This window comes from Rattus rattus, chromosome 1 (genome assembly GCF_011064425.1).
Source record: "Rattus rattus isolate New Zealand chromosome 1, Rrattus_CSIRO_v1, whole genome shotgun sequence".
In the NCBI taxonomy this organism is placed as follows: domain Eukaryota; kingdom Metazoa; phylum Chordata; class Mammalia; order Rodentia; family Muridae; genus Rattus; species Rattus rattus.
The window spans coordinates 17,531,521-17,675,699 of record NC_046154.1 but is presented as its reverse complement, the minus strand read 5'-3'; the positions used below and the strand labels follow the sequence as shown (position 1 = coordinate 17,675,699).

The following is a 144,179-nucleotide window of genomic DNA, read 5'->3' as shown; positions in this document are numbered from 1 at the left end:
ATCCAGGCAGGCATGGTGCAGGAGGAGCTGAGAGTTCTAAATCTTCATCTGAGGGCTGCTAGTGGAAGACTGGCTTCCAGGCAGCTAGGATGAGGGTCTTAAAGCCCACGCCCACAGTGACACACCCACTCCAACAAGGCCACACCTCCAAATAGTGCCCCTCCCTGGACCAAGCATATACAAACCACCACACATAGATAGATGATAGATAGATAGATAGAGATAGATAGATAGATAGATAGATAGATAGATAGATAGATAGATAGATAGACAGACGGATGGACGGACGGACGGACGGACAGACAGACAGACAGATAATTCCAGGCAGTTGAAAGTGACAAACCCACCAACTCCTCTGAGCATGGGCTTGGCATCCTGGAGTTGTTGACCCCGGGGAGGCAGGCTATATGATCCCCTGTGATCATTATTTGATGCTGCCAAGTCTTTTTCATCTCACAAAGCCTCTAACATGCAAAGTGACCTGCAGAGGGTTAACAGAATTCAATCCTAACTCAGACCTTCGAAGAGATGACCTGTCCATGCCACATCCCTCCTGTGCAGCGCTTAGCCCTGGACGCAGCAGCTGGGAAGTCAGAACGCACAGCTGAGCAGCCTGGGTATGCGTGGAAGACGCAGTTCCTGCTGGCCAGGATGACCAGTGGCGGGGCTTGCATGGGACTGGAGCATGGCCATCCAAGTGGTTGCTGGCAGGCCATTGCTGTGCGGCTCCTCTGTAGCCTGTGTGAACGGCTGTGGGACTCAGAGGGTGGCAGTTGACCTGAGAGAGCAGCACTGTTAGTCACACAGCAGAGCTGGGGCAGCCGGAAGGAAACAGCAGAGAGCATAGATGCCAGAAGAGGCTCCTCGGAGGCCCTCTGAAGGCTGCCACCCCCCACTCTACAAATGAAGGATCTGAAACTCTGAGAACTTAGGCGGTCCATGCAAGATCACACAGTCAACGGAGATAACAGAGAGATTTAAACTCAAGACCGTCCAACTCCATCACCTGTGTCCTGGCCAGGACTAGCCTCAGTTTCCCGACACGTTAGAAGAAGGAATTAGTTGGGGAAAAAAATCATTGTGTTGCTAGGTTTTCGGTGTTTTGAGACAGGGTCTTGCTGTGTAGCCCAGGCTAGCCAGGGATTCTTTCCTGCCTCAGACTCCCCAGGGCTAAAATGGCAGAGTGCTGTCATACCCAGCCTAAATGGCATGATCTTTGTTTTTCTTTAGAACATTCTGAGGTGGACTGAGTCAGGCCCAGCTCTCAGATATGGGAGACTCTGTCTCTTCTGACCGTCGGCCATCGCCACACAGGAGCTTCGGTCTGGCCTGTGTTTTTTACACATGCAAAGGTAGCAGCTGTGAGTCTAAGTCTCAGTATCTTCCGAAAATGGGAGTGGCGGAGTGATAGACAAGGCCTGACCATGATGGAGAAAAGATGCTGATGGAGATGGCGCTCATGCCAAAATAATTGGTGGGGGTGATGGTGGTGGTGGTGGTGGTGGTGATGGTGGTGGTGATGGTGGTGGTGGTAGTGATGGTGGTGATGGAGATGGTGGTGGTGATGATGGTTGTAATGATGATGTTAAGGGTGTTCATGGTGACCATGGTAATAGCGGTTATAACAATAACTGATGATGATGATGATGATGATGATGATGATGATGATGATGATAGTGGTGATGAAGGTGATTATGGTATTGGTGGTGGTGGTGATACAGAAGGAAGTCACACATGTATGTGCACACATGCACACATACACATACACACACACACACACACACACACACACACACACACACACACACACACACAACCTCCCATGATGGCAAGAGCTGACCTGGCACTCTATCCTCAGCACCTTTGCCCTCCAACCTGAGGTCCACACACTAACCTTGTGGTTATCACCTGACCTGTGGGGAACACAGTCACCTCTGCTTGACCCCTGGCTGTCCCTGGGTGACCAGGACACCAATGGCTGTCCGTCACCCTCTGGAAAGGGAAGCATTATCTGAGTTAGGGAAACTGAGGTACAGAGGTGTATTGCAGCCTGCAGAGAAAGGGTATGTGCTCAGCCTGGACCCCACCTCTGTCTGTCCTGGGGACAGGGTGGCTGTGGCTCTGCTCCTGTGGCCTCCCACATCAGACAGCACCATCCTGCTGCCGAGGCTCAGAGGCCGCCTGGAGAACAGTGACCTTGTTGCCAGTTACTCCAGGGAAAGGACACTCCAAATCAAGAAACAGCGCCCTGCACCGCAGCACGCAAACATTCCTGAAAGAGGGGAAATTAAGTCTTTGAAATAACATTAATCATGATAACTCCGGGCTGGTTCGCTCCTGCTTCCTTGCTACATTCCCTCGATGTTGGCTTAACCCTCTATTGCCCAGACACTTGGGAAGTCCCCAGACTACTGCTCTCCCTCCCTCCGGGCTGGTACCTTGCAGACTGGAGGCTGTCTTCTCTCCCATCAAACCGACCCCATCCCGGTGTCATTCTGAAGCAGGGAGGCATGGAAGCCAAGTGACAAAACAATCCAGGAAGGACTCAGCATTCAGCAGGATGAGAAGGTTCCACTCGCTCTTTGCCACTCTCCAAACCAAAAATCACTGGGTCTGGTGGCACATACCCGAACCCCAGCACTTAGAAGGCTGAGGCTTCACCATCACCATAGCAACCATTCCCAGAGGATGGGGAATTTGAGGCTAGCCTGGACTACATACCAAGATTAAAGACAAAGATGGATGGATGGATGGATGGATGGATGGATGGATGGATGGATGGATAGATAGATAGATAGATAGATACATAGATACATAGATACATAGATACATAGATACATAGATACATAGATACACAGATAGATACATAGATAGATAGATGATGAATGATAGCTACATAGATACATAGATAAATAATGCATAGCTACATAGAGGCACAGACAGACAGGTAGACAGACAGACAGACACATAGATACATACATAGATAGATACATGGATGCATACATAGATACATAGGTAGATACATAGATAATAAATACTGCCCTTCCCACATCCCAAGAGCTCTCTCCATGCCTAGGGCATGAAGCCTGGCATTAGGGTTAGATGGGAGTTTGTTGGTAAAGCATTTGCCTGATGTAAGGCCCTAAGCCCAAATATTAATACCAATACCCACGGGGGGGGTGAGGCATGGAGTGGGGCAGTTAAGCTCTGAGCTGGCGAGATGACTCATGGTACAGTGTTTGACAGGCATGCAGGAAGCCCTAGGTTCAATCCCCCATACCACAGAAACCAGACGTGATGGTGGGCACCTGAGATCCCGGCACTGAGGAGGTGGAGGCCAGAAGAGCAGGAGTTCAAGGCCATCCTCAGCTACATAGGGAGTTTGAAGCCAGCCTGGGCTACATAAGACTCTGCCTAAAAGAGAAAGCAAAGCCAGGCCTTGGATTGTGAGCCTGAGGTAAAGCTGCCGCTCTGAGCGTGGGATCCTGCCGCCACCCCCATCCACCTTTCTAGGAAATTGAAAAATCACCTGTTTTCCAATACTGACTGCTAATTAAGACAAAAATAATATTTATGGGCACGCACCACAGGCTCCTGTCTAGCTCCCAGCCTGGAAACGCTTGCTCTTAGAGCTGTGACAGATCAGTCTCTCTTGTGCCTGTTGCCGTTGGCCCGGCTTCCCTCACAACCTCAGGCTTCGGACATGGGAGGCCAGCGGGGATTTACTCCACACTCACTCCACAGACAGCGCCATATACTCAGAGACACTCAGCGCACCAGCAAGATCACACAGCAAGCTGTTGTCAGAGCCCCCTGGACCTGCCCCTGGTCATCTATCACAGTAAAGGCCTCGCCCTGTACCTCCAGCCAGCCAGGTTCAAGGTTTGCCCTGGTGCTGCAGGTGTGGGGCTCGCCTTGTCTTCTTCTGCGCTCCTGGATGTACAGCATGGCGGCCTTTGTAGCTGAACCCACCTGAAACATTTTCTGACTGACAATCTTGGACATGACATTGCCCCCGGCCAAGCCTCAGTTTCTTCATCTGCGAAGAGATGAGACACAAGCGTCCCCACTGCAGACGGCTGTTGGAAGGAGAAGCTGCCTACAGATGGTTCTCTATGTCTGGTCATAACTGTTAGCTATGTGTCCACTGTGGTAAGTCTTCATTGTGGCTACCCAGGACCGTTAGCCGTCCCGAAGGCTGGAAGCTTTAGGGGTCTCTAGGATGTCCCTCTACCTGCCACACTGTCAGCTCTGTGTTCTCTGAGGACTCCACAGCACACACAGAAGCCTCTGTGCAGGAAAGGGTGTAGGGGAGGGTTTCAGTGAGCCCCAGATGGAGACAGAGAAGACACAGCTACAGGAACACACTGGAGATGTCCAGAAGGACCAGGAACAGCGAAAGAAGCGGGAACTGTCCTAAGATGGGGGGTCTGGGGCCCCCTCCTGGCCTCAGCGTTCCTCCTGGGATTGTAAATGAGTGGACAGGCAGGCTAGCCCACCTGCTCCAGCCTGGCACACCTTCGGGAACACTCAAGGCTGCGCGTGGGAATTATAAGCCCCGGCGACAAAACCGCGACGATAGAAACTTCTGGCCCAGCGTCGTTATTGTTTTTTAATTACACTTTCTATTCTTTTTTTCTAACTTGAGAACCAAATTGGATCCAACCAACCTGAAATTAATCTGAGGCAGGACACAGAGGTGAAGGAAATGGGCCACCGCTGCCGTAGAGTGGAGAAGCACAGGCCAGAGAAGCGGTGGGGCTCCTGAGTCTGCGCAGCTGGTCTGCCCGTGCCGTGTGCACAGGAGCAGCCCTTCATTAAAGGCCCTCTATACGCTGGATCTTCCCGCCACTGCTTCTGAGCTTCAACTGGACTCAGCCAGGCCGGGCAGCATGAACTCGGGCAAGATGCAAGCCAGCGATGGTGCCCGGCTGAAAAGCTCACAGCCCTGCCTCACTGTAATACGAGGTAGCAAGGCCCCTGAATCCTTGTTATGAAAAGAGCAGGGTAAGGGCACGGCTCAGCTAGTAAAGAGATGGCCGTGCAAGCATGGAGACCCAAGTTCAAACCCCGGAACCCTCACTTTAAAAAGAAAAAGCCAGGTCTGTAATCCCAGTGCTGAGAGACAGAGACAGGGGGATTCCTGAAGCTTGATGGCCTGAAGTTGAGCTCTCGCTTCTCATGTACGTACATACATATGTGCATGCACACCCACACGGATATAGGCACATGCTCAAGTGTGTGTGTGTGTGTGTGTGTGTGTGTGTGTACACACACACACACACACACACACACACACACACTAAAGCACGTAGGAAAAATTAAGAAATGACCACATAGTTCTCATCAGGCCCAGTACTTCACAAACTGTGACAATAGTTGACCATTTTACACATGACGTAGTTCCAAAGGGTTAGGTCCTGGCTGTGAGGAGAAAGAGATGAATCATGGGACAGATTTGGGTGGGTGATGCTCCCACTCCAGTGCCTGAGCTTCCACCCCGACTTCATCTTCAGACCGTTCTCCCTGCCTCTTCCCTCTTCCTTCTGACTGACCGCATCACTGCTGGGAGCAGACAAATCCTTCTTCCAGGAACCAGGGCTGAAGAAAGAACGGTTACTTTGGGAAGAGCACCCTTACCTCAGGGGGTCACTAAGTCACTAAGGGGCAGAGGAAGGGCAAAACCCCCACCCCCACCATCCCCTGCATTGTTTTTGAGGCTGCTCCTATAAGTGGCAGATCTGTCAGTGTCCTGCGGCCCAGGCAGAGCAATCCCCAAGAACCAGAACCCCGTCTTCCACCCCATCTAGGTTGAATGTAATATCTGCATCTGCCTGACCATGGGTGTATCCAGCCAAGCACTCTTCTCCCTAGCTCCTCTCCTCTTTCCCAACATCCACATGCCCATCTCTGCCCGGTACCCGCCTCTCTGAAAAACCACCTAGGAGAAAGAAGTCCTCTTCAACCATCTCCAGCCCTCGGGGCTTCAGCCACTTCACATGCTCAGAGCCTGATTTCTCAACAGCTGCCTCCAGATTTCCTCCAAACCAGAGCCAATTTACCACTCAAACCTAACAGCCTCAGTAAACACGGTCCGCACAAGATGGCCTTTAAAAGGAACACCACGTCAGCACTGAAGTGTACGTGGCCGTTAAGCTCGGGAGACAGCCACACGCGGCTGTCCCTTCCTGCCCTGATATGGTATACTAGTTTCTGAGTTATAAGCAAACATGACTTTTCTAATCAGGGGAAGGAAATGGAGTTGGTTTAAAAACAGATGAGAGCCAAGAATGTGAACTCCTCTACGAAACCCGTGAAGTCTGCAGCCACTGCCAGTGGGTGAGGTCCCCTCCACCCTGCTGTGCACACAACCACCCGTTCATATGACATCTCCCATAGTCAAGCCTTGGGGAAAGAATCCTAGGGTGAATCGAAGACCACATTTCCTTTTGGGCTCTGGTCATAATACTAGGAAGGGAATCCCTAATGCTGAGAACGAAATGTTAGCAGCACAGGCCAGGTCAGAATCTTCTAGTGAGCAGAGCAAGAGTCTGCATCATGAAGAACTCAGTGGCCATTCAGCATTCAGTCCATCTACTGCCTCTGCTTCCAACATATGAGCTTCTCTCTCTCTCTCTCTCTCTCTCTCTCTCTCTCTCTCACACACACACACACACACCACATACACAGACAGACACCACACACAGACACACACACAGACACCACACAAACAGACACACAGAGACACCACACAGACTCTCTCTCTCTCTCTCTCTCTCTCTCTCTCACACACACACACACACACACACACACACACACCACACCACAGACACACAGATACAGACACACACAGACACACAGACACCACACACACAGAGACATACAGACACATACACAGACACACACACACAAGACACACACAAGACACACACACTACACACAAACAGAGAGAGACAAAACACATACAGACACACAGACACACACACTCTCTCACACACACACACACACACACACACACAGACACCACACACAGAGAGACACACAGGCATACACACAGGCAGACACTACACACACACATACACACACACACACACACACACACACACACAGTCAGTCTCTCTCTCTCTCTCTCTCTCTCTCTCTCTCTCTCTCTCTCTCTCTCTCTCACACACACACACACACACACACACACACACACACACCATGAAGAACAGTGTAATAGCTGACTTCTAATTGAGAAAATCCTTCACTGAATCTAACTTAAATCTAACACCCTCTAACCTTCCGGTTTCGTGTCTCAGACCCTTGGTCCCAACGAGCTACTTGTCAGGAGCTTGCCCAGCCCCCTAACAAGGCCTACAGGACCTCAACCATCTGGAGAGCTGATGGCACTACAGATGAGCACTGTCCCTTTCCTGGGCTTCAGGCTCTGGGGAGGCGCCCATGCAGAGGCTGGCCCTCAAAGTCACTGCACCAGCATTAAGAGAGAGTCAATGACTTTAAAGGCAATTGGCACCACTTCTAGAAGAAATGGCAACTTCCGAGCTGCATAAGCACCCAGTGAGACCGTTCCGCAGGGTAAATGAAAATACAGAGTTCCTGGCTTGATTTATGTCATCCAGGGGAAGCGGGAGGAATTCATTTCCCTCCAAACGGTCTTCTCCGTCTCCTAAATATTCAATAATTTTCGAGCTGGGAAATAGATTTCCTCCCTGGCCCTCACAGATGCTGGCGGTCCTGAGCGACACCTGTGGGCATTAAGGAAAAAGCTCTGAAGCAGCCACCATTCTGCCTCTGAAAGACAGAGCAACAGAACAGCATCATGGTCCCCTTCCCAGCAAGGCCTAGTCACCCACGTCATCAATCACTGACTGATTGGTCCAAAGCTGGACAAGAGCTTCATAATGCTCCTGGCCCATGATGGCACCAGGCCAGCTCAGAAGGCAGGCCTGCCTTGGTGCCATTCCTGGTTGTCTCCTTCTTGACATGGTGATTTTTTTGAGGCAGAAACTGTCTCTAGTTAATCACCATGTCCCCAGGCCAGAATCTGTAGTGATGAATGGATGGACATAGAATGTATAATGGAGACATGAAATGATCAATGAATGAGTGAGTGAATGAACGATTGAGTGAATGAATGAATGAATGCATGCATGCATGCCTGAGAGGATGAATGAGTGAATGAGTGAGTGAATGGATGGATGGATGAATGAATGAATGAATGAATGAATGAGAAGATGGAATTGTGGATGACAGCATCTTAAAAGCTGCTTGTTTGAAGGCCATATCACTGTCAAGTCATGCCTGAGGTGCAGAGGCTCCCAGGGTGGGAAGAAGCGTTCATTCCCCCACTGAGCCCTCATCATTGGTCAGTGGCTCTCCTCAAGTGTAACCATGCAGACAAGAGACTGAGGGAGGGACAGATAGACCCAGTCCCAGGATGGGGCTTGGAACTGAGGCCCAGTGCAGCCAGTAGCAGAAGTCTGAGAGACATTGCAGACCCATTGCTGGAGTTGGGAGGGAGTTTCCCAAGCTGGGTTCCTCCTTGTTATGCATAAGGACCTGAGCATCAGGCTAGCAGCCCTGCATCTTTGGACAGACCAACACCCTCCCACGCTGAGCCCTGTGGCCCCCCCAAGAAAGGAACCCTGGTGCCTGACACTGACCAGCTACCAGGGCACGGCAGGACTGAAGCCACATCTCCAGGCCTGTAGGGAGAGAACTGCAGTGGATGCCAAGAGGCAAATGCAAACTGCATGGGTTTGGGAAAATACCCTCTACAGTGCACAGCTGAGGGCTGCAAAGGGAAGCCTGTGCCTTTAAGAGCTATATGGTGACTACAGAGGAAGGGGAGCTTCATTGGGCACAGGACCCAAAGGGAAAGGTGTGGGGAGAGCCAAGATGGGCCCAGAGGAGGAGGACCCATGCTCTCCTGTAAGCTATGAGGCTGTCTGTCTGGTCTGTCTGGACAGACAATGGGGCGACATGGTGGAGAATGGCTTCACCCTGGATTCTCCTGCATTCTCTAGGAGCCTCGCTCGGCCTTACAGAAGATTCATGCTCCTACTGAAAGACCCACAGGACAGAGATGTTCCTCTGCTGCTCATCCAGCTACCATTTGGGAGTCAGGGGTGAGAGGCACAGTTGCAGGGAGAGAGGGAACTTAGCCCAGTAAGGCAGATCGCCAAGGGCCAGGCGCATCCCTGGAGCAGTCCCCTTGACTACATTTACTATATAACCTCGGGTGAGTTACACCACCTTTCTGGGCCTCAGTTTCCCCACTTAGTCACTCTTCTACTGCTGTGAAGCAACACCATGACCAAAGCAACTCTTAACAAGAAAAAGCATTGAATCGGGGCTGGCTTACAGTTTCAGAGGTTTAGTCCATTGTCATCAGGGTGGGAAGCACTGCAGTGTGCAGGCAGGGGCTGGGGAGCACTGCGGTGTGCAGGCAGGTGCTGGTACAGTAGCTGGGTGTTCTACACTGTGAACCATAGGCAGAGGGGGGGAGAGAGAGAGAGACAGAGAGACTGAGAGACAGAGAGACAGAGAGAAACAGAGAGACAGAGAGGGACAGAGACAAAGTCAGAGACAGAGAGGTAGAGATAGTGACACAGAGATAGAGACAGAGACAGAGACAGACAGAGACAGACAAAGAGGGAAAGAGAGAGAAACAGAGAGACAGACAGAGACAAAGACAGACAGAGACAGAGAGGAAAAGAGAGAGAAACAGAGAGACAGAGAGAGACAAAGACAGAGACAGAGAGATAGAGACAGTGACACAGAGAGAGACAGAGAGAGACAGAGAGAAACAAAGACAGAGACAGAGAGATAGACAGTGACACAGAGAGAGAGACAAAGACAGAGACAGAGAGATAGAGACAGTGACACAGAGAGAGACAGAGAGAGAGACAGAGACAGACAGACAGACAGACAGACAGACAGACATACAGACAGACATACAGACCTGGGCCTGAAATGACCTTCTGACACCTCAAAGCCCACCTCAGTGACACACTTCCTCCAAGGCCACACCTCCTAACAAAGTCATACCTCCTAATCCTTCCCAAATAGCCCCACTGCCTGTTGATTAAGCATTCAAATAGATGAGTTTATGGGGGGCCATTCTTTTTCAAACTACACCTACTATCTGCCGGGGACCAGCCTGCTGCCTAAGGGCTCAATCAGATTAGAGAGGGTGAGTAGAGGAAGCCAGAGGGGTCAAGTTCCTGGATTGAGCTTACTGAACTGTGCACTTTTAGGAGGAGACCCCCCAAAACCCTCATGCCCTCGTGGAGGTGTCATCCAGATGGCTACAAACAGTGGACGTGCAATAGGGGTTTACTGCACCTCCTGGAACTCCTCTGTACCCAGGCCCCAGGGAGCCAGCTGCGCTCCGGGCAGGGCACAGCCTCACGCGTGCCTTGTTTGCCCAGGCATCCGTCTAGTCTGTGGCTCCTTTCATGTTGCCTCCGCTGGCCTCCGGGTCCAAATGGAGCGCCCACAGCCACAAAGGCCCCATTTATCAGGCGTGTTTGATGGAATGTTCTTCCTGGAGGAATGGCACTCCAGACGCTCTTCGAGCCAGCGAGAGTCTTTGAAACTTAACAGCGTGTTCTTTAAAGGGACTGCAGAGGCACGCTGCATCCGAAATACTCGGCTTTGAACACGTCAACATTAATGGAGGTCACCGTCGCAGGGGACATGGGCCTTTCCCAGAAATAAATCAACTGCCTGTGCCTCGGGCTAACGATTTGTTTTACTTGAATTTCTTCCTAGACCATCCACTGGTGCTGGGGAGGGGCTGGGTTTTAGAGGCACGAGTAACGAATGTGGGGGCAATGGTGGGGAGAAGGCCCTGCCCAAAAGGGCATCTGGTCACCCATCTATGGGGGATGGTGACCCCAACCTGCACATGACTGCCTGTCAGTAAAGTGCGGGACCAATTGGAAGGAGATGGGGGTTTCTAATGTGTAGACTGATTGGTCTGAGCAGCATCTGTTCCAAACCACTCTCCCAGGGAAAAGCCACTGCTCTATGTAGCCCCACGACCTAAATAATAGATCATGGAGTTTGTGACCAGGCTGCCTGGTTCTAATCTCAGCTCTGCTGTTTGGTATCTCTGCAGCCTCAGGCGAGCAACTTGCCATCTCTGAGCCTTGACTTGAAAACATTCTTCACCATTGGTTGGAAAACAAGCTCCACCCCCAGGGGGCGGGGCTGGAGAGATGGCTCAGCGGTTAAGAGCACTGACTGCTCTTCCAGAGGTCCTGAGTTCGATTCCCAGCAACCACGTGGTGGTTCACAACCATCTGTAGTGGGATCTGATGCCCTCTTCTGGTGTGTCTGAAGACAACGACAGTGTACTCATATAAATATAATGAATAAATCTTTAAAAAAAGAAGAAAACAAGCCCCCTCCAGAAAACAGAGCTTTACCTTGTCCTGGGAATGACCACTCCCCCTCCCCAAAACCCTAGCTCCTCTGCGTTCCCAACTCTTCACTGTGTGCACCAACCAGGCCCAGAAAGGCTTGACCCCACCCCCCACCCAAAGCGGCACTCGGGATACGCATCGGGCCACCCAGCCACAGCCATGTGATGCTTTCTTTCCATCATTCCTCAGTTACTAATTGTTTAATCAATAGTGTTACTCTGCGGGAGATCAGTGATTTATCTGGCTCTGCCCTCACATTCCTGGGTGGCCCTGGGCAGGCCATCCATCCTCATGGGCTCAGAAGATGGGGGAAGGGGCCTCGAAGCACATCCTTCCCAGTTGTTCAGTTCAGATACCGACAGTGGGAAAATCCCAGTAACAACTAGGGCAGCCTGAGGGAGACTCTTCTCACCACACAACAGACCCACACCCACAGCAGACCCTCTGTACCAGACAGCCCCAGTGACCCAGATTCCCTTCCACTTGACCTCTGATTAAGCAGGTAACAGGCTCTGTCCAGCAGGACCTTAGCCAGCAGAAGCTAGGGGGAACTCTACAGATGCTTGCTTCGGGGGCAATGTCTTTCAAACAATCCCTCTTGGGCAGGACTTTTAACTCTGGGGCTGCAAGGAAGTCAGCTGGGAAGAAGAGCTATAGAGGCCTTGAGAGAGAGCCCTATTGAGCCTTCAGACTATGGTCTATACTGACTGCCAGAAACGGGGAAGAACAGATGGCCCACTACCCACCACCGCCGGTGCAATCCATCCAGATTACAACCAAGATGGCCACCTCAACACACTTGGGATGCTCTGGGCTTGCAGTGTGGAAAGTCTCCTTGGTTTCTGGTTATGACATGCACTGATCCCTTCTAAGCACAGAGGAAGTAGGAAAGTTAACCCACAGAGAGGCATGCATGGCAGTACACCCCTGCAATACCAGTACCTGGGAGGCTGAGGCAGAAGGATCATGAGTTCAAGTACAACCTTGACTACATAATCATACTAACTCTACATATGAACAAATACACACAGTCAACCCATGGACTGGGGATGTACAGCTCACAGGCTTCATGCATGCTAGGCAAGTATGAGCCCTCGGATCGTCTCCACTGCTGCCAACACTACACACACACAGAAAGAAAAGCAGTGAGCCCATGTAAGAACACCATGACGAATATCTGTGTGGGATGTTTTGTTACACAGCAACCGTGAGCTGAGACAAGTCTCCAGAATGGAGCACAACCAGAATTCATCCTTTATGGGAGAATTTTGAACCCACCCTACTATCCTGTAAGAGGGTTTTATTCCCCCGTGAGGGAGGAAATGAAGCTAGAAAGGACAAGAACTGCTGGGCTCAGGAACAAGTGGAGCAGAGGCTGGGGTGTGCGGTAGGAGAGCCCGTGCTTAGATCAGATGCCCTGGGATCTTCCCCCCCTCGGTAGCTGTGAATGGATTCTTTTGGGGCAGAGTCTGGAGGAGGGGCGGCCGTGTGATCTGTTCTTCCTAACAATCTTCTGGGAACGCCACACTTTCTGACAGTTATTTCTCTAACCAGCCTTACATTAAACGACACACACTATTATCAGTGTATTATGCAGGGTTCTCTAGAGTCACACAACTCACGGAATGTCTCTCTATATTGAGGGACTTTATTGTGATGACTTACAGTCTGCAGTCCCACTAACCCAACGATGGTCAGCTGTGAATGGGAAGTCCAAGGATCTAGCAGTTGCTCAGTCCCACGAGGCTAGCTAGTTGTTTCCGCTGAAGTAGAAGTAGAAATAGGTTCCAACAGACGTGCTGGCAAGTAAGTGCTAGCAGGTGAAAAAGAATGAACCTTCCTTCTTCCAATGTGAAGGCGTGGCCCAGATTAAAGGTGTGTACCACCAAGCCTGAGTCCTCTGGGACTTGAACTCAGAGATCTCCTTGCCTCGGTCTCCTGGGTTTAAAGGCGTGTACTACCTTGCCTGGGCCTAAGCTTTTAATGGCCACTGTGCCTCAAGATCTCCATGGCAAGATCGGGGTCAGAAACTTGTATCTCCCAGCCTCAAGATCAGGATCACAGGTGAGCCCTCCGATTCTGGATTGTAGTTCATTCCAGATATAGTCAAGTTGACAACCAGAAATAGCCACTACAATCAGTCTCTGCCTCCCAGTTAGGGAAACTGAGTCCCGGGTACCTTAACTGACCAACTCAGGGTCACAGGGGATGGAGCCACAGGCTGTTTTACTCCAAGCCTGTGTCTCTAACCACTGAGCCACTTCCGTAGCTGAGCCTGGTCCCAGCCCTGACACTCCAGGTCTCTGGAGGCCCCACAGGCCTTAGGAACCCATTTCCTCCCTGTCTGGAAGTTTCTGCTGATGCTGCGGGAAGTCTCACGCACAAAAAGATGAAAGCCCCTTTGTTGGGAGAGGCAGCTCTGCTGACAAAGAACATGGTTCCTTTTGAGTCAATCATCCCAGAGGGGAAAGGACAGGATGCAGGGAGGAGCCCCACCCCCACCCCACCCCCATCCCCCACGCCTGCAGATGGGAATCCGAAAACTCATCTGCAGGAGCAGACCAAAGGAGCTGAGCACCACCAGGCTTCTGAGGTAGGTTGATGGCATCTGGTGGGTACACTGAGGTCCAGAAAGGATCGGAGACTTGGCCAAATCTCAGTCAAGTGGAAACTGGATAGTTTCTGCCACCTTCGGGCTTTCAGAAAGGGGGCTCTGCCTCCTGCCTGTAGTCTGCAGGCTCGACCTCCACACAGGTGACTCTTCAATCCAGGGAGGCTTCCCAGACACGCCCAGAAACATCAGCGGGGACGACTGTCACCAATCAAATCTCACCTCTGCCTACGACCACTCCCCCAGGGGGCGGGGGGACCTGGAGCACAGCACAGCTTCTGCCCACGAAGAAAGAACATGGACATGATCAGAGCTGTTTAAAGTATGTTTCCTGGGATTCTGGGATTTCTTGCCATCACCCCAGAGGCACCTTGGAGGAGAAGGAACAGGAAGCAGCTCTCAGGCTCCAGCTGCCACAAGACTTGCCCTGCTTTGATCTGAGTGATATGCCCAGAGCCTGTGTCAGATGGCATTTCAACAAAGGCTCTGGCTGCTTTTAAGAGTCTATACCAGAGGACAGGGCATCTTCTGGGATCTGTGGGCAAGGTAGGGGTTAGAGAGACAAGACTCAGGAGCTTCTAACAACAGGTGAGGGGTCCAGACCCAGCTGGAGCACAGACGTGCCTGGCACAGTGCCCTCCCCCAGCCACACACCCATCACTCACTGTTCATCCCTCAGTCTTCCTCACCCAGCTTTCTCTCTGTGGAAAACCCCTCATTTGGGCCTCAAGGAGGAAAAACTGGCTGGAGGGCAAAAAACTGGAGCTAGGACCTGGAGGACCTTAAAGTTGTGACTGAATCAGAGACAATGCCCCCAGTCCCCAAGCCCGGTTTGTGAGAATTTCATTTGAAACAACCAGAGGAACACAGGAGTGCATCCAGACCACAGCAGGTGAGAATGGGAACCGAGGTGCTGTCTCTTCTTAGAAAAGAAGCAGGCTAGGTTGTGGGTCACTGACGTAGACGACAACCATTTGGCACTCTGAAGACACCATAAAGCAGAGCAGTGGCCTCGCACCCGGAGCCACGCCCCCGCATCTGAAGCCACGCCCTCGCATCAGAAGCCACGCCCTTGCATCCACGACCCCGCATCCAGAGCCACGCCCTCACATCCGGAGCCACGCCCTCACATCTGGAGCCACCACACTTTAATAATGTTCAATGGAGCCCCAGGCCTACTGAGCCCTAGGTTGGGAGGTGTTCACTGCTGACTGAGGGTCCCGGGCTCCATCAGCAAATGCTCTGCCTACCTCCTTCCTCCTGACTCCCTCCCCCGTGGGCCAAGCAGCTATCTGCTGATGGTCCCTGTCTGCCACCACCTCACCTACGAAGAGCATCCCATCCACATTCAGAACAGCTTTATGATGCTATGGACCATGAATCAAGGATGGGGCTAGGTGGGGCCTCTGCAACCACAGCCCTAGCCAAATGCTGCCTCTGACCTTACTGGCTGTTCTCCTGGGTAACACTCTTGATCTTACTGAGATTCAGTTCTGACTCCTTAAAACAGACATAGTGACCGGACAGTGCCTGCCGGGCTACAGTTGTTGGGAAGGGTGTGGCCCGTCCTGAGCCCTCCACAGGCGCCCACAGTTATGGTTGCCTCTATAATTGTTCTCCCTCTTCATAGGTGAAGGAAACAGTCCCGCAGCCACAGAGGCAGGTCCTGTGCCTCCAGAGCAGTGGCGGAGACACAGGCTGGGACTCCAGGGATGCATGCATTCGACATTAGACTAAGACAGGAGAAACAGCCAATGAGATTAAAGCAGAAGCCGGGCTCATCCCAATGACACAGAGGAAGAAAGGCCTCGAGGACTTAAGAACAGAGAACAGGGTGGTCACAGAATCAGGTGGAGACTGTGTGACCTTGAACCATTGAGAGGAAGTCAAAGACCTTGCAACATGGGAAGGAGGTTCTCTTGCAACACCACATGCAAGCTAAGACCTCTTGAAAAGGACCCCACTTTGTGGAATGAAGGAGGTAGCAGAGGAAGGGAAAGGCCCAGTGTCTGCTCGGTCTGAGCTAGATCCAGGCCTCCATCACTTAGAGGCTGCATGTACATGTACTTGGTCAAAGAAACTGGCCTTCCCTAAGGCTCAACAGCGTCATAGTAGGGACAACCAAAAAGCCACCAAACTGTAAACAAGCGTGGAACTAAATTCCAAGGAGGCTGACTGCCCCTCAGTGGAAACAAAGATGACATCTGCTTATGCAGGTTTTTATTCCCTGTACAGTGGTGTGTACACAGAAGTGTATGTACCATGTGTTGGATGGATGAGCAGGTGGGTGAAACAATGGGTACCTGGATGCATACATGTATAGACAAGTGCATGGGTGTGTGAATGGATGAGTGGGTAGATCAATGGGTAAGTTGATAGACGGGTGGATGGATAGATAAGCGATGGAAGGGTACATTGATCTGTCTGTCAATTTATCAATCAATGAATATGTGGGTGGGTGAGGGAGTGGATGGGTGGGTTGATCAATATATGAATTGATCAATGGATCCTTGGGTAGATAAGGGACGAATGGATGAGTGGGTGGGGGACATGGAGGAATAGATGGCTGGATTGATTGGTGGATCTATGGATGTATACATGTGTGGGTGGATGGATGGTGGGTGGATGGGTGGGTGGGTGGATGAATAGGTGAGTGGATGGCTGGATGGGTGAGCGGATGGATAGATGGGTAAGTGGATGGATGATTGGATGGATGGATGGATGTATGGATGGATGGATGGATGATTGGATGGATGGATGGATGGATGGATGGGTGGATGGATGGATGGTTGGATGGATGGATGATTGGATGGATGGATGGATGGATGGATGGATGGATGGATGGATGGATGGATGGATAAAAGGATGGGTGGATAGATGGATAGATGGAAGAGAAAAGTGGATGTATGGATGGATGAAGGGACTGCAGATGGATGGGTAGGAAGTAGAGGGATAGAGGATGGCAGAGCTAACTATCTCTGTCTCGTATACAAACCAGAGACAAGGAGGCCATCCCTGACTCTGCCTCACTGACCCCACATACACTTCCTTAACTAGAGCCCCACCTTCCTCCCTGCTGGAGGCCATCTTCACTGGCTTGAAGAGCTGCCCCAGCCCCTAATTAGCCTCCTAACTTCCAGCCCCCTTCCCCTGACTAAAACCAAATCTAACTTACAGAAACCAAGTTCAGCTTCCCAATTGAGAGCATCCTGCCTCGGGGCTGGATCATTCGCTGGTATGGGAGATCTCCATAGCTTACAGAATTAAGAAGGGGAAGGACCCCAGAACACAGGTTCCATCTGACAGCCCGGGGCACAGGGCCAATGGCCCATCGATGTCCACACCCCCTTCCTTGCAGTCTGCAGCAGGTTCAGTGTGGGGTGTGCAGGCAATTACCCCCTGGTCACGCTCTGACACCTCTAATCCCTCCTCACCCCAGGACACACAGAACCTGAGTCCAGCAGTTCGCCTCATTAAGCAGCCAGCACAGGGCCCTGGGAAATGTCTTAATTAGGTGACCACAGTAGCTGCTGTAAACTAATTTGATAAAGATAACAAAACTCAGGGAGCAGAGCTGCCTGTGTGCCCAGGAACAGCTGCACTGAGACTGGAGCTTGGGGACCTAGATCTGGGAGGAGACCTAGGGACTGAACGCAATGTTTTCAGAGGCATCAAGTTCCCTGTTAGGGGCATTTCCTGATGAGGCAGAAGGACCTTCAGACCGCTTATGAGCTTTGGCCATATGTCAAGTGAGTCTGGTCAGCAGGTTGCTAAGATCCTCAGTTTTAAAAGCTGCGAAATGGGTTTGTCAGCTGACACCCAGCTTCCTGGCACTGGTTAAATGTCTAGAGTGTAAGATACCCCTCTCAGTAAGAAGCAGCAGGTTTTATAGGGGGAGGATACTGGAGATTAGATTTACATCCTGTGGTTTGCATATGCTTGGCCCAAAGGAGTGGAACTATTAGAAGGTGTGGCCTTGTTGGAGGAAGTGTGTCACTGTAGAGGTGGGCTTGGGGAGACCCTCCTCCTAGCTGCCTGAGGATGCTCAGTCTGTCCTAACTTCCTTTGGGTGAAGATGTAGAACTCAGTTCCTCCTGCACCATGTCTGCTGGATGCTTCCATGCTCCCACTTTGATGATTATGGACTGAACCTCTGAACCAGTAAGCCAGCCCCAATTAAATGTTGTCCTTCTAAGACTTGCATTGGTCATGGTGTCTGTTCACAGCAACAAAACCCTAACTAAGACACATCCTCACACAAGCTAAGCAAGTGGTCTACATCCCAGCTCTCTTATCTCTTTTCCTTCTCTGTTTGTTTGTTTTGGTTGGTTGGTTGGTTGGTTGGTTGGTTGGTTGGTTTGGGGGTTTTATTTATTTGTTTGTTTTTGTTTGCTTTGGACAGGGTCTTGCTAAGATGCTCAGTCTGGATTTGAAATCTTCCTGCCTCAACTTCCTGAATATCTAGGATTACAGGCTTATATCGCTTTTAACTAGAAGAAAATGATGTAAATTCCCACCCACCCACCCTCACCCACCCCCACCCCAGGCTCTCAACTTTTGGCCATCTGTTTCCCTAAACTGCCAATTAACACCTGGTTTTCACCCTGGGCCTTCACAGGGCTGAAGAAGTTGGTCAGGATCACACAGCCACTAAGCTAGAGGTAGAACTTGATTCTCTTGCCTGTCCACATGCTAAGGAAGGGCAGCTGTGCAGATGGGAGCCCGGGGCATGTAAGGTGAGCCTGTGCCTTTAAGATTCCTTCTGTATTAGCTGGGTTTGCCTAGACCTCCAGTGTCTGGGAAGAGTCAAATAACTGGCTCCCACTGGACATCCACACCAGAGGAGCCGACTAGAGGATGAGGACCAGGTGTGAGGAGATGTGCACACGGCTCAGCTACAACTTCTGGTGGTATCTCAGCCAAGTTGTGGAGAGACTCTCTCGTGCACCGTGCGGAAGCATCACCTGTCAATAAAAGGCTGAAGGCCTATCAGCGGAGGCTGGAAACAGGAGGCGGGAGTTCCGGTAGGGAGAGGGGAACTCTGGGATAGAGACAGGCGCAGAAAGAGATTAGCCTGCGCTCTGCGGAGACAGATGCATGAGGCTGAGGAAAGGGTAACCGGCCCCAAGGTAGATGTTTGATTAGTTTAAATGGGATAACTGAGTTATTTAGCTAGCAGGAACAAGCCAAAGGCATTTACTCATAAAATATTAAGTCTCGGACATTATTTCGAGAACTGGAGCGCCGGTGGAGAAGCCCAGGGTTACGCAAGTCACACTCCTCGCTGAGCCTCGGTGTCCCCTTCTGTAAAAGGGGCAGAGGTTAAATGTCTGGAGTGTGTGGTATCCCACCTCCCAATAATGAGCAAGCAGGCTTCCTGCTCTCAACACCCTCCCAGCCCCGTTCTTCCCAAGCATCCTCCTCAGAGTCTCTTGCTCTATGTTTTCCAGGGATAGCCGGACGGACTAAGGAGAGACATCAGATAGCGCGCGCGCGCGCGTGTGTGCATCCAACCGTCCGTCCGTCCGTCTGGCTGTCTGTCTGTCTGTGAGGGATCCTAACCTCAGCCATGCTCCCCTGGACCAGAATTAGCATGTGGTGAATGACAGTGTGAGGCTGAGCACCCCATCCCCTTGCTGTAAACCAGAGAGAGGCGCCGAGTGTCTAATTAGTAAAATATTCGATAATTGGTGTAATCTGGTGCCATTCCCTTTCTGACAGCCCCTGCCACCGTGTCCCATTTCAAGCTTGAGCTGCCGTTCGCACCATGCTGATAATTGTAAAACTGAAAGGGAAAAAAATCAAATCGGAGTCATCGGAAGCTCCCATTAAATTGATTTAGGACACGAAAAGTTAATGGGATTCCCGCCCCTCCTCCTCCTCCCCCGCCCCATTGGTGCCTCACAGATTGGCCACATTGAGAGGGCACCAGTGGCTTCTGAGTCCTGGGCCTTTCCCCTTGACCTCTGACCTGCTCCAGCCTGTACCACGTGCTCAAGGGCCAACGTGAGAGGTTGACAGAAGGGAAGGACAAGCTCGCCTTGAATAGTGCTAGGCTCACATCCTCCCCTGTCCCCTGAGAACTAAGACTTGGAGACAGAATCTCAGGTCTGTCTGACATCTGGGAGGCTAGACAGGAGCTGGCGCGAAGCCAATCCCGGCAGTCCAGGTGACAAAACCCAACTTTAATCAACCAGGGGACACACCAATGTGTCTGGTTAGGAAACCGGAAAAGCCAGAGGGAGAGCTGGCCCAGGTCTTCCCAGACTGAACAGAACCCCTGAGCACCTGTACCCCAAGCCTGAGGGAGTCAGCTCCGCTCAAAGGGTGGACAGGGCACACCCGCTTCATTTTACACAGGCTCGGTTTGGGCCTTTTGGAACCACATACGAGGGAAACATGCAAATAGATGCAAATGAGACCCTGATTTATGCAAAACAGCCTATAAATGCATGTCCCTGGCTTCGCCAAAGGAAAAAAGCCTTGTCACCTAATTTAGCAGAAATAACAGGGGTAGAAGACTGTCTATCCCTGTGTGGGGTTCAGGCCAAGAAGAACTCACAAAGCCTTCTGAAATGGAGCTGAAGAACCCATGGCCATGGTGGCCCTGAACTCAGACCCCCACAGTCTCAGCTGGGTCAAGAGACACCAGCTTCACAATGGTGCCTGGCCTTCTTGCAGCTGAACTTTGGGTCCCCCTTCCCACCAGACGGAGCTCTTTAATTATTTGTATATGTTGTATTTTATGTGTGTGAATGTTTACCCGTGTGTATATCTATGCGTCGTGGACATGCCAGGTACCTGAAGAGACCAGAAGGAGGAGTCAGATCTCCCAGAATTGGAGTCACTGATAGTTGTGCTGGGTGCTAGGAATCAAACCCTGGTCCTTTGGAATAACAGCCAGGGCTCGTAATCACTGAGACATCTGTCCGGCCTCCCAGAGTTGTTTAAGAGAAGGCTTCCGGGCCCCAGACACTGTGCATGTTTCTGGCCCCACCGACATGAGACCCACTCTGACAATCTTCACCACTGACAACCGTGAACCCCAGGCCATGTTGCCTTGCACCAGGCCACGCTGAGCATTTCCAAGAAAGCACAGCGCTCTTACGTAGGGAAAGACTGAGGCCAGCTGGGACAGTGCACCAGGAGAGAAGCCTCAACCCCACAAGGACGAGGCTCCTGGAACCTTCTCCTTTCTAAGCTACTTGAAAGCAGGCTCAGCTCCCAGAAAGCAAGAGCCTGCCTCTACTTCCCCTGGCAATATAAGGACATGCCACCAAACTCAGCTAAACTTAGGACATACCACTAAACTCAGCTACATGGGTTCTGGGAATCGAACTCAGGTCCTCAGGTTTGCAAGACAAGCCCTTTCTGCAATGAGCTATCTGCCCCATCCCTACTTCCTTTTAGCTTACACCAAGGGGAACATTTAAGAGCATGGGTACACGCCAGTCTCCTACTTGTCACGAATTAACTTCATTCATCATAAGACTGCCGGTAGCCCCACATCCTGGAACGAAGGATTTATAGCTGTGCCGAGTCTCCTGCGGGCATGTGTCCTCACGGGGATCTTCTCCCAGCAAACGGAAATGGTGGGGCTGAGAAATGGGCTTTGTTTTATGACTACAAGACAGAGGCGGTATTGGTAATGAGAGGAAAGATGCGTTGAGCCTGAACTTCTAGGGTCCTCCTCTGTGCTGTGACCCTAGGCAAGAAGGTCACTCTCTGACCTGGAATTCCTCCATGAAGCGGGGTCCTGTTGGTACCTCTCTCTGGGGACGAAATGGCCTGTATTGGGCTGATTCAAATTTACCCAGCTCCAGAGGCTTAGAAAAATCGCACGGCCAAGGGAGACAGAACCCAAACTGAAGCCCAGATCTCCAGATGTAAAGCCCACTCCACACCGATGACATCCCCTGCTCTCGGGACCCGCAGGACCCTGTAGGATTCCACCCCTGCAAGGGAGGGGCTAGCTGTCTGCTCTGCTGCTGCTGGCTAGGAACGTAAGGACCAGCTCCTGCCACTCACTGGAGAGGTCCAGAGCGTCTGTTGATGGGGAAGCTGACAGGAGCTAGCTCGGGTAATTATATTAATTTCCTCAATTTTCACATTCCTGCTACTTTGCCATTTCCCCGGGAAGTGTAAATGAGGAGCTCTAGCAGCCAGGCTGCTGATTACGTTCACACTGCTGGGAAGTTTCTGTTGCGTGTCTTATTATCTTGTATCTTCTACGGCTGAAGGTCTCGTCTCCTCTTCCCCACCCTGGAGCTCACCAAGGACTAGGGATTTGTCTCCCCTTCAGCCTGGGGCATCTTCTCCTCAGAACTGGAGATTCCTCTAAGTGTGCACAGAGGGGTATCTCCTCCATCAGACTGGCGTCTCCTCCGGAGCAGAATCCATACCTTCCCCTGTCAGACTAGCCGCTTCCTCCTAGAGCTGGGTGATAGGGCTGTGGCCGCTATCAGGCTGGGAGCTCCAAAGAACAGAGCCCTCCCCTGGCCCCAGTAAACTGAGAATACTCCAGGTCTGTGACCCCTGCTGGATCTGCAACTTTTTTACACGGACCACTCACATGTCCCGTGTCATTCACCAAGACATACAGGCCACTGCTTTAGAATGTAAACGGTCCATTGGGGAAGATCCAATGTGGAAAGGGGATGTGCCACCAAGCCTGACTAGCTAAGCGCCATCCCCAGATGGTGGAAGGAGAGACCTGACCCTAAATTTAAGCTTGACCTCTATACCACACACCCCCCAAATTCCACATACACATATATGCACACAAAATAAGTTAAAATGTAACAGGCTGTGAAGGCTGTGCTATCCCCACGGATGCAGGAGAAACACCTTCACTGGGATGTACACACACTAGGCTAGGGACAAGCCAAAGGCCATGTGTTGGTGGCAGCAGAGCCATCCCCACACAGAGGGCCTGACATGGTACTGGCCCCCAGGAGGAGCAGTTAACCTCTGCCTGAGCCCAGGGTTTGGAAACACGTCAGTGTGAGAGGGAACACAGCCTCAGTAGAGTTCCTGGCAGGACCAGAGCTTCTGAGTCAGTCAGTGTGGGCCACTACAGTCCATGTGCACCCACAGCCTGGACCACTACAGTCCATGTGCACCCACAGCCTGGACCACTACAGTCTATGTGCGTCTATAGCCTGGACCACAACAGTCCATGTGCACCCACAGCCTGGACCACTACAGTCTATGTGCACCTACAGCCTGAACCACTACAGTCCATGTGCACCTACAGCCTGAACCACTACAGTCTTGTGTATCTGGACCACTACAGTCTAGTGGGTTTTTTTTCTAGCTCCCCTGCCTTCCTTTAGTGTCTGAAGATGTGCTGAGACAGCAGGGCTCAGAGGACCCATGAAGACAGCCTCCTTGCCTGCCTATTCAGCCAAAGACATCTAGACACTCTGGAGCTTGTCCCTGGTCAAAGGCCACACTCAATGTGTAACAGAGCCAAGATTCAGTCCCAAATCTGAGCAGATCAAAGCCCGCCCCTGCTGAGCCAGCCTGGCTGCCTCCAAGAAGCTTCCTGCAGTTGGTCCTGCTCCTTAGCACCACATCCTGCTCCCTAGATAAGTGTGGTCCCTGAGGACAAGGTCTGCGCCATGATCAGAGGAACAAGGCCCAGAAAAGTGCTTAGTCTAGTGGGGCCTGTTTGTCTGAAATCTAAATTCCAGGGTATGTGAGTGTATATGTGTGCATGTGCGTGTGTACGTGCTCATGTGTATGATCATGCGCATGAAGAAACATTTGATGGGAAGGTGTGTGTGTGTGTGTGTGTGTGTGTGTGTGTGCATGCTGTTGTGTGACACTTTTCCTGGGCTGACGTGAACATGTCTACTCACATGGACTAAAGTATGACTATCTTAGTGAACCAGTGAACTTTATTGGGGTTACTTAGAGGAATGTGGGTGCGGGGTCATTTACAGGAGCAGAAATGACTCAAAGACAGTTAACTGCATCACCAATGCCCACCCCAGTAGGGGTGAGATCTCACAAAGCCAGAAACCAGGAGTTCATTGCATAGCCTGCAGGCAGCTCACCAGATTAGGAAATGACCTTTCCAGACAGCTCAACTGGTCTGAGAACCTTCTAGGCAACTCTGCTCACCTCTGCTTCTAAGAAGCTGGCTTGTCTAAGAGTGTCTCCCAGCAGCCCTTATACACTGTCTGGGAAGGATGGACCTAGTTAATCTGCTCAGCTTCAGGGACTTCCTGAAGCTGTTTTTTTAGTTGTTTACTTCCTATCTTAAGGAGTTTCCCTAAAAGGCATGTTTCACCTCCCTGTAAACATTCTGTGTTTTACAGTGCAGTTTCCCTCCAAAATGGAAGGAAGGCTTTAACCTCAGGGGAAGCTACTGTACACACAGTACACTGTGTGTGTGTGTGTGTGTGTGTGTGTGTGTGTGTGTGTGTGTGTGTGTGTGTGTGTGTAGGGGACAGTGTGAATGTACAAGGTTTTAAATGTTTGAGCAACCGATTGAGTGCTTTTGTCTATGAATAATGGTGTTATGCCTGTAAGTGGGTGTGGATGAATGAGCATGTGAATGTATGAGGGGATGTGTGTGGCTGTGTGGGACAGTGTGTAGGTGACTGTGTGTGCTTCACAACAACCTACAAGAAACCACATTGTGGCCACAGTTCATGACCCCTGGGTCCATGTGTGGAAGCTATGACACTGATACTTGGAGGTGGGACCTTTGGAGTCACCTGACTCTTAGCACTGGACAAACCAGTTCAAACGCCCTCCCTGGCTTCAAGTTTCCCATCTCCTGATTCCACACACTATGGTTTGTGTGCAGGTCCTTACAGGTTGGCACGTTGGTGGGGATGAGGGGATGGGACATTTTAGAGGAAGGGCCCAGTAAGATGCAGTTCGGTCATGGATTAATGCTGGTCTCACTGGAGTGTACTAGAGCTAAGCTGGGGGTGAAATAAACCTCTTTTCTTTACAGGTTGCTCAGGCTCAGTGAGTTTGTCCACAGTATGAATGAAGACACCGTGCCGATCCTCCCCAGCCTCCCTTCCTGCTTACTGTTCACCTCCCAGAGCTCCCGAGACTCTGTACTGGAAAGACTCTCGAATCTCCTCCCTGGCAGCTACTCACTGAGACAGCTCAGCCAGGCCGGTCCCTAACTCTGAACCTAAAACACAGCACAACCCTCCCCAAGGTTCCTGGCCCCACACATTTCCCTGGAGTCCCCAACAAGGGTGGCTGGAAGATGGCTCAGGCACAGTATTACTTACCCAGAATCCTAGTACTTTGGAGGCTGAGGCAGGATGATTGCAAGTTTGAGGCCAGCCTGGGCTTCCTAACGAGTCTGGTCTTAATAAATCAATAAGCAAACAAATGGAAAATAAGTGGATGAGGAAAAGAAATCAAAACCAACTTAAGACAGATGGGTCGCTCTGATAGTTTTGATGGCGAGCCTAGTCTTTAATGGCTGAGCCATCTCTCCAGCCCAATGGATCACTCTCTACTAAAACTCTTCAGTGACTTCTGTGTCACCAAGTTCTCCTCATCTGTCTTCTATGCCCTTTATTCCTTCCACAGTAGGCTCACCCCTACTTTGTCTTCCGCTCTTGCCTGGAATGTTCTAGACCCAGAATATTCTCCTGCTCTCTGCTTCCTTCTAGGTCTTTGCCCAAAGACCCCACCCACCCTATGTGGCTTCCTACCAACCCCATTCAACGTCATGAGCCTCATCCCCACAGATTCAGTCCTTGCCTCCCCGTGCCACCTCTCTGGAGCTCCGACACTTCCTCTGTCCCTCTGCACTCGCAGGCAGAAAGGGGGTCACTGGGGTGACCAAGGCAGAGACCTCTTGTTATCTACCCTGAGATCTTAGCATGTGCTGAGTGAAGTTGAACTGTATGACAGAATCCAAGGCCTGGAGACCCATCTGATGAGACACAGAGAGGTTAAGGACCTTGCTGAACGTCACACAGGTAGGGGGAAAGCACTTGGCTCACTAGTGTGGCCTGACTGACTGTCAGGTGTCTCTGCTGGTATGGTAGCTGAGGGTCTTTGGTGACTGACCTCAGTCCTGTCCAGCTTTGGGCCTGGAGCATGCTGGACAGGTTAAGTGTACTCCAGGAACCTGGATCCTTCCGTTGCACAATGCGGCTGAGTAGAGCAGGTGTTAAACAGGATGATGACCCAGAGCACTGAGACTTCTTCCTCAGGTACCACCCCCAAGCCTCAGGCTCCCCTTGTCTGTGGTCAGCCAAGAGGAGCTGCCGACAAAATGCATCCCACTCACTGGAGTCCTGGTGTTGAGCGACAGCAATTCACAGGCCCATTCTCAACATCCGGCCTCAATGCCCAGGTCCTCTACAGATGAGCGAGCTCTGAGAAGATGGAATGGGGCTGTTGACCACCAACTCCTTCACAAGAGGGGAAACTTCTGCCACAAATGCTTGGGCCAAGGATATGGGGACAATCACACAGCTGCTGTCAGGGGCTACAGCCGTGCTTTCCACAGATGCAGCAGCACTGGGAACCCTCAGCAAGGCGGTACCTGTCCTGACATCATTGATGAGGTAACCAAGGGCATTCTGGGAGCCACACATCAGGTGCTTGGCAGAGCTGACCTGGAACCCAGGTTTGTCCTGCATAGCTTTCTCCTTGTCCAGCACATCCTGGTCAGCACTGGCCAACAGGAGGAGAGCACAGGCGTGGTGTCCCATCAAGGCAGGGAACTTGAAAATCAACATGACCAACAGAAAGGGAACTCTAGTCACTCTTCCACCCAGTGACAGTGCTGACTCTTCCTCTGACACAACACGGGAAACTGAGGCCCAGAAAAGACTCCCATCAAAGCCATAGTTTAGAGGTGGGAGCTGGGCCCTGCTACCTAATGACTTCTGGGAATCCAGTGTCCCATTGGCCCCACCTGGAGACCCATACTGGACCCCTGCCCTCCAGCAGTGAGTCACCTCCTTGTAGCCTGCTTGCTCTTCTCCTTTCTCTGCGGCAGCCTCACTCAGGGTCAACCTGAAGACCACCCACTTCCTGTGTGTCAGCTCTGTGGCCCTACCAACTACCATGGTATCTGATATTGTAGAAACTGGGGAAACGCAAAATGAATGATTGAATGAACAAACGAATGAATGAATGAACAAATGAATGAGTGAATGAATGAATGAACAAATGAATGAGTGAATGAATGAATGAACAAATGAATGAGTGAATGAATGAATGAACAAATGAATGAGTGAATGAATGAATGAATGGACAAATGAATGAGTGAATGAATGAACGAATGAGTGAACGAATGAACAAACGAACAAACGAGTGAATTAATGAATGAATGAATGAGTGAATGAATGAACGAATAAGTGAATGAATGAATACAAGAAAAATGACTCTATAGAAAGTTAGATCTTTCGGGGCTTTAGAACGTTGGTGGTTTTTACGCTGGGTCCCCAGTCCTTCGGAGGACAGTTCTTAGTGCACGTTGTGAGCAAGCCCAGTGGAGAGTTCGCCTCCCACATCCGCAGATCTCTGTCTTACATCTCTCTGTACCTGGTTCTGCCATCCCCAGCATGGAGGTAAAAATCCACGGACAGCGGGTAGACACACACGCAGACAACGAGAGGAAGATGGGGTGGAGGTGGAGGGGATGCTGCCCTTGCTGGCAGTGGCTTTCAATGTGATTTTTTTCCTCCCTGCAGCGGGTGATGGACTCTCAAGATGGGTCCAGCCAGGAGAGGTAAGAAGCCCCATCTGTGTCCCTTTCTGACAGCCTGCCATGGGCACACCTGGTATTCATCAATGTCTCCAGACTCAGGAGCGGCCCCTCCCTGCCCAAGACCTTGGACCCCAGGGCTAAGCTCTTCTCACTGCTTTAGCCATCAGATGCTAGGACCTCCCCAGAGCGAGGTGACCAGCCTTTCCCTAAGACGCCTCAGAGAGCACCCAAGAGCCCCTCTCCAGCAAGCAAACCTTCCTCCATGATGGAAACAACGGTCGTGTATGCTCCCCAACCTGTCCAATACTCATCCACCCCGCGGGGCTCTTCCAGCCACACCTGAAATGCGGCTAACAGACCATGGACTGAATCAGTAATATGCAAATGAAGTAGCTGGGAGTAGCTACTGATAATTACCTTGGACAAAGCCATAGGGAATGTGTTCTTGAGTGGCCTCCAACCTGGCCCTGGCTTCAGTCATGTTGGAGCAGGGCGGGCCTTGATCCCCAACATCCCCTATGTGTGTCCCATCCCCATGACATCCCATAAACCCCACAGGGCCCACATATCTCTTGCCTTTTATTCCAGCATCTCCCAGAGACCCATTATGTACAGATCATATTTATATACATATAATATACATCGTATATACGTATTTATATATATATAGATATATATATATAGTCACACACTCAGCCATTCACACATACACTCCTCCTGAAGGGGCCCGGCCACCTCAGAGCCTCACTCAACCCCAACAAACAGTTCTAGGTTCAGCAGGCAGTGGTGAGGTTTTATGTTTTTTTGCTTCAGAAACAGAACAAAACAAAAAAGGTCATATTCTCTGTGTGCATCCTTCCGTTCCCCAAGACTCTAAAAACCCCTTCCCCAAAACATTCTAAATTTTTGTTTTCAGAGGTTTCTCTCCTCTGCTCTTCCAAGGCCTCGGTGGAGAATCCGGCCTGCCCTGTGGCCTGGGCAGGTCCCTGAGGGAAATCCAGGTGGGCCAAAAGGGTCCCGGCGTGTCCGCAGTGGTCCAGCTGCCCTGTAACCTCCGGATGGGCAGCGTGGATAGCTATAGAGCCAAGGGCACCTGCCAGATAAGAAGTGTGCTGTCTGTCTCGCTGCAGGGGGCCGGCTGGCCACTCAGGCCACCTGGAGCACTGCCAAAGTGACGGTAGCCTTGTCCACCAGAGATGATGGCCACAGAGCAGATCTCCTTGCGGTGGGCATCACGGGCACAGGGCCGGCTCCGGACCCAGACGTCAGGGTCATCGGCCATCTCGTAGATGGACCCGTCCTCCTCACTGTGTTCCAGAGCCGAGCCATCAGCAGGTGCTGGCTCCCGCACAGACAGCAGGGGTCCAGGGAGGTGGGCTGTGGAGCGCAGACGGTACTGGAGCAGGATGCCTTTCTTGCGGGTCAACTCTCGAGCTGTGTGGCTGTCAGGCGCAGGCACAGTTTCATGAGCCTGCCCGTCTGGCTTGTCCTCCTCGGCCTGCGGTCCCTCGGCCTCTTCCTGGTCACTCCGCAGGATGTCAGGGGCCAAGATGCTCATGGCCACAGCCAGGAAGGCCACAGGTCCACAGTGACCATTGAGAGACACCATGCCTTTCCCTGTGAGAAACAGAGCAGAGGAGAAGGCCCAAGAGCCCAGGGCGTTAAGAGAGATACTCAAGTACTTCTGGAGAACTTCTGGGGTTGGACCTTTTCTTCCACCATCTATGTTAGCACCTTCCCAGAGGACGTGGGATCTGTTTATGCCATGCTCCACGGCATGACTTTACAAAGTGATGGAGACATTCTCCATCTTCAAGATGAAATGGCCTCACGGATAACTTCCTTTTAGCTCCACCCAGGAAGCCAAGTCTTTTTTTTTTTTTTTTTAAAGATGTATTTGTTTTATTTATATGAGTACACCACTATAGCTGTCTTCATGCACCCCAGAAGAGGGCATTGGATCCCATTACAGATGGTTGTGAGCCACCATGTGGTTGCTGGGATTTGAACTCAGGACCTCTGGAAGAGCAGTCAGTGCTCTTAACCACTGAGCCATCTCTCCAGCCCCCGGAAGCCAAGTCTTATGTCAGGCTCTACAGCTCTTCCGTCTGGCCAAGCTCCAGCAAACACAGGGCATCCGGACAAGGGACTCCTCTGCCTGGACCACAGCTGTCCTGGACATGACCTGCCCCATGCATCCCTGTGTCCCACCCTAGCCTGGTGCCTCCTTGCATGCAACCATTGCTCAAGTAAGTGTATCATGAAGACAGGTGCCCAGAAATCTGGGAGTCTGGAAGCGGTCAAGGCCTGGCACGGTGGCCCAGGGCTGTCTCCTCTCTCTTACCTCTGTGCCCATTAGCCACTCCAGGAGACCCCCATCTTCCCTCTCAGGGCAGAGACAAAGACCAGAGCTCCACTGTCTAAACACCAGGGGTTTTCCCTGACCCTGCTTCTGGGCTACTAGGCCTAGGGTCACAGATCATGGTGGACTGGCTGCCACATCTGATGTGGTCCCATCCCCAGAGCCAACATCTACTTCTACCTGTGAAGCCTTACTATGGAGAAGGGCAGCAGGACCCGCAGAGCCTCTGGCATCAATCAGGTGTCTCAGCCAAGCCTCAGATCAGGAAACTATGATTCATTAGGTAGGAGAAGCCTGGGGTATCATTTTACTATGGACTGAGAGGCTGGGCTCAGTGGGAAATATAGATGTCTATACCCAGTTCCCCAGCCCCCAGCCCTGAAGCCAAGCCCCAAACCCACCTGTGATCTTGGGGATGCCCTCCAGTCGGGGCACAGGCAACAGGACAATGACACCCTGGTCAGTGCCTACCCACAGCAGACCCTGGCAGATGAGGAGGCTGGTGACACACAGGTGCTTCTGACCTGCAGAGAGAGACGACATGAGTTCAGTTCATCCAGATGAGGGAGTCATACAGCCCAGATTTCCCCCAAGACAGGGTGGATGGTGCTATGGTTAGAGCGTGGGTACCCACAGTGGGGTAATGCCATAGGACATTGTGCCTGCTCCATGTGGGCCCTGTGTGTAGGGGCTCAGTTGCCTGGCACATAGGGCCAGTTAGTGTCCATGCAAAGGCCACACACAGCAAGCCAGGCTACAGGCCAGTGAAAAGCAGGTGGACAGTCTGCAGTGGACAAGGGTCAGATAGAAGCTGGCATCAGTGCATGCACTCAAGGGGACCAGGGCAGAGCCTGTGAACAGTTCCACTGCCAGCAAATAGATGGGCGTGTAGATGGATGGGCAGATAAATAGATGGATGAGAGAGTGAAGGGAAGGGTACATCAATCAATGATGGAGAGAGGGAGGGAGGGAGGGATAGTTGGGTGGGTGGGTGGGTAGGTGGGTGGGTGGATGGATAGATGGGAGGATGGATGGATGGGAGGATGGATGGATGGATGGGTGAGTGGGTGGATAGACAGATTGGCAAGTAGATAGACGGGTTGGTGGGTAGATAGATGATAGATAGACAGACAGACAGACAGACAGACAGACAGACAGATAGATAGATAGATAGATAGATAGACAGGTGGATGGATTTGATGGATAGATGATAGATATAGAGATAGATAGATAGATAGATAGATAGATAGATAGATAGATAGATGGATGGATGGATGGATGGATGGATGGATGGATGGATGGATGGATGGATAGATGGATGGATGGATAGGTGGATAGACAGACTGGCAAGTAGATAGACGGGTTGGTGGGTAGATAGATGGTAGATAGATAGACAGACAGACAGGTGGATGAATTGGATAGATAGACAGACAGGCAGACAGACAGACAGGTGGATGGATTGGATAGATAGATAGATAGATAGATAGATAGATAGATAGATAGATAGATAGATAGATAGATAGATAGATAGATGATGGACGGACAGACAGACAGATGCATAGATGGGTGGACAGATGAGAAGGCTGGGTAGATGAGTAGACGTGTGGATACACACACACACTCAGTTGAGCACAGCTTGACCACTGTACACAGTCACTGAAGATAGAGTAATATTCGTAATTACTTAAAGGCCCTAGGCTCTAAGGGGCTAAGATCAGCTCCATCTCAGTTACAAACCCCAAAGTAACAAGGCCAAGACGGGGAGCTGTGTTATGCTGGACCCTGCATGCCTCACCCTCCTCATAAGCTCCTGAGATCCCGGGACCAGCAGGAGATGGGACCCAGAGCACCTTCATCCCAACCACAGCAGAAGTTTGACAGGTGAAAGGAAAGTGAGACCGGAGGCCAAAGAGACAAGAGGTGAGAAACGGCTTCATCTACAAGGCCTCGTTCCGGGGCCCCTCGCCTCCTTCCGCCTCAAGGAAAAGAGCGAGACACTTCACAAACAGTCCAGAAGAAAAAAATTCTAATGGTGGATAAATATTTGATCATAGAGACTTAATACACAGGGCTCTGCTCACCATGGTCGTCTATCTGAAGATATACAAGTTTTAAAAGCTCAGGCTCTCGGAGAACATTTTATTAATGACCTGTCTAGTTAAAAGGAGGAGGGAGGTTAGGTTTAAAAAAATGCATTAATACCAGTCGGGTACTCGAGTGGAAGGAAGGGTGGGGGAAGGAAGCGTGATAAATTTTTTAACACGCCCCAAAAAAATCCACACTTAGAGGAGGAACAAATTTATTACTAATTATGCAATTATTTCATTTGGTGGTGTGGGGGAGGAAAAAATACTTAAAAGCCTGTTTTAAATATCTCTAGTAAAGAGTTTAAAACACCCATTGGGCTTGTCTTATGGGGTGGACAGGAAGCCACCCTCTGCCCTCCGATTCCTGCCACGGTGCCTGACTCCAGCTCAGCTTGGGGGTCAGGGGCTCTCTCAGCTCCGTGTTGTGAGATACCCAGCTTGGCTAACCAGGAAAGCCCAGGACTAGAGGAGACTTAGGTCTGTGTGGGACTCAGACCCAGGAAAGCGCCCCCTGTCTGCTCACACAGCTGGTGCCTTGGAGAAGACACCGACCTAGAAGTTCAAGACAGGCAGAGGGTCTGAAGGAGAGACCTAGCGATAGGCCAGTGTGAAGGGGCATAAAGGTGACAGTAAGGACAGCAAGGAGATGTCCCTGTCAGGAATGAGACTTCCTGCGACAAGAACTCCAGTGGGACGGACAGGGATGGAAGAGTTGACCACCGTTTCCAGGCAGAGTGCGGAATTCAGCAAGAATGGGACTCCGAGCTTCGGACCAGTCAAGCTCTGACTCAAGCTTTGCATCCATGGAGAAACTGAGTCTCAGGAGAAGATGTGCCCACCACCCGACCAGCAAAGGGACAGTGGGCAGGCCAGTCACGCAGCTGCTGGGTCTCTGTTCATGTGGCTTGGAAGCAGCCACACTCACCCGTGGTGCCGGCCCTTTAAAAGCCAGGGACACAGTGTGTGGGGTCCTCAGGGGTGTCAGCCACGGAACCCTCCGGGGCTGTGCTTCTCCACCCCCAGCCCGGCCTTGCTAGCTAGAGCTGCTGCATCTCACTTTCCTCTGCCCTGACTAGACAAGACTCCGAAGAATTTCAAAAACCTCTGAGATTAAGCATTTTTCCCATTGTTCCATTATCTTGAAATAATTTAGCTATCAAGATAAACGCAGAAGTATTTCTATGATACGGAGAATTTTTTATTGTGTTGTATAATAGATGAAACTGGTCCATCTTCCGCCCCCGCCTTTCAAGAAGTAAGAGTCAAAACTGGAAGAAGGGAAAAGAGAAGGCAGGAAAGAAAAGAACCAAGAGTAACACAGGGCTCTGATGCAGGGGAATGGTGAAAAAGGGGCTGCCCCATCTCGGCTATATGAAATGCTGATCTTGCTATGGGATTTCACCCTCAAAAATCCCTCGGGACTGCACCCCAACACATGGAGGGACCAGAGCTCTCAGTGACTAAGCCAGGACTCAACCAACTCTGTGTGTGTCTGGGTGTGTCTGGGTGTATCTGTGTGTTTGTGTGTGTCTCTCTGAATGTGTATGTGTCTGTGTGTATGTGTATTTGTGCATGTATGTGTCTGGGTGTTTATGTTTATGTGTCTGTCTCTGTGTATGTCTGTGTATTTGTGTGTGTGTGTGTGTCTGTATGTATCTGTGTGTGTTTGTGTGTATTTGTGTGTGAGTATGTGAGTGTGTGTGTGTCTGTATGTGTGTTTGTGTATTTGTGTGTCTGTGTGTGTATGTGTGTGTCTGTGTGTTTGTGTATGTGTGTATGTATTTATGTGTCTGTATGTATCTGTGTGTGTGTGAGTATGTGAGTGTGTGAGTGTGTCTGTATGTGTGTTTGTATATTTGTGTGTTTGTGTGAGTGTGTCTGTCTGTGTGTGTGTGTGTATTTGTGTGCATGTGTATCCCTATCTCCCTATCATACAGCAGGACTCTGAGCCACTGCATGACAAGGCACAGAGCCCTGCTGAGGAGAGCTGTGTCTGCATCTGTAGCTTGGGGAACATCTGCAGCTCGTGGGCTTAGAGCACCGTGTGATGCCGTCAGCAGGGCTTCGCTCAGCACGGGGCTCTGGCAGACACGAGACACACACACACTCACAGAGACACACAAATACAGACACATGTCCACAGACACACACACACACTCAGAGACACACAAATACACAGATACATGTATACACACACACACACACACACACACACACACACACACAGCAACATAGGGCTCTGGCAGACACCAGACACACACACAAACACACACACAGACACAAACACACAGACACATACACAGACACACACACAAACACACACACACAGACACACACACAAACACACACACACACACACACCCACAAACACACACACACACACACACACACACACACACACACACAAACACACACACACACACAACCACACACACACACACACACAGACACACACAAACACACAGACACATGTCCACACACACACACACACACACACACACACACACACACACACACACACACACACGGCTCAGCACGGGGCCCTCACAGACGGGCAGCTCTCAGTCAACAATCATGGCTGCTACCCAGCTTGTTAACAGCATTCGATCCTAGGCAAAGCCCTGATTGGTCAGAGTCATGGCTGGAAACAGAGATCAGATCTCAGGAGAGGACAGAGGCCCTCAGACCCCAAGGTGCTGCCAGCAGACCTGTGAAGGTTGGTCCTCAGCTGAGCTCAAACCCACCCCAGCCCTGCCACAGCCTGTCTGCCAGACCCTGGACGGCATCGCTGTTTCCCTGTCCCCAGGGCCCTTCCAGTTTCCTAGCCCACTAACCCAGCCTAAGGTGCTTCGACCGAACAAAATGATCATCGTTCTTGGCTGCCCCGGATCAAGTGGACTGGTAGCAGCTGGGATGGAGATGGTAGGAGGGGAAGCCTGAAGCTCCATGGGTGGCCCAGAAACCAGTGCAAGGGAAAATGAACCACAGAGAGCCTCTGGGTCTCCAAAGCAGCCCCTTCATATGGGCAGAAAGAGTGGGTAGCCACGGAAGTCAACTCCACAGAGATTTCAGGAGAGAGGGGTGAGGTGGGGGTGGTATGAACCCCAACGGTAACCCCTCCCGCCTCACCCCCTCATGTCACAGACAGCTCTGGAAGACACTGGAAGGCACTGGAAGGCACACTCCCATAGATGACCAGGAGTAGGAGCAGCCATCCAAACTCTTCGCCCCCAAGGTGGCTCCAACCCCGATAAATAGCAAATGTACAAAGGCATGGCTTTCTTCAGGAAGGTTCTATGGAGCAAGGCAGACGGGGGCCTCCTCCCTGCCCACAAGCTCCGAGTCAGAATCAGGCTTTGGTCAACCCGAGCAGAGGGACAGTGTACACAGCCTGGGTCCCCTGCCCAACTGGCGCAGGAGAGTGGAGGCCACCTCCTGAGAACCGAGTATGCTCAGATGTGTACAGGGAGCTCAGAGCGGGAGTCAGGGCTTTGATAAGGACGGGCCTGGGTATAAACCCCAGCCCTGCCACATCTTGTCCAACACAAACCAGTTCCCAAGGCTGACCAGGTAGTTAATGAACTGGGGTGCTCACTACCCCGCCCCTGTGGTACCCATGAGGGTCTGTCCTCTCATCCCAGCAAGGTGTAAGCCTCGCCTGGCAGGAGGAAGGGGGTCCTCCTCACCCCAGGCCCCAGAGAGCCATGCAGCCTCGCCTGGCAGGAGGAAGGGGGTCCTCCTCATCCCAGGCCCTAGGGAGCCATACAGCCTCGCCTGGCAGGAGGAAGGGGGTCCTCCTCATCCTAGGCCCTAGGGAGCCATGCAGCCTGGCCTGGCAGGAGGAAGGGGGTCCTCCTCACCCCAGGCCCGAGAGAGCCATGCAGTCTCACCTGGCAGGAGGAAGGGGGTCCTCCTCATCCCAGGCCCTAGGGAGCCATACAGCCTCGCCTGGCAGGAGGAAGGGGGTCCTCCTTACCCTAGGCCCTAGGGAGCCATGCAGTCTCACCTGGCAGGAGGAAGGTGGTCCTGGTGGCAATGTTGATCTCCTGAAGATGCTCCAGAGTCTCGGTGTGGAAGAGGCGGATAGAAGACCCAGAGGAGAAGGCCATCCAGACCCCGCTGCCAGCTTTCACCATGTGAGTGACACTCACCGCCTCATCCTGGTGCGCCTCAAAGCTTTGCTACACACAGAGGGGATGGAGAGGCATCAGGCCAGTTGCTACCCCGTCTTGCCCCACCCTCATCCCCATTCTCCAGGGTCAACTGTTCCCATGGTCTTGAGGAGCACAAACTGAGCAAGGCTCTGCCTGGACGCTGTCTGCAGTGTGCTGCACAGATCAGCAATGACCAGCAATTAGGGTCCCAGGGCTGACAGATTGTGACAGTGTAGATGTTCCTCCTGACAAGTGACCACAGACAATCACCGTGACAGGAACAGAGGCGAGGGGCAGCGCGCTTGGCTCTCGAGTGGAGACCCAACTCCAACACACAAACGGGGCTCCTAGCGGAAGCTGACGCTACATGCCTGGTTTTTCTCTCCGAGACAGGATCTTGCTATATAGCCCTGGCTAGACCGTGTAGATACTGTGTAGCCCAGGCTGGCCTCTAGTTCATGATTCCCCTACCTCGGATACCCAACTGCCAGGATCCTAGGCCACATCCAGCTATGCATATTATTTAAAGTTACCATGGCAACCTGCAGACGGGGGTGGGGGGGGGAGGAGATGGAGGAGTGAGTTGAGTCCTCATCTCTCAGTGTGGTAAGGGCAGGGAAAGTCAGGAAATGATGTTCAAAATCCAGAGAGCAAGAGCTCTGGAGTAAATGTGGAAGATGTGTGGATTAAAGTCAGAGCACAGGAGGACTACTCCACACCATTCAATTTGCTTCTCACTGGCATGGGGCTAATTGATCTCAACCGAACAATAACAACAACAAAACCCCTCAGGATACGGGCTGGCCAGGCAGCTCAGCCACTGCGGTGAGCGCCTAGCAAGCATGAGGATCCAGGTCTGATCCCCAGGCTCTATGTACTTGTGTTCTCTGTGGGGTTTTCCCCTAAGCTACAACATATGACAATGCCACCACTGCAGAGGTGGGGACCCGGAACTCACGGCTTACCCAGCATTTTCAAAACCAGAGAGAGGCACTGTCTCAAATGGAAAAAAAAAAAGAGGATAGTACCTGAGGAATAACATCCAAAGGTGTCCTCTGGCTTCCACACAAGCAAATCCATACACAATGCATCCACATGAATGCACACGTGTGTGCACACACACACACACGCACACATGCACATGCATTCACACACATATACAGAAGTGCATGCACACACAAGCACATGCACAAACATGCATGTGTGCACACATATACACATGTGCATGCATGTAAGCACATGCATACATGTACATGCATGCATGTGCACATAAGGACACACACACACACACACACACACACACACACACACATACACACACACATACGCGCAGAGCAAAAGTGTCTGACCCTCAGGGTGCATGGTCTCCACAGGGCAGGTATGAGGATAAGGAACTGTCTCCTCCCTCAGACTGGGGGGTTCCGTCTAAGCACTCCTGAGGTACCTAGAAGGGGCTTCTGAGGAAAACTAAACTGACATGGAGCCAGGTCTGGACCACACAGTACACAGTAGCCCCATCACTCAGGGTCTGCAGCCCGTCTCTACTAACCCAACCCAGCCCTTGGCTTAAGTTATATTTCTTCCAGGAAATCCATGGGTGGTTCCCAGTTGCCAGGTCTGATTGAAGAAGTCCACAGTGCAACCCCAGCCTTGTTTCCCTAGAAGTGGAACTGGTCAATACTGGGTCCAGTGGACCATGCAGACCCACGCTAATGCACAGAGCCAAGACAGGTGGGAGGGGATTCACCTGGGGCTTCCCCAGAAACTTCTGCTCATGCCAAGAGACAGACTTCTGGAACACAAGCTGATCCAGAACACACCAGCATCCTGGGTCCCAGGGGCAGCCAAGCTTAGCACCCCAGGGTGGGGGAAGACAGCAGTGGCACCCAGGCCTCAGTGCCCACTGGACACTCAGTGCCAAGGAGCCACATAACTTCTGAGTTGGGAAACCAAACTTTCCTAGAAGCCAGTCCTGGTCACACAAGAAAGAATCCAGCCAGGGACCCTGGCACAGCGTCCTCTGACCTCAGGCGCTGGTTCTGCTTAAGGACGAAAAGGCCTACCAGCAGATACCAAGTTTTCCCTGGCAGTTTGGTGGCAGTGGAAGGGGCACCACAAATCTAAAATGATGTCACACAACTGAAAGAGACTGCATAGGCGGGAACTTGCGGGTTCTCCCAAGTCCCACGCCTGAAAAGAGAGCAGAGGAGACAACACCCAGCAGGCAGCAGTGAGCACAAAGCCCCATCCTGATTTCGATGCAGAGGTTCAGCCCAGAGCCTCTCACAGCTCTGAAAGCAAGGAAATCGGGAGACTGTTGGGGTGGGGGTGTCCACAGCATCCAGGACCCAGATCAAAGAGGCCCAGGGCCAATCAAAGCAGGGCCGGGTATCAAGCTAGTTAACAAGGGGCCTGGATCCTAGTGTGCTGAGCTTTCTAACAACTCCAAGGAGCCGGGCAGAGAGGCTTGTGCCTGTAATCTTGGTACTCAGTAAACTGAGGCAGTTCAAGGCCATAGTGAGCTACACAGTGGGACACTGGGGAGACAGCTTAGCAGTTTAAAGAGCATGTGCATGCATGCACGTGCACACACAATACGTGCATCACATACATCATCACATGCATGCATGCAAACATGGAGACATGCATACACACACAAAGACATGTGCATTACATATATGTATGCACATACAGAGACATACGTGCATTGCATGTATGTATGCATACAGAAACATACAAGTATTACATATATGCATTCTCTCTCTCTCTCTCTCTCTCTCTCTCTCTCTCTCTCTCTCTCTCTCTCTCTTGCTTGCAAAGACCTGAGGTCAGTTCCCAGCACCCACCCCAAGCAGCTCACAACCACCTCTAACTCTAGCAGCAATAGATCTGACAGCTTCTTCTGACCTCTGGGGACACTTGCATGCACGCGCAAACACACACACACACACACACACACACACACACATTTAAAAATAAAACAAATCTTTAAAATACAAAGTGGGAGCAGATTACTAAATAGAGAGAGCTGACCCCAGGAGGGCAGGGTCTCAGCCCCTCTGTGTCCATCCTAGTGTATCTTCTCTGTATACTGGGACAGGAAGAATCTGACTCTCAGGGGTGCTGAGGACCCAGTGGAGAAGGGCATATGGCACACCCTGAGGGCCCCTGCATGCTGCTGTGTAGGACCAGCATGCCGCCAGTTCCACCCCCACCCACAGTGTCTACCTCCACAGCCTCTGAACACCCAGCCACGGCCACCCACGCTGCTGCCGGTTCCAGGTGAGTGATCTCCTCAGAGGAGTGCTGACACAATCAGTCCTGTAATATTTATGTGCCTCCAGGTGACGCTTCTACGCCGTTGCCATAAATTCCCGGGGTGATGTGCTCAGCACTCAAAGTCATTAGAGCCAGAGATGACGTGAGGGGCTGAGAGGATGGCTGGGTGAAGGAGCTACCCAGGAAGGGTAGACAGTAATTAGGTGTCTATTTCTACTTCCTGGGCACCAACAGGGGACCAGGCCTCTCCAGAGTCAGGCAGGGCACTGGACACCCTACTGACACAGAAAAGACAGCCAACAAGTCCAGAAAATGGACCCAGACGGACTGAGTGGGGGATTCCCATCTCTTCAGCCCACTCTCAGAGGCTCAGCATTTGATCAAGATCGGTGTTAAAGAGGTTCTTGCCTCTTTCAGTCACCATGAACCAACTGGGGGTCCTGAGAAGCCTGATCAGAGGCCCGGGGATGGATTGCCCGCCAAATGCTGTCCCACGTCCCAACAACACTGCCCCCTCTAATCCCTGAGGACAAACATAGGGTGGGCACCAGCCTTCCACCATCATTCAAGGCAAAACACCAGAAGTTCAAGGAATGATAGGTGTCATGGCTCGCTGGCCAGTGGACAGACTGGATTGTGACTTGGGACTTCCTGGCCCAGTGCAGATAGGGCATCTTGTACAAACTATCATAAAAGTCCCTCACCTGCCTGAACCAGCTCCATTCTTATCAGCCCTTCACAGCCAAGGCAATAGAAGAAAACCCTGAAGTGGCATTGGCAGAGCTGGGTTGCTGAGAAAGGGTGGGAAGCCACGCCCCTACCCTGGGAAGCCCCGCCCCTAACTGGAGTAGCCAATTCACTCTTTCCCATCCTGGGAAAGCTTGAGTGGCTGGTCACTCAGATGAGACACAGTTCCCACACTCTGGCTGGTGTGATGTTCCTGCCTTGCCTGACCTGGTTGAGGTCAAGGGCTCAGCCAGAAAAAATAAAACAAAAACAAACAAAAACTATCATGAAGGCTGGAGATGTAGCCACCTCCCCCTCTCCCCAGTAAGGCACCTCTTGCTTAGCAGAGAGGGAGGGAAACCACCCTGCTCTACTGAACGGCAGACACCCCCGGCTCAGAGGCACCTTGGGGACAAGCAGACAAACGGGGCCACCAGCCACTGTTTATTTTGGAAGGAAATGTCAAAACTTAGTGTTATGGCAATAACTTTCTAGAAAAAAAAATTACCCCAATTTTTTCTAGTATCTCAAGAGTCTGCCTACTTGTGGCCACCAAATGTTTTAGATCCCTAGCCTGTTCTTTAAGCATATGATCCCTTGTGGGTCAGTCATGTTCCATGATGACCTCACGTCGGTGGTTATACTTAAAATAAAATAATAATTTTAAAAAATGAGGGCATGAAGTTAGCAGAGGAGTGGGCCTGGGAGGAGTTATGGAGAGAGTTGGGAATAAATATTATCAAAATACATTGTAAACACATATAAATTCAAAGAATAAAAATAACGAGCTGGAGAGATGGCTCAGTGGTTAAGAGCACGGACTGCTCTTCCAGAGGTCCTGAGTTCAAATCCCAGCAACCACCTGGTGGCTCACAACCATCTGTAATGGGATCTGATGCCCTCTTCCGGCATGCAGGTGTCCATACAGATAGAGCACTCATACACATAAAATAAATAAATTGATTCAGGTTCATTCCTGGCACCCATGTTAGGCAGCTCACTTGACAGTCTGTAACTCCAGCTCCAAAGAATCAGAGATGTCTGTGGCATGCACATGTATGTGCATGCAAAAATACTCATAACTTTTTAGGTTAAAATATTTTTTGAAAAGTAAGTCCTATACCAGCGCTACTGTTAGGGCTCGGTGACAGAGCATTTGCTCAGCGTGTGTGAGGTCCTGGGTTCCCCTCCCGGAACAGAAAAAATAAGCAAAATTCCACACTAGGTCTTGCTTGTTACTAAGTACTCAAGCTGGGTGCAGATGTTTAAGGTGACCTCAGTCCTCAGTGGCAGCCTAGACCAAGGTGTTCAGAAGGTGCCACTACAAAGATTTGTGCCGTGCGCCATGGCTGTGCCAGTGTTTGCCCTACAATCATAACTCAACTGAAGAATGCCCATTGGTGCACGTGACTCCTGTGGAGATGCAGACTGTGAAAGGCACCTCCAGGCAGGGATGCTACTGACCCCTCCAAAGTCCTACTTAATGTCCTCTTGTTTCCCCTAGAATGGACATCAGAGGACACCACCGAGGCCATCATGCACCATTCTGATGAACCTTGCCCTCAATCCCTACCCCAGCCCTGCCCTGTACAAACAAGTACCAGAACTAAGCTGAGAGAGCTGGAGTCTGCCTCGGTCCAGCACTGCCGAGACCACAAGGTGGGCAGCTGGCCCCTTGCTGCTCCAGGCACCAGGGCTGGGCTCACCCCAGTTGGCTCACCCTCCAAAAGCCAAGGTCTGCAGGCTGGATTCAGCCAGCCCAGCGACTTTTTGTTCCATTTATTTCAACTTTCATGGGTAATGAGAAGGACTGCCTAGGGCTGTTACAACGATGTCACAAGGTCCTGCAAGCATAGGGCTCTGACCAGCCTGAGGCACCATCACTGTAACTGAGCGATGGGGACCAAGGTTTTGCTCACTCATGGGAGGGCAGGTCCTTAAGTGACAGCCCCTCTGCTGGGCCCAGTGCTCACAGCAGGAGCAGCTGTGCCTTCTCCCTCCTTCGATCTTTTCTTCCTCTGTGACCCCTTCCTTCTCACTCTGCCTTCCCCCTCTGTCTGACTCTGATCCTCCCATGGCTCCATGTTTTCCTGGGCCACTCATTCATGGCATCCATGTCACCAAGGGGTCATGGTAGAGCTGTGGAAGAGAGGTGAAGACAGACCCAGGGAGAGGGAGCCTTCCACCATAGCCGCTGAGACCAGACCTGTGGCCAGCCCAGGTCCAGCAACATATACGACAGACGCCCTAGATTGAGGCGCCCACCTTTTGCAGAAGCTGACAGCCGGCACATGGGTGGGCCCTATGCATGTATGCCCAGACCCCTGCCACCCATCTGAGGACCCAAGAGGAAGCTGGACAGTGTCCCTCTTCACAGTGGCCTGCCATCCCATGAAAGACAGCCCTGGTGTACACATACACAAGACCAGTGAGATACAAGGCAAGGAGATGACGCCATACTGCACCCTGTGCTGGGAGGTATCTTTCTAACAACCCAAACCTTCCTGGGGGTGGAGGGAGCAAATACTGGACAGAGAGTCGAGCTCTTTTGGGTAAGAAGACAACACTGTATCCTGCACCAGAAGCCAGAACTGGGCAGAGTCAGCTCAACTGGCCATTCCTCATGGCTGACATTTTGACTCTAGCATGTTCTCTGAGAAGGTAATAGCAGCATCCCAGAAATCACCTCCCCCCCCCCAGCAGTTCTTCTGCAAGTCTAACCTAATCCTTGCTGCTGCTAGGAAACCCTCCTTTTGATCTCCTGGGAAGTTCCTGCTATCTTTAGCAAATAAATCTCACGTTTTGCTCACCAGTTCCTTGTTGATAAGACATAACAAGAGTGAAACACTGATTTAAAAAACTATTAAGATAAAACCAGACAGACTGACTCCACGGAACCATGCGACTCCAGACCCCGCGTGCTCCAGTGACCCAAACACCAGGCTCCAACCGAGGGGTCCCCAGTTGCTATAAGAACTTGGGGATTCATTTTGCTCTCTGTGCCAATTTGCATAGCATTAGCCGGGAGAAGCCGCATGCCTGGATTTCGGGGTATTTTTTTTTTTAAATTCCCACCCGTTTTGTGTCATAAATAAGATGGGAGACGGAAAACTAATACAGCCCAGTGATGTATTATTCATGCCGTGTCGAGAGCTGTGACGGATTTACAACAGTTAATGCATGCAAACGAAGTTTGGGTGCTAACATGAAAATTAAGGATCGGGGTGGGGGGGAGATCTGGGTGCATGGGGTGCACAGGGAGGATCTGAGGGGCTGTGGGGTGTCCAGGAGCCTGAAGAGGTCTCTCCTCTGTCAAGCTGACTGGCCTCGGGGGTGGGGTCAGCATGAGCAGAGTAGACTTCGAACTACCAGTGCACACATGGCTTCCAGAGGAGCCCACATGCTCTCAAGCGGGGTACTTAAGCCTGGGTTGGTTGGTGTGCTTACCCCCTGCTGGCCTGGACCTATACCATACACCTAGGCCCTGGGGAGTAATGGACAACAGGAATCCAACAGCCCTGCCCCGAATGGCTTTGTTCTGCTTAATCTAACACTTAGACCCGAGTGTCCACTGACAGCCATAGTGTGAGCCTCAGTGTTGGCCTCCATGGACGCGGAGGAGGTCTACGCAGGATGTTCCAGAGGTCAGGGAGCAGGGTATGAGAGAGGGGTGCCCAGTGAATCCTCCCAACAGCTCTATGGGTGCAAGACCCAGGGCCAGGCTTCTACAAGGCATCAGAGGGCTGGGGGTGTAGCTCAGTGGTAGGGACTTGCTAGGCATGTGTGCTAAAACTATACCAGAGACACTGGCTGAGCTCTGGGCATCGGGGCTGTGGTAGAAATCTCTAAGGCTGTGTTGAGGCAGGTCTGGGAGGGTCCCAGGTCCACGAATAGTACAGCTGCCGGTTTGTAATGTCCCATGGCCTTGCAAGTCTGGATCGCAGGTACAATGCTACCCTTTGGGTGGGGTCTATCTCTGCTGACCAGGAGACCAGCCCCTCATTCCACTTCCACCCTGCTCTTGGTGTGTCCCCACCTCCTTGGTCTCACACTTCCTCCTAGGACGCTTGGATTGGCCTTGGCCCCTAAGCCTCCCCCAGCCCAGACCGTCACCTCCTGTGCAGAAAAAGTGACCGCAGCTGCATCACACCGCCCTGCAGGCACCCCTTCATGAAGCCATGAGCCCCTGAGCCTGCTGTGCAATCATAGGGGCCTATGTTCTAGTGGCCCCAGGGACAACCATTAAAGAGATGTTTTCAGAAAGTGAATAACGTTCACGTGGCCACACAGACAGGGGACATGTTAAGCTGTGACTAGGGCAGAAGCGACTTGGCTAGAGCTACAGGGTAGAGTGGCCTCCTGGGAAGGTGATGGTAAAGTCCAGTACTGAGCGGAGGTGGGGCAGCATGGGGATATGTTCCGAAGAGGGAGGACAGCAGAGGGCTAAAGAGAGGCTGTGGGGAGGATCCGGACTGTGAGGAAGAGCTGGTCTTTGGGAGGAGTCATGCTGTGCAGAGCAGCCAGGCTGTGGGGAGGAGCCGGCTGTGGGGAGGAGCAAGGCTGTGGGGAGGAGCCAGGCTGTGGGAGAGGAGTCGGACTGTGGGAGGAGCCAGACTGTGAGGAGGAGCCAACTGTGGGGAGGAGCCAGGCTGTGGGGAGGAGCAAGGCTATGGGGAGGAGCCAGCTGTGGGAGGAGCCAGGCTATGGGGAGGAACCTGGCTGTGGGGAGGAGCCCTGGCTGTGAGGAGGAGCCAGGCTGTGGGGGTGGAGCTAGGCTGTGAGGGAGCTGGCTGTGGGGGGGAGCCGGGCCGTGGGGAGGAGCCTGGCTGTTCTAAGGCTAACAGAAGGTAGGTACGGGCGGTAAACTTTGAGAGAAAGGAAAAGAAAAGCATGGGGTCAGCAAGATAGCTCAGAGAAAGTACTCGCTCTACTTGGCTGATGACCTGATTTTTTTTTCCTTTTTCTTTTTTTCGGAGCTGGGGACCGAACCCAGGGCCTCGCGCTTCCTAGGCAAGCGCTCTACCACTGAGCTAAATCCCCAACCCCTGATGACCTGATTTTAAACTCTTTGAGGCTCACATAGAGTGAGTAGAGAAGTGACTACACAGAGGTGTCCTCTGACCTCCACATACACACTGTGGCGCATGCCCTTGCCCCAGTAACAATAAAATTTAAGAAGATTGGGAAAGAGGAGAAGGAAGTGGAAGAAGGGGAGGAGGGAGGAAGGGAAGGAAGAAGAGGAAGAGAAGGGAGAAGAGGGGAAGGAGGAAAGGAAGAGGAGGAAGAAGAGAAGAGGAGGAAGAGGAGGAGGAGGAGGAGGAGGAGGAGGAGGAGGACTTGCAGTTCTTCCAGAGGACCCAAGTTCGATTCCTAGCACTCATGTCAAACATCTCCCAGCTGCCTTAGGTCCAGCTCCAGGGGATCTTCTGGCCTCCAGGGGTATCCACACCCACGTTACATACCCATACAAAGACGCAGGTACACACACATAATCGAAAACTGTTTAAACTATGACAGGAGAAAAGGGCTTGCTCCCGTCTGGCACCCATCCACACACCAAGCTGGTTCATCTCTCAGCAGCAGTACTCAGATCTAACAACTCAAGGACACCATAGCCCCGCCCTGGCTCCGTGAGCAGGAGGGCAGAGACCCCGGGCCACTCGTGTGGGATCAGCCTTGCCCCGTACCCTACCACCCATCCCAGCAGAACGTACCCAGCATGCCTCAGGGTTTTTTTTATAATTAAGATACAACAATCACCCCACAGCGGGCTTTCCCCCTCCGGCTACGGCTCCGAATGAACTCCACACTGACTGGATTAGACTTTGAAGGTGGCGAAGCAGATAATGAACACGGAGAACGCCGTGTTGACACAGGCCCTGGCGAGCCACATTATTATTTAACAGGCCTCGCTTCTGCCTCTGCTGGGATCAAGGAGCCGAACAGGCAACCGGTGGTAACTGTAAAACCCAGAGGCAGGGGTGGCCCAGCTCCATGGGGCCTGAACTGAACAAGGTCAGGGCGGAGGCAGCGACCCAGCCTCGACCTTGGGAAACGGCCCTCATTCAGAGGCCTCTTTCGTAGATTGGCCCCACTGCCCTGCCGCCTGGTATCCTGCAAGTCTCCAGCTCTCTCCAGCCTGAATCTGCTGCCTTCCTCCCAACGAATACCCCATTACCCTCTTCTGTCACATGTCACACATGACCTCCCCCACCCAGCCCAGCCCTCACCCCAACCTTCCAGCTCCTGTGTCTCCTCCAGCTAGGGCGGGCACTGCTCCTGCCCCCCCTGGGTTCCAGCTACACCACCACTATATCACCATGCCAACTAACACCATAGCCCTGGTCTCACTCCACGGTGGACTCTGAACTCCTGAAGGGCAGAGCCAGGTCTCTGTCATCTTGGTCCCCTGCGTGACCTACGCTGAGGACTTGGAGAAGGGTGACATACTCTGCCCCCACACCTGCTCACTGGGACTCCCCACTAACAGGCACCTGCTGTCACCACCAATGAACCAGACGCTGGGTGACCAAGGTGTGACCCTTGAAGATGCAGGTGCATGATCTGCCCCATCCCCCCAACCCGAGTGACACACGGGTGCTTCCCAGAGGAGACAGAACCTCCTTTTTGTTGAGACAGGCGGCCTGGAAATTAAGACTCACGATGAGGCCTGTGCTCAAACCCCGATGCTGCCTCTCTCTAGCTGTGTAACCTCAGCTGAGTTACTTAATCTCTCTGAGCCTGTTCTCACAGCTTTTAAGCGGGAACGGTGCCCTTCTCAGAGGGCTGCTTAAAGATAAAATGAGTGTACATGTGTAAAAATACGTAAGTTCAGCCAGGTCCAATGAAGTCCATTGTCACTTTCTGGGGATGGAGCACCCAGATGAACCCTGGTGTCTTCACCTTGTGCCCCGGCCACAGAGAACCAAGAGTTATGATACAGACGCGTCTCTTAGCTTGTGACACCCGCTAGCTGGCTGTCCACTCCCTGGGTTCCTCATGAAGCCTGGGGGAGCTTACATGAGGCAGGGGTCACTGAAGGCTCTCCTGGAAGCCTACACCGTGTGGGGATATTGAAGACCTTGCGGGTGCTGAACTCAGGCTCAGCACAGCCATATATAGAATGTATAAACACTCTGGAGGCTCCCCCAGGCCTGGCTAGGCTCACCGGGGACCCACAGGACAGCCTGACGCCGGCTAGCCCAGGACTGCGGTCATTAGCAGCAGCCAGATGGAGCCGCTGGCTCCGGCGTACAATGCCTACAATGCCGGGGTGGGCAGCTCCCCTCCATCCAGGCACGAGGCAGGCTCTATTAAATATACATGGCGCGATCTTGTAACTGAGCTACTGCTGTGCTGTATGCAGGGTGAGCGAGCTGCCGCCCACCACCCACCGGCATGGAAGATGCTCAGGAATGCCCTCCCTCTGGCTCTCCAGACCCCGCTGCACGGACCTCCTGGCCAGCGGCCCTGGACTCCCTGCCAGGTGCCCAGAGCAGGTGAAAGGTCATACTAATCCTGCCTTAAGAGTAGCTGGTCCAGCACTAATGGTAAATCACTATAGCCTCGAGGGAGCCAGGAGGTCCCTGGAGCTTGGGGACAGTTGGCCAGAGCCAGACAACACTGGCTGGTGACGGACAGAACCCAGTGAGAGCAGCCCATGCAGGCTCTGTAAACCTCCCCTGTGCCCAGCCTGCACTCCTAGGTCAGGAGAGGATGGAATTTCTTCCCATGAAGCGAGAGGGACCAGCGGGCCTGTACTGCCCATGGAGGCTGGCAAGGCCCAAACCACCGACATCTGTACCTGTGCAAGCGGTTTGAATCTGAGGCCTCGGACAGGCAGAAGTCAGGGAGCTGGGCAAACAGGGATAATGGATGTCAAACCACTGTGCACAGAGAGGTTCAGAGACCTACCTAAGGTCACAAAGCACAGCAGAGACAAAGCCAGGGTCCCTTCTCAGCTCTGCTCACAAACCATACTCCCTCGAAGGGTATGGGGTGACCTACTTACAGGGATGGACCAACAGTGACTGGGCCAGAGGTGGAACTACTGTTTGAGACAGTCCTGCCCACTTTCCCCTCTAAGAAGGCTCCACTGGTCAAGTCTACAAGACAACTGGGGAGTCTGTGTGTGTAGCCCAACTTCCCCACCCACGAGCCTGATCCCCAACTCCACAGCGGCAGCCATCCTCAGCACCCCAAATTCTGTCCCTGAAAAAGCCTTCTGCAGGGACAGCTCTTGGGGACCACAGGACCCTGGTGTGTGAGCTAGCCTTGCCCAGTGGACCTTCGCAAGATAGAAGAGGTGACAAGGCCTTGGAAGGGAAGCGATGAGGGTCCTCCAGGGCACAGCAGGGGCCAGGAAGAGGGTTTGTTGTCACGGCCTACTCCTCTTCCCACTCTATCCCTCAGGAGAGCAAGAGTCAACAGATCAGGAGAGCGGGGCTGTGCTCTCTCCAGTCACAACACCCTGGTCACTGTGGCACTGCCCAGCAGCAGCAGGGAAGTCACAGATCCTTGGTGTCATGCTTGAATAGCTCTTGAATGGGATAGACCCATGGTGACAGCCAAGGAGCCCCCAGCTCTCTCTCTCTCTCTCCACAAAAGTTGGCATGGGGCTTGGGAGATGATATAGTACATGATTTCAACTCCCAGAACTCAAACTTTAAAAGGGGGATCACATGCTTATATCCTAGCACAGGGGGTCGAGGTGGGACAGAGACGGGAAGATCCCTGAGGAACACGACCTGAGAAACATGACCGCCCGGTCTAGCCTAATATGAGTCCCAGCATCTGAGAGACTCTGTCTCGAAAATAAAGGTGGACAGAACCAGAGGAATGACACCCAAGATTGCACAACACACACACACACACACACACACACACACACACACACACACACACCTCTGCTAAAGAACTGTCATGCAGTCAATCATCCAACTCCTTCCATATCCGCCACATCCCCCCTGCCAGTGCGGGCCGGCACGGTGGCTCCCTCAGTGTTACCTCACACAATCACTTGCCTGAGCTGCCCCAGTGCCCTGGCGTTTGGTCATGCATAACTCTGGCTGTGTCTGGTGTGAGGGGAAGATCTGACCTGTAGGCTGAGTCACACGGATGGCCACCCCACGTGTGGGGGCCTCGCCTGGTTCAGTGATCACCACAGCACACGGAGCTGAGAGGGGAGAATTGCTCTCGGCCTCCATAGCTAAGACAGATGGAAGGTCTTGCCGCCTTCAGAACCAGGCGGAAACCCCAGTGGTTTGGGATCCCGAGACTGCCAGCTTGAAGCTGGCATCTGCTCTAGGGCCTCCCTGGTTCTCAGACTAAACCCCACACTGGCTCTCCTGGGTCTCTGGCTCCTGAGGCTGTCTCTTGAGTCTCCTCACCTAGGTCACCTACAGACCTCTTGGTTCTGCCTCCCACAGGAAGTCACAGGACCCAGGGAAGAGACGTGTATGTAGCCTCCCTTCATGGACCAGAAGTCAGTATTCCCATGGGGCGAGCATGAAGGTGTCCATTGGCCAAGCAAGGACTAGCCACAAACTCATGTGCAGAGTCCACTCACCTCTAACATTCAGGAAAGTAAGGACATACAAAAAAGAGTATGGGTCACATCTCCCATGGCGCCCACACACACACACACACACACACACACACACACACACACACACACACACACACACACAAGCATGCACGCACATACACAGTTCATCCACAGAACCCCACACCTCAGTTTCCCCACTTTTCCAGTGAGGATTGAGACCTCCAGGACCCTGACCACCTACACGAGAACAGCACCAAGCTCTACCTAGCGCCTGAGCCATCAAGTGTCAAATTGGAGGTGTCCAGGACAGAGAACCTAACAGAGACAGAAAGCAACCCCTCACATGGGGGCATGCCAGAGGAGCCTGCCTGTCTGGGGACCTTTCCAGGCTCCCCTCTGGGTCCGGCGCCGTATCTGATCAATAACTCAAACAAATCAACAATGGCAAATGTCACCAAATGCCACTTGAGAAGCCACCGAAGCTCATACCAGCCACTAAGGATGGAACATAGGATGTGACAAGCCTAGCGGGGTCTGTGACGCCAGGCCTCATCCCAGCAGAGATAACAACTGGGCGTGACAGGACCCAGGGCCTGCAGCTACACCTGTTCTTAAAGAGCACAGGTCTCAAGATGGCCGTGTCTCTACCCAGCAGCGAGTCCTGCGTAGGAGTACCTGAGTCTGCAGAGTGGCGGCATCCAGTACCGTGACCCTCGGCCCGCAGCTGGCCCACGCGGCATCCTCCAGGCTCAGCAGGGTGCGAATGGGCCCTGGGCCCACAGTTAGGCACACGGGAGGACTCTCCAGGTCCCAGGGAATTTCTCCTGTGGGAGAGAAGGGCACAGGTCAGTGGCCGGCTCCATATCCCCTTCCCCGTGGTCTTTCACCCTCACTTCACTGGTGTTATCCCCCATTGCCCTAGGACCTCCCCACCTCGATCTCCCTTCTTCTCACTCCCCCATTTATTCCCCCTACACGTGAGCTTGGGGCTGAAAACAGGCAGGAGCAGGTGTAGCCCCTGCCTTCTGGGAAACCACGGGGTGGAGATAGCAACAGTCAATCGTTATGAGCTGATACGCCAAGCGCCAAGGAAAAAAACTACACTTGGAAGATAGAGATACAGAGGCTTCTGGGAGAGGCAACCTCCACATTAGTACCTGCCAGGAAACAGCAGGATCCCAGAGTTCAGGGACTTGTGACCAGCATGGCCCTGATTCTAAGGGCCTTGAGTACACCTCCCTAAGCGTCTCAGAGTCTCAGTTTCCCTATGGATGGGGAAGGGTCTTTTTTAGACCACTGCTCATCAGTACAGCATGAGATTTCCTTCAGTCCCCGACCTCTTTCCTCCACAGATGCTACCAGATGCAAGGAGGCCCGGTGAGAGGCTCTGAGAGAGGACAGCCCCCACTTCTGATCCTGGAAACCAAAGCTTCAGCCTAACCTAGTCTCCCTACCCGGCCCCATCCCCAACCGTGCCCAGCTCACTGAGAACCACTCTCTGGCAAACACAGTGGCTGGACAGCACCTTCATCTCAGGACACACCCCAAGTCACATCTCAAGCCACACCATGCCCCAGCGGCTGCTCTAGGCGGTCAGGGTGCTGGACAGGAAGGAGGTTTAGGGGAGTTGAGATCCAGTGAGAGGCCTGGGGAGCAGGGTAGGACACCTCAGAACTCAACCTTCCTAACGCTGCACCCCTTTAATACAGTTCCTCATGCTGCGGTGACCTTCCTGGCCACAAAATTATTTCCACTGCTACTTCATAACTGTAATTTTGTTACCGTTATGAGTCATTCTGTAGATACCTGATACAGCTCATCTGGTAAGTGACCCCTGTGAAAGGGTCATCTGACTCCCCAAGGGGTTGCGACCCACGGGTTGAGAAAGACTGCCTTAGAGCCAGCGGGCATAGCAACTGGGGCCAGAGAGAGGGGACAGAATCATCTGTTGAGTACCCTGAACCCCCTCATCCTCCAGTCCGTCCCCAGAAGGAACACAAAGCCACTCACCACAGGCTACCTTCCTCTGGGCCCACTGCTGTGTGGTAAGACTGAGAATGGCTGTCCCCAGAGGTGTAGGACTCCAGGTTATATGAGGAAGCTACCAAACTCCTTGCCTTGTCCTCCGGCCATATGTGTTCAGCATGTCCCCACCTCTAGGCTCCCCTGAACCTTGCTTCCATACTCTCAGCCTAGCTAATAAATTAAGAACTGGGGAACCCCCTCCCCAACACGCAATAACACCCTTTCCAGCTCAGGGCATGACCACATACATAGCAAGCTAACTAGCCCAGAGCAGTCTGTGGCTCTGAACGTCCATATCCATTTGAACGGGGACTTGACCTCTCTGAGTCTCCATTTCCTCATCTCTAAAATGGGTATGAAGACCTCGCACACCCATACAAACCCCTCAGAACGCTATAAGGAGTCCAGGGGCTGTACATGCTGACCCAACACAGCTTGGGGCGCTGGTAAAAAGTGCCAGTGATCAACACTGAGTCCCCTCCGAGTCTGTGCTGGTCCCTCTGCCCATGAACAAATTCTTTAACTCCCGCAAGCCTGCACGGCACACGCTGTCATTAGCCCTGACTTATAACTAACACACTGTCAGTTCAATTACCCAAGTCACAGCTACACAGCTGTCCCTGCTCCCTGACTCCCAATAGTCTGCAGGAGCCAAAGCTGGCACCATTTAATTAAAGGTGACAACAGAGGCCCAGAGTAGAGAACCTGGGCGAGTCCCCCAAGGAGAGCCGGGCCAAGCAGCATTTAAACCCAGAGCTGCATCTGGCCTGGCTGCCTCCAAGCTCGGCTACCTGTTCTCCTCTGGGACTGGTGACTGGGAGGTGTAGGTGACCAGCAGTAGGCCGGACCTCCATAGAAATGTGACCCTGGATCACAACACCAGATTCAGGGAAATGCGAGGCTTTTGAGCGCCCCCTAGTGACAGAAGCTGAGGAGTGTCTGTGGCCGGATCCAGAGCCTGTGCCACTGTGGAAGACACTTGGGGAAAGGAGCTAAAGATGCTGGGCTTGCACCTAGGAGGCTGGGAATCATGGTTCACCCAAAGGCATGGCAGCAAAGGCCAAGAAATCCTTGCGTCCGCCACCCAAGGACAATACACCACTGTGGCTAAAGTCCTGAGGGTCAGATATACACTGACCATCCCAACTTCATGGGCTGGTGTCCCCAGAAGCCCTCTAAAGCAAGGAACTGTGATAAAAATTAAATATAAATTTCTATCAGAGTGGACACTGGCCAGGAGGCCTCTCCAGAGCCCACAGGGGCACCCTGACCTTGCTGGGACTTGGTTTTCTGAACAGACTGTCTTCTCGGGTCCTTCCAGCCCCCCATGTACTGGCTTCTCAGACTACAAAGGTAATCACTGAGCTGGGACAGGGATTGAGAGGCTGTTCCCTCCCCTCACCCTCCCTTCCCAGTCCTTGGGTAGTTGTAAGCAAGCACACACGGTCTAGAACCTGCGCTCTCCGGCCCACAGCCGCCCCCGTGTGACAGCCCATTTATCTAGGCTGCATAGCTGGTCAGCAGAGACGAAAGCCTGTCTCAGCAAAGGCACCTTCAGGGTGCCAGCATCCCTCCTCCCCCAGCCTCGGGTGACACAGCCTACCGGGCTCCCACAGGGGTCCAGATCTGGCTGCAGATGGGAGGCAGGACAGAGTGAAAGTCATTGAGGCTAAGAGGAGACCACACTGGGGACATGGTGGGGTATCCATTGTAGGCACCTGGGGAAACTTGCTCATGGAACCTTCTCGAGCAGCCCGGGAGGAGGGGCTGTCTGCACCCCCCACCTCACAGGTGAGGAGACTGTCAGTTCAGTATAAACATCTCATCCAACGCCAGCTCCAGGATGAAGCAATTCACATTGCAGACACTCCTGGTCACCAGGGGCACCCTGGAGAGGTTCTGGAGGGGTACCTTGAGGCTGGCCTAGGGGCAACACAGAGAAAGCTCTGCTCCTGAGCTGAGGGGACTCTGAGGCCTCTGTTAAATCACATGGTGTCGTGGGTTCTAAGAGCTGTTGAGAATCGCCTCTTGGAGGCACCACAGGGTGGCTGGGGACCCAAGGAAGGAAAGACTTCTCAGAGGCCGCGACAACCATAGCCAAACCAGGCATGAGGAGAATGGGATCCTAGAGAGGGTGTGATGCCAGGCGTACCCACCCTCCTGTCAAGGGGGCCAGTGCCTAAACCCTATAATGCTTCCCTACTTCCCGATGGGCTGAGACAATCTCAAGGTTCTCATGGGCAACTATCCACCCTGGACCTTGCCGAGTGCCACTTAGTCTGGCCCTTATATAGCTCTCTGGGGGTGGGGGTCATGATGCCAGCCATGCTCCTGCCTCTGGCCTTCACACATACTGGTCCTTCTATTCCAAACGCTGTTCCCTCAACTCACCGCTTGCCTGGCCACCTCTCTCGGTTCTCAGCTTCAGGGTCTGCATTTTTGGATAGGCCCAGCCACCCAGCCCACCCTACTAGGTAGGGAGTTTCTAACAGGGACCCTGATCTTACCTCAGGAGCCCCTGGCCTCCCACTCGATGGCATGGCTATTCTGACCTCCCCCTGCAGACTTCAAACCTCACAAGGGCAGAAGACACGCCTGTCTTGTTGGCCGGTGTATTCCCCGCATAGAGTGGATGTTTGTTTATACACCTCAGGGGGAGCAAATGTTTGCAGGGCAGACTCCCCGAAAATGAGGATAGTACTCTGACAAGCTAGCAGGCTTCATCCTCAGACTGCAGGTCAGTGGCTAAACCCTATAAACTCCATCAAGGACTGGACCGTGCCTCCCCCAAAACCCACTCAGCTACAGCCCTGATTCTATACCGATGCCCCAGAATTTATCCTTCCTTGGAGACAGCATTCCTACAGATGTAATTAAAGGTCCTGGGATGGTCCCTAACCCAGAATAACAGGAGTCCTTGTAAAAGGGGAGATAGAGACACAAGAGTGCATGACCAGGGAGACATCCTCGTGAGGACAAAGAAGACCCAAGTGGCCTCCCCACCAGTCACGATGCGGCCGAGAGCTGGAGAAGCCCCGATCCTGAACTTCCACTGTTTGACCCACCACTGTGGTGCTTGGCTACAGCAACCCCACGCCCCACCCACCTAAGCCCTCCTCTGAGTAGTCAGGGCTGGATGAAGCCTGCCTGAGTCACGGTATCCAGGGTGCACGGGAGGGTGGGTGGCCCCTTCAGAACCTCTTGTCTAAACCTTAGCACATCTGAGCCAGGATTTACATGCACACACACGCTCGGCTCCGTCTGATGGTAAGAGGGAATTTTTTTCCCTTCTTCCCCCTTTAATTAAAAACTATAAATGCCTTATCAAAAGCTAATTAAAAATACCAACATAGTGCCAAGTAGGGGGAAGAAAAAAAAAACCCTCATTGCAAATATCCGTTTATAGCCCTGCAACAGGCTGCAAGGATGAAGCAGCCTTCAGATCTGAGTTGAGCTGGCTGGGGAGGGGGGAGGGGACGGTGCTGTAGAGCCCTGGGGTCTCCTCGATTGCCGCCGGGTCCTCACCACCAACCTGGGGGTTGAGTGAGCCTCAGGGGCCTCAGAGACCAGGCATGGCACAGGGGTGACTACTCGCTAGAGTAGCATCATGAGGCTTAAGATGAGGCGACATCATATGCTTGACACTGTTCCCGGAGCACAGTGCACACCACTGCAGCATAGCTCTGCTAAAAAACACCCCCAACGGGGGGCTCTCCTTCTCAGCATCCATTCTAGCCTGTGCCCGGCCCACATCGAGTCGCTTTAGTTCAGCAGAACCAAGAGAGGTGCCCGGGCACAACCTGATTCTCACTTTACAATAAAGAAGAGCCCAGGGCACAAAGGAGGGACCACTCGCCGGGGACAGAGCTGTCACAGGGAGGAGCCTGAGCGAGAAGCCAGGTTTTTCCAAGACCACCCCCAGTCTCTCGGCCTGTGGAGCACTGTCCCCCAGGGTTTGTTTATGGACAGAGAAGTAAGTGTTCTGTTTCTATAGAGACTTCCATATGGAAAGGCCAGGTCCTCTCCAGTCTGAGGTGTCCATAAGCACCCCCATTCCCACCCACCCACCCAACAGTCCTCACCACTGGTCCGAGGATAGGCAGCGAGGGTTCCGTCCTGCAGGCCGGCAAGCAGGTAGAAGGGACTGTGACGCAGGCAGAGCACGGGCTGCGGGCCTGGGCTCTTGCAGGTGGCCAGGCACTGGGTACCAGTGTCCACACTGCCATAGAGCAGGATGCTGGAGGGAAAGATGATATCACTATGACTCATGGGCACCGACCTGCCTGGGGCTTCGCTTGCCCACCCTAGCTTCTCCTCCAGGAACCCTGGCTTCTGTCACAGGACAAGTCAGGGCTCCGGCTCCAGAACACAGTGAGGAAAGTAACTGGGTTCCAATGCCACCCAGAACTGAGTTCAAATCCAACCACCGACTCCCAGCTGCTGACCTGGAGTGGTGAACTTCCTTCTGTTCTCTCCATCAAAGGGGCCATGGTGCCCATTTGAGGGCCATTGGGGAAGAAGCCAGACACAGAGGCCACGAGGTACTGGGTACCATTTATAGGTTATGCCCGAGGGCAACCTCCCAGAGGCCAAGGGTGACGGGCAGTTTTCAAGGAAAGGGTGTGATGGTGTATGCTTCTTTGGGGAATAATGAGAATTTTCTGGAGCTAAGTCGGATTAAAAAACCCACCAAATTGTGTAATTCAAAATGACTAAAATGATTGGTTTCACTTTGTTTTTTGCCTTTTGTTTTTGTTTTTTTTTTTTTTTGTTTTTTTTAAATCAGGGTCTCGATGTGACCCAGACGGGCCTCAAAATTGCTCTGTGACCGAGGATGACCTGAAACTTCTGACCCTCTGCCTCCTGCCTCTCAAGGGCTCGCAGACAGGAGTCACCATGTCCAGTTTGAGGTTCTAGGGACCGAAGCCAGATGTTGTGTTGACTGTACAAGTGTTCTTCCCGCTGAGCCACACTTCCAGCCCTCCTGAAAAGGTGAATTTTGTATTACATGAAATTTATCTTGGCTCAAAGCTAAAATTAAAAGTGTTTACCAGGTCCCCCAAAGCCACAGGCCCAGCCTGGACTACAGGGAGGTTAATGTGGTTTTCTACTACTTCTCCTTGGAATGCTGGCTTCAGCTCCTCCCTGTGTGGGAAAGGGGATTGGGGGATAGCCCCCCAGGCTGCAAGGTCATGGTGAGAGATCCCACCCAGCATGTGTGAGGCACACAGTAGGTACTCAGGTACACAAAGTCTCCTACAGGATATGGTGAAGAGCACAGATGCAGGGGGCTTCTCTGTTGGACGATCTTCTCAGGATTAGATGGGACTGGTCTTCTGAACGGAATCTACAGCCTGCACTGGGACAGGCGTGGTGGTGGGCGCTAAGCCTCACTGCCCACAGGAGACAGGGAGAGGCTGCAGGGGTCCTGAGCTTCCCCTCAGACAAGAGCCTGACTTAACATGGTGTGTCTAAGGATGCACGGCCAGGAGGTGGTGCCAGAGGTCTGGGGGGAGGGGTGTCAGCAATGACATAAGCCACTCCTGATACTTAGACTCCCACATTGGCTGTCTCAGGTCCCCATCCTCCTGGTGACACTGATCTGGGGAAGGATGCTTTGGTTAGCCGTCCACAGAGGGACTTCCTGCAGCCATCCGCCTGACAGCACAAGCCATCTCTGTTTATCCTCACCTGCCATCCTGTAATCCGAGGCAGACAGTGGGGTGCACTGTCACTGAGGGATCGGTGGTGGCCCGGCTCTCCTCTGCACCCTCAGCCTCCTCCTCTGGATCCGGAATGTACTCTATGCAGAGCACAGGGGCCGACAGTGGGAAGGACTTGACGGTGCGCGGCGAAGGCCGATTCAGGGAGAAGATTTCTACCTGGCCGCCAGCACCCTCCTGCCCACCGCCAACCTAGGAGCAGAGGCCAGGAGAAGCTGTCAGGCTGGCAAACAGAGCATCCCTTCCCACACGGTGACACAGACGCATATATACAGACACACAGACACACAGACAGATACACAGATACAGAGGCCAGGAAAACCTGTCTGGTAGCAAATAGAGCATCCCTTCCCAGGGACCACACCCTGACATAGATTCACAAATACAGACACACACAGAGATACACACAAACACATATACACATACATACACAAACATATATACACACAGATACAGGCACACACACAAACACACACAGAGACACATACACAGATACACACATGTACACAAACACACAGACAAATACATACACATATACACAGACACACATACATACATAGAAACATACTCATACACATATGCACATAGACACACAGATACACATATACACACATAGACACACACACAAAACACAGTTCTGAGGAATACACACACAACACACCTATACAAAAATATACATACACACAGATACACATACACACAGATACACATACACACACACAAACACACAGCTCTCGGGGATGGTGATGGAAACTCCCTCTTTTCTCTCCACACACACCCTACACTCAACAATGGTCACGTGCTCCCAGCTACAAGGAAACAAATTAGCTTCCCGGCCAAAGGCAGTCAAGCAACAGGTACTACTGTAAAGTGGCTGCAGCACCCACATAGCTCTCCAGCTTCCCCTGTAGAGGCCTCCCAAGCAATAGCCAGTGAGCCCCTGGCCTCTTGAAAATGGCCTCTGTCTTGCTCAGTTTCGCTTTTGTGTCAAGTTCATGGAATGCACCCAATATACACCTGTCAAGTGAATGGATCGGTGCGCTATGCATGCGTGGGCCACTAGATGGGTAAGTGATGGTTGGGCTGTGGATGTGTGGAAGGAAGGAAGGAAGAATGGATGGATGGATGGGTGGGTGGGTAGATGGACGCATAGGTGGATGGATGGACAGTTGGGTAGACTGATAGATGGATGGGTAGATGGACGCATAGGTGGATGGATGGACAGTTGGGTAGACTGATAGATGGATGGGTAGATGGACACATAGGTGGATGGATGGATAAATGAGGGGATGGATGAGGGGATGGGATGGATGGATGGATGGATGGATGGATGATGGATGGGTGGGTGGATGGATGGATGGGTGGGTGGATGGATGGACAGATGGACGGGTGAGTGGATGGATGGATGGATGGGTGGGTGGGTGGATGGACGGGTAGATGGATGCATAGGTGGGTGGATGAATGAACAGATGAAGGATGGGCAGGGTAAGTGGATGCATGCGTGCATAGATGAATAGAGACATAAGATACGAGATGATAACCGGGAAACAGTGAGGGAAAACAATCAATATTTGTACTACAGTCTGAAGGTAAGCCAAGGCACAAATGCACAGAGACGGGGAAGGAGCGTGTCTTGGAGCATGGCCAGGGACTATGAAGCCAGAACCTTGGACAAGAGGACAGGCAGCAACCCAAGGAGCACAGGGCCAAAAGTCAGGGCTTTGCCGAGAACCGCAGAAATGGAGAAGGCGAGTAGAGGCTCCACGTGAAATGAGTAATAGTGCTGATGCCTGGGCCACGGTGAGGCCAGGGACCCAGCCCTGTGACCAAGCCTCCTGTGACCCGGGCCTCCTGTGACCCAATCCTGTGACCCTGGCCTCCTGTGACCCAGTCTCCTATGACCCAGACCTCCTGTGACCCCGGCCTCCTGTGACCCCAGCCTCCTGTGACCCTGGATCCCTGTGACCCCAGCCTTCTGTGACTCCGGCCTTCTGTGATCCTGGTCTCTTATGACCCAGGCCTTCTGTGACCTCGCCCTCCTGTGACCTAGGCCACCTGTGACCCCAACCTCCTGTGACCCCAACCTCCTGTGACCCTGGATCCCTGTGACCCCAGCCTTCTGTGACTCCGGCCTTCTGTGATCCTGGCCTCTTATGACCCAGGCCTTCTGTGACCTCGACCTCCTGTGACCTAGGCCACCTGTGACCCTGACCTCTTGTGACCCCAACCTCCTGTTACCCTGGCCTCCTATGGCCCTAGCCTTCTGTGACCCCAGCCTCCTATGACCCTGGCCTTCTGTGACCCTGGCTTCCTATGACCCCGGCCTCCTGTGACCCCAGCCTTCTGTGATCCAGGCCTTCTGTGACCCCGGCCTCCTGTGACCCAGACCACCTGTGACCCTGACCTCCTGTGACCCCAATCCCCTGTGACCCTGGCCTCCTGTGACCCCAGCCTTCTGTGCCCCGGGCCTTTGCACAGCCTCCAGTTATCTATCTCCAGGAGGGCTGGTCAATTGCAAAAGCCTCACTCTCCCCAAGTTCCATTAACCTGGATGAGGCCCTACCCCCCACCTCCAAGCCCCAAGGTTCCTAGAAAGCCTTTGGTAGACAGGGATGGGAGGCCTTCTCAGAAGCCTTCCTGGGTGTCACCTTCTCTGTCCCCATCCTGAAGACCAAACACCACCACCATCACCACCACCACCACCACCACCACCACCACCACCACCACCCGAGCTCTGTGCAAATGGCACTGCTTACCCAAAGGTAGCCCTGTGGAAGGGAAGTGCTGACAGCCGAGAAGCCCAGCAGAGGAGAGTTCACAGGACTGTGGACCAGGCCCCCAAGCTGTGGAGACAGAGACGGTACAGTTGGGTTAACCGGTAAGGTTGCCAAAACAACAAACATTTGAAAGACTCCTGAGCCCATTGGCCCCCAAACGAGAATCCTGAGGACAGGGTCAAAGAAGGGACACGGGCCACACGCGGCTCTCTGTGCTTCATACTGATCACTGTCCTTCTAGAACCTTCTGTCCAGAAAGGGCCTGCCGGGTGCTCTGGATCTACCCAGGCTCTGGAACCAGGCAGCTCCCAGGTAAGGCTTGTTGAGGGCCCCTAAGCCCCGTCCCTCCGCCTCCCGCATCCAAGCCATTTATTTTGAAGATGGATGAGACAAAGTCCACAGAGGGCCCGGGCAGCCCTAGGTCACAGAGGAGGTCAGTGCTTGCTCCTGCACCCCCCCCCAGGGGCCTCCCGCGAGGCTCCAGAAAGCTGTGGGAAGTGGAAATGAGATGTGGGCGCTCTGCATCAGTCTCTGTCTACAGAAGGACCCACTGGCTCAGGGGCACTGGGCGGCTTGCGTAGGGAACCTGTGGAAACCGGAAGTGGGTCGGCAGTCACCTATCACTGTTCGCCGCTGGCTGCTCATATTCCGTCCTGCCGGGCGGCCTCTCAGAGCCTTGTTTCCCAGAAAGCCTGGCTCTCTGGACAGTACAGCGAGGGCGGGCAGTGGGGCAGGACGGAAGGTGCTGTGCCAAGGGACACAGAGACAGACCCTGAGCCTTTTCCCAGGCAGGTGCTGCCCTCTGCTGGTGAAGAGCCAACCAGTCCCGCTCTGCTGGAGCGTTCTACCAAAACTCCTAACCGTCCTGTCCTGGGCAAGAGGGCCAGAAGTTACCTCAGACACCCTCCTCATGTAGCAGTCAGACTGAAGCTCAGAGAGGCGACAGGGATGGCTTAAGGTCACAGCATGTTAAGGACGGAGGCAGGACTAGAACTCTCTACTTGGAAGTCCCAGGGCAGCGGCCTCAGCCCTATGGTGTCCCACTTTTTCCCACCTGGCCCACATGCTGAGCAAGAAGCCACCAGAACCTTTGCTACCATGCCAGCGCTGGCTGACGGCGACGTCACAGCCCAGACTCGGGCATCTCCATGACAATGCCCGTGGGCTAGGTGATTGACAGAAATGGGTCTGAGGTGGTAGTGACAAGGACAGACTTCCTTAAGGGACAAGTGTCCCTCAGACTTGCTCGTGACAGGAAGCCAGCTTCTGGGGGGCCAGGTGCACGAGAGAGAGGCAGGGTACTAGCTGGAGAAAGGGGGCAGACTTTGCATGAAGCTGGCCTTGGCTCCAACCCCACTTCCACATCAGCTCCCTGACTGTAAGTGGGGCCCTGACATCTGGCTGGGATGGCCTTAGGGCCTGAAGAGGGCAGCTAGACAGCATGGAGCACAGGCCTGGATGCCCAGCCGGCACCCAGCAGCCGGGAGGCTCTCAAGGCCTGCGTAGAATTCTTCAGAACTTTATATGAACCACAACTGACCAACTACACAGCCAGCAAATCAGCAGCTACAGTCCGAGTGTGTTTTCCAGAGGCCTGCGTGCTAGGAGCCTGGTCCCCAGGGTAGCGGTGTTAATGGGTGAGACCTCTAAGAGGTGGAGGTGATTAGGTTGAGGGTACAACGTCCCAGGAAGAGATGAATGCAGTTCTCACGGGACCCCGGTTAACTCCCTTGAGAGTGACTCGTTACCAAGTGAACCAGCCTGACCCTGAACCCTGACTTCTATTTCTCACCAGATACTGGTCTCCACATGTGACTGGTCCCATCATAATAATGTCATCACCCTGAGATCTTACCAGGGAAAGGATTGGGACTGTCTGAACTTGAGATGTCCAGCTTCCAAAACAGTGAGTCAAATAAACCTCTCTTCTTCTTACAGTATCCAACCTCAGGTATTTTGTATCCAGCCTCAGGTATTTTGTTATAGCCATAGAAAAACTATTACCCGTTGTGGCTAGTGAAGGCTGGTGGCCATCGGAACAGAGGCTTCTGAACTGGGAAGCTGAGGACTAAGCTATCTGGCTGAATACCCTCTGTGGGGCCAGGCTACAACCCCAGGGCCACAAGGCATTCAAGCCTTGAGCATCTCAGAGAGCCTGAGAGATGGCTTAGCGGGCAAAGGGGCTTGCCACCAAGCCCAACGACCTAAGTTCAAAGCCCTAAACCCACATGGGGGAACGATAAAATGGATGTCCAAATGTATACCGTGACAAGCCTCCACAAGTAAATAAATAAACAACGTAATTTGATTAAAAATCAAAGCATCTCAAAATGCACACACTTGACGCTCCCAAACCTATGGCCAGGCGGGCCTTCAGACAAACCTGGTTTGTGGCATGTCCTCCCCTGAATTCCCGCTGCCCCTCCAGGGACAGGCCCCCTACTTTAGAATGGAGTCAAGAGCCCAAAAAGAACCCTCAGACTTGCCAGAGGTCCAGCCTTTGGGAACTCCCAGGGGACCTGCCGAATGTTCGCCCTGAATGCACCGGACACAACTCTGTCGAGTGTGCACATATATGCATGTGCATGTGTATGCACAGGGGTTTGAAGGTCAGAGGTCAACTCTGTCGACATTGGGTGTCATCCTCAACTACCGTTCACCTTCTTTTTGGAGACAGGGTATCTTACTGAGCCTGGAGCGGACAGCTTTCCAGTGTCACACCACTGGGGCATTCCAGGCTGGGGGACAAGTCCGGCAGGAAGGCTCCCAGTCTTTGTCCTTTTCCAATGGGTCTGGCATGGCCCAGCATGGGCACAGCTGCCCGCTCCAAGGAGAGCATTGAGCCTCAACCACCAGCAAGAAGAGAATTCAATGCACACTTCACAGTCTGCCCAGGAAAGAGGTGGGGCCAGCAACTCCCTTGCCCAACTCCAGCCTCCTCGGGGAAGAAACGGGCTGCCTGCCCGCTCCTGTGGCCACCTGAGAGCCCGAGGGAGTGGGAGAGAAGCCCGGGTAGCGCCCGCATACACATCTGTTCCCTCAGTAATTGGACAAGGCTGGCAGTCTCCGCTCTAATTCATCCGGCTGCTGGCACGGAGCTGATGGGGCACAGCTGTCTGGGCTAGGTAGGAGGCGGGCAGGGCTGAGTGAGAACAGCCCAGGAAATACGGCAAGACAGGCTCTGGCGGGTTCCCAGGAACCCCCTCCTTCAGGCCCATTACCCACAGATATTCATGCATGGCTCTCTCGGCTGACGTGGGGCTCCTTGGAATGACTGAGTGGGGCTGAGCACTCTGCCAGCCCACGTGTTCTGGAGCCCTAGTAGTTCCAAGTGAGGAGACACACGGGCCCTCATTTACCTTCCCAGGTTCTGGATGGCAGAGGAGACAGAAGGCCGCTTGGGGACTCCGTCATCCCTCTCTGACATGTGTACCTGGGCCCCGCTGCAGAGGCCATCGCACCCCAGGGCCACCCTTGAGTAAGTAGCGCAGGATAGACCCAGACAATCCATGGACACTGGCTTCCACACCAAGGCCCAAAGGTAACCCCACTCTTTCATTATTTCCCTTTAACATACAGTCCATACACTCCAGGAAAACCTTTTCTTTTAACTATTACAAGGGAGACTGGAGAGATGGCTCAGCAGATCAGTTAAGAACACTGACTGCTCTTGCAGAGGAACTGGGTTTGATTCACAGCATGCACAGGGCAGCTCACAACCATCTGCAACTCCAGTTCCATGGGATCTGGTGCCCTCTTCTGGTCACTGTGGGTACTGCATGCATGCATATGGGGGCACACATGTACACTTAAAATAAAAGTGAATGTATCTCAAAAAATGAATTAGATAAGTTTTAGGTATTCCTTGGGAGACTCTGGGTGAGGCTCGCTCAGCAGCATAAGAGAGAGACTAACTTTTCTCTGCTTCCAGCCCTGGCCTCCAGGTCCCAGGTTGACCCAGCCTCCGGCAGGCCCCTGCACTGGGCTCCAAGCCTCGATTGTCTGTCCTGGCCTCTTCTACCCACAGAGCCCCCATCCATGTATTCAAATCAAGCTGCCTTGATGACACCACTGCCTGCCTTGGGTCCATTGGGGCTTCAAGAATGAAACACTGCAAGTCTGTCACAGTCTCCCTCACCCAGGGGCTAGCCTCATCGCCCAGAGAAATAGTCTCAATGTCCTCTCCAGAACTCACATCAAAAGTTAACGGCCACCATAACAGGACTAGAAGATGGCTCCTTTAAGAGACGACGAAGCCGAGTTCAGTCCTATTTCCCTGCCTGACCCTTTTGATTTGTCTGCTCCGTATTGATTTGACCACTTAGAACGTGGGTCCCCAGGGTCCTCTGGGGGTCTGTGTCTTCTTGCGATGTGGATCTCTGTTTAATGCCACCTCCTCAAGGGGCCTCCCTAACCATGTAGCCCCCATTTCCATGCCTACTGTGTCTCTGCTTTAATATTGTTTATATTCCCTTCGGTGTGCTGAGGTCCCGCCTGTCTTTGTCCACTAGACTAAAGGCCGTATGAGGCGGGAACCTCGTATGTCCTGGTCACCACTGCACCCCCAGTTCTAGTATACAGTAGGTGCTCAGGGATGACCTGCGAACGGACAGATGAACAAAGGAATGGACGATGAACTTACATCGCAAGGGCGCTCATTCAGCTCTTAGAGCCCCAGTCTACAGCCCAGCCCGCACGGCTCCTGGGACTATTTATCTGTGCTGGGTCCCACGCTCGCTCGCCCGTCCCAGAGCTCAGGGTCCTCATCTGCTTGGGAGAGGATAGACAACAGTTGCTCCAGATGGAGGGGCGGGCTCTGCCAGGACATAAGGGACAAGTGACGGATGTGGGGGCGAGCTTCCTGGTGGTTAATACCATGGAGACTGTAATCAGGTTAAACCAACCCCTTCACTGACTGTCATTTCCGAAGACCTGGCTGGGCTTCTCCTGTGAAAGGCTGTTCTAACCACTATTACAGGAAGTGTGGCTAAATACCAGAAGGATGCCGTGGGCAAGTGAGGGTATGAACGCCACAAGGCATCCTGGGATGAGGAGAGAGTCCCGCCAAAGCCAGCACTGGCCTGGTGGCATCATCTCGGGCACAGTCCGGAGTCAAGCCTTCAACAGATGAGGCTGCTAGAATTCACTATCACAAAATAATAGAATTTTCCACCCCGTGACCCATGCTGGTCACTCACACAGACCTTTCTTTTGGTAGGAAAGGTAGCTCGCAGAACAAGAATGAATGGCTTGGCCCCCAAGTCTGTCCGCTGGACTGAGACGCTGAGTGAGACTTTGCAGGTACGACACTACCTAGACACTGGCTCTCCCAGGCTAGGCAGGGCCTCCACAGCAACCCCGTGACGGGTCCACTCACCTGCAGGCTGAGGGTCCGGGAGGAAAAGGCAGGGACGCAGCAGGCCAGGATGGGGCACCAGAATGGGGCTTTGCTTTTCTTGTCCTCATCAGGACACAGCCATCCCGGCTGGTTCTCCTCCCCTGCAGCGAGAGGAAGGGGGTATATGAAACTAGTTAGGGTGTGAGCCCCAGCCACAGCAACGGGCCCTCAGCCCTGGGGGTCACCACGGACCCCAGCAGGCCAGGCCTCTTGGTGACTTCACTCCTCTGATCAGACTCTCGCCCCACATGCCTGTTGGACTGAGATGAGGGTGAGAGCATCAGGCTACGAACCTCGGGCTAGGGACCACGGTCGGTCGGGGATCTGGGAACCCTGAGGGCAGAGTCGCGGCCTGACCCTACCACAGATCCACCTGTGCAGACACTCCAACCCCCTGAGCCTCAATTCCTTTGCCAAGGAAAGGGTGGCTGGTCTGGGGAGTAGTCGATGGGTCTTAGTACTTGCTGTGCAAGCATAAGAACCGAGTTCAAATCAGCACCCCTGTGAATGCTGTGAGAGTGAGTACTTGCAACCCAGGTGACAGCAGGGAAAGACAGACAGACCTTAGGGGCTCGACGGTCATTCGGTCTAGCCATGAGCGGGGTGGGGGATGATATTATAAGGCTGGGTATGTGGCTCCATTGATAGAACATTTGCCTGGCATACAAGAGTTCCTGGGTTCTATCCCCGGCATGAAATGAATCAGGTGTGATGCACACGCCCGTAGTCCAGCCCTCAGAAACGGAGGCAGGAGCCTCGTAAGTTCAAGACTACCCTCAGCTCCACGGCAAGTTCCAGGTCTGGGCTGGACCGTGTGAGACCTGTCTGCTGAGCAGAATGTGGCCTTCCTTCATCCTGTGCTTTGCTAAGGGATAGGCGAAGGTCCCTGTTTTCAAGAACTGAGTCAGACGCCTATGACTGAAGAAGTGAGAGGCGGATCTATAGCAGCAGATGGCGAGGAGGTGGTCTGCTCGAAGTCAGCCTCCTCTGACGAGCCCTTCCTGTCCACCCTGGCTATGGCATCTCCTCTGAGTGCCTGTCCTGTGCCCCTTGGTGACTCATGCCCACCTGAATCCTTGTCAGCTACAGATCTAGTTGTGGCTGTTACCACAGGTCCCTCAGTTGTAAGCTGTAAGCCGGGGTCTGGGATACGTCATTCACCTCTAACCCTGCAGCAGCGTCCGGCACGGACTAAGAGGTCAGAACACATGGGCTCAGAGAATGAATAAGAGGAGGCTGGAGCGGAGAGATGGCTGGGTCTGAGGGCACTGGCTGCTCTTCCGGAAGACCCAGGTTTGACTCCCGGGACCCACACGGTGGCTCACGACTGTCCCAAGGGATCGGAACCAGGCACAAACATAAACGGAAATTACACGCAGACAAACACCCATTCACAATAGAAATATTAATACTTTAATGATGAGAGGAACGGGGAGCAAAGAAACTAATGCCAGCCCAGAAATTCTGCCTACTAAGGGGCCTTCCTTTCTTATATACCAGATCACAACAGCCACCCAGTGTGACAAGGCTACTGCCATATTGTGTGTGTGTTTGTGTGTGTGTGTGTGTGTGTGTGTGCAGGGTGTGTGTGTGTGTGTGTGCACATGCACGCCCAGTATCAGCAAGCAGAAAGGTGTGATGGTTAACACTGATTACAACCTAGCAGTCTCTAGAATCACCATGGAGACAAACCTCCTGGCATGTTTGTGAGGGAATTTCTAGCCTGGGTTAACCGAGAAGGGAAGACCCACCCTGAATGTGGGCGACACCATCCCCTAGGCTGGGGTCCTGGACTGAACAGAAAGGAGACAGTGAGCGAAGTGCCTGCATCCATCTCTCTCGGCTTCCTGGCTGCAGATGTGATGTGACCAGCTGCCTCAAGGCCCTGCCTCCTTTCTTCCCTTCCATGGTGGAATGCACCCCTCAAGCTACAATCCAACAACATTTAAAAAAACAAAAACAAAACTTCCCTCCGTGTTCCTGTTGCAGCAATGAGAAAGGGGCTGTGGGTCCACCTGGCCAGCATTCACAGTAATAAAATGTGGGTAGAGCGCTCATCACCATAGAAGTAACACTGGGATTGGGAAACAAAACTAGGTAGGTCCTGACTGTGGCATGAGGCAGCACCCGCAGAGAGACTTTGGGCTACTAGGCTCCTGGAAGCAAGTTCTTCACACTAAACCTGCAAGAACATAAGGCTACACCTGCTCCAATAAGGCCACGCCTCCTCCAACAGGCCACACCTCCTCCAATAAGACCATGCCTCCTCCAACAGGCCGTGCCTACTCCAACAGGCCACGCCTACTCCAACAGGCCACGCCTTCTCTGACAAGGCCAGGCTGAATCCTATCAACATAGCAATGCTCTAGGCCGAAGACGCCCACCTGCAGGGCGCCTACAACTCTGGGGTCATAAGGAGGTCATCAACTGTTGGGACACCAGCCTCCCTCAGTCCCACACTCCTCCTTGATGGCAAACAGGAAGGCACCCTTCCCAACCTCCAGGGCTAGTCTGTAACAAATCCACAGAACCTCATTTGCTCCTGTTTGAAAACACCAGTGGCGTCCTGGTCTGCTTGGAGTAAGGCCCAGACTCTTTTGGAAGAGCTACAAGAGCCACCCCTCCCTCCCAGCTGTATCTTCTGGTCACCAGGCTCCATAATTGTCAGCCATTTCAGCGCGCAGCTCTTGGTGTCCCGTTACGTGGAACGCTGCCCAGCTACTCGAGCCATTCTGCAGCGGGTTCCTCTCCTAAAAGCCTCGCCTAACCACACGCCGGTCCTCCCTTATCAACAGAGTTCCAGCCCATTAGAGTTGTCACATCCCTCATTACTGCAAGTGTCTCCAGGTTGGAGCGACTCAATTTATGTCCATCCACTTTGCAAGGGTGGGAAAGCTGAGACCGGCCTTGGATACTGAGCGTTGATCTTTCCCTGAACTGGCACTAGGTGGCGCGATCTCTCAGGATGCACGACAGCCAGCTCCAGGTCACCCAGATCACCACACCAGTCATTTCTGGAGGTTGCCTTTTTGGACCTTGACACATTTCCCAACCCCCACCTGTGTATGCATTTTCACGAGTGCATGTACGTATGCATGGGTCCACACATCCATACTTGGTTTGTCTGAATTACTAAAGATGGCACCTGGGCCATCTGGCATGCTAGGACACGCATTCCACAACCTACACACACTTGATTACGCACACATTTCGACCCTGGGCTGATGGAAATGACACAGGCATACCAAAGGTCGGCTGGGCTAAGCTGTGATGTGGGGAGGTAAGGGGTTAAATGCAGTTTTCCCTTCAGATGAGCTTATAAGGCACAACCCATCATAACTGAAGGAACAGGGTTGGCTCTTCTCCTCCACGGGCTTCTCCATTTCTGTGTGCATGGGTGTGGAGGCAGGAGGTTCTCTACCATGCTGATGGTCTGTGGAGGCCAAAGCTATCTATCCATAACAACCACTTACACCGTGGCAGCCATACTACAGATCCACGCCAATGACCGAGGGCAACCTGAACATAACCTTTCTCTCAGAGCCCATTTTGCATTGGTATCTAAAATGCCCGGGCAATGTGATTTGCTTTTATGAGAGGCCAAAGAGAAAGGCTAGCATGTGTAAGGAAGAACTACTCCTAGAAGAGGCCCAGCCCAAACGCCAGCTGGGCTACAGAGGCTGGAGTGAAGCCCACAGGTGACAACGCTGGAGAAGCGAGACGCTTCCTTTAATACCAAAGGCTGACCGGTGATGGCTCCCATCCCTGCCAAGCACTCAGCACTGATGGGCATTTCCTAATAGGCCCAGAAGTGGCCCTTCACACTCTGGGTCCTAGAAACTGTCCCATAAACCCTAGTCCTGCCCACAGAAAAGAGACAAAGTCAGCATGTGAGAGACTCGGCAGGCAAAGCACAACTTCCGCACATGCGCAGAACAAAATGCCCCCCCATCCCGATCGGGGAAACACAGTAAAGTAAGCCATGGACCTGTAGCACAGTATGCGCAGGCAGGCCACGGTGGGAGGTAGGCTGCCCTGCTGCCTTCTCAGTTAAGGCCCAGAGGTAAATAAACAAAAGCCAATTTAAGATACTGTCCCTGCCCTCAGGGAACACTCAGTCAGGCAGACCCTCCAAGTCAGGCCGGAGACCTGTGGCGCTCACCCACCTGACAGCCAGATAAGAGAACGCACAGCCTCCTCCTCTACACCGCCCGCCCCCCAGATCCTCTCTCCCTTCCCCTGCGCACCCACAGCCTATCAGGCTCTGACAATTCATGCCATATATATCTTTAACGATCTGACCTTCTCCCTCCAGATGGTGACTTTCTTGTGCGCAACTGGGAACGCTAAAAGAAAATGGAGCTGCGGCTCCCCATCTGCCACTGCCATTGTCCCTGTCACAAGACCAGAGCAGCTGAGACCAGATGAGGAGGCTGTGGCCACTGAACGCGGAAAGTCCACTTGGGGTAGGTGACATTCAGGAGAGGCACCAAAGGCACAGAGGTGATTTCAACTGACACTAAGCAGAAGCTTATTTAGGGCCGTGTTTGTCAATGCTTATGGGTCTCAAGAGCCATAGCGTCATAGGAGGGAAGCCCTCCCGCCTCTCTCACTCCCAGCCTAGAACCCATCTCCTCCAATCCGCTGGAAGCACCCTAGGCACCGCCTACTCCAGGCACCGCCTACCCCAGGTACCGCCTACTCCAGTCTTCAAAACATCTTATGACAGGGAGCCTGTTGCCGCGTCGAGAGAACAGGGGACAGAATTCCAATCATTTGGAGTTGTTGGGGAGCCTAGAAAGACTATAAACGAGCTCTAGGATATACCAGGCCCTGCAGAAATGGTGGCCATTTTTTTTTATCTCTCTCCTTCCCCTTAACACTGTGGAGAGAGGCTGAGGTTGCGGTCTTCACCATCACTGACCACTGTTCTCAAAATTCCCAGAACCACGGCTGTTTTCAAGACCTTATCAGACAGCCTGGTGCAAGGAAATGCTACCAGTGATAGTCGGTCACCAGGCCAAGCGCCCTTTCCATGAAACACCCCACCCTGAGTTGCTTAAAGCTATGGAAGCCAGCTGAAGGTCATAACTTTCCAGCTAGGGTGTAGAGCCTTGTACCCCTTCCCAGAGAAGAGGGCCAGCACATCCAGAAAAAGCTTAGGGCAGTGGTTCTCAACCTGTGGGTCTCAACCCCTTTGGGGGAGCAAATGACCTTCTCACAAGGGTCACCTTAGGCCAACAGAAAGAAGGTATTTATATTATGATTCATAACAGTGGCAAAATTATAGTTATCAAGTAGCAACCATAATTTTATGGTTGGGGTGGAGCAGTCACTACAACATGAGGAACTGTACTGAAGGGTCACAGTATTCAGAAGGTCGGGGCTCTCAGAGTTTTGCTACACCCCAGTTCTCAAGACTCTGCTCCCCTGGCCCTCATAACCCCAGGGCCCGGGGACCCGTTGGCTTAGGGGATCCTAGCACTGGAAGGTTTGCAGAGTTAATGAGACTGAGATCTAGGACCCAGTCAGAGGCTTCCTGGGGCTAAGGTTGCAGATGACCGTAGCTGTGAAGACAGAGAGGGCTGAAGACTACACCGGGGATGTGAGGCAGGGAGGCACCCAGGTTGCATGCAGCCTCCTGCCTGAAGCCTCTGATACTCCTGCAAGCGGGGGTGTGACAAGGGCCTGCCACACCCAGACCCTCTCTGGAGAGCTGTCAGCCAGAGAGGTTCTGAGGCCTGGAAGTATGAGGGTCAGGGGAGCAGAGCCTTAAGAACAGGGAGGGAGGGTAGGAAGCAGAACTGGGAGAGCCCCAACCTTCCCTTCCTTCTCTGGAGCCCTCTGTGTGAACCCATAACCTCTATGTATAGAGGCTAGCAGCTGTGACGGCTGGGAAGAGTCTGGCTCGGCTCTGCTCCGCCATGGGAGGCTCTAACTCCCCAGTGCAGGGCTGCCTCCCACACCCACACCCCATCTCTCACCAGAACCCTGGGGCCTGAAGCACCTGCATGGTGCCTACTCTCTGACAGGGCAAAGTGGCTCAGAAGCCTTGGAACTAGGAACCAAACGGTGTCTTCTGGCTCCAGGTCGCATGGCATAAGGCCTGCCCCAGTCCCCTGCTGCACCTTCCAGTGCACCTGAGACCCTGTTACAATTAGCAAGGGCCCTTAAAGAACCAGTCTGGTCACCGAGGGGGAAACTGGGGCTCAGGAAGGAGGTCTGCCCTTCCTAGGACCACAGGGCAATGCCAGTGTTGGTTAGGAAACCACTTCTAGACCAAAGCTCTCCTGTCCGTCTCCTCTTTCAGTCTTTGGGGGATGGCCATCCTGCCTCACTGATGAGGAAGAAAATTAAATATGATAAAGGACTGACACATCTTTAACATGGTCCTGCTCCTTGCACATCACACACACACACACACACACACACACACACACACACACCAACACACATATGTGTGCACACATACATACACATACATACACACATGTGCATGTACACACATACACAAATATACACACATGCACACATACATATATGCAGACATATACACATGTATACACATAGGCATACATATACACACATACACATATGCATAGACCTAGACATAAACACGCATGCATGCACATGTACACACATGCATGCATACACATACATACATGTACATACATACATGCACACACGCATACACAGATACACGCATGCACAGACACACACAATACATGCATACACACATGCACACACATGTACACACATGCACATACACCTGTATACACATGCATACATACACACATGTACACATGTGTGCACATGCGTGCACATGTACACACATGCATACACACATGTGCACACACACTCACACACATGACACTACAGATGAGAAACAAAAGCAGCCAAATGAAAAGAACAAATTATTCAAGTCCTAGGGGACTTGGAATTCACATATAATTTCAAACGACTCTCCTATGAAGACTGCTGAAGTGACTCTGTGGAGATAAGACGTTCACCAGTTCACCAGGCCCAGCAGCAAGGGCTCAGCTCCACAGAGCATCCAGGTTCTACTGGGAAGCTGCCTGAACAGCCAGCCTGGGAGCCCCGCTGTGATCCCAGGTACCTGGGGCGCCAATGTGGAAGGACTGGTGACAGCCTTCTGGGTGACAGAGTAAATTCAGCTCAGGGAGGCCCCGCCTCAAACAGGAGGAAAAGGAGAACTGAGGGTGTTAGTCAGGCAAAGCTCCGCATGCCACCCTAGCTCCATTCGGACAGAAGGAAGGAAGTGGGGGGGGGGTGAGGAAGAGAAAGGAAACAAAAAGGAAGACAAGGAGGGAGGCAAGGGGAGGGGAAGATGGAGGAGGGGGACATGAGGGATAGGGAAGCAGCCCAGGGTGCAGGGGGACGGGGAAGGATCAGGGGTGCAGAGGGCAGGGGAGGGTGGGGGAGGGGCAGGGAACAGGGGGAGAAGAGCAGAAGGCAGGGGGCAGGGGAGGAGGGAGGGAAGAAGGGAGGTAAGACAGGGGCGGGGAGGGTTGGGGAGGGGAAGGGGAGGGGTGGGGAGAAGGAGTAAAGGGGTAAAGGGGAAGGAGGCAGCAGCAGGAAGGTAGGAGCAAGGGGGAGGGGAAAGAGGGGGCAGGAGGCAGGGGTTCAGGGAGGCAGAGCCGGCTTACATTGAGTTTTAGCATTGGCCCACCTTGAAGATAAAATAGGGAAGACAGCACGTGCCTGCCCCCAGGCCCAGAAGAGGCACCGCCTTAGCCCTTCCAAGGGCCAGAATCTCCGTCCTCTGCAGCCTCCCAGCAACAGAGGAGCTCAGGTCTGGCAACACCAGCCCTAGACACAGGGCCCTGGGCACTGGCCAAGCAGACACCTGTGATCCCAGCTCCTGCAGAGCCACACACCCTCCCCATCCTCCAGCTCTGTGCTTGCTCCCCCACCCTCACCCCCCACCCCCACCCCCTCCTCCAGGGCCCTGTGCACAGCAGCAGAGTGCCTCACGTGGATGAAAACCAACTGTGATGTCACAGGCTCCCCATGTTCCAGGGAATACCTTCAGAGAACGGGCGCACACATGCTCGTGCACACGTGAGCACACACACACACACACACAGAGTCATGCATGCATACACATTTACACCCACACACTCACACACATGTGCAAGTACACATGCTCACACACCCACAGACATGCGTGCACCCACACATGCACACACACCCTCTCTCTCACACACACACACGCACACACACGCATACACATACACATCATGCTCTGGCCACTGTGAACCACCCACTGCTGCTGCCCCAGGACTTATACACTTGTGGCTGCCACGCCTGAATCACTTGGCCCAGATCTCCCCATGGCTTCTCCCTGGCACAGCCAGCCCTCCATCTCCGTGGCAGCCACATGACCCACTTCACCCCCTTCCCAGTCCACCACTCCACTTAATGTCCATGTGTCCATCCCAAACTTAAGTTCCTCAAGAGCAGAGAGCCTTCTGAGCTTTGTCTAAAATTATGTCTAAAATTACCAGGGGATGGGAGAAGCAGAGGCAGGAGGATCTCTGTGAGTCCAAGACCAGTCTGGTCTACAGAGTGAGTTCCAGGACAGACAAGGCTATGTAGGAAAACAAACAAACCAAGCTGGGGACAGTCACCTATGTTTATAATTGCATCATTATTGAACAGAAGGATAGACCTTTGGGGCTTGCTGGCCACCCAGCTTACCTCAGTAGAACCCCTACCCCTAGAACAAACATGGGGAGCTGGTGAAGAGGCTCAGTGGTTAGAGCACTGACTGCTCTTCCAGAGGACCCAGGTTCAGTTCCCAGCACTCACAAGATGGCTCACAACCATCTACAACTCCATTTCCAGGAGTTGTATTCCGCGTATTCTCTTCTAGCCCACGAAAGCACAAGTCATGCAAGTGGTACACAGACATCTATGCAGACACACACGCAGTCTTGTCTTTTAAAGTGGATGGTGCCTGGGGAACACCTGTGCTCTGGCCTTTACCTGAGTATATACACATACACACATGCATGCACACGCTCACACACATAAGCATGTACACGCTCACATACACACATACATACACACACTCACACACATGCATGCACACATATACACACCCACATACGCATGCTCGCTCACACATACATGCACACGCACTGGCACGCATGCATACATATGCATACACACACATGCATACACATACATGTATACACACCTGTGCACACACACATGAATGCATACATGCCCATGCTCACACACACACACACACACACACACACACACACACACACACACACTGCTATACAAGGCAAATGAAAAGGGGTTTTAATGAATGAAAGCCACTGACAGAGGCCTGACTCCTGATCCAGAAATGTTTTTTGAACCTACTGGAGGAGCTGCAGATGGCTCAGTGGTTAAGAGCACCCCCTGCTTGTCCAGAGGACCCAGGTTCGATTCCCAGCACCCACATGGTGGCTCACAACTATCTGTACCTCCAGTTCCAAGAGATGTGATGCCCTCTTCCGGCCCCTTCAGGTACTGCGTGTGTGTGGAGCAGATACACATGCAGACAAATCACCCATACATAAAATAAACATTAAAAATTAACTCACCTATCAAAAGATCACACACACACAGTCAAGGTAAACAAAGATGCTCCCAGTCTCAGCTAGACCTCACCATACAGTCCTGACTGCCCAGGACACTAAGCCATAAAACAAACGTAAAATCGTTACGACCCTGTGCGTGTTAATACGGCGGGGATGTGACAGAGGCAAGTGAGGTGGCCTGGGCCCTGGAAGCACAATGCCTGGTGTCTGAATCCTACATCTAACCCTTCCTGCTGTGAGATTTCAGAAAAGTTACTGCACCTCTCTGGGCCTGGGACCTCAGTGATTTTCTTTTTAAAGCTCTCAATAGACCTACCTCAGGGAACTTATAAACAAAGATGATGTGGGACTTTTGCAAGCATCCAGCCTGATATTTATCTACTTCACCATACTGAGAAATCCGTCAGTGGTGGTTAGGGTTCCTCCAGCGGGTGCCCCCACACACGGCTGGTTAGCAGGCAGGCAGGAATCACCTCTCCTTGGCAGCTAATTCACTTTGTGTCAAATCCCAATAACCCAGGGACAAGGAAACCAAGGCTTAGAGAGGGAAGGCATGGTCCGAGGTTGAGAACCGGGTTTGTTTCTGCACAGCACTGCCTCCCTCCCACTGGGACTCACCCTGCTCACTGACCACCTCATGCTCATGCTCATACCCCCGGCCTCTCTCCCCACCCTGCCCTGGCTCTGCCCCCACCCTGTACTCACTTAGTCCGATCTTCGCCAAGTGTAACCTGTTGACCCAGGAGATCTTGCTCAGGGGATTTGGTGTGATGAAGACCACCATGAAGCTGATGGGCCGGCCGGACCTGTGGGAGAGGCAGGACCCAATGGTATGCCTGGTATAGCAGCTCAGCTCCACCGAAGGCCTTGGAAGGCCTCAGCTCTTTTTCAAACCGTGCTCCTGGACATGGAGGGAGGCCCCTGGCCTGGCAAACTCCACCCCCTTGGGGAGATGGCCCTCTGCCCTCTGTGATGGGCTTCGGGCACCTGACCGGAGGAGCTAAGCCATTCTTGGCAGCCCAGTCCCAGACCCCCAACACCTCTGGCTTTATGGGCAGCTAAGACCCTGGCACCACCAACTGCCAGCATTTCGCTGGCCTCCAGAAAGGACTTCATACTGTCTCTCCCCAGCGGCCGGTAGGCACTTGCTCAGGAGATGAATGCAGAGTGGACACACGTGCAGAAAGGAAAAGACAGGACAGGAAGGACGGAGAGCAGGAAAGTGGGAGAGTGGGAGGGAAGAAAGGAGAGAAGGAAAGGAAGGAAGGAGGGTGGGAGGAAAGAGAAAGAGGTAGAGAGGGAGGATGGAAGGGTAGGGATGGGATGGATGGAGGAAGGGAGAGATAGAGAAGATTGGACATCACCTCAGAGCAGCAGCGGCCCCTTTAGCATCCTGTGAGTAAGCCCACCCCCTGGAAGTGGGCAGGGCACACTGTCTCTCAGTCTCTAGGTGCCCTGGAGAATAAGGCACAAGAGAGGAGACAGCAGACGAGAGGGCAACTTCTGAAGCTCAAGCTGCAGCCTCCCACATTCAAACATCAGGACCCCGCTCTCTTCCTGAACCTCTTCCCGGACTCCAGAGGCCCAGGCCTGAGCATCTGAGCAGTGAGCATTTCCGACTCCCACTGCTGAGACCCCACCTCCTGCAGAGAGGTTCACAAGCAAAGCCCAGGGGTCCTGAGTCTGGCCCCTGGCCCCTGGCCTCACTTCCTTGTTTGTGACCTGAGGATACTCGGGCACAGCCTACAGAACTGAGACAGCCTTGTCCTTAGTCTGCCTGCCTGCTGGGCTGGTCTGCAGCTGCCTTAAGACCACCTCTCCACACAGAGAGGGTGCCCCAGCTCCTGTGATGAATCTTGTGAGCAGAGGACCTGAAAGGGGTGACCGGGTCAATCTATGAAGACCTGGGAAGTCACAGGCTGAGGTGAGGAAAGAGGGTATGACGTAGTAGGCTAAGTAAGTCTGACAAGAGAAAACCAAGCTAACCCAGATGTCAGCAAGACGTCCCTTCATTCACACCCTCATTCCTAAGTACCTACTATGTGCTAGGTGCTCTCCTGGGCATGGCCCACAGTGGGTGTGTACCACCTCTTACCACAGCGGTTACAGAAAGCAGGAGGTCCCAGACACACATACACACTCTGTGTGTGTGTCTGTCTCTGTCTCTGTCTCTCTCCCACCGAACCCCTCACTGGCAGCAGCCCCTCCCCCCGTGCCCCCTCACTTGTCAGGCTTCCCGGGCAGCAGGAGCCGCAGACGGCACTTGTTGGCCGAGTGGATTTCCTCCTCCTTCACTCGCATGAGCCTCTGGAGGGCCAGGCACCAGTCTTGGGCCACGGTCATGTTCAGATTCTAGTGTTGGGGAGAGAAGGGGTCACCACAGTCTCCTGGCTCCCGAAAAACCACAGGAGACCTAACACAGCGACGGTACCTGGGGCACATGGGATAAAGCCTTCAACACACCTGTTCATTTAGCCACAGGAAAGGGGATCCCATCTATACACACAGGACTTCCCAGCCCTGGGTGAGGGCCCCACCCAGCTGCTGCTTCCTCTCAGAGGGACACCTGAGAGGACACTCTGAAGCTGGGGCAGAGGCCAGGGAAGAACTGTAAGACTTCCAACTAGTGCATAAAGCCAGATATAGGCAAAGCTTTCTGAGAGGGTCAGGGGGTCACAGCCTTTCTTACTACTCCATTCTCAGAGCCAGGGTGCAAAGAGGCCCCATGCAGGGCCCCTCCCTCACTACGCCTGGGCCACGCCTACCTGGTATGTGCCATGCAAGGTGCTGATAAGCAGGGTGATCTGCTCCACCACCGCTAGGTCCTTCTGCAGGTCCTGTAGCTCCTGGAAGAGGCGTGGGGGGCCCAAGTACACCTTGTCTGGGAGAGAAGACACAGGGATCAGCCTTGAGGCTGGGGAAGCTAAGCGTCTGCTGATGGGAAGAGTCAGCCATGTCCACAGAGAAGAGCCAAGGGAAATGCTGAGGGAAATATGACCAGGTCTGGGACAGAGGTCCCAGCAGGAGGAGAAGGCGTCACACCTGGGATCATGCCACAGTCGGTCTGTACGGAGGCTCACAAGGACCATAAGACCAAATCAGCCACGCTCTCGGAGAACTGGGGAGCCTTCAACAGGTCAGAGTGTGATGGGTGTGGCCAAGCCAGAGAGGAGCTTGTGCAGAGGTGCTGAGGCTCCTAGCATCCTTTGAGCAGCAGACTGTTCAGTGACATATGGGGGACCGGCTATGCAGGGCAGGCAGGGTCCCTGCTCCTATGGGACTTAGGACCCATAGGGTGGGCAGACAGCAGGGGAGGAAAGTAAACTAGCCAGATGGTAGAAAATGCTTGGGAGGAAGGTTCCAGGGTGACAGGTTAGTGGTAGGGAGTGGGAGGGCATAGAGCTCAGATGTTGATACAAATACAGGAGACACTGGTGGACGGCGAGAGACAGAGAGGGAGGGACAGGCAAGACAGTTCAGAGAAGACCTTAAATGGCACCTTGGGAACAGGGTGGCACACGCTAGCCCATGGTTCTCAGGCTGCCTTAAAGGAGCTAAGGCCTCCTTCTGGATTTTCACTGTGAGCGGCTAAAAAAAGCAGGCGTGCACACCACACCCCCTAGATGGTGTGACTTTTTTTTTTTTTTTCTTTTTTTCGGAGCTGGGGACCGAACCCAGGGCCTTGTGCTTGCTAGGCAAGTGCTCTACCACTGAGCTAAATCCCCAACCCCTAGATGGTGTGACTTTAATGCCACATTCTTCTGCGTGGAGTCGGAGGTTTTGAGGATTTGGTAGCTGAGTGGAGCTGTGTCAAGATCAACAGGAATCAGCAAAGGGGTGCACAGGATGGTAAGGACGCACTGAAAATGCTCAAAGAATGGACATTGGTGGGAAAATGGGGCTCCACGTAAGTCACCCTGTAGGGTTTGGGAGGACCCACTCATGGGAAGGCACGCGGCATCTACACTGTGAGCAGTTCAGGTCCGATGAAAGAAAACATCAGCTGTCAGAATTCACCGACACTGTGGACAGGAATATTCTACATTGTCTTGTAGTGTTATTTTTATCGAGTTTGTTTTGTTTGGATTTTACTCTCTCTCGTTCAAGAGCTAAACGCACGAGTGTTCATTGCAGGGAACATTCTCTGGGTCCTTATTTGCATAAAAATATGATAAAAAATTAATCTAAAGCTAACCAGGGACCTACAGAGCCTCTCACCATTCCAGGGGTGAGGGGTCAGGCTGCAGAAGGACAGAGTCGGGGACGCAGGGGTTCCCAGAGCAACAGTCAGGGGTGGGCAGGAAGAAGGGAGTGGAGTCATTCAAAGGGACCTAAGAGGGACGAATGGACTGAGGAAGCGCCCCACTCTTGCCTCACGCACGGATCTGGAAGGGGACACAATGGTACTGCCTCAGAGGGCCAGAGCAGCTGTCGCAATCATGCCTCAAACTTTCCAGAGTTTCGGGGCCCAGTGAGGCAAGCACCCAGGCAGGGCTGTGGGCAGAGCGGTGGTGGGGAGGGGAAGCGAAACCAGAGAGCTCTTGGCTCAGGGCAGGTGCAGTGTGCAGTGCTCCGTTCTGCAGGGCCTGCCCGTTTAGTAGGTCTGGGTGCCAGGCCCTGGCTGAAACGGAGGTTCTGCGAGGCCAACCGTCAGCCCTTCCTTGTTGTTCATACTGTCCAGTTTGCAGGCTGTGGAATCGCCCAGGAGACACACCGCTGAGCAGTGTGAGCGGCACACTGGATGAGTGGGAACTGAAGTGGGAAGGTCCTCTTGGAAGGAACATGGGATCTGGACTGAACTAAAAGGGAACTGACCGCCAGCATGCACCTCTCTTTGCTTCCTGATGTTGAAAACAATGTGACCAGCTACCTCACACACCTCCTGCCATGACCTCCCCACCGTACCCCAAAATGAGCTTTCCTTCTTTAACTTGCCTTTTTTTTTTTTTTTAAGACATTTTATCACAGCGATGAGAAAAGTAATGATCAGAAAGCTCAGCCTGGGGCCTAGAGAGACCAGGACAGGGCTCTGGCCCAAGCTCAGGTCATCAAAGATATTGGCTTGGAGATGGTGAGGAAGGGTACCCTTGACTCAAACAAGAAAGTACACAGACTGGGGAAGACCCTGCAGCAGAAGCCAGCACACTCCCGGGCCAGGACCCAGGAGGCCAAGGAGCCACAGCAAAGACTGGGAGGGAAGGAGGAGGCATAGATGTCCTCAAAGGGCCACACAGGCCTGTACCCCAAGACCATCAGAGCGCTCAGATGGTGGGGGTATCCTACAATGTACACACACCACACTTGAAAGGGCCAGTTCGGGGGGGAAGATGGAGGGGGTAGGGGGACAAAGGAAGGGAGATAAGCAGCCAGAGGCCACTCCAATGGGACACATGCACAGTGGTGGAGACCATTTTGCAGGGAGAAGGCAGACAGGGATATATATGTCTTCAAGCAGGGTCTGAGCGGTTGGGTCAGGATGGGGAGGCAGGGACCCAGGAAGGGACAGACAGACAGACAGACCTGAGTTCTCTAGCACCCCTGTGGGTTAGGGGGTACGATAAGTACCCCAAGTCCCTCGATGCACCAGGAGACACACTAGCGACAGGTGGAAGGCACCTATCCAAGAGCCCACAGGGGGGCGGTTAATAGCCAAGTCGCACTTGGCCTGCGTTGCTGCGTGAGCTGTGCGTGAGGGAGTCTAGCTGATGGTGCGGAGTGTGCACAAGGGGGTGTGGCAGCAGCGAGACCACAGGGACGTGCATGTGTAAGGAGAGCCAAGGATCTGCACTGGGGTGCAGTGGCAACAACTTCTGGGCCCAGCCCCCACCCGGTCTGTGGTCCCCAGTCAGTCTTCGGGGTTCTACAGCTGGCAGGTGACAGGCAGCAGGTGGCAGTACTTACTTTGGGCCTGCCCCGCAGCGGTGGCTTTCTTGGCTCCAGCGTGCTGGATGAGCAGATTGTCCTTGTCGTAGGCACCGCCGTCCTGACCCACCTCTACCACCTGCACCTGAGGCAGAGCCGTGTTCCACTTCACCACGTACTTGGGCCCCAGGGGCACCAGGCTGCTGATCTCTAGCTGGCCCCTACGGGACAGGAGAAGAGCGCTGGGGAGCCTGCTGCAGCCCAGCCCAGAGGCAGCACGGCCCCAGCTCCCAGTGCCTTTGCTTAGCCAGGCTCCAGGCAGCGCAAGCATAGGACCTCAGGCCCAAACCAAGCCAGGCCAGGCAGCGCAGGAAACCCACACCAAGGCATTACACCAGGGAGCCCAGGCCCAGAACCAGAGTCACATGCCTGACTGAGTCCCCAAGCCACAAGCTACCTACCTGTGGTTGGAGGGCCTGGAGAAAAGACAAAGGGGGTATTGTTATTGAGACAGCATGTTCCTGTGAGACTGAAGACACTGGGGGGCCAGCCACTGGCCTGGGCATGGAGGGAGGGGGGCTCCAGAGTGCAGGCATGGCCACCTAGGCCAGGTGTGAACAGAGGGCCTCCCTGGGGCTCCACCCACCATCCTCTCTGATTCTGACAGCACTCTCCCTCCCCAGCAGCTTTGGGACTCCAGAAAAGAAACTCAGCAAAGTCAAGTGACTCAGCCACACTGGCGAACCAGTGTCCCCAAACTTGAGCACCCGCACCCCATTTCTCACACATGATCAACCTTGAACAACGTAAGGCCAAGAAGAGCAGTGGTCATGCCCCCAGTCCTGCTGGGTGTCTGGACATAATGAGACATAAGACTCACAGTATCAGGGACTGTGGGGGTGGCTCAGTGGATAAAGGTACTTGCCACCAAGCCTGCTGACCTGAGTTTGACCTCCCAGATCCAAACAGTAAGAGGAGAAAAAACTGGCTCTAAAATTGTGCTCTGACCTAAACATTCATACACACACACACACACACACACACACACACACACACACACACACACACACACACACACACACACACATGCATACATGCCCATATACTCACATGCACACACACTGCACACATGCATATACACACACACCTGCACATAAACATACACACATTGCACACATGCATACACACATTGCGCACATGGATACACACATGCACATACACATACACACACATGCACACACACACACATACACATGCACACACATACACACACAGGCCTGCACATTGCACTTATACACACATACATATGCACATATGCATACATGGTGTACACACACATGTGCACATATACTTACTCACACATGCACACAAGCATGCACATACACATGCACACACATGGGACCACGCATGTGCACTCTTACACACATATGTATGCACATATGCATACATGCACATGCACGTGCACACACACATATGCACATACGCATACATGTACGCACACACATACACACTGTGAGTGTGAGTACCCAAGCTGGGAAGTAGGAGAACTGGCCTGGGTTAACAGTCACTGAACACTTCCTGGGCCGACTCTAACAGCTGCACCAGGCTATGTCCCAGGCTCTTAAAGTATCAGGTTTTGAGAACAGAGATTCTCCCAGGATCCTGCTGCAAAGGTCACAGCCTGAGTTCTAGGAGTACAGCAGAAAAGGGTCCCCATCCTTAATACCCACAGGGCCACGCAGGGGACAGCTGTGAGTTCCCCTGCTGAGTGAGGGATTGCAGCGTGAAGGTCCCAGCTCTCATGACCTTGGGGCAGTGCAGGCCCCGCTCGTTACATCACCCAAATAGTCAAGTGAAGCCAAAGGTCTTGACACTTGTGTGAATTCCTGTGCTAAACCATGTGTGAGGTCCCGGCAGCAGCCACAGGCCCCCTTCCTCCCAGCCCAGTTCCTGCAATCTCAGGCTAAGCCCACAACCCAGTTCTGGGTGCTTCTCGTGGGCTGGAAACCATGCTCCTAGAGGGCAGAAACGACTCTGGGCTCTGGGTGGAGACCAGCAGCTCTGAGATCCGGGAAACCCCCTGTGGGCTAAAGCAGCAGGGATCTGAGGTAGACACAAGGAAGATCCTCTTCCATTTCAAGGTTGTCGGGCTGAGCTATTAAGGGTATTTTGTAGCACACAGCCCTGGGCAGTGAATGACACCGAGTCTGGGGTCAGAGATGCCCTTGGCTAGTCTAGATCTTAGCTTTGGGCCAAGGGCAAAGTAGGGCGTGAGGGACGTAGAGGAAGGTGAAGCACCTGAGACCTAACAGGGTTCTGGTGGTGCTGTGACACAGAGACTGGGGAGAGAGGACCAAACAGCAAAAGGTCCCTGGAAGAGGACGTCCCACCCCGTGCCAGGCTCTTACTTGAAGTTGATGTTGGCGCAGACCAGCATGTCATTGAGCAGGAAGACCCTGCGCTCCTTGGACTTGATCAGCTGCCCGCGGTCTCCATACACCGTCTCTGTCAGAGTCTCACACAGGAGCAGCTGCCGCTGGCCAGAGGTCAACAGCTGGAGAAAAGAAGGGACAGAGAAGGTCTACACCAACGTCACGATCTGGGATGCTGCCCAGGCAGCCAGGCCAGAGGTTCAGAACCTCTCCCACCTTGCAGAAAAGAAGGTCCAGGTTGTGTGTGGTAACGTACGCCTGCGGTAACCCTAAAGGTCCTAGTGGGCGCGTGTTGGTGACCGGTCCGCTCTGGGAGCTAGAATCTGGCATGTGTGGCAAGGAGAAAAGGGAAAAATACCCTTCCCATTCAGGATTTCCCAGGGTGCTTTCCCCCAGGGTCATTGTCCCCCCCTCCCCTGGACAGTACTGACTCCCCCAAGCCCCAAGCCTGCTGTTTTGAAACGTCTCTCGAGAGAAGGCGTCAGTTCCCGCCCTGTGCTGGCCTTTGTGTTGGAGAGGCGGCTTCTAGCAGCCTAAGGTCCTAGTGGCACCGACAATGCTGTATGGTGGGCACCGTGGGACTCAGAAACATTCCACATGGATGTCCTCAGCCTAGCCCAGATTCTGGATGTGCACAGCACCCACAACGCCCCAACCCCCAGCACGCGCACAGGATGGAGCCCCTCTGCTTTGTCTCCCTGAATTGAGTGGCAGTGCCCAGCTCAACGGGAACTGGAATGGTCACACTGTCCCATCTTACTGAAGCCTCGAGGTCCCAGGAGTCCCCCACCATTGCTATAACCCTATGTCTCCCCCACAGTGTCCATAAGCAAGGCAGACACAGCTTGTGAAAACACAACTCAGCCCGTGGCCTTCCACCTCCACGATAGCAGCTGCAATTGCCTTGCCAGGGCCCACACTGAGAAGAGGAAAAGCCCCTTGGGCTTCGGGCCTTCAGCCCCGTCCCTGACGCAGATTTAAAAGGGGAAAGACGGTCTCACTATTGCACCAGCGACCCTCTGGAGGCTCCTGAGTCGGCTGTTTAGAAACAGCTCACGGGGCGGTTTCTGCCCCCTCCCGGTTTCATTTCCACTTTTCTCTGGGCAATGGCCAGAGGCCAAGCACTGATCCGATCCTTGCCCGCCTGGCCCAGATTGTCCAGAGAGGCCCCTGCATAGGAGGACACAAGGTGTCGCTGAGACCCTCTCCGCTTTAGCATCCGCATAGGTGCAGGTCGCCCTTCACGCAAAGGAGGGGGAAACTGAGGCTCAGGTTATCCGTCCTCTAGCCTGACAGTGAACCGCTCTCACTGACTACCTCCTTCTACTATGCAGGGAAGGGGATGGCGGGCATGCATGAAGCAAAAGAGACCAGAAAGCTCTTCCCAGGGTGGTACCAACAGATGTCCCTCCCCTGGTAGGCATTATCTGCTGCTGGAAGAAACCTCTCCAACACAAAGGCCAGCACAGGGCTGGAACTCGTGCCTTCTCTCCAGAGACTTCCAAAAAACAGGCTTGGGACATGGGGGAGTCAGTACTGTCCAGGGGAGGGGGGACAATGATCCCTGGGGAAAGCACCCTGGGAAATCCTGAATGGGAAGGGTATTCTTCCCCTTTCTCCTTGCCACACATGCCAGATTCTAGCTCGCAGAACGGATGGAGCAGACCGGACGCCGACACGTGCCCTTTGTGAGAGGTCGCAGTGAGATTAACCGGAAGTGGGCAACCACCCTCAGGTGAAAGGAGCCGCACAGGACAGGTGTTGCCCCAGCTCTTTCAGACCTTAGGGGAAGTTCCTCGAATCTGAGGTTTATGCCTTGTCATACTTTTTAAATGCCCCCAATGACTTCCACTTTCTTAAAAGAACAACGTGGACCTGGGCATGCCAGCAGCCTGACTGTGGCCTGGGTGGGCCAGTGACTGGGAGGACCTGAAGCTCAGGACCTCAGGACCTCAGGTGACCCAGCCCACCTGATCCCATGACCGACATGAAGGTCATACACAAAAGTCAAAGATAGTGGTCCCAGCTATCGAGCTGTCCCCACCGGCGAGCATGGCGACCATAAGCAGCTGCTGTCTCCCAGGCCTGGACGTTCTCTCCACACCACTGAAATCTGCTAGCAACAGCCAGCCATCAGCCTCTGCGCTGCCTCTGGGATTCCCCAGGACATCAAACCCTTCCTGTGACCTCACACCATGTTCCCTTTCTGGAAACACCCACCTGGTAGGCCCTGGAGAGGTCACCTCACTAGCAGACCATCCCTGTCTGCCTCTTCCTACCTTTTCACCCTACTCACCCTACTGTGTGGGGCAGTGAGGGGCTCACACCAAGCCACACCTGCTGGCAGGAAACAGAAGGACTGCAGACCACAGTGGCTGATCTTGTCTTTTCTTTCTCTCTTTAGGTAACCCTGACTGTCCTAGAACTCCCTTAGTAGCCCAGGCTGGTCTGAAACTCTAGCTTTTCCTGCTTTTATCTCTCGAGTACTAGAATCACAGATATTCACCAGCATGCTGCCTGAAAACCTTCAAACTTCAATGGGGAAAGCACTTGCTTAACATGCATAAAATCAAACTGGAGAGATGGCTCAGTGGTTAAGAGCACTGACTGCTCTTCCAGAGGTCCTGAGTTCAATTCCCAGCAACCACATGGTGGCTCACAACCATCTGTAATGAGATCCGATGCCCTCTTCTGGTACATCTGAAGACAGTGACAATGTACTCACATAAAATAAATCTTTAACTTAAAAAAAAAATGCATAAAATCCTAGGTTCAATCCCCAGCACGGCATAAACTGGGCATGGTGGTGCATGGTGTAATTCCATCATAGGGAGCTAGAGGCAGGAGGATCAGAATTTCAAAGTCCTGCTTTGAGTAACTTTGAGTAAGTTTGAGCCGAGCCTGGGGTTACAGGTAAAGCTGAAGAGATAGCTCTTATGATTGCATGGAATCATAAAATGGACGCTTCACCGCTCAGCAGGTCAGCATGAAAGCCTTTGGCCAATGAGCTGAGGCAGGATTAGAAGGTGTGGCATGCAGGAGAGAGAGAGAAAGAGAGAGAAGAGAAGAGGAGAGAGAGGGGAGGGGAGGGAAGGGAGGGAGGGGAGGGAGGGGAGAGGAGAGGAGAGGAGAGGAGAGGAGAGGAGAGAGAGAGAGAGAGAGAAGAGAGAGAGAAGATTCTGGGAGATAGCAGGAGATTCCCCCACACACAGAAGAAGATGATGATCCTGTGAACTGCGGACCAGGTAGCCAGCCACACCACATGACTCAGAAAAGAATGAATGGTTTATGAACCAGTCAGGAAATAAGCAAAGCTTTTGGCCTAGGCATTCTTTCATGAACTATTAAATCTCAGAGTTGTTACTTCTGGGAACAAGGGGACAGGTGGAAGGAAAAACCCAAGGTTACAGCCGGCTGTCCCCATAGATGTGCATTTTACCTGGAGATTTCAGAATCCATTCCTTTAACTATAGTAGTAGTCTATGGCTTCTAGTTTCTGTCTTGGTAATAAGACTATTAAAACTTTCTTTTATCCTAAAAATACCGTGAATCACAGTGAGTGTGCTATCCAGTGGATCAGGTCTCCCCCCTCAGAGAACACTGCCACCTAGTGAGGGACCCCAGGCAAGCTGCGGAAGTGACAGGTGCCGCACACCCACCTTGTTGAGGCTGCTGCGGTCACTGACACTCTTGGTCAGCTGCTGGATCTCAGCCACCTGATCGGCCAGCCGCTTCTGTTCATTCAGCTTCTCAGCCAGCGTCTCCAGCTCGGTGAGGGCTAGCTGCAGCGACAGCCTGTCAGGGTGGCCCCTGGGAGTGTTCTTCAGCATGTCCTGCCAGGGCCAGAGAGAGCATGAATAAGACGTGCAACAGTGTACACACACACACACGCACACATGAGCATGCATGCACACACACACACGCACGCACGCACGCACGCACGCACACATGAGCATGCATGCACGCACACGCATGCACACACACATACATACACATGCACACATTCACACTCACACATGAACGCACACATGCACACACATGTGCACTGCACACACACATACACACATGCACACATGCATGCACACACACGGACATGCGCGCACACAGCCCCTCCCCCTACTCTAGAGTCAAAGCCTTGTCCTCACAGTCTACACAGATCAGGCCTGAAGGCTGCAGCTTGCAATGGGACCAAGGAACTGGACATAGAAGGAAGAGGCTAAGGCCTAGGGAATAAAGACAAAATGACCATGGCTTGTTCTGGGCACATGCACCAAAGAAGTCTATCAGCAGGGTCTCCAAGAGACACTTGTCCACCCAACTCCATTGCAGTGTCAATTACAATGACACAGTGAGGAGGTAACCTGTATCCGTGAGGGTGGGGGAACAAAATGATAAGCGAAAGTCACCCCTTGGCCTTGAGAGGAAGGCAACTCTGACCCAGGGTACAGCACGGCTGAATGCTGAGGACATGACATCATTGGAGTCAAACTCTGCAATTCTACTTGGATACAGCTTCTAGAATTATCAAATCTCAGAGAAAGCAAGTCACAGGAAGGAGTGGCTGGCAGGAGCTGAGGAGACGGAAGAATTGAAAATTATCATTTCCAGAGTTTCAGTGAGGGAAGGTCATGGATGGACAGTGGTGACAACTGCTCCGTGGGACCGTGTCTGACACCAGAGCCCTGCACACTGAGAGGCAGAGGCCGGAGAGCAAACGTCTCAGTGGAGACTGGGTACTACCTTGGCAAAAGGTGTCCTCAGCTCAGAGCCCACGCCCACAGCACAGCATCTCCGCAGGCAGAGGGGAAGACGCCACCAGGTCCTCAGCCTGGCAGTGCCTCTCAGGAGCCAGGTCATACTATCTGAGGATTTCTGACCACAGGGCCTTGCCTGGGGTCGATGCTCCTTCAGGCTTCCTGTGTTTCCGCTTAAGTGATACCTGACCAAGGAAGGTTGGCTGACAGCGTGCTAAATCCTGAAACGCTAAGCCTCATTCTCCTCCTAGGAGAGCAAGGTAACCCCTGCAATCGGGCTGAAGAGAACTCAGCAGGTAAAGGCATTGCCACCAAACCGGTCGACCCGAATTCAATCCTTGGGACCCACATGGAAGAACGTAACTGGTTCCTGCAAGTTGTCCATTGACCTCCACGTGTTCACTGTGAAAACACACACACACACACATACATACACACACATACACACTACACATACACACACAACACATGTACAAACACAACACACACACATACACACACCACACATACACACACACCACACATACACACACACACCACACATACACCATACATACACTCACACCCCCACACAACACATACACACACAACACACATACATACACACAACACACATACACTCACACCCCCACACAACACATACACACACAACACACATACATACACACATACATACACACAACACACACACAAATACACACACACACCCCACACACAATACATACACACACACACACACACACACACTAGCTAGAGAGATAACTCAGTGCTTAAGAGAGCTTCTAGCTTACAGAAGACCCAACTCCAATTTCCCAACATCCATATCAGGTGGCTCAAAACTATCTGTAATTCTAGCACTATTGGATCCAACGTCCCTAGCCTCCAAAAGAACCAGTGTTTGCATGCAGAAGCCCACACACAGACACACATCCACACATAATTTAAAATAAATCTTTTTTTAATGCTATTGAACACAGCAGGCTGCCGTAGAAATGGGCCATGGATGAGATCCACCTACCATTCCCACCCGCACTCATCCCCTGACCCCTGGGGAGCCCCAGGCAGTACCTGAAGCAGGAGGATGAACTGTGGAAATCTCTGAACGGGTTTCACCATCAGCCCATAGAGGGTGACTCGGTCCGTACTGCACACCTGTCGCCGCTGCGGGGACAAAGCTATGTCACTCGTCAATCTTCAACGGCAAGGGTCCAGCACCAGGGTCCAGACCTAATCCTCATCCAAGGAACCTCTCTTCCTGGGCTCCAGGTCCACGGTCAGGGACACTCCCATCATGGTACACCCTGTGTAAGCCACACCCTCAGGGGACCAGAACAGCCACGGAAGGCTTCCCGACCAAAGGCAAAACTGGAAAATCCAACACTCACCCCTCTGTGTAAATTAAGAACAGAGGCCTGGGCCAAGGTGAGGGTGGCCATGAGGGTCTTCCTGTTCTGCCTCATGTCTGCCTGCTTGCTCTGCTCATGCATGTGTCCTGTGGGTCCTGGCCCGTGTCCCTGGCAACCTCATGGCTTCCCTACAAGTCTCCATGTTTTCTATCCCAGCTCAGAGCTCTTTGGTGACTCCTCAATACCTTGGATACCACACCAAGGCCTGAAGATCCAGAAGAGCCCAAGCTGGCCACATTGCCTGCGGAAGCCTGCTTATGCTCCAGCTCATGAACCCAGAATCCTTCCAGCCTTGCGTTGCTCCCTCAGTCCTCCTGCCTCTGACCCTTGTCAATATTTATACTGGAAACGGCTCTCTGTCTCCCCAAGACCCGTGTCAGATGGCTCCCCCTTAAGAAAGCCTGGTCCATGTCCTCTTCACCAGGACACGGAGCTCTTCGCCAAAGCCCCAACATCTCATCCACTGTGTCCTCTTTTGGACATGGCTCCCTGCAGGCAGAGCTGTGCCCCTCACCCACCCTATCACGGAGGATACTGGAGCCTAACTACAGCTTCTCAAGAGTCCTATAGTGGGTTAGGGATTTAGCTCAGTGGTAGAGCGCTTGCCTAGCAAGCACAAGGCCCTGGGTTCGGTCCTCAGCTCCGGAAAAAAAAAAAAAAAAAAAAGACAAAGAGTCCTATAGCTTCCCACAGCCTTGAACCTTATGCTCCCAAATGGAGTATAAGACCCGGAGATGCCCATGTCACTTCACAAACAAGGAAGTCACCGCCCGTGGAAACACAGGCCAACACCGGTACCCACAGCACAGACCCATCTGCGTGCCAGGTGTGGCCTGGAGACTAGATAATCTAGCCCATAGCCATGACACCACAGTTGCTCAGACAATGACCCTTCTCTCCCGAGGCACCTCCCCAAGTCCGTCCCTAGGGAGCGAAGACTATTAGCCCAGGCTACCTTGAGGAACTCAAGAAACGCTGGCTTGGTGAGGCAGGCCTTCTTGATGATGGTCATGGCGTTGGTGAAATTGTTCACATAGTCGCTGTATACGTCTAAGACCATGGACTTGGAGAACTGTAAGAAGTGAGAGCTACATCAATATAGGGAGAAGAAACGGCCACGCCCACCCCATCATGGTCTGATACCCTGCTCGGAACCCATAGGGGAGGCAGCCAAGGGCAGGGATGCTACCTTGGCTCTGTCTATTTCCTTACCATGCCCAGGATATGGAATGTCCCTGAACCATGCTTCCACAGCTAAACTACAGAAGGCAGAAGTCAGCCAACCTCTCACCATGACTCCCCTGGTCACACCCACCTGAGATGCTCACTTAAGCTCTCCCAAACACTGTCATTCTTTTTTTTTTTAAGATTTATTTATTTATTATATATAAGTACACTGTAGCTGTCCCCAGACACATAGGAAGAGGGCATCAGATCCCATTACAGATGGTTGTGAGCCAGCATGTGGTTGCTGGGATTTGAACTCAGGACCTCTGGAAGAGCAGTCAGTGCTCTTAACTGTGCTCTTAACTGTTGAGCCCTCCCTGTCATTCTTAAAACTATCCTTTTCAGAAGCAGAAGCCAGAGACTCTCCACAGAGGCTGGCTTGACTGTTTCTCACCTCCTCCCTCTCTGAAGTCTGAGGGTTTCAGTTTGACGAGCAGGAATCCAGCACACCCCTCATTCCACAGATGTGGAATCTGAGGCCAGAGACATCCTTAGACCTGCCTGAGGTTGTGGAACCAAGACTCCTGGACCACCATCCAGGGCTCTTCCCCTATTCTAAGGCTTTGTCCTGGAGCTGTGAATGCACCCTGAACCCAGATCCTAAGGCTTTGTCCTGGAGCTGTGAATGCACCCTGAACCAGTACATGCAAACCCTCACTGATCACACTTGGCATGCTTAGAAAGGAACCTGCACTCCGTCAGACCACCATGAGGCTGGTCTCCAGGCAGTACTGCCACCATACCCTGGCTTCAACATCGTCTTGGTCTGACACCTCTTCTGGGATATCAAAGTGTCATGTTCAACCTCTCACGCAGGATACAGGGACTGAGGGGCTCTGACATCATTGATTTAGACAAGGTAACCAAGTGTGGGTAGTAGCTGAGCCATTAAGTAGAAACACCTACTGAGGCCACAAAGAGGTCACCAATCTTCTCGGTGGAGTCCCATTCAGCCACTCGGGAGGACAGGGCGATTTGGAACATGGAGTGACAATGTAGAATCTCCTTCACTCGGAAGAAAACCATCTGACACTTGCGGGCGCTCAGCGCCTTGGGCTCCATCTCCATCAGCGGGTTACGGTAATCCTGCCAGAATGGGTGGGGGGAGGGGGTGAGGCCAGCAATCTTCAAGATCACCTAGACAAGGCAGACCCAGAACTGGGCAGACACCCCACCCCGCCCCACAGTGGAGCCTTCCTGGCGCAGGTAGAAGCATCCTGCGTTCCTCGTGGAAGTTTCTAGAAGGTTCTCCAGGAATGTCACGTCCCTGCCTTATCTCTGTCACTCCACAACTCCCGGAACTTCTATGCTAAGCTGGTCTGGGAGCAAGAAGATCATTTCTATACCATCTGTGTGTGAGGACTCTGGGAGTGGCTCGGTGCCAAGGCTGGCTGGCGGGGAGGCTCAGAGCCATCTGTGTGGCTCAGTATCGAGGTCCCAGGTCACCACAGTTCCCTGAACTCTCAAAGCTAGAGTACCCACTCCGGTCGCCTCGTCAGATGCCTGTGCTCCTTCGTAGGGGTCCGAAACTGACCCCACGCCAGCAGTCCACTTCGCTGGTGGCCTACTCTGACACCCTTGAGGAGTCCAGGTCTCGGAGGCCCCAATCAAAAAGGGTAACACATACACGCTACTCAAACATCTGCTTAGCGTCCCCTGGGAACCCCAGTGTGAGGAAGAGGGGGCATCCCCCTGTATCCTTGCTTCCAAGATTATCTGAATGGCCAGGAAGATACAGCCCCTTCAAGGCTCAAAAGGGAACACTGGCCTTGGTGCTCTCATCTGAGACACCCCCGCCCCCGCCAGTTTCACTTCAGAATACAGCTCTCCCTATAAACAGAGACCTTGGAAACGCCTGGCGTCCCCACTTGGCCCGCTGTTCCTAAGAAGCAGGACTGGTGACAATCCCCTTTATAAAATGTCTTCCAGGGGGCCCTTCCTGCCCTCCTCCCAGAGACCAGGAGTCCTCTGAAGTTGCACCTGGAGTATCCGCTTCAGCGACTCCACGTAGCTGCCTTCACTCTGCACGATGGAGCCCAGGATGTGTCTCCGGACCACCTGCTCGGGCCGAGAGTACAGTCAGGGGGTGGGATCCAAGGAGCAGAACCAGTCCCTGACATGCGAAGGTTCCCAAAGGCAAGAAGGGGACCTGATAGCTCCAGGAGCCCCAGAGCCACATGGGATGGACCGGGAGACACACCTGCTCCAGTGGTCATGGGGTCAGTGGGTCTCAAGCATCCCAAATGGACCTCACCACCCCCGCCCCACAGTGTCCAGTTCCCTAATAAAGTCCATCGCCACTTCCATAGTTGCTTCCCCTCAGATTCTAACTCGAATAGCCCAGGCTCCAGGCACCAGGCTAGGAGCCTCTCCCCTGTAGATCTTTCCACCTCCCCACCTCTCCACCTCCCCACGGACCTGCTGAGGACTCAAGCCCTCGGGCATGGGGCCCAGCTCTGGTGCGGGAGGTTTGATGTCCGTCACGCCAACCTCCAGGAGCCCCATATCTTCTTCTTCCGAGTCACCTGGAAAGTCAAATGGAAAGATGTCACGGCACGCCCTGCTCAGGCTCCGGGAGACGAGAACCAGTCAGACAGCCCCAATCACATCTGGAAACAGCTGCCCCAGAGCCAAGTGGGTCAGCTCCAAATCCACTCTCAGGCCCCCGTAACAGGGGCCACTGTCCCTGCTGAGACCTGCCTGTTCCAACCAGGCATGGGCCCACCATTCATGTCCCCATCAGTGGGCACTAAAAATAATTTTCCTCTGGACGCCGAAGGGGAGGTGAGAACACAGAGCCCTACGGGAATCAAACCATCAGTTTCGCACTTCCCTTTTAGCAAAAAAATACAAAGATGCCCAGAGGAAGCAGGCTCAGCTGGGTGCGGGACTCCAGTCCACTGCAGCTGGGCTTAGCCTCGACAAAAAAAAAAAAAAAAAAAAAAAACAGGCCCAACAATAGCTCGAGCCCCTAAAAGAAAAAGGAGGCGCCATCCGCCATCCTCTCAGGCGCCGAGTTCCTCCAGGAGAGGCTCATCGTGATGAGCCCTCGCTATTCAGAGGTTCCAGAGCCCATGGCAGCCTTGGATGGCAGGAAGTGAGAGGCAGAGAAAAAGAGAAGTGACAGCCAGCCCAGCTCCTGGAGAAGCGGGACACACAGCCTGTCCCTTACCTGAGCAGGACACGGAGGAGGAGGAGGAGGACGGACAGCGGATGAGAGCATGAGGGTGAGGGTGCGGGTGGCGAAGGCCCTCCTGCCTGGCCCACATATTGCCTGGGACACCACAGCGCACCCACCCCAGTCTCCTGCTCCGTGGCTTCCTCTTCCCCCATGAGCTGCTGGGTAACATTCTTGGCCTGTGATCCGAGCCGCTCAGCTATTAATAACGTCCCTGGGGGAGGGTCATTTTAGGCCCAGGGCTAGTGGGCGGAGTGGGGATGGTGTCCCAGAAAGAGTCCCCAGCCTCCAGGCGTCTACTCCCTGTCTACTCCAGGCTGCCTACCGCCAGCTCTCCCCAAAAGATAGAAAGGGAGTGAACTCTAAACGCCCAGCCTCTGCCCAGACCGCTTAGCACTGCACGGGTGTGTGGGGTGATCGGTTCCACCAGCGTTACGTGTTACTCTGTGAGAACTGGGTGAGGTTCCCAGCTGTGAGGCCACGGAGACTGGATGGGACCCAAGTCGGCATGATACCATCCTGGCACCAAAAGCCACCAGGGCTGACAGACCTCAAGAACGACGCCCGCTGTGCAGGACTCTTTCTGTGTGCAGTTCGGTCGCCATTCCCATGGCCTCAGGAGACAGGGACCACTGTCAGCCCCAACGCGTGAAGGAGGAAAGTGAGATGCAGAGCCGCAAAAAAAAAATGCATAAGCTCGCAAGAGAGGCTCGCAATGGAGGCTCTCAACCGTTTCTCCCTAGCTTGGAGCCATGTTCCTTCCAAGACCGGTCCATGTGTGAGGCCAGCAACAGACACTCCCCGGATGAGGCTTCCTCCAACCCAAGGACTGGCACCCTCAGAATACTGCCCAGATGTCACTATCCATTAACCTACTGCCCTACATCTCTGCCCCCCTGTCCCCTTGTCTTCTTGTCTGTTGTCACCAAAGACAACACATCTCAGGTGTTGAGTCTTGCTGGGAACTTTTTGGGGACTCCGGTCTGAACATTACCTGGAAGAGGGGATCAGTGCCCTGGTGGGAATCAAAAATTAGATTTGGACACTTGAGTGGAGGTGGGGAGATCAGGGAAACGGGGTTATCTATAAAGAGTGGCCGGGGCAGGGAGAAGAACCAAGATGATGGCAGGTGAGCATGGGGGTAAAAGGACCTTCACCTCCCGCTGGTAGTTGCTCCCAGGTGAAGCCTTGGGCTGGCAGGTGCAGGGACTGCCAGCCTTGTTGGGGCCTGCAGACCCCTGTGCAAGCCATGAAGGCCCAGGCAGCTGAGACACAAGCAGAAAAAAGGCAACACAGGACCCTCTCTCTCCTGCGTCATTTCCACAACCAACCCTCCCCTCAGCTACCCGCATGACTCACCCCAGAGGGTGAAATGCCACCTCATCAGAGCACTGCAGGCTCTTAGCACACGCACCCCATCCTCCTCTGTTCCTTCTACTAGCCTTCCCCCTCCCTACTCTCCCCTGTCCCTTCCCACCTTCCCACCCTCCCCACCCTCTCTCCCTTCCCACCCTCCCCACCCTTCCCATCCTCCCCCCCCTTCCCCGCCCTCCCCCACCCCTTCCATCCTTCCCACCCCTTCCCACCCTCCCCACCCTCTCTGCCCCTTCCCACCTTCCCTGTCCCTCCCCACCCTCCCCACCCCCAGAGTGCCTAGCGTGATTGGATATCATACTACCCAGTTTCTCACACCTTCATCTCTTGTCTGACCAGAGCACTGGCTTCACCACTTTGCCCACAGCCATATCCCAGGGCCGTGGGCTCCTATTCATGGTATGCCATGGTAGACAGCTCGCTGAATGTATAAATGGTCAAATGACTAAACCCAACAGCAGGACACTTCTGTTTAAAATCTGGGTGACTCTTGATGTCTTTAAGGTCAAGGGCAAGCATCCGGCTAGGCCCATAGAGCTACCCTGACCTCTCACCCTAGTCTCCTCCAAACACCGCCCCCATGCCTGTGCATCCTCAGGAAAGTCTACTACGACTTCTCTGTACCTGTCCCCTCATCTGCAAATTGGCACGTGCCCCCAAGACACTTCACAAATGTTGACATCAGCTCTCCAACATCTCGTGAGTCACCATTCCCAATTGGTACACCGTCTCCCCACAGCACCCGGAACCCCAGGAGAAATGCTGTTAGAGTCACTGAGAACGGTGTTTGGGAGGTATTCAATAAGTACCGGTGAGACCAAAATGAACCAAGAACATTCTAGAAAAGGCCAGGTGAACTAGGAGACAGGAGGGCAACAGCCAGGACCACACACTGAAGGGGAACCCCAAGGCTCACAGAAGAAACCAACCATACTGGTCAGAGACGTGGGAAGCAAACTGGGACTGACCCAGACATTTGGGGTTCAATTCCAAATAGGCCAGACACCAGCAGTATCGCCCCCTAGCATGCCCCACCCCCACACACCACTGAGCGCAGCCCCCACTCACCTAGGGTATCTTTCCTATGCAGAAAGGAGACTTTTCGCATGACAGCCATCCGGGTCTTCTCCAGCCCATCCCTGGTCCCGCTCTTGGCGGCCTTCATGAGCTGGGTCATCTGGGCAAAGGTAGAGGGAGCTTGTCAGAGACTGAGGGGAACCAGCACAGACATCAGAGTCAGCCAGACCCCCTACCTCCCTCAGCTGATGGGTGAGCCGCAGAGACCACCAGAAGTGTCAGGGAGGGAAATGTACCCACGCCCCTGGGTCCCTCTATGGTCACGAAAGGGCATAACCTCTTCCCTCTACTTATGAAGGAGGAGGGATGGAGAAAGGACCAGGTCTGGGTTCAAATCTCGGCTCTGACACTTTACAACAAATGGACAGGTCACTCCATCTCTCTGAACCTCAGACAAAAGGGTACAAGCTACCCTCCCAGGTGAGCAAGGGGTGAACAGGTCAGATTTGGGGAGGTCTGGGGCTAAGGCTCCCCAAGTTCTGTTCCATTGATTCATCGGCTGAGCCAGATGAGAAGCCCCGCCCCTCTCCCCCCCAAAAGCCAGGTTCCTTTCTGAGTCTCTGCCCACAGGGAGGGAACACTGAGGCCCCAAGATGCAGAAGCCACACCCTGGTGTTGCCAATAAAGCCAGCCAAAAGGGCAGATGCCCCACCACTAAGCGCCGGACCTGCCCGGAAACAACTTCTTCCCCTTTGCCCTGCTCCTGCACCAACACTACCAGCATTAGCTACCACTGTTCCTCAAGGGTGGCTGTCCTAGCTGCCTTGACCGACATGGGGCCCACGTGTGACTAATGGGCACTCTGGCCGTGCCTGCCATGTGACTCAGAAATTTCGATTCCATTGCAAGTCACTGTTAGTGGGAAGAGCAGCCACACAGCCATGACGTGGGTGTTCCTGGAAATCTCCTCCTCCTTCCTCAGAATCTGATGAAGATGAGGATGCGGACCTGGCAGACAGGGTTCCCCTGGGCTCAGTGCGCTCACTTCTACCTCCGACAGCTCTTTGATTCCCAGCTGAAGAGAGCTGCACACTTCTCTTCATGGGGGTCTGAGTGAGGAGGGACTGAGAACCTGGGGGTACTGAGAGCCTGGAGGACTGAGAGCCTGGAGGACTGAGAGCCTGGAGGACTGAGAGCCTGGAGGACTGAGAGCCTGGGGGACTGAGAGCCTGGGGGACTGAGAGCCTGGGGGACTGAGAGCCTGGAGGACTGAGAGCCTGGGGGGACTGAGAGCCTGAGGGACTGAGAGCCTGGGGGACTGAGAGTCTGGAGGACTGAGCCTGGGGGACTGAGAGCCTGGAGGACTGAGAGCCTGGGGGACTGAGGCCTGAGGGACTGAGAGCCTGGAGGACTGAGAGCCTGGGGGACTGAGAGTCTGGAGGACTGAGCCTGGGGGAACTGAGAACCTGGGGACTGAGGCTTGGGGAAACCAAGAACCTGGGGGATGGAGAGCCTGGGGGGACTGAGAACCTGGGGGGACTGAGAGCCTGGGGGACTGAGAGCCTGGGGGACTGAGAGCCTGGGGGGCCGAAACCTGGGGGACTGAGAGTCTGGAGGACTGAGAGTCTGGGGGACTGGGAGCCCGGGGGACTGAGAGTCTGGGGGGACTGAGAGCCTGGGGGACTGAGAGTCTGGGGGACTGAGAGCCTGGGGGACTGAGAGCCTGGGGGACTGAGAGCCTGGGGGACTGAGAGCCTGGGGGACTGAGAACCTGGGGAACTGAGAACCTGGGGGACTGAGAGCTTGGGGAAACTAAGAACCTGGGGGGATGGAGAGCCTGGGGGACTGAGAGCCTGGGGGGACTGAGAACCTGGGGGACTGAGAGCCTGGGGGACTGAGAGCCTGGGGGACTGAGAGCCGGGGGGGACGGAAAGCCGGGGGGACGGAGAGCCGGGGGCGCGGAAAGCCGGGGGGCCGGAGAGCCTGGGGGACTGAGAGCCTGGGGACTGAGAACCTGGGGGACTGAGAGCCTGGGGGACTGAGAGCCTGGGGGACTGAGAACCTGGGGGACTGAGGCCTGGGGGACTGAGAGCCTGGAGGACTGAGAACCTGGGGGACTGAGAGTCTGGGGGACTGAGAGCCTGGGGGGACTGAGAACCTGGAGGACTGAGAGCCTGGAGGACTGAGAGCCTGGAGGACTGAGAGCCTGGGGGACTGAGAGTCTGGGGGACTGAGAGCCTGGGGGACTGAGAAACCTGGGGGACTGAGAGTCTGGGGGACTGAGAGCCTGGGGGGACTGAGAGCCTGGGGGACTGAGAGCCTGGGGGACTGAGAGCCTGGGGGACTGAGAGTCTGGGGGACTGAGAGCCTGGGGGGACTGAGAACCTGGAGGAGTGAGAGCCTGGGGGACTGAGAGCCTGGGGGACTGAGAGTCTGGGGGACTGAGAGCCTGGAGGACTGAGAGCCTGGGGGACTGAGAGCCTGGGGGACTGAGAGCCTGGGGGACTGAGAGCCTGGAGGACTGAGAGCCTGGGGGACTGAGAGTCTGGGGGACTGAGAGCCTGGGGGACTGAGAACCTGGAGGACTGAGAGCCTGGGGACTGAGAGCCTGGGGGACTGAGAGCCTGGGGGAACTGAGAGCCTGGGGGGACTGAGAATCTGGGGGAACTGAGAGCCTGGGGGGACTAAGAGCCTGGGGGTGCTGAAAGCCTTGGGACATTAAGAGCCTGAGGTGCAAGAGGGAGCTGAGAGGCTGAGGGGGGATTTTTGAGAGGGGATGGGAGGGAGCTGAGGTTAGAGAACCAGCACAGAGTAGAGGCTTTTTAGAAATAAGATGGGCTTTCAGGAAATGGGGAAGCATGTCTCCACCCCTCCCTGTATCCACAGTCATGATTTTTGGTCTCTCGGGAGGAAGGATCATAAACACCTCTGAAAATCTAATGGAGGAACAGACACCAACCCCAGAAACTGCCTCTCTCCTGAGGCACAATCGACTCTGGCAGTTATATCTCTAGATGGAGCCATCAATGGGTCTATCCTCAGAGTCCTTCAAGGGGCCTTCGGGAGTCATCGCAGCCCTTCCACTTGGCATTTTTCTGAGAAAGAGCAACAGCAGGCGAACACCCCAAAAGGTGCCCAGAGCCTGGCGTGTGTGCCCTTCCACACAGTGCAAGCCTCAGTGGGCTCCTGGCTTCCTCTCCTTGCCTCTTTGGCTGAGACCCCCCAGCAGTGTTGGCTGGGGTCCCTCCCACTCCTGTGGCTGGCCTTGGTTCTGATGCAGGCAGAACTGTAGGATTGACCGCACCAGAGCCATGCCCAGACTAGAGCCTACCTCTGCTGCCGACTGCTGGGGTGACCACCAGCCACTGCCTACTTTCCTTACGCTAAATCATGATGGAAAGACAGCCATCCCTGGGTGCCCTGAGAACAGTAACAGTGGTCACCATCACTAAGCTCATAGAATCAAGTATCGCCAAGTACCTTACGGGGTTCGGCATCCAGTTACAGCATCCATCGGGGTGGGGCATGGGGGCTGCTACTGGGGGCAGAGAAATGCAGACCCAGAGAAGCCAAGGGGTCTGCTGCCCAGGGTCATTCAGTGAAGAGAGAGTGAGGCTGGGACTGAACCCAGGTCCACAGGGCTGCACGGCTCATGTTGTGTGGTGCTCAACTGCATGATGCTAGCTACTATTCTTAACAGCATTGCCCAGAAGCTTAGTCCTACTGTGTAGCCCAAGCTGGTCTTGAATTCCCAATCCTCCTGCCTCAGCTTCCCAAGTACTTGCTTACAGGTGTGTGTGTGTGGCTACCTGATTCTGGCTAGGAACCTGAATTAAAAAGAAAGAGAGAACCCCGGATCATCCTGGGGGGGTCTTAGTGCAATACCACAGGCATTTTGGGGGTTCATTGGCACCCCTCTGGCAGATGTGGGGCAGGGTCAGGGGTGTCTAGGTAAAAAATGAGGAAGTGAAAGGAGCAGCTGGCTCATGGCTTCGCCCTTCTGCAGTGCAGGTGACACACATCAAGGACAGACTCCCCAGGCTCACCCCCACCCTTCCTCTGTGGCCCAGCAGAACGGCCCCCCTGGGCCAGGAACGAGGGACGGACAGTACCTTACAATCGCACTTGAGCTTCAGCTCCTGCATGTCTCTACCCCCAACTCTCAAAGCCAAGATGTCTCTCTTAGTCCTGACGTATCTCTCCTTTAGCCTAGTCAGGTCTGGAGAAAGCTGGGGCCCCAAGCGGCCAGGCAGAAGGAGAGCAGGCGAGAAGAGCAGGCGGGACAGCGAGGAGACAAAACACAGACAACGGGAAAAGGAGACTCAGGTCACATGGCAGACGGACAATCGGGGCAGGCGGATGGGATAGCAGTCTGGGTGCGTCCAGCTGGAATCTGCACCTACGGCTTTCGACCCAGCAAGCCGGGCAGCTGAACCTGGGCCTCTACTGCAGGGAATCCCAGCTGCTGGGCAGCGGAGTGCGCAGGGAAGCGAGCCCATGCCTCCCTCTGGTGGTGAAAGGGAAGTGATCCTTGGATACTCCAGGCCCGATGTTGGGGCTTACAGCATAAGAGCTTGTGAGATAGACTGCTGATAGGACGGTGGGCTGAGAGACAGGGTAGGGACAATGAACAGTTCTGTGGACAAATGCCTAGAGGAAGGGATACACGGTTAGAGGACGGCTGGACTGATGAGTGGACAGCACAGAGACAGATGGATGTGTGCAAGGATGGACGGATGGGTGGGTGGGTGGATGGATGAATGGATGGATGGATGAGTGGGTGGGTAGATGGATGATAGATGGATGGATGGATGATGGATGGATGAATGGGTGGATGGATGGATGATGAATGGATGGATGGGTGGATGGGTGGGTGGATGGATGGATGGGTGGGTGGATAGATGGATGATGGGTGGATGGATGATGGATGGATAGATGGTTGGTTGGTTGGTTGGTGGATGGATGAATGGGTGGGTGGATGGATGGATGGATGGATGGATGGATGGATGGATGGATGGGCAAATAAATGAACAACTGTCTACACTTGGGTGAGTAGCAACAGCTGGGCCAATGGATGGTGGACAGGCAGCTGGATGCCCAGAGGCAGTGCTGAGCTGATAAATACTTACCAACTGGCTCTTGGGAAACACACCCTGTGTCTTGAGGTTGCCACAGTGTGAAAACCCTCACCTCAGCCAGGTGCTACCGAAGTAACACCATTGAATGTGGACTTGTAATGCAGACAAGCTAGCCCAAGCTCACCCCAGCATTCCCCTGGAGGAAAGGGTGAGTGAATGGAAGTTGTGGGAGGTGGGGGGAGAAAGAAAAGGAAGAAAGGGAGGGATAGACCACAGCATGGAAGCATGAACGGTGGGTGACTGGCTTACATGCTGTCTGGAGAATGACGAGACAGAGAAGCAGACATTTTAAATACATGGCCTGTGGGATCCACAGGGGATTCTGATGAAGCACATAGATGATAGAGACACAGTCCACATCCGGGCAGACAAGCTAACAGAAGATGGAGCAGGGACTCTGCAGGCATCACACGAGTCCTGGCTTCCCAAACAAGCCAGGGAAGTCTCTGGACCTCTCTGCGGTTGCAGACGTCCTCGTTGATAAGCATGAGACGTTCGGGACATCTAGCTTTGTGCATGGCTGAGACGCACATGTATCCCCAGGCGCCCCGTGTAGACCTGGAGCTTAGTAATGACTCAAGTCTGGGAGCCACAGTTTGGCAACTATTAATACAGCCTCGGTGTTTATTAAATGGATGGATGGATGGATCAATGGGTAGAGGTGGGATGACTGGATGGCAGACAGACAGAGGGATAAGGTCTTCTTACCCATGTATAAAGCGGAGTCCTGGCCTTACCATTCATGGTTCCGTTGTGTGGCCATGTCACCTAACCTCTCTGAGCTTCACTCATATAAATCAAACTGTTCCTGTCAGCAACACTGCCCGCTCACACCCAGCACACTGGGCAGAATGGGCACACACTGAACCCTGCTCAGCTACAGAGCGACGCCATCAAGTCCCTTGGTGGCTCCTTACTCTCTAAGGGTCAAAAGAATATGGAAGCCTTAGAGCCAAGGTCACTGGCTGAGCTGAGCAGAATGGGACTTGAGGCCAGAGTGGGCATTTCAGTAATGAGCCCAACCTTCCCAGACGGCCCTAGGTGGGTCACAATGATTGCTTATAAAGAGGTCACAGGCAGAGAGAAAAGGAGGGTCTCACTGCAGCCCACCTCACACCCAGCAAACCTCTGTTGACCATGGTGGCCAATCAAACAGCCACCCGGGGACCAACGAAGCTCAAGGCACATGCTCACACCTGAGACGGTGGCTTCTAAGTTCCTTTCAGAGACCCTTTGATCAATTTTTTGGGCTATAGTTGATCGGACCAGGCATCTTGAGGTAGGGACTCCACTAGATAGCTTGGAGTTAGGGTTCCAGTCAGACTCCCAAGAACAGGATAAAATGCTTCCCCAGATGCCTGCCACTCAGAGCCCTGCAGCACACAAGGCACAAACAGCACATATATGCAAGCAACAGTGGCCCCGAAACACGCAGTGGCTGCAATGCCGGGCGGAGAGCGGGGACCCCAGCAGCTCTGGAGAGGAAAGTCTCACAGGCAGTGCTTAGCAGTGTCCCTAGACAGAGGAAAAGCCACGCATGCCTTCCCATCTGCCTGGGAACCAGCCCTTAGGGAGCACAGCGGCCATAGCAGATGGGTAGAGAAAATGCCCTCCTGTTAAAAATCCCTAGAACTGCACTGTGGGACATTGCTGAGGAAGACTGGGAAGCCGCACCCAACCCCTACCCTAAAGTGAGTTTCTTAAGGGGCACAAGTTTCCAACAAGACAGAGATCTAGGGGGAGAAGCCCATTCCAGCACTCCTTAAAGCTGTATGGGTCACTTGCACCCTGAAGTCAGAGCTAAAAGGTGAACTCTGATTTAGGGTCCCTGGGAGGAAGCTCCTGGCATCTGTGACATCAACCAGCTCCTGCAGGTCCCTCTCAGGTCTCCAGCAAGAAGGTAAGGGGGGAGCCAGGCATAGTGGTGCCCACTTTAATCCCTGCACTAGGGGGACAGAGGCAGATGGATCTCTGAGTTCAAGGCCAGGCTGGTCTACATAGAGAAATCCTGTCTAAAAAAAAAAAGAAGAGGGAAGGGGGAGGGAGGTGGGATCAGCCCTGGGTGGAGTGGCCCTGGGTGATAAGGAAGGACCACAGCATGCCTGGGGTACTGAGTCTCCATGTCACCATTGGGAACAGCAGAGTCTGACATACCCTGATCTGTATGGAGAAATGACTCGGGGCGTTGGAGAGCCTGTGGTGTACAGCGCCTCTTCTCTGAGGGAGCACATGACACCCCCTCTGAAGACAGGAAACAATCACAGGCTGCCTGGGCTGTATCTCCAGTCTGCAGGCACCAGGGGATTCTCTTAGGCTTCAGGAGTCCTGCCCCAACTCTGACCTGGCTTTACTGGTCCCCAACATGTGTCAGGCATCCAGCTGGGCAGGACCCACTCATAGAAATAAACAGGCAACAGCCCCACCTCTTTGTCTGTCTGTCTGTCTGTCTGTTTGTCTGTCTCTCTCTGTCTGTCTCTGTCTCTGTCTGTCTCTCTGTCTCTCTGTCTCTCTGTCTGTCTCTGTCTCTGTCTGTCTCTCTGTCTCTCTGTCTCTCTCTCTCTCTCTCTGTCTCTCTCTCTCTCTGTCTCTCTCTCTCTCTCTCTCTCTCATAAAGATAGGGTCTCATGTAGGCCAGGCTGGCCTCAAACTTCTCAGCAGCAGGTGACAATCTTGAACTTCTGACCCTCTTGCCTTCACCAGCCTAGTGCTGGCGTTATAGATGCACGTCACCAGACTCGGTTTATGAGGTGCTAGGAATCAGAGGCCCCCCCCCCGTGCACTCTGGGTAAGCACTCTACCAACTGAGCCACTTCCGTAGCCCTTCTCACCGGTCTTAAATGATACCATGCTCAGTATCTCCTCCTAGACCATAAAGGTCCACCAAGCCTGGGTCAGGTCTTCTTGGTCTCACAGAATCCCACCCATGACCTAAGACGATACTCAACAGGGTCTTACGAACTCTGCTTTGTTGTTGGTGAGCATTAAAGCCCTTCCTGTGGCCTATCCTGAGACGCCTTAGGTCTAGACAGTTGGGCCTGCTCACCACAAGGCTGAGTAAAGGCTTTCTGAACTCTGCTAGACACTTCTCCCAGGAAGATCCTGAAACCAAGGAATAGGCCTTCCAGGAAGTGTGTGGATGCAGCTGGAGCTAGCTAGCCACTAATCCCAGCCAGCCTGTACTCCAGACCTCATATCTAAAAGAAGCCAGCCGGTCACCTCTGGTCAGGCTGGACCGTTAAGCTTTGTCTGCAGTATCTTAGTCTCTGCATGGAACATGACAGGAGCGGGAACAGAGCAGGAGAAGGAGAAGCAGATCTCCAGCCCAGCAGCTCCTCGTGAAACAGACGGGGGAAGGCTGCGTGAGGTAGACAGCCAGAAAGCACAGGCCAGGCCAGAGCAGCTCTGATGCGGTCCTCTGCTCACACACCACCATCACCTGTCCATTCCCCATGGCAAATGGTACCTATGGATCTGAGGATGTACCTAGTAGAGCAGGAGAGCCAAGCAAACGAGCCAACCGTCCACTGTGCCCATTTAGCTGGGCTGTGAGGACTTCTGGGTTAGGTAGAATTCTGAAAACCAGCCTGAGCCCATAAAGACCATGAGCAACTGACCTAGTCTGCCTAGAAATGCAGGAGGCAGGGGAGCACCTGTCTCTGGTTCAGGACCTCCATGGCCAAACAGTGGATCCCAGGTCACTTCCTGGCTCAGGTGTCCCAGTGATCTTACTGATCAGTCACCATATACTATTGGAAACTGATGGTACCCAGATAGGGGTCTAGTGCCTGTCTCTCACCACCCACATCCCTTCCTGAAAGAGTCTAGGTACCCAGACTCTTGAGAAATGTCCCCCAAGCTCCTCACCTTGGGCTGGAAGGACCCTCGGTGCTTAGTAGGCTCTGCCTCTGGTTTGGTCTCCTCCCCAGAGTCCTCGCTGTAGCTCTCGAACTCGCTGGAGCTCCAGCCTAGGTCCTCAGCCTCACGGGGTGCTCCGGCACGATGCACATCCTCGTAAAGAAGGCTCCGCTCTGCCCCTGCCAGCCAGTGACAAGCTGGTGAGTCAGAGGCCCCAGCCCCAGCCTCTGGAACCCCAATAGGTAAGGCATAAGAGAGGGAGGGAGGACGGAGCAGATGTACTGGTCTGGCCCCAGACTCAGTTCCACTGCCTCAGAGACTAGGCCAGCATGTCCCTCATCGACCGACATGGAGGAAGGACTCCTTAAGTCCCTCTTAGCACATCCCTCTGAGAACAAGGTGCCCATTCTCAGCCTCTTTGGCATTTTTTGCGGGAGAGAGAGGAAACATCAGAGTCAAGTCCAACTGGAGGCCTAGCGTGCTCCTGGGTTAGTGGAGATTTCTAAAGCATCAATAGGAAGACACAGGAAGGGGCGGGACTTCCTTAATGCTGCATCCCTCCCACGTGGTTCAAATGGTCCATGCAGTCTGCAAGAATCCAGAAGGGGGCGCACCTGGCCCAGAGTCCAGAAGGAACCCTCGCTTTCAAAGACAGCAGGAAGTGCTTTCAAATGGGAAATGGGGACAATGAATTAGAGTGTCCTCTCTCTAAAGGGACAGAACCCAACTGGGCACTTGCGTGGGGGTGGGAAGGGGTTATGCCTCAGGATCTGTCAAGCTTGCTTTTCAAATGTGGAGCTCTCATGAGGACCTGAGGCTTGCCAATTCGACCAGCCTAGCTGGCCCGCAAGCCTGAAGGATCTACTTCTCCATTGCTGGCTATGGGATTAGACTAGGCTCAGCATTTTTATGTGAGTTCTGGGGATCAAACTTAAATGTTCCTGCCTGGTAGCAGGCATTTTACCTCCTGACACGGGGAGGTCATTTTTAAGCCGAAACATTAGTGACTAGCATCTCCAGGGACGGAGCAGCAGGCCACATTGGCTGTGACCTTGAAGGAGGGGCTGGCAGCGCTGTTTCTGCATTCAATATGAAGGCAGCTATAGCCCAAGGAGACAGACCAGGTCCTGAGGATGCCCAGAGGAAAACCCACTGTGCCACCTGAGGACAGCAAAGACCAGGGTGGGGTCATCAGCTATTCAGGTAGGAATAGTCTGGCCTCTACAGATGAGACTCCTCATCTGTAAAGTTAGGACATAATACCCCAACCACAGACTACATGGCAACATGTGAAGACTCGGGCTGGAGGAATGGGGTGCACCTGTAATCCCGGATGACTTCCAGGGCCAATAAGGGAAAATGATGAGTCCAAACCAGCCTTGGCTACATGGCAAGACCCCGTTTCAAAGGACGGAGCAAGGGTCAGAAATACAGCTCCAGCATAGAGGGCCAGCCTTGGCTACACGGCAAGACCCCGTTTCAAAGGACGGAGCAAGGGTCAGAAATACAGCTCCAGCATAGAGGGCTAACCTTGGCTACATGGCAAGACTTCATTTCAAAGGACCGAGCAAGGGTCAGAAATACAGCTCCAGCATAGAGGGCTAACCTTGGCTACATGGCAAGACTTCATTTCAAAGGACCGAGCAAGGGTCAGACATACAGCTCAAGCACAGAGGGCTAGCACACACGAGGTCTTGAGTTTGAATCCTCAGTACTGCACACACTGTGTGGATGTGCGCCCACACGTGCATGTGTGAGTGTATGTATGTGCACACGTGTACACACACATGCATACATGTACAGAACAGCCTGGCTTCCTGTGTCTCAATCCCAGCCACCTGTCCCTCTTCCATCTTCAGAGCACAGCCTCTCTGTGTGACCCTGTAGGTCTAACAAGCTGTCGCCTTCCACCACTGCCCTGAGAGGCCTCCAGAGCCATCTACCTCATCTTCCCTCACGTCAATCACAGCTTGGGAAGGGTGAGACGACCTTTTTCAGGAACTCAAAGGTTAATGTCATCCTATCTGAGACCCCAAACCCTACCCTGCCCAGTTTGCCCAGACCTGGGGTTATCACAGTCTCTGCTTGTGTATCTGCAGGGTGTGAAAGGTGGGGAGAGAGAGCAATGGGAACAGAAGGAGAGGAAGAGACACTGCCCCACCCCTAAGCATGGCTCTCCCTCTCCTACCCAGAGAAAGGCCAGGAAGGGAGCCACGAGGGGCCATACCGGGCTGATGGGCGTCTGGGCTCTCACAGGGGACGTCGTCATAAATCACATCTTCCTCCAGGGCAGGGAAAGTGAACCGGTCAACTGTAACCAAAGGGAGAAAGGTCACCCAAGAGACTTATGGTGGCAGCCGTGGAGGACCAACCAGCTGGCAGCCATCCATGTGTTCTGACTTTCATCGTTGCAGAGGATACAATTCCCTGCTTTCCTCTGGCCCACCGGCCTTCTCAGTGCCTACCACAGACCCCACCTTGCCTCCCTCACTGCCACCCACAGACCTCCATCTTGACCACAGCACTGCAGGGAGGCCATACACTGATGCCTCAGAGGGGCAGAGTGGGAGGTTGGGAATTGCGATAGTTTGTAAATGCTCGGCCAAGGGAGCGGCACTATTAGGAGGTGTGGCCCTGTTAGAGTGGGCGTGGCCTCGTGGGAGTGGGTGTGGCCCTGTTGGAGTGGGCGTGGCCTCGTGGGAGTGGGTGTGGCCCTGTTGGAGTGGGTGTGGCCCTGTGGGTGTGGGCTTTAAGACCCTCATCCTAGCTGCCTGGAAGCCAGTCTTCCACTAGCAGCCCTCAGATGAAGATGTAGAACTCTCAGCTCCTCCTGCACCATGCCTGCCTGGATGCTGCTATGCTCCCGCCTTGATGATAATGGACTGAACCTCTCAACCTGTAAACCAGTCCCAATTAAATGTTGTCCTTACAAGAGTTGCCTTGGTCATGGTGTCTGTTCACAGCAGTAAAACCCTAACTAAGATAGGAATCTAACCTGACCTGAGCCCGGGGCCTCCTAGAAAGACCCAGACCACCTCTAAGGGATGTCTTCCTGGGTCCTGCAGCATCCAGAGCCGGGCCAGGTTTTGTCCCTCATACCCTCTTCCTCTCATCCATCCCAGGCTCCAGTGGGTCCAGACTGACCTCCCTCTGAAGCATCAGGACTCTGACCCTTCCTCTCCTGGATGGTGGTGACAGTCCTCACTGGTCCCTGCCCTTCTTCTCTGTCTTTATCTCACCCAGCCCCTGAAGAGATGAGCCCCAAATGTCACATCAAGGTCCTTTGGCAAAGGCACTTGGGGGAGCTAGAGAGCTGTCAGCCTGCTTCACCCCTACATGCACCGCTCTAACTTGAGGTACTTGGAGCATCCCCTGGAGCCAGGCATCCCCTGGACACCGCCTCTTACAGAAGCTGCTCCTCTGTAAGGGGGGTTCTCCACCCAGAGCGCCTGTCACAGTCACCAAGGAGCTAACTCTTGGCAGAGCCTCTGAGAGCAGGTGGACAGCTGGATTAAGGATCTAGGGCTCTGGTGAGCAGTGGGCAGGTACTCCATCACAGACAGCCCCCCAAGTGTGTGGCAACCCTCCCGTGGGCTCTCAAGCACCAGTGCCAGCTCTTGGCCTGGAGACTAAGAGACCATCTTGGTTCTCCCTGGAGTGGGGGGGCTCGGGGGAGGGGGACTTACTGCGACGTGAACTCTTCCGCTTCCAGCTGGAACGCCGGACCCCAGAGAGCGCCGCGCCCACCGCATCCCCATTGCTGACCACAGTGGGTGCCCTGCAGAGAGATGGCTCAGTGAGATTCCAGCCTCCTCACCAGACTGGAAGGGTGTGGAGGATGGCCTAGTGGTTAGGGCCTCGGGTCATCTAAGCTGGCTGGCCTTCCAAAACGGAGTAGACCTTGGCTCTGATTCAGGGCTGGCAGGGTTACAAATTGCTATGTTTTTTTACTGTGCATTTCCCCCTGACCTCACAGACATACTCTGTTTCACTGTGCAAGGCAGAGGCTTCGTTTGCTCTGACCCTCATTCCCAGTAAGTCTCAAACCGTTCTGTCTTTGGGATCGGATTATGTTCGAGTGTACGATTTCAAAAATCGCTGAGTTGAACTTCATTTAAATAAAATCACGAAGTGGATTTTGACCTGGGATGCTCTTTTAACAGTCCCCGAGAGGCCTTCAACGTCCTTCTGCTGTTTTGAACTGGAAGTCTTCGTGAGACAGAGGAGCGCTCACAGCACTAACGAATATAAAGTCAAAACGGCTGACCTCAGGCCTGCGTGCTGCTACCATCCAACATTTAACAGCGATTTAAACCTTTATGAACGATTAAACAGGCATACCCATCTCATTAGTATGCAAATTTGTTTTTCTCTTTACAAAATGTGCTTTAAAATAAACATCTTAACGATCTATCATTACCAAATGCCCGGTGCGTATACCTGTTTTTTATCTCCGTGTATCTGAGGTTGGATATTAAGTTTCTTAGGTTAAAAGGGGGTCACGACTTGGGGAAAGTTTAGGAGGTTTTATCCCCGTCTCCAGGCTGGGAACAGGCTCCCTCAGTTACTGAGATCACTGGGCTAATTAGAGGAGGATGAGCCTCGAGTCTGCCTGCTGTGAGGATGGTGTTCCCTGACTACTCAAAAGGTGAGGTTGGGGGCAGGCGAGATGGCTCAGTAGATAAAGATGCTTGCTGCCAAGTCTAAAGGCCTGAGTTTGATTCCCAGGACCCACAGAGTGGAAGGTGTTCGCTTACAGACAATCCTGCTAGGCTCCTCCCAACAGTGACCTAGCAACAGTTACGTCATCACCTGCCACCATTACTACTACATGCTCCTCCACCACGAACTGTGGGTGGCCTGGCAGCCTATAATAGGACTACTCGCTACCCCACCCTTTACCTCTCTCTGTCTCTCTCTCTGTCTCTCTGTCTCTCTGTCTCTCTCTCTCTCTCTCTCTGTCTCTCTCTCTCTCTCTCTTTCTCCCTCTCTCCTCTGTCATACACACACACACACACACACACACACACACACAAAATAAATAAATAAAATTTTAAACCATTTTTAAAGCTGAGGCTTGCATTTAAATCTTCACCCACACCCCAGCCCCACTGTGTCACACAGCCGTACCCTACCTACCTGCTGTGGGATTGAATGAGAATGGCCCTCATAGGTTCATAGTTGCACCCTTAGTCCCCAACTGATGAACTGACAGGCAAGAATTAGGAGGTTTGACCTTGTTGGGAAAGGCAGCCATTCTTGTGATATTTCAGCAAAGGATGTGGCTGCGTTTTGCCCTTGTCCAAAAAAAAATCTGCTAAATGGAAAAGTTTTGGGTGGATGGTGTTGGCAGAGGAGATTTCAAGACAGCCCAGGACTGACAGTGTCCTGTGGTGATCTCATACAGATCTACAATGGAAAGAAACAAGCCCGTAAGCAGCACCCTCCAGGGCCTCTGCATCAGCTCCTGCCTCCAGGTTCCTGCCCTGCTTGAGTTCCTGTCCTGACTTCCTGCTGTGATGGGAAGTGAAGAGGAAGTGTGAGTCAGATTAACCCTTTCCTCTCCAAGTTGCTTTTGGCCATGGCGTTCTATCACAGCAGTAGGAACCCTGACTAAGACACTTGCTTAACCATATCGTGTTCTGTTTTGGTGAGGGAGGTGAGAAACAGCGCTCGGCACAGAACCCCAGGTACCAGCCAAGTCTCCATCACTGAGCCGTGGTTTGTGATCCTGCCAAAGGCCACTGGTTGAAATGCTCACCCACAAGGGGACAGTGAGTGGAGACGGGGTCCTTGGGGAAGGGATTAGGCAATGAGACAGAGACCCATGGGAAGGATCAATGTCCTTAGAAAAGAAGCCACCAGCAGCCCCTTCACCCTCCCACCAGGAGAGTTCACAAGGAGATGACAGCCATCTGTAGCTGAGAAAATGGCCCCCAGCAGACTCTCGCTGCCTCCATCTTGGCTTCAGCCATGCTTCTGCACCCGAGGCCTCACACCTTGCACTGGAGACAAAGCCTGGCTACAGTAACACCGCCTGGCCTGCACTTACACTCTCCAGCAGCACAGAAGAGGAAGGAAGGAAACCAGAGTGTTCAATCTCGAAGGCCAGAGAATTCCGGGAGAGCAGAAGGCCACCCAGCATGCCTCCATCCCCAAAGCCCAAAGGCCTCGTGTGCTCCCCCCTCCTCTCTCACAGCGATGACCTGCTCTGCCCTGCCTGCCTCACACCTTCATCCCCACAGGAGGAACACAAGGCCCAGGATCCAGAGCTGTGAGAGATGACATCCACTGTTCATAAGACACTCCTCACCCATCTGTCTTAGTCAGGGTTTCACTGCTGTGAACAGACACCATGACCAAGTCAAGCCTTGTGAGGACAGCATTTCATTGGGGCTGGCTTACAGGTTCAGAGGTTTGGTCCAATATCATCAAGGCAGGAGCATGGCAGCATCTGAACAGGCATGGTGCAGGCAGAGCTGAGAGTTCTACATCTTTATCTAAGAACTGCTAGTGGAAGACTGGCTTCCAGACAGCTAGGAGAGGGTCTTAAAGCCCACACCCTCAGTGGCACAGCTACTCCAAGGCCATGCCTACTACAACAGTGCCACACTTTCTAACAGTGCCACTCCCTGGGCAGAAAATATCCAAACCGGCACACAATCCTTCCTTCCCCCTCCCTCTTCCCTCTCCTTGCCTCCCTCCTTTGCGCAAGAAATACAACCCCAGGTCTTACTCGTGCCAGACACTCATCCCTCTGCCATGCAGAATGCCCAGGTATTGCTTCAGAGTAAGCCAGGCTGACACTGCCCAAGAGAAAGCCTGACAGTCACCTCAAAGGCTATCACAACTTTGCTGACGACAGATCCTGCCTACGCTTTGAAGTGGACTTCGAGGTTGAGCAAGGCATTACTCGGTGAGGTCAAGTAGCTCCAGAGGGATCTGGAAGTGCCAGGAGTATACTACATACCACAGGGAGGCTGAAGAATGAACCTCCTGGCTGTGTGTCACCAGGGCACAGGGACATCAAGCATAGTTCCCGATTCTGCAACTGAGCCGGGGGGAAGGCGTCATCTATATGCAGGGTCTACCTTCCTGCCACCTTCACTACCCAAGCCTCCTGGCCAATAAAAAAGAACACAGCTGAGGCCTGAGGTCAATGCTTTTGACCGCTTGCTTATTTTCCTTTTGGGGGCCCTGGAGGTAGTAAGAGAGGGTCTATTAGCCCAGGCTCGCCCCAAACTCATTATGTAGCAAAGATGACTTTAAATTCCTGATCATCGTGCCTCGGCTTCCTAAGGGCTGAGGCTGTAGGTGTGCACCACGCTTGGCTCCTTCAGCACTGGGCGTGGAAGCCACGGCCTTGTACATGCCAGGCGAGCCTTCCACAGCTGAGCCACATCCCCAGCCATTCCTGCAAAGCCCTACTCCAGAGGTCAGCTCTTCAGTCCACAGACTAAAGTCACTAGTCCCAGGCAGGCAGGCAGGCAAGAGGGGAAGGACTTCCCAATGAGGAAACACACTTAGCAGAGTTAGCATACAAGGAAAAGAACACGGCAGAAAAATGAGTTCAAGGCACTTCCTCCCTCCCGCCTAGCCTGTGCCCCTCCCAACTGCTGCCCCCGAAAGCTACCCAGGGCCTTGACACTGCCCAACTGGAATGGACCATTCTCCCTGTAAGCAAACACTCCTGAGCTTCCTCCAAGACTCCAGGTAATAAATAACCCCCATAAACAGCCATGACAGGTTCATTACCTCAACGCATGTGCACCTCCCCGCTCCGGAGGCCTCGGGCCTTGCATGGGAGATAGGCCTCACTACAGTGACACCACCTGGCCTGCACTTGCCAGGCGAAGCCATCGATGCTGAGGACAAGGGTGAGGAAGAAGCAGGGGAGGGAGATACCAATCAGAAAGAGTTCACGCCGGCTTCCCAGGATGCCTCAGGTCTCCCAGCATGCCTTGAGGCCCACAAGGCCCAAGGCCCCCTGTATCCCTCCTCCTTTCTCACAGAGGAGGCTAGCCTCAAAGCCATAGATTAACACATGCTGAAAGAACTTTGTATTGTTTTGTTTTACATTTATTTATTTGTTTTGTTTTTTCGAGATTTTTTTTTCTCTCTGTGTAGCCCTGGCTATCCTGGTACCTGCTTTAGAGACCAGACTGGCCTCAAACACAGAGACCTGCCTGCCTCTGCCTCTCAAGTATCGGATTCAAGGTATGCACCACCAGCCGGCTCACTCCTTTCTTTTTCTTTTCTTAAGATAGTATCTCACTGTGTAGTCCAGGCTGGCCTGGAACTTACTACGTAGCCCCGGCTGGCTTCAATTTCAAGATCCTCTGCTTCAGGACAGGCAAGGTGGCTTAACAGGTAAAGATGCTTGCCACCGAGACCGATAATCTGAGTTCCATTCCTGAACTCGGATGGTGGAGAGAACTAACCCTAACGAGTTGTCCTCTGACCTCTACACGCCATGGCATCCATGTACCTACACACGGATAGATGAATGCGATTGAAAGACCCTTCCACCTCTGTCCCCTGAGTGTCAAGGTTACGGGTAACTTTCTTGGCCACCCAGCAAAGCTGAAGGGACCTTAAAGACCATCCGGCCTTTGTGCCAGGGATGTAGCTCAGTTGGTAGAACGCTTATGTAGCATTCATGAAGCCCTCTATCCCAACACCAGCCCAGACCAGCCCAGCCCAGCCTAGCCCAGCCTTGTCCAGCTCAACCCAGTCCAGCCTAGCCCAGCCCAAGTAAAACTGAGCATACAGACTCAGGCCTGCAGTTCCCATACCTGGGAGGCTGAAGCAAGAGAATCGTGAGTTCAAGGCCAGACTGAGCCATACAATGAGACTCTGTGTCAGGCCCAGAGATCCCAAGGCAGTCTTTGGGTGACTAGAGTCACTCAGGAGCTCCTAGCTCCCAAGCCCAGCGCACTGCCCTGGGGACTGATCACTGGCCTGGGAAGGGGCTTCTACTAGCTCCAATGAGCAGCACAGTAGAAACCCAGGACACACAGGTCAGAGGTGAGGCAGTACACACCAGTTCCAACAGCCTGAAGACAAGTCCTGCCTCTGCCAATTAGCCCAGAGCATGGGGACAGTCGCTAAATGTAGAACCAAGGGAATCATCGCTTCCTTCCGGGAGGACTTAAGGAAGAATGCACTGTAAAGCAAACATCACGGCTTTATGCCTCAGTTTCCACATCTGTGGAACAGGACATGAGTCCTTCCTCTGAGGGCCCTGCTGCAAAGCAGATAAAGAAATAAGTAGGTGACAGTGCCTGCGAGGCTCTGGCCCGTGGCACTTCACCTCAGGCCTTCCTCTGCCTCTCCAGGTACAGTGTCCCCTCTAACCAGGTTCAACTCTCCGTGCTTTGGTCAAGGTCCCTCACATAGAGTTGGCCTCCAGGGCACAGTCTGTCCTGTACCTCCTACACCTGGATACAAGTCCCCATGCGCAATGAATGGTGTGCTGAGGGTCCTCACAAGGGACGACAGGGGAGCAGGGGGTGCTTTGTACTGACCTCCATAATGGTTCTCAACAAGGACTGAGTGTTAGGGACACCAGAGATCTGTCTCTCATCGCCTGACTCCACAAACATAGGCGACCCCCAAACCCAGATACTGGCTTGCTTCAGGGGCTCCCTAACATCTGGAGGGTCTGGCATCAACTGTCAGACCCAGACAGGCATCACACCCTCACCGATGGTGAAAGGAGTACCGCGTGGGGTGTTATTGAAGAACGCAGGTTCCCACGGGAAAAATGCTCACTGTGTGTAATTAAGTTTAAGAAAAAAAAAAATTAGCGAGCCGTGAGACAGCCGCTGCAATAAAACCACCGGCCTGCAACAACCGGGCTGCACGCTGCAGTGTGCACCCAGCGGGGACTCCGGGCTGCATACGGCACACAGGAAAGGCTGGCTACAGCCTCTCATCTTCTGTCTTAGATGTTTTTCTCAATAAACATGTATGAATGACTTACTAAAAGGAGGGGGTGAAGGAGGAGACTGATCTGGGGTGGGGTGGGGGTGGGGTGGGGGTGGGGCTCAGCATGTAGAGCACTGCCCAGCAAGACACATAAACCGGGTGTGGTGACTCACATCTAAAATCTCAACACTATGGAGGTGGGGGCGGGTGGGGGCGGGGATTAGAAGTCCAAGGTCATCCTTGGCTACAGAACAAGCTTGAAGCTGGACTGGGCTACTAGAACTTGTCTCTGGAAAGAAAGAGAAAGAGAGGGAATGGGAGAGGAAAGGGAGGAGGAGGGAGGAAGGGAGGGAGAAGGAGGGAAGGAAGGAAGGAAGGAAGGAAGGAAGGAGGGATAGCAATTCCCAGGGGCCACTGGGAACTCAGTAAGGGTTCTTGCTGCCAAGCCTGAACCTGAGTGTAATTCCTGGGACCCACATGGTAGAAAGCAAGAACAACCCCACCATGTTATCCTCCAGGGAACTCCATACATGTACTATGGCCCACCATCTCCTACACATACAAAAAAAGAAAAGAAAATAAACCAAAACAATTAAGTAGAGAGGGGTCATATATATATATATATATATATATATATATATATATATATATATTGTTTTCATATAAAGTGTGTGTGTGTGTGTGTGTACTGTGTGTGTGTGTATATATATATATATGTGTGTATGTGTGTGTGTATATATATATATGTGTGTGTGTGTATATATATGTGTGTGTGTGTGTGTATATATATATATAATGTGTATATACAATATATATATATATATATATGTGTGTGTATGTGTGTGTATATATGTGTGTGTGTATATATATATATATTTGAAACAGGTGGAAGTGCCCAGGCTGGCCTGGAAGTCACTGCGTAGTCATCCAGCATGTCCTGGGCAGAGCGACCATGCAATCCCCACCTCTGCCTCCAGAGCCCTAGGATTACAAATGTGCACCACCGTGCTCACTGCAGAACACGGGTTCTGGAAGCTGCCCGGGCTCGATGCTAGCTCTGCCTACCTCCCTCTGTGACACCAAGCTGGTGATCTACCCTCCCTGTACCTGTCGCCACATGCGTAATAAGTGGTGGTGACAGAGTCCTGCCCACGAACATTTGTGTCATACGGACCGATGGGCTAAGCAAGGTGACAGACATTCTCAGCACTGGGCCTGACCTGTAGTCAAATGCACACGGGGCGTTGTTACAGGCCTATGAGGCTGTCACACATACCACGGCTCACCCAGTATTTCAGCATCCCAGCCTGGGCACTCAGGGAAGAATGATGGGGGGTTGGGAGGAAGGAGGTGAAAAACGGCTGGAGAGTTTAGCCAGTCCCAGAGCTCTGAGCCAGAGCTGTGAGGATGATCTGGACACAGAACACTGAGGAAGTCCAGAGCCTGTGCAGTGCCAACCACCCTGTCTCCTCCAATCAGATGCCCCACATCTCTGACTGCAAAATGAGACCCACTGTGACTTTCCTTCCGGACGATGTTTCAGTCTCCTTCAGTTGTCAAGACCGACTACCATCAACCTGAGATGTTACCAAAAAAATACAAACTTGTTATCTTAGAGTCGTGGAGGTCAAAAACAGTCCGAGATGAGTTTCACTGAGGTGGCCAGGTGGCAGGGCTACATGCCTCATGACCCCTTTCGGGAGTCAGACAACCCTTTCATAGGGGTCGCCTAAGACGTTTGGAAAACGCAGATGTTTACATTATGATTCATAACAGTAGCAAAATTACAGTTATGAAGTAGCAGTGAAATAATTTCATGACCGGAGGGTCACCACAACACGAGGAACCGTGTTGAAGGGTTGCAACGTTGGAAAGGCTAAGAACGGCCGTGCTATAGGAGAGTCTGCTTCTAGAAGCGGCTCTCATCCCTTGGTTCAGGACCCCTTCTCCCACCTCCAAAGCTGTCTGCGTGGCGTCTTCTCTGTTTTCTGGCCTCCCTCTTACAAGGACCCTGTGATGACATCAGGTCACCCAGAGGAGCCAAGATTACGCCCCACTTCCAGATCTCAGATGAGAGTCCCTTGGCCAGTCAGTGCCTATTCGGTCTCTGAGACTGGGGTGTAAACAGCGTTAGAGGAACTGTTGCTTGGTCCCCGTAGTTCTGTGACGCAGGCTGAGGTCACCAGGGCTGTGTGAGTATAAGACATAGCCCCAGTCCTTCATGCTGGGCACTGGGGATGGGAGCTTCACAGGGCTGAGTGCCATCGCAGTGGGGACCTGGGGACACCTTCCCAGACTCCACACAGACTCTGAGTAGATAGTCTCACACATGCCTCCTGCTGAGACAAAGAAGCTGAGTAGCTTTGGCTCTGTACCATGAAGGGCCCTGGGAGTCTATCTAGAGGAGTCTGATAGACTGAGAGGCCGTGAAACCAGAGACGGAAAGAGAGAGAAAACAGTCAGGTATGGTAGTACACACCTTCGATCTCAGCTCTCTGGAGGCAGAAGCAGGCCTAGTCTACATGGAAGAGTTCTAGGCCGGTGAGGGCTGACAGTGAGAGACTGACTCAAAAAGAGGAGAAAAAGAAGGGGGAGGAAGGATAGAACAAAAATCAGCTCTTTTAATTTAACAACTGGCAAGGGGGCTTCAATGAAAAAAGAAGCGTGGCCCCCATATCCTCGCACAGAGACTCTCTCTCAGGCCTCAGGCCCTGCCCTGCAGTGTAGAACCCAGAAAAGGGATTTAGGAGCCATCAAATTCAAGAGAACCCCAGCATATACCTCCATGTTAGGCCTGAGTCTGTAGGGAAAACCTTAAGCCTGCCCTCTGTAGACTGAGGGACACCGCTGGCCATGCTGGCCTGACCCCATACCTGGAAGTACAGAAGCACAGGCCCCACCCTCTCAATCCTGGTCCAGTGGGGAGGATGGGTCTCCCAGGCCCTCTGATGAATACACTACCACCCCCATCCCAACTTCTCAGAGGCTGCTCGCAGGCCTAGGTAAAGAACCCCAGGCAGTGGGTATCATAACCCACCCGCCTGGTCCAAATGTACCCAGGGAGGGAAAGACAAAGAAGGCGGTGAGATAGCAAATCCTGAACCACCAGAAAAGACTGGGGTGGCTGGGAATGTTTCTGAGAGAGGCAGGAAGGACAAGCAATGCCAGAGGGGGAACTGGAGTCCAGGCTGAGTGTTCACTCAGCAGGCAGAGGTGTGGGGCCCTGTCCTGGAGAAAGAATGGATGACAGTGGTTCTCAGCTCACTGATCCCGCCTCTCCCGTGTACTCAAGGCTGCTCCCCTGGCCCCAATTCCCTTACTTAACACCTTCAGGGAAGAGATTGGGAGTGGACAGGTTCCAAAGTCCACCAGTACTGACCAAGCCCACAGACTTCAAGGGGACAGCCCTGCCATCAACTACCACAATAAGGTAACTTCCATTACCTCAGCTGTCCATCTGCAAAGTGGGTGTGATCAACGGTGCCCTGACTGTAACACCCTAACACGGTACCCATGGCCACTCAAGTCCCCTTTCCTCTTCCCACTGGTCTCTGGCCTGGGCTCCATCAGAGTCTCCTTTGTTTCCATGGAGACACTGATGGTCTCCTCCCCCCACCTTCCTGGTGCTTCTGTTCATCACCTCTTCAAGGGCTGCCTTCTGCTCTCCCCTGGGTTGGGGATTGAAGGAAGACCTGGACAACAAACAAAACTTAGCCTCTCAAGAATGAGTCCCCGTCACCTGGGAGCTGGCCAGCAGGTAGGAGACACACCCCACCTTCATGAGAGCTGGGGAATGACAGACCAGGGCTTTTACTCTGTCCCCATTTCAAGGGAAGGAGCCTCACCTAGAGCACTAGGGAGGGTTTATAGAGCTGCTGGGAAGCTGCTGTCTCAGGAGCTAAGAGCTCACCTCTCAGCAGGAAACATTTCTAAAACACCAGACTGAGGACAGTTAAGCTCTCCCCAAAGGACCCGCAGTCTCAGGCCCTAGAGCAGGGGACTCCAGAGGAGCAAGGGAATGATGGTGATGATGAGGCCTCTGGGCTTCAAGCCAACAAGGCCTCAATTCTAGTCTCTTTTCAGAGAAGTGTGAATGTGTGTGAGCATGCTTGTGCATGCATGTGTGTGTGTTTGTGAACATGCACATGCATCTCTGTGTGTGAGCATGTGTGTGCATGCATGTGCATTTGTGTATGTGTGTGAGTATACATATGGTCTGTGTGTAAGCAAGCATATGTGTCCGCGTGTGTGTGAGCATGCACATGTCTCTCCGTGTGAGCGTGCATGCGTGTATGAGCATGCACCTGTGTGTGTATGAACATGCACATGTGTCTCTGCATGTGTGAGCATGCACATGGTCTGTGTGTGAGTATGCATATGTATCTGTGTGTGTGAGCATGCATATGGTCTGTGTGTGAACATGCATATGTGTCTGTGTGTGTGAGAGTGCACGTGTGTATGAACATGCCCGTGTGTGTGTGTGTGTGTGTGTGTGTGAGCATTCTCATATCTCTGTGTGTGAGAGAATACATGGGTGTGTGTGTGAGCATGCATGTGTCTCTCCGTGTGAGCGTGCATGTGTGTATGAACATGCAACTGTGTGTATGTGTGTGTGTATGTGTGTGTGTGTGTGTGTGTGTTTTCACACCACAACCTATAGACTTAGTGGAATGACATAGTCTACATTGCAGAGGTGGAAAGATGCCTTTTGCCTTCAGCTGCGAGCCTAGTGTGTGGTAAACACTGTCACTATAAACTACATTAACATCGTTAGTGTCTGCTGACAAACACATCCCTGAAGAGAGGGACGTACAATGCTATGCCCTGCAGGCAGCTGGGCACTCTGAGGCTTGCCCCTGCCCAGCAGCAGGATGGATAAACTGACCCAAGACAGCCCCACCCTGAAGTCACCCCTGCGTTTCCCCACACACCAGCTGCTCTGCCCCATAGCGACCTGCTGCTGCCACATGGTGAGCTGAATGAGGACATGAAGAGACAGAGAGTCCTGCAGCCCTCCAAGCAGTGGTGACAGGTCAGCCTTTTGTCCACTACGCAGCCGCAGTCCATGTGCTATTACGGCGTAGGTATGAAATGTTCTCCTGAAAGGTTTGGTCCCCAGCCCAGTTGATGGGCCATGGGGACGGCCACTGCCTCGTTGGCCCAATCCATTGTGTTTGCTTTGGATCTCTACCTGAGCTGGCCTCAAACTTCGATGCAGGAGAAGAAGAGCTGATCTCCTGAGCAACAGCTGCGAGTCGCCATGTCACTTATTGATGTGCTGGGACCAAGCCCAGGGCTTCTTGGATGCTGGGCGAGTGTATACCAGCTGGGCTAAACCCCAGGCGCCTCTCTCTCCCCCTCCCTCCTCCCTCCTCCCTCCCTCCCTCTCTCTCTCTCTCTCTCTCTCTCTCTCTCTCTTTCTCTCTCTCTTGCTCCTGGCTGCCACAATATGAACGCCTCTCCTATCCCATGTCTTCTTGCCGTCATGCTCCTGCCTCAACCACAGACCAAGAAACAAAACCACAAGCCAAAATGAATCTTCCCCTTTAAATGAATCTTCCCCCTTTAAATCGCCAGTCCTGGGGACCACACCACAGCAATGGTAACTGACTGACACATCAGGGCTTTGTGTCAGCTTCTTATAACTACCCACCAGGCAGGTGACGCAGCCTCCCTGTGCAGACAAGGCACGGAGACACGGGGAGGGGCTGGTCTGCGTGGTGCAGCCAGTACACGAGCATAGATGGTCAATCCATGGGGCATGATCCCAGTAAAGGGCCCATCTGGAGTAGCTAGCCATCTAGGTAAACTGTGTCCCTCACTCTATACTCCCTGGAAGAGAGGATCGACTGTCCCCACTTTATGGATGGGAAAAGTGAGGCTCGGGCACTGAAGCCCCTTGCTATTGAACAGAGCCACAACCTAGGACCAGCAGGATGGCTCAGTGCATAATGGTGCTTTGCTGCCTTGCCCGATGATCTGAGTGTAGAGCCCAGGTACCACATGGTGGAAGTAGAGAACTGACTCCTACATCACCTGTACACGTGCTGCAGAATAATATATGTGTACACACACACACACACACACACACACACACACACACACACACACACGCACACACGTGCACACACATGATGGATGGATGGATAGATAGATAGATAGATAGATAGATAGATAGATAGATAGATAGATAGATAGATAGATGGATGGATGACAGAGAGAGAGGGGGGGGGAGGGTTCCTCTGTTTACCTGTGGCTGTCCTGGCACTCAGAGAGATCTGCCTGCCTCTGCCTCCAAAGTGCTGGGATCAAAGGCCCAGCAAGCATAATTTTTTCTAAAATGCCCCACCCTGAAGCCAAAACCACGTCTTCCTCTAGAAAACCCCACCTCAATCCACACCCCCACCTAGCCCAGCTTGGTGCCCATGGCTGCTCTCTCCACCTGCAGTTTCTGCGCCCTCCCTCCCCTCCCCAGCTATGGACTGAGGGGAGAGAATTGTGTCCTGGTTTGAATCCAAGATGGAGCTCCACAGGATAGAGGATTGTTACCGTGACAGAACCCCATCACCTAGGAGACAACCCACTAGGCCTGTCTGTGAGGAAGTGTCTCAACGGGGTTCATGGAGGTGGGAAGACCTCTTTATCTGGCGTGACACCATCCCAAGGCTGGAGTCTTGAGTCAGAAAAGAGCCACCTGAACCACGACCTTCCCTGTCCTCTGCTTTCCGGGTGGCAGATGCGGCATGGGGAACTCAAAGGCTGCCCTCACAGTGGAAGCCTCCCCGCTCACTGCCCAAGCCAGGGTGGACGCCATATTACAGGCACAGACAGGAGAGGTGAGCGCTCCTCCCCACCAGCCTTGTTTATACCTGCTAGGTAGCTACCATAGCTCCATTGACTTGATGGGGAAACTCGGCCTCAGAGGGGTTCCCAGGCAACCCAAACTCACACGGCTCGAGCTGAGCTTAAGAACCGGCCCAGACCAGCAAGAGAAGATGAACAGCGGGGCAGCAGTCTCCTCATCTAGCTTTGAACAGCATGGGGGACAGAATGAAGACTGAGAATGAGAAACAGGAGTCTGGTCCCTCGTGTCTAAGCTATGGCCTACTCTGAGCCGTCCTGACCAGCCCAGCCAAGAACTAGAAACACACACAGGCAGCTCACGGGGTCACGGGGGTGTTCTGCCTCGGCATGCTGTCCGGCACTGACCTGACCTGTGATCTGGCTAGGATCATTGAGGCTGACCTAAGGAGTCATGTCCCCAGGACACAGCAGGTGCACTGGGCAGGGGGTAGAGAGAAGGCATGCCAGAAAGATCTAGAAGAATGCAGTTACTGCATTCCAGACCTGAGCTCAGGCTCAGGGAAGGAAATGGAGCAAATCGCAGGCCCTGCCTGAGGAACGGTCTCCTTTCTTTTTTTTTTTTTTTTCTGGGGCTGGGGATCGAACCCAGGGCCTTGCGCTTGCTAGGCAAGCGCTCTACCACTGAGCTAAATCCCTAACCCCATGGTCTCCTTTCTTGTACCTCACACTGCTCCAGGAGAGCCCCATCCATCTGCCCAGGTGCTTTTCCATCTGGACATTTGCCAAACCCTGTGTGAGTTTACACTCTTGCTCCTGACACCTTCCCATCATGCCCCAGACCCCTGGATATCCATCCGTAGTCTACTTCACCCTGCCTCCCAGACCCCTGGCTGAAGTCCTCTTCAGCTTAGTACCTGTGGGGCTTCCAAACAGAGCAGACAGACAGGCAATACAGAGGAACCACGTTCATCCAGTCCAGCTAATCACAGAGGAGAGGTGCCCACACACTGAGATTGCTCACCCACCCCACGCCAGGCAGAAACCCTAAGGGTCCACCCACTCAACATGAGAAACGAATGTGCACGAGGCCCTCCCTTCCCTGCCAGGGCCTCTGTGCTGGAGACCTGGGGCCATCTGCCTGAGAACCAGCCTTTAACTCACCCCAGGAGACAAAAAGGTTCCTCTCCCCTTTTCACATCAGGAAAGCCAGGATCTCAACTCAGGGCCCCAGATGCCTTAAGCCACGAATTATCACCTCACCATCAGAAACACGCGCGCGCGCGCGCACACACACACACACACACACACACACACACACACACACACACAAGCTTTCTATTACCCTGAGAATAGAGTGACTGTGATTCAAGCTACCTTCCCTGAGCTGCCAAAATGGCTCAGGTTGAGGGAAGCATCGGGACAGAGTTCAGTCCCTTCAACTCACACGGCAGGAGAGAACCCATTCCTGCAAGCTGTCCCCTGGCCTCCATTTGTGAGCCATGATGCACAAACACACTTGCACACTACATAAATTAACATAAGAAATCTAAGTAGCCACTCTAAGTACCGCTGAGTGTGAGTTGAGCTAGGCACAGCAGAAAAAAATCAGTGGTTCGGTTTACCGGAGTCCAGGAGGACTTTGGCTTCCATATGGCCCCAACATCAGTGCTTGGACTGGTTAACAAAGGCCGGGGAATTGCGGCCTTAGCCGCCAAGGTGTCCTGCTTCTCGGGAGCTGCCAGACACAAGGTGCAAAGAGTCCTCAACAACAACAGCAAAGCGAGAATGGAGCCAGCTCTGGTAGCTCACACCTGTAATGCTAGCACTTGGGAGGCTGAGGCAGGAGGATTGCAGTTAGTACAACTGAAACGGGACCCTGTCTCAACCAGAAAAAGAAACAAAAGACCTCTTTTTAAAAGGGGGCTAAGGATGTAATTCAGCAGAATGTCCGCCTGGCATCCAGAAGCCCCGGGGTTTATTCCCCAGCACCAGACACGGCGGCACATGCCTATATTCTTAGAAGTAGAGGCAAGAGATTCAGAGGTTCGTGGTCATCGTCTGCTGCGTGGTGAGTTCAAAGCCGCCCTGGGTTATGGGAAAACTTGTCTGCCCCCACCCACAAAAATAAAACAAGATAAAATAAAGACTAGCCAGAAAGATGGCTCAGCGGGTGAAGGTCTTTGTTGCCAAGTTCAATTAATTCCCCAGGTCCTAAAAGTTGGAAGAAGAAAACTGACTCCTGTTAAGTTATCCCTTGACCTCCACACATGAACCATGGCACATGCACACACACACACTGACACACATGTACACACACACACACACACACACACACACACACATACTCACACACTCACACACTAAATATAAAATTTTTAATTTTAAAAAAATGAAAGAAATGGACTGGTATTAGCAGAAGTAACCACACAGCATCTTAGTTCCCAAGGACTGCTCCAAGGAGCAAATCTCCTCTCCCTTCCGTTTCAAGCAGGAACACAAGGATGCTGGGAGAGTCTGTGAGTCCACCAAGACCACTAGGGCAGTGAGAGGCCTGGATGTGGGTCTGGGGCCAGGCCTCCCCACTCCGATGCAACAGGCTCCCAGGCAAAAGAGAGAAAGAGGCCACCACAGCAAGCCTCGGCACTGACCTCATCCGGGCGAAGGGTCTTAACGAACCACAGTACTCTCTAACCACTGTCCCACCCTGTCCCACACCCCTGACCGACTCCACTCTTTTCCCAGTGGGCAAAGGTCACTTACTCTGTCTGGGGTGGTGCAGCCGCTGGGTCCAGGTCTATGGGAAGAGCAGAGAGAGACAGCCTGTGAGGCAGAGCCTGGCCCCAGGAACTGAGCCCATTCCCACCCTCTGTTCCCCGCCCCTCCAAGGAACCATGGTGCCTGTAGAATAATCCCCTGCCTATCCCTTGACCCCTCTCTATTGAGTAAGCTCCCTACCTGTCCTGCTGGCCCACACCGCCCCACTGGCCCAACCTCAGTCAGAACCAGCACCCTGCCCTGCCAGGCTTCCACCAACCACAGCTCTTGGAAGGGTTGCTATGCGCAGGAAGTTCCTGCTGATCCAGTCCCCAGTGTAGCCCAGATGACAGATCTGAGAGCCCAGCAGCTGGCATTTACCGACAACATGACTGGACCCTCCCACCCCTGGGGTGCTGGCTCCCCGAGCAGACAGATGGGTTCTTTGGAGCCATGGCTGGAAGGCTACAAGAGCTTAGGGCTTGTGTAGCAGAAACTCCGGCCAAGCCGTTCCATTTAGGCCCCGACAGAGAGCAAGCCAGATGTTGCAGGAATGCCAGGAATTTCTTTCCCAAGAGAAGCAGGATATAGTCTCTTCCAGTGGCTCCTTTCCTGCTTACTGGAGACCCGGGGAGCCTGAGACTCCCCACCAGTTCTCTGGGACTTGTCTGCAATTCCCACTTGCCGCCAAGACTCCCAGAGACACCTCACCTGAGCTGGGGACAGTGTCAAAGCAGATCAGTGAGGGCTCTGTGTCCCTCTCAGGGGCGAGGCCAGGGACAACCAGGCCAGTGTTGGTGTCCTCCTCATCGTCACTGTCATCAAACTCAAAGGCTTCTCCGGAGTCCTCCTCCACCTCGGGGGAGGGGCCTGGAGCTCTGGGAGCCAGGGGATCTCCTGGAAGAGAGGAGGGGTTAGTGGGCTGTGGGGCAGTGTCTGAAGGCTGGTTAGCAGCTCTGGAAACTGGGCTCAGGCTGTTCAAGCCAGAAGGTCTGCTAAAGCATCCTGGGCCCTAGGTCAGTTCTCTGAGGAGAAGAGGGCAGTAGAGGTGCTCTGCAGACAGTCTCTCCTTTCAGCCTTTTGAGACAAGGCCCTGGCTGGCCTGGAACTCAGAGACCCACCTGCCTCTGGTTGCCAGATGCTGGCATTAAAGGCAGGCACCGCACGCCAGGCTGATTTCCAGGTCCTTTAAAATGCGCTTGGAAGACACCTATTTCTGCGTGTTTCTGTGCTAGTGCTTTCTGTGTAGGGGTTAGTGAGAGTGAGCAAGCTCGTCTCTTGGGACCTGTGGGGAGGGGGGGAGCAGATGACACCCAGGCACTGGGACAGGGATGGCTGGAGCTAGGTGTGAAACCTGAGTTCCCAGCACAGAGGTCTCCAGTAGGGCCTCACTTTCTGCTCCTCCTCCCCTCCTGGTTTGTTCTATGCCCATTTCCTCATTCTTCACAGCCCAGCACAGAGGTATCCCTTAGCTCACAGACAAGGTGCCTCCCTCTGCTCCGGTCTCTCGCTTGGCTCACCCTGGCCTTGCACAGCTTACTCCATATGGCGTGTGATCTACGCCAACTACGGATCTCAAATACCACAGCAGACTCTGCTCTTTACTGTCAGGGCCCCACTGGACCAGGCTGTGGCCCTAGGGTTTTGGTCTAAATACTGAAGAACTGTGGTTTCTGTCCATCAGGGTACACTCCTGACTCTGAGGACCTTCCTGCGGCAGGGAGCAGAGAGCGGAGAGCAGAATCTCACCAATGCAAGTCACATCACTCCCCCGGGTTCCCTCCCTGGTACAACGAAAAAGGAAAAGCAGAACTCCCTAGGGCTGGCTGCAGGGCCTCAAACATTCCTTAGCCTCAACATCACTCACAGCAAGGGACAGTACCACCGTGGCTCCTTCCCACACATGGTGGGGGTTCAGCAGCACCGCACTCTGGGACAGTAGCTCCTCACTGATATGACACCCCAAAGTGTCTCCAAACATTGCTATATGTTCTCCCAGGGAGCAAATCCCTACGAGTTGGGAATTTCCAGGGTAAATATTGTCCCCAGCATTGACAAGGCTCTAAGAGCTCTAACTTGAGTGACAGACACGGAGCCTGTCTGAGACCCCTGAGGACATGAGTGGTGGGGAGAGAGGCCAGAGCAGAGAGCAGAGTGGACGCAATAGCACATGGACAAGCAGGTGGCTACCTCCAGTACCAAGTTTCTCTGTGGTGGCCAGGAGGTACTCAGGCATGCCACTCAGGGGTACACTGTAGATGAGACAAGCTCTCCTGATCGGTGTGGGGCCTGACACCTGTCATCATAGCACTCAGGAAGCTGAGGCAGGAGGACTACAGATTTGAGATCAGCCTGAGCTATAAAGGGAGATCCTGCCCAAGCAGTTAGGAGAGCTTCCAGAGGGCCTGAGTTCAGTTCCCAGCACTCACATCCAGCAGCTCACAACCACCTGTAACCGAGCTCCAGGGGACCCCATGCTGCCTCCTGGTCTCCAAAGACACAGACATAGGCACCCAAACTCACATACACATGAAAATAATCTTTTTCAAAAAAAAACCTCTGGGCCCAGAAAGATAGCTTGGGAAGGGGTGAAGTCACTAGAAGCCCACTGACGACAGCCAGAGGACTGAGTTCCACAGTGGAGCCCACATAGAGACGTAAAAAGACGCCCATCTCCACAACGCTGTCCTCTGACCTCCACAGGCACACTGACACTCACGCACACAGTAATATAAAATGTTAAACAGATGAACCATGGAGACAAAGTCAGGCAGATCTCTGAGTCCGAGGCCAGCCTGGTCTACGGAGTGAGTTCTGGGACAGCCAGGGCTACACAGAGAAACCCTGCCTCAAAAACAAGAAACGAACAAACCAGAAACGAGTCACTCACTTCAGACGTCTAAAACTATATAATTACTATACAATGCTGCTCATAAAACTGCACTTGGTGGTATCCAAGTATCATTCACTCAGCATTGGGTTGACAATTTCAGATATTTTAAAGATTTCTGTTAACAAAATAAGATTGGGGGGTTGGGGATTTAGCTCAGAGGCTTGCCTAGGAAGCCCAAGGCCCTGGGTTCGATCCCCAGCTCCGAAAAAAAGAACCAAAAAAAACAAAAAACAAAAAAAAAAAACAAAATAAGATTGGGCACAATTTTTAAAATTATTTATTATGGGGTTTTTGTGTATATATGTATGTATTGTGTGTATGTATGTATGTAGTATGTATATGTGTATGTATGTAGTATGTATGTATGTATGTATGTATGTATGTGCCAGGGCACTCTGGTGGAAGTCAGAGAACAACTTTTGATAGTCATTTCTCTCCCTCCGCCATGTGGGTCCTGGGGATCGAACTCAGATCTTTTGGCTTGGCGGCAATTACCATCACTGAGCAGCTGAGCCATCTCGCCAGCCCATATCGAATACAGTTTTGAGACTGTTTTGACAGTGGTGTCAACTATATGGACAGTGTGTACATATGTGTCTGTGTACACATGGGCATATGCACATGTAGGCATGCATGTGTGTGTGTGCGTGTGTGTGTGTGTGTGCCCTTGTGTACAGAGAACCTCTGCCATCTCCCTTTTCTCTCTACTCCAGTCACACTGGTCTTAGGTCCTGCCTCAGGACCTTTGCACTGGCTGCTCCAGGCCTGAGATGCTCTTTTCTCAGATGTCTTTCCCTGGGGCTGGAGAGATGGCTCAGCGGTTAAGAGCACCAAACTACTCTTCCAGAGGTCCTGAGTTCAATTCCCAGCAACCACATGGTGGCTCACAACCATCTGTAAAGAGATCTGATGCCCTCTTCTGGTGTGTCTGAAGACAGCTACAGTGTACTTATATATAATAAATGAATAAATCTTTAAAAAAAAATGTCTTCCCCTGTTCCCACCCCCTCAGGCCATTATCTGCCTGCCACTGGTCAGTAGGGTTGCCATGGAGATCCTAGGACCCCCCTCCCCCTCATTTGGTTTTCAGAGACAGAGTCTCGTGTAGCATAAGCTGGTCTCAAACTCACTATGTAGCCAAGAATGACCTTGAAATTCTGATCCTCCTGCCTCCAACACACTGTGGTGAGAGGGAGTGCTTGGATTAGAGACATTTGACACCACACCCAGCGCTCAAAATAAAATTTCAATCCCAGAGTAAATGTCCACGGAGTCCCTGTCTGCTATCTGGGGAGTGTATGACACAGACCCATCCTGTTTCACGGATGCCCAGACACTCAGTGCCCTCTGTCTGTCGCTCCTGACGTTCCATGCACATGTGGCAGGTGTCACCAGTGACTAAGGTCTTAAGCATCAGCTGTAGGGTGAGCATGGAGGGACCTGACCGCCACACTTTGCTTGGCTTCTGCTCTAAGAATGGGGTCACAGGGCTCCAGGACTGCTTGAGGATAGACAGCCTTACATGGAGGCCCCCGGTGCAAGGGCTCAGTGACTACCAGATGTTTGCATGACAATGTCAGGCACATTGCTATCATTAATGACATCATATTCTCCTGACGCCAGCATGATTATGTGCAGCCGGAGTCCCATCTATGCCCGTGGCTAACATGAGCTGTCTCTTCCGAGACACAGGCCAGCCCAGGTCACACCGGCTCCCCCAGGGTGGTCAAGAGCTCAGGTCACTTCTGCTCCTCCTTCAGGAGTGCAAAGAGCTCCAGCTAGTCTCATCTGTCACCAGAAATCCAACCAGCAGCTCCCGGCAGCCCTGAGCCAGTGATTGTGAGGAAGTTAAGACACTGACCTGAGGTTTCAGGGCTCACTGAGGACCCCAGGGGGTTGGAGGTGCACCAGGAGAGACAAGGCCATGCACGAAAGAGGAGCCAGCTAATGCTTACTAGGGCCTGGGATAGGACCAGGCATGAGGCTACCCTCAGAGAGCCAGAAGGGTGAAGAATCATGCTAAGAGCTTGGATGGGGAGTGGGTGCAGCTCGATGGGACAGCAGGAGTCAGTGACCAAGAAAGGAGCGGGGAGCAGGGGAGGGGGAGACAGTGGCAGGAACCAGAGGAACCTGAGGCCTCTGGCACAGCAAAAAACCCTCTCCCAGCTGGCTGCCCTCCTTCCCTTCCCCAGGATACGCCGCAGCTCTCTTTATCAGAAGGAAAATCCAGCGACCCAGCCCAGGGTGACTGGAAGCCCAGCCCTCTCTCACCATCTGGACAGGTGGCATGACAGGTGCCAGTCACTCGTGGCCTTGACAGACACACCCCATCCTCAAGAAAGTCAATCTAAAGTGAGTCTAGGAAACAGAAACACTAGGAGCCACCATTGCTGTTAGAAACCTAACCTCCTCTGGGAAGCCCCTCCCACAGCAGCAGGCTCCACCCACCACGGCAGGCCCCTCCCACCTCAGTGCCGGTGGTACTGAACCGCAAACTGGTGGCTTCGTCATACTTCACGAAGGAACATTCCAGAGGGAAAGAGACTCATCTTCTGGTCCCACCAAGGCTTAGACACTCAGGGAGGATTCGCGCAGGCTATCCCCGCCCTTCGATGATGCACACTCCTATTCACTGAGCACTGGTTGCCACACGCAGTCCCATATGTGTGTTTAAACCTTGCAACAGTACTAAAGAGGGCATCATTATCATCCCAGGTTTATGGACAAGGACACTGAGCTGTAGAGACACCATGTCCTATAACAAAGCTCACAGTGCAAGCGGCAGGCAGCGGCAGGATCCGAAAGCGGAGGACTAACGGAGGAGCCCTTGCTGTAGCAGATTTACTTGCTTCCCTCCCTGCAGGGGTCAGGAAGGGGCAGGGGGAGACAAGAGGGCAGGAAGCTGGGATTGTGGGTAAAATGGCCATGGCCCAGTCCACCAGGACAGGGTCCAGATGCCACCCTGTGGTAGCTGGGGCCCCACTGAAGGGGGTGCCAAATAAAACACAGGAAGCTGGGCTACATTCCAGCTCAACAAGTGGTTTTGTTGGGTAAATATTTTTTTTCTTCCTTTCTTAAAACAGTCAAGACTGGGATACTTCCAAGATCCAATCGTATGGTCAAACCTTTCCCACTCAATCCCAATTTGCACCTTCAAATTGAGCCCCAAATCCCCCTCAATCCCAGTCCCCAAACTGTCCATCTCTGCAGGTGATCTTAGGCAACAAACAGGTCATCAGAAGATGCCTGACATGATCCATTTTGTGGACAGGGAGCCTGAAGCAGATAGACACGGTGCATATAACCCGAAGAGCTCAACCTATCCACCAGTATAGCCCAGCCCTGTCACTGGGACCCTGGGGTACAGTACCTATGGCAGGCTGTGGAGGAGGGTTCGAGGAAGCCATCAGACAGGGTCTAGCTCAGTCTACCACCGTCTCGACGCTCGCCTGTGGAAAGAAAGCCAGAGACAGTCAGATAACCTGAGGGAGGGACAGCAAGCGAGCCTGCTTCATAAGCCGTGCTCCAGCCCAGCCCCACGCATGCTCTTCCCGACAACCCCAGAAAGGGCCTGGCCTCCATCCGGTATAAATCATTAACTTATAGAAAAACTGCCAGCTGCACGGTAGAAATCCCCATCTTCCCAGAATTCACTGCAGCCGCAATCTGCCTTAGCCCACTGTCAAGGGGCCAGCTCTTAGGAGACTGTGGGCTAGCCAAGAAGGTCTGTCCCCACTGCCCCGTCCTCCAGCCCAGGGCCTGGAGTTACACTTCAACAGCCGAGTCCCCATGCTCTAGAAACCATAGTGCCCTGGATCGGATGGTCACGAATATGGCTGGACATTTCCTCCTCATGAGAGCCCCAACACCACAGGCTCCCGTGGCTCTGACTCCTGGGCCCATGACAAAAGCCACCCTCTCTTGTTGCTCACTGTCCTGCCCTATGGGGTTGGCCAGCTGGCAAGCAGCCACCAACCTAAGTACACAGTTGTAGGAAGCACCAGGCTACAAAGAGGTGGTTGGCACAGGACAGGGACAGAATCCCAGATGGTACAGGTCACTCCCTACACTTAGAGCAGGCTGGGCCACGGGGGACCGGGCTCCTCAGGCTCTGGAGCAACCTTGTCAGATGTCCCTGTGCCTCTAATGTGGTAGCTGCCCTTCTAATGCTCCCTCCAGGGAGGGAATCAAGCCTGAAGAAAAGAGCAGAGGGCTCCGTCGAGCCTGACCATGTCACCAACTGGCTGTGGACCTGTTTTCCTTTTGTTTTCACTAACTAAAAATAGCTTTTATTTTTACCAACTAAAAATGGAATGCGCAAGAATGACAGTAAAAAAATCATGACGAGGACATTCACGGGGCTCACGCAGCTCGGAGGTCACCCCAAGCCCATAACAAGCACTCGTGTGGACTGACACGTCATAATAAGAAAATGAGGTCTGGAGTCTGCCTGCATCATGCCCAGGATCACCCAGCTAGGAAGAGGCAGGATTCAAACCCAAAGACACACACTATTTGTGCTCTTTAAGGAGCCCTGGGACTGGAGGGATGGCTCAGTGGTTAAGAGCACTGGCTGCTCTTGCAGAGGACTCAGGATCCACACGTGGCTCACAGCTGTCTACATCCAGGGGATCTGATGCCCTCTTCTGGCCCCTCTGGGCACTACACAAACACAAACACAAGCATGCATACTTTCACGCTTGTATAAGCACATGCTGGCTTACACACACACACACACACACACACACACACACACACATGCACACACACACACACACACACACACACACACACACACACACACACACAATCTCTCTTCTATTCCAGGTCCTAAGCTCCCAGAAACAGCAAATGTTAGTCTCTTAACAATCCTTCTAAGCTGAGTAGCGGTGGTACACACCCTTCATCCAGGCAGCGGCAGAGGCAGGTGAATCTGAGTCTGACGCCAGCCTGGTCTACAGAGCAAGTTCTAGGATAGTAAGGGCTGCATGGAGAAACCCTGTCTCAAAATAAAATAAAATAAAATGTTTCTAGAACAATCCAACGTATTCACTAGCTGTCACAAGCTTGTTCCCCCATTCATGATATCATCGTCTATTTCAGCCACCTCAAAGTCAAGTGTGTCACCAGGGCTCTGCTGTTGTCCCCTGGACCACAGGCGAATGCTCTGCCACACACCCACATGTCCTGGGTCACTGCATCTCATCCTGGGGCAGTGGGCATCTCCCTTCACTCCCTGAGAGGGAGCGGGATTCCATGAAGGACCCTGAGGGTCAGAGTCTGCCTTCCCTAACTGTAGTTTTTATCCAGAGGGTTCCCACAAATGTTCCACCTCCTTACTTCTCGTTATCATTAATTTTTTTTTTTCCGGAGCTGGGGACCGAACCCAGAGCCTTGCACTTGCTAGGCAAGCGCTCTACCACTGAGCTAAATCCCCAACCCCTTTAGTTTCTTTTTTTAAAAATTCTTATTTTATGTATATGAGTACACTGTCGCTGTCTTCAGACACACCAGAAGACGGCATCAGATCACATTACAGATGGTCGTGAGCCACCCTACGGTTGCTGGGAATTGAACTCAGGACCTCTGGAAGAGCAGTCAGTGCTCTTAACCACTGAGCCATCTCTCCAGCCCGTTTTTGTTTAATGCTGCTTGACTTCAGAACGGTGCACAGAGAAATGGGGTTAATTTGCTTTCTGACACTGGGTTAGAATCCAGAGGCTTGTGTGTGTATTAGATAAGCACTCTGCTACTGTACAGCCCCAGTTCAACATCACCTTATAAATATATGTTATCTTTAATTATGTGTGAGAGTATGTGTGTATATTTGTATGCCCAGAAATCCTCTTGTATTTACCCTCCCACCCCACCCTCCTCACTGCCCACCCACCCCACACACACAGCTAGAGTTATAGGCAGATTGTGGCCACACCTGGCTTCTTGTGTGCTGGGGATTTGAACCCAGATCCTTGTGCTCACACAGCAAGCACTCTGACACACTGGGCCATTTCCTAGCCCAGCGCTGTACTTGCTAACTGGCCTTGGCTGTACAGGCAGAGGCTGTCCTGGTTCCCCTTGGTGTTTTGAGTAAGACAGCAGTGGCGGGCATCCGGCTTCTCCACCCCACGGCACCTGGGCCTTGTGGAGGTGAATTCACAAGCCTTCAGGGTTCACCCCCACAAGTGGTGTCACCCCAGCTGCAAATGGAAGCTGTCCTGCAGGGCTCCTCCCAGTGGGCTCAGCCCCTCAGATCTTCCTTATGAGCTCTAAGACCCAAAGGCAGGAAAACAAATGCCCGTTTCACGAAGGAAAAATGGAGGCACCATCACCCAGACTCACGAAGATGCCAGGACAACAGTGACATTCAGAGCCCTTCTCTGCCAGGCTGAGAAGTCCCATGTCCTCCTCCCCTGCTCTTCCTTCAGAGCCTAAGGTTCCTCCAAGACAGGTTGACATGCCACAGTGCTTAGGGACCGGAAAACTTTCTCCTCGTTTCCCATCGAATTCCCACATCACCCCAGCATTCAGAGAGGAGGAAACAGAGGCCGGAGAGGTTAAGGATTTGCCCCCAGGACACAACACACAGTCAAGGGACACAGCTGACAGAGCAGGACACAGCACGGGGCTCTGATCCCAGCGACTCTGCTCATCGCCCTGGCTATACTGCTCCCCTGGACTTAAGGGTTGAACTTTGGAGTCACGTGATCCGGGCTAAAATGGGGAGAGGGGGCTGGAAACTCTGAGCCAGGATATACACTAGTGAGCCCTGCTAACACTCACAGGCTTGCAACTGCCACTCTGCACAAAGTCACTAGTCTCTGAAGGATGTGGGAAAGGGAGGGGACTGGCTCAAAGCTACCCCTGGTCACCTCTACAGGCCCTCATGAGCGACAAGAAATACAGAGGACACTGGTTGAACGTCCAAAGAGGACTGAGGGACACCGGTCTCTGCCAGTCAGTTATTTGCTAACACGGAAGACACTGGCTGTGGCAACCAGTTTGTTTTGGAGTTGGGGCCCAGGCCAGAGTCCCATGTGACTACTGACAGCCCAGCTCAGCATAGCCCTGGTATCTGCATCTATGAGATGAGGATCTAGGACCTAACCCACGGGATGCCTTGCAGGACAGCTGAGGTCAACATGAGCCTTGGAAGGACCGACTGTGTGCCAATATGCCCATCCCATCCTCACACAGTCACCCCACAATGAGGGGTGGTAAACAGGACTCTGTTGGGATTCCATACCACAGGAGTTGAGGAGACCCAGAGCCTAGAACTTGCAGCCCTGAGTATCTAGAGGCAGCATCCTGGAGTGATGGTGGGTGCCCTTCTCTGTGTGGTCATGGCCTCCCCTCCCCTCTCAAAGCTCCAGGCTTTGATCATTACAGTGGGTATACACATGCTTGCCCGGAGGCCTTAAGGCCATAACACAGAGGAGCCACCTAGAAAGTAGACGAGTGCTCCGAGCAGGACAGGACCTGCTCAAGACAGGAGCTGCTGGCGGGGAGTATGACACTTAAGTATTCCCTGAGCTACACAGGCTCTGGAAGCTTCCAAGACAGCAACTGGAGCCCAGGAGATTGTGTCGTGAAGCAGGGCCAAGCTAGACCTTCCCTGTGGCAGGCTTTCTTGAAGAGGAAGATATAACATCTGAAAGTGGCCAGGCAAGGGCAGGGGTCCAGCCATTCCAGAACCTTGCTACATTTCTTTTATTTCTTTTCCTCCTTCCTCTTCCTCCTCCTCTCCTCCTCCTCTTCCTCCTCTTCCTTTTCCTCTGTCTTCTCTTTCTCCTCCTCCTCTCCCTCCTCCTCTCTCCTCCTCTTCCTCTCCTTCCTTTTGAATTTTTTTTTGTTTGGTGATTTTAGAGACAAGATCTCACATAGTTAGACCAGGCAGGCCTTCAAGCCGTATAGCTGAGACTGACTTGGAACTTCTGATCCTTCCGCACTCGCCTCCTGGGGGCTGGGATCACAGATGTGTACTGTAATGACCAGTCTATGCGATGCTGAAGGCTGAGCCCAGGGCTTTGGGCAAAGCTGGCAAGCACTCTGTACAGAGCCCCATCCTCAGCACCCCTGGCTGTATTTTGCAAAGAGGGAAGGGGCTGGGAGGGCAGAACCAGGGTAAAACTGTGACAGGCCAGTGAGTATGGCAAGGAAGCTCCTCCTTTCACCTCCTCTGTTGGGACCCCTCAGCCCCTTTGCAGTGAGCACTGGGGTGGGAAAGAGAAAGAAGCAGGACGGTGGTGGCGCATGCCTTTAATCCTAGCATGAAGGAGGGAGAGGGAGATGGATCTGTGAGTTTGGGGCAAGCCTGGTCTACAGAGAGAGTTCCAGGACAGCCAGGGCTACACAGAGAAACCCTGCCTCAAAAAAATCAAAAGAAAAAAAGAAAGAGTGGAGGGGGAAGAATAGAAAAAGCAGCCACGGGGTTGGGGATTTAGCTCAGTGGTAGAGCGCTTGCCTAGCAAGTGCAAGGCCCTGGGTTCGGTCCCCAGCTCCGAAAAAAAGAAAAAAAAAAGAAAAAGAAAAAGAAAAAAGCAGCCATGTAGTGAAAACCACCCACACTTTCTTTTTGACCCAGGCTCAGGACTACTGGATCACACTCCACACCCTCAACCAATCTGTTGCCATTTTCTTCTCGTTACTACTCGAAACAGAGTAATAACAGAGTAGCCCAGGTTGGCCTTAAACTTACTATGTAGCTGAGGATGGCCTTAAAATTCCATTCCTCCTACCCTCACTTGCCAAGACCCTCAGCACATCCTCAGAGTTGGAAACGGACTCAAATGTGGTACAGCTGCTAACCAGATGTGGAAACCGGGTCCAAGGAAAGGGACGGACTTTCCCCAGCGGGCAGAATACAAGTCAGGTAGTGACCGCAAAGGCCATGGCTCGAAGTAGGATCTGAATCCAGGGCTTTCTGAGCATGGATCTCAGTTCTGGCTGTGCCAGGGAAACACCTGCCTGGATCAGAAAGATGTCCTGAGCGAAGGCGAAGAATGGGAGGATGAACCGTCCCATAGCCAGTGTGGCCACTGTTAAAATGGAAACACTGGCCATGTGGTATTCGGGCTGTAGGATTACAGATTTGTTCCTCTTGAGGACACCTTTTAAAAATAAGACTGGAGGCTGGAGAGGTGGCTCAGTGGTTAAGAGCACTGACTGCTCTCCCAGAGGTCCTGAGTTCAAATCCCAGCAACCACATGGTGGCTCACAACCATCTGTAAAGAGATCTGATGCCCTCTTCTGGTGTGTCTGAAGACAGCTACACTGTACTCATATGAATAAAATAAATCTTTAAAAAAAATAATAAGGGTTGGGGATTTAGCTCAGTGGTAGAGCGCTTGCCTAGCAAGCACAAGGCCCTGGGTTCGGGCCCCAGCTCCGAAAAAAAAAGAAAAAAAAATAAGACTGGACAGGCAGGGGACCCCAGAGCTGCTCCTTTTTATACCACACTGTTCTTTGGGGCGACCCTCAGCGTGAGAATCGGGGGAGCGAGGGAGAAAGTCTGGACTCTGGGGGATGCATGGTGTGTAGGCAGTGTGGAGCTCAGTGACCAGACCCCAGAGAGGAAGCATCCAGCACCCTCACAGCAGCTCACTCAGATATGTCTTCCATCCCGGTCAGTAACTCCGTCAGCTGGCCTATGGGTGTCCCTGGGGTTTACCCTTCTTCTGGGGCTTGAAGTCTAAGTACGGGTGTGTGGTGGCAGTGGGTCTCACGAGCTAAACAGTTCCCAGGCACTGGCCTGCAGGTGGGTAGCTCTCGGAGTGACTCCCATCCCACTTCCTCCCTCATGAACCCCAGGAAACACTCCCTGGGGGACTGAGACTTCAGGAAGGACTGAGAGTGAAGCCAGACACTGACAACAGTGGAGGGTGACAGCAGGGTTGGGGAAGGAGCAGAGTCCGGCTGCACTAATCTGTACCAGATAGCTTCTGGCCACCCTTGAATGAGACACAAGACACGGACTGTGGCCCAGGCACCCAGCTGAGGAACTGCACCCTCAGAGGCAGCAGGTCTGACTCCCGGATGGCAAAAAAAGCAAGCAAACCAACAAAACCAGTGAAGGTGGAGAATGGAGGGGCGGGTAGCAAGGAGCTAGGGCTGGACCACTGTCCTCCGGGGCCTCTCTGGCTTCCAGTTCTCATCAGACAGGTCCTGGGCCAACTGGTCCCCACCTCAGAAATCCCAGTGGCTATTCCACAGCCTGACCACTCTGGTCAGCCCCTTCCTCATCTAGGCCCTCAGCAAGGCCCTCCCACACGTTAGCCCTTCCTTCACCTGTGCCCCTCCAGTCGCAGCAGCTCCCGTCCTGTTCTGGAATTCTGCTGCCGTGACAGCGGGGACCTGCTTCAGATCTCTGGGCCTTGGTTCAGATGGTTCAGGTGGAATCCTCTCTCCATCGGCAAACTCCTTCTAAACCTTCCAAACCCACCCCCGCTTCCTCCATTGAGACCCTTCCCCTGATTCACCTCACAACGTAGCTTCTGGTCCCTGGCTGCGGAACTTTCTAAAGAAGACCCATAGAGGTTCTGACTTGGGGCGTGGCTACTCCTAAGCCAAGAAGCTATTTCGGAACCAACACAGGACACACACAAGGTTGGTGACACAGCCCCCTATTACAGGGGTCTTGCTCACTAGACCAGAAGCTCTGGGATGTACTGGGCTGCGCTTCACCTCCCGGAACGGTGGCCAGGGTGTGGCCTACGGCAAGTGCCTGTGACAGCTGCCCAACTTAATACAGAGCATGTCCCCGCTTGGGGATAAAGGGACAGACTTCAGGTAGAGGGAGGGGAAACATGCACTAAAACCCTCCCACGGGACTCAGTGCCAACAGCTCTATGCAAGAAATGGGCTGAGGGGCTGGAGAGATGGCTCAGTGGTTAAGGGCACTGACTGCTCTTCCAGAGGTCCTGAGTTCAAATCCCAGCAACCACATGGTGGCTTGCAACCATCTATAAATAAAATAAATAAATCTTTAAAAAAAAAAAAAAAGAAAGAAAGAAAGAAATGGGCTGAGTCCCAGCCAGGAGGGGGCATCATGGCTACCGTGCAAAGTCCAGCCCTTGGAATTAATTCCTCAGCAGCAAGGGCCGCCTGATGGAGATCCCACACAGGGAAGGCTCACAAAGACAATGGGCAGAGAGGAATCAAGAGGCACACCTGTGATCACAGTGCGGTCCTGGCCTCAGTTTAAGAGCCATGGGGATGGCACAAGGCCACACGTCAGTTCTTCACAAATGCCCTAACAGGGAGATTCTATTCCACAGATGGCTCTTCCAGTCCAGGACCAGCCAAGGGGCAGAAATGAAGACAACCCGTGTCTCCCTCAGTCGCCAGTCCCCATCTGAATTCCTTCCTACCCAGAAGGACTGGAGCCTAAGAGGGGCGAGGGACCTCCCTGAGGTCTAGAGGCCATTGAGATTGGAGGCACTGGAAGAGAAGGCAGGGCTGTGCCTCAGCTGCTGCCTACGGAGGAAGGGGCATGCAGGGTAGAGGGAGCTCCCTCCAGGCAGCAGAGTGGACCAAAGAGACAGCAGGCCCTGGCTCCTCCCCTCAGGGCCATGCAGACACTGAGCCCCCAGACATTGGGTCATTCAGGCTCTTGTCTCTTAACTTCCTTTCTTTATAGAAAACAGAGAGGGAGTCTCCTCCCTGGGGTGGGAGAGACTTGGTCAATGGAGGCAACCCAGGAACAAAGGATCCCTTGTCCCCAACTCAGGGTAGGTGCCCGCCCCACCCCAACCATCTCCTAGGGCCAGCCCCTGGTCAATGAAGGAAAGGCGAGAGGCACCGCCCCCTGGGCCTTTGTGGGAAGGAGCTACCCCACAGCCAGGCCAGAGGGGAGGGACCCTGGGTCTGTTGCCCTGGAAACCAGAGCCCTTTGGAGAAGCCGTTGGCTGGAGGAGAAGCTGGCTGTCACCAGACTCAGACTCCCTCCCCCTCTTAGTCCCAGACACATTAACCCTGCTGTCCCCAGGGTCCATGCCAGGCTGGAGTGCACATGAAGACCTCCTCCTGTCCATCAGCTGTACTGCCCCCCGCCCTCTTCTCTGGGGATTCTGGGCTCCCAGCCACATCCCAAGCTGTGACCCGGAGAGATGAGTGAGCTTGAAGCTTGGGCTTGTCCGTCACTCCCTTGGGCTGAGTCAGCTTCCCTACCTGAAAAAGGAACCCACTTCCAAAGGAACAGGTACCAGGCTAAGAGGGAGTTCTGTGGCCCTTATTTCTGAGAGCAGGAAAGTCGGGGCCTAATGAAGTGACCGAGCCTGCGTTATCGCCATCGGGAGCTTGAGATGGGAAAAATGGTCTTTGAGGTTCTACAGCCTCAGGACAGGCAGGGGAAGGGTGGTAGGCTAGAGCCAAGGGACCTGGGGAAAGCATCTTAAGGGGACTCTGGGATATGGTGGGAGACGCAGGCACATGTCCCATGACATCCAGCCCCAAATGTCAGAAGCATTCAAAGTCCACGTGTGGCCTCAACACTGAGACCAGGTCACCACGTTGGCAATGTCCCTAGGACCCCAATTCATTTGCCCTGACCTCCACGGGGTTAATCTCACCCCTCTTCCCTTGCACCCCAAGCCTCTCACCCCTTTGCCATTCAATAAGCATTTTTGTGAGCACAGTGCCCGCTTTCTGCTAGCCTCAATGCCAGAGAGACCCAGATACCTGTCCTCAGGTGGCAGGCACCAGTGGTAGGAATGACCCAGCCCAGACTTCTGACAGACAGGTCCCTGGATGGGGCAGATGGATATTGCAACCCACCTCCAGGAAGATGCCATGTGGAGTGCTCTGGGGCAGAACATCCTTAGAGCTCACGGAGTCCAAGCTGGACTAACTCTCCTGCTGAGTGAACTGGTGCATGCGCACTGAGTACCTAAGGCTCCCAGGGTTGGGGTGAGGAGCAGACTTGGCCTGGGACCTGACCAGAGCTCACCAAGGGATCTCACAGTAAGAGGACACACACTCGGGTGGGCACTAAGCTGCACAGCATCACCTCCATACCCACAGAGTCCGCTTCCCACCATCGTCTAATGGCGGCCCACCCAGAAGGGCAGCAAGGGCCTACTAGGACCTAGTACAAGGTAACCCCGTCTGGGGCCCCTCCCTGTGACCTCCACTCCTCCAGATCACGAGGATGGTGTGGAGACTTCTGCGGGCTGAGAATTCAGGTTAGGAATGTGCAAAGGTCAGAGGGTGAAAGCGCTGGCCCTGCAGGCCTGACAGCCTCAGGTCAGTCCCTGGAAGACACACACAAACACAGCTCAAGGCAGCATCACACCCCTGCCTGCGGTCACAGCAAGACAGGCAGAGACAGGAGAGGTGCACAGAAGCTAATGGACCAGTTACACTGGGGTGTGAGAGCTACAGCAGGAAAAAAAGACCCTGTCTCAACAAGGTGGAAGGAGAGAACTGAGTCCCAAAAGTTGTCCTCTGACCATTTTAAGCACATGGAAACACCACACACACACACACACACACACACACACACACACACACACACGCATCAAGACGACGACGCACGAGACGACGCATATTATACACGACGCACACATGCACATATACACACATATATACACTATATACAGTACACCACACACACACATATACCACACACACCACACCACACACACACACATACATAGACACATATACCACACAGCACATACACACACCATACATACCACACCACACACATCATACACACAAACGCACACATCAAACACACACATACATCAACACATACCACACACAATGCCATACACACAGGCACACACAAACTTACACACATATCACATACACACATAATCACACACACACATACACACACACCATACACAACACACCACACACAAGAGACACACAAACACAACACACAGAACAACACAACACACACAACACACACACACACATACATACACACACACACACACACACACACACACACACACACAAATGAGACCCTCAGGGTCTCTTGAGCAGGAGCACCTGCCTGGCCTGTCACTGCCTTCATATCATGTTGGGGGGCAGTGTGTGACACCTGCTCCTCACTTGGCTGGCCTCTGTGCTCACACCAGAGGGAGGTAAAACTTCAGGTGCAGAAGGAAGAAGAGCGTGCGGCCTGCAGCAGAGCCACTCCCTGGGTTAACGCTGAGGTCAGCAGCACACATCTTAGCTCATCTCTATGGCTTTGTGAATGCCCACCTTAAAAACACAGGTGTACCAGGCAGCGTGATTCATGCCTGTAACCCGGCACTTAGGAGGCAGGGACAGGGTCACCACAAATTGGAAGCTAGACTGGTCTACCTTGAAAGTTACAAGCCAGCCAGGGCTACATATCAGACCTCGTCTTGTCTTGTTTGGTTTGGTTTATTAAGGCAGAGTTTCTCTGTGTAGCCCTGGCTATCCTGGAACTCATTCTGTAGACCAGGCTGACCCACAACCCAAAGGTCTACCTACCTCTGCCTTTGCCTCTGCCTCTGCCTCCCGAGTGCTGGGACCAAGGGTGTACGCCACCTCCACCCAGTTCAGACCTTTAAGCAAGGCTGAGCCTATAGCTCAACTAGCCGGGTACCTTGTCGAGCACGCGCAAAGCCCAGGGTTCAACTCTCAGCACCACATAAAACCTGACACGTGCCTGTCCCAGCTCTCTGGAAGGTGCAGGATAGAAGTCCACCAGGCAGCGGTGACACACGCCTTCAATCCCAGCACTTGGGACACAGAGGCAGGCGGACCTCTATGAGTTAGAGTCCAGCCTGGTCTACAGAGCGAGTTCCAGGACAGCCAGGGCTACACAGAGAAACTTTGTCTAGAAAAACCAAAAAAGAAAATCAGAAATTCAAGTTTATCCTTGGAAACACAACACGTCTAAGGCCAACCTGGGATAAAGGGTCTAAGACCCTTCCCTGGGAGAGATAGAGAGAGGGAGGGAGGAAAGAAAAGAGAAGAGGAAGAAGAGGAAGAAGAAGAAGAAGAAGAAGAAGAAGAGGGGGGGAGGGAAGGAAGAGGGGGGGGGGGGGAAAAGAGGAAGGGAGGGAGGGGGGGGGGAGGGGAGGGAAGGGGAGGGGGGGGGGGGGGGGAGGAGGAGGAGGAGGGGGAGGAGGGAGGGGGGGGGGGGAGAGGGGAGAGTGGGGGGAAGGGAGTTGGGGGGTGTGGGGTTGGGGGGGGAGGGGGGGAAGGGGGGGAGAAGAGGAAGAGGAGGAGGAGGGAGAGGAGGAGGAGGATTTCCCACACCCTATATCTCCTGTATCTGTCGCCCCATTACTCCACGCACCTCTACAAAAGGTTCCTAGGAAGCATGGCTGGGTTGTCCCCAGCTCTCCTGTTCTCTTCTGCAAGAAATTTCCTATCTGCTCGCCACCCAGGAGCCGGCTCCTGAGGTCTCCTACAGTGCACTCACTCGTTCCACATACCCGCCGCTCCCTCCCTCAGTCTCTCCCTCTTCTGGCTCAGCTGCTGTCACCCACCTTTCCCGCCTTCACCCCTGACTCACACCCCAAACCTAGACTTCAGGCTCTGCCTCCAACCAGGCGGTCTCCCCTGCCCTCTGCTCTGGTGAGCTCACCCACCCTGTGGTTCCCCACCCCACCCGCTGCTGTCTCCACAGTAATGGCCCAGACCTGACCTTCTCTTACCCATCAGCCCCTTGCCTGCTGTCTGCTCAGCAGCCTGTCTCTGACATCCTTAGGGTCTCAGTCTGAGTCCACACCAGTGTCCCAGCCATACTGACAGCTAGCCACCTGCTCCTCTCAGCGGGCCAGCTCACTTGACCACTCACAAGGGCACTGCTCCCAGCAGTGCCTGGGTGCAATTCCTACCCTGCACCCCTGCCCTTGTGGTCTTTCGTTTAGGCATGCCCAGGGCCTGAGCGTGTCTCACCAGTTAGTCCAAACCGTGAGCATCACTAACCCAGACTATTATTACAGCCTCACAGGCCTCCTACCCCCTCCTCCTGCCCTTCTGTGGTGAACACAGGAGCCAAATTAATCCTCTCGCTTGGAACCTTCACAAGTTCCGTCCTTATCTTAGCCCATGAGGCCCTCAAGACCTCCCTGCTTCTATTGGCTTCTGCCCCCTCTCTCCCTGTCAGCTCACTC

General features: G+C 53.2%; 1 protein-coding gene across 4 annotated transcripts; it reads right to left on the bottom strand.

The window, feature by feature from the left end:
- Window positions 1-28,318: 28,318 nt before the first annotated feature.
- On the bottom strand, window positions 28,319-131,638 carry Arhgef10l (Rho guanine nucleotide exchange factor 10 like). 4 transcript variants are annotated; one of them, XM_032895286.1, is made up of 28 exons: window positions 131,447-131,637; window positions 125,895-126,080; window positions 125,190-125,223; window positions 109,382-109,473; window positions 107,923-108,006; window positions 105,705-105,874; window positions 100,815-100,931; window positions 96,754-96,862; window positions 93,552-93,658; window positions 93,114-93,191; window positions 92,040-92,219; window positions 90,862-90,978; window positions 89,569-89,661; window positions 87,406-87,579; window positions 83,723-83,868; window positions 81,776-81,790; window positions 81,354-81,535; window positions 78,218-78,333; window positions 77,677-77,804; window positions 76,158-76,258; window positions 65,815-65,936; window positions 60,417-60,503; window positions 57,629-57,852; window positions 56,020-56,174; window positions 50,588-50,736; window positions 36,213-36,387; window positions 30,521-30,643; window positions 28,319-29,374 (listed from the first exon to the last, which is right to left on the bottom strand). In XM_032895286.1, exons 1-28 carry the CDS (start codon window positions 131,481-131,483, stop codon window positions 28,833-28,835), a joined length of 3,843 nt encoding a protein of 1,280 aa, XP_032751177.1. In that variant the 5' UTR covers window positions 131,484-131,637; the 3' UTR covers window positions 28,319-28,832. The 4 variants fall into 4 exon arrangements, with proteins under 4 accessions (XP_032751177.1, XP_032751182.1, XP_032751191.1 ...); XM_032895291.1 differs by lacking the exon at window positions 81,776-81,790 and having other exon boundaries at window positions 131,447-131,638; XM_032895300.1 differs by lacking the exon at window positions 100,815-100,931 and having other exon boundaries at window positions 131,447-131,636.
- Between the last annotated feature and the right edge of the window lie 12,541 nt (window positions 131,639-144,179).

Coding starts and splice junctions, on each gene's coding strand:
- Arhgef10l (XM_032895286.1), bottom strand. CDS start 131,483: ATGGCTTCCTCGAACCCTCCTCCACAGCCTGCCATAG. Junction 126,081..131,446: donor TCCTCCACAGCCTGCCATAG/GTACTGTACCCC, acceptor CCTCTCTTCCAG/GAGATCCCCTGGCTCCCAGA. Junction 93,192..93,551: donor AGGGCTTGAGTCCTCAGCAG/GTCCGTGGGGAG, acceptor CGGCCCGAGCAG/GTGGTCCGGAGACACATCCT.